The following is a 144,179-nucleotide window of genomic DNA, read 5'->3' as shown; positions in this document are numbered from 1 at the left end:
ATGCTGGTGGACAGGAAACGTGATGGCTTAATATGGCTTATTATATTGTACATTGTGTGCATTGGTTATTGTAGTTAAACTAATAGATTATCATTGGATAATTATCATTGGATAATTTGGATAATCTCATGACAGGAGCAGATTTGAAGCCACCTTTCAGAGCGTGATTTTTCTAAATTACTTTATCTTCACTTCTTTTCCGACTCTCCAAAAGCTTTGAAAGCAATCCTAAACCAGAATTTAATTATTTGAACTTCTTGTTCCTCCAACTTTAATTCATTTATTGTCCATAACACAGACAGGAACTGTCAGGGCCTTCTCAGCGTTCAGAGAAGGCCCAAACATATCAGTATTTAAAATGTTATATTTAATTGCTTTACTTCTTTCATAATTTCATTATAATTATCCTCTTCTAATTTGGCCTCATTTTTTTTTATCAAATTTGCTTCAGAAATGAAAGGGTTACTGTCCTGAAAACATTAAAATTGAGTTATCCAATGAGATTTTTTGTTTGTTGTCTCTAGGCTGAGAAGAGTTTCGAGCTGGCTCACTCATTGGTTCAGACTTCATTGCCGGGACAGAAGGCCATGGCAGTGTATGTTTATGTAGGAAGTGACAGATGAATGAACCAATCAGATTTTGATTTATAGTGGGAGGGACCAAAAATGTATCGCCCTCGGCCTTCTTGAAGGCCAATGCGAGCTTAACCGTGAGTCAGCGTTGTCAGCGTAGCAGTGAAGTCACCTTCCAACCGGTGTAGCATTCATCAGTAGTGTTAAGCTGGGCATACACTGTGCGATTTTTGGCCCGATTTTGTCACGATTTTCACTCATGCGACTATTTTGGAGATCGGGCCGAGTTTTGGCTCAATCGTGCATCTTGGATCGTGTAGTATACATGGGTAACGACAAGCGATTAACACCTCACGACCTCCTCCCGATCGATCGGATGAAAATCAAACCTGTTTGAAATCCTGAGCATCGCATCCGAGCATCGGATCATATAGTGTGAGAACAGGAATCGTAAGCTGCGTGCTGTTTACCCCTGCGATTCACTCGTACAGTGTGAGCAGCAGCTGAATACCGCGATTGAAAAAATCGCACAGTGTATGCCCAGCTTTAGCGAATGCTAATAAAGCGGTCAAGCCAGTGCTATCGAGAGCAAGTAGTGCAGACTAACAATCAAGAAACTAAGATTTCTGTCTCCAGACTCTTCTTCCACACACACTCAACACAGTATTTTTCACTCAGACTTAAGTATTCATTTCCCTGTGTAATTTACTTAGTTACTTTTAAAATCAACATCGACAACTATACACAACGGAGTGACCTGGCACCCTGCTGCTAATCCCTCGCAAAATCCTTTGCCCTGTTGCTTTTTTGGTGCCTGTATAAGTTTTGGCTTAACCCTTTGGTGACTGACCCCTTGAAAATGGTTCCTCCAGGAACGATGACGTTTCAGTTGTCAAGACAACGGAAAAACTAAAATACAAAAACAGAAAGATACGTCACAATGCTCTTGTGCACAAAAACAAAATGCTCTTGTATTTGTATTTTAGTTTTTCCGTTGTCTTGACAACTGAAACGTCATGGTTCCTGGAGGAACCATTTTCAAGGGGTCAGTCACCAAAGGGTTAAGTCCTAGTTCTAATGGTAATGGTTCGCCACTGCCATAACTGATTATCCAACGTGGATCTAGAGCCTGTTCTGGAAATACACATGAACAGACTTGAACTTAGTAGCAATTTAGTATTGCTAATCTACCTAAAGGTGATGGTATCGTGGCACACAGGTCCATGGTTCAATTCTGAGATTGGGTTACTATCAGTACAAAGTTTGAGTTTCTTTAGGGTTCTCTGATTTCTGCCCACCTCCCAAAAAATGTACCAGTACGAATTCATAACTCTAAATTGCCCCTAGCTGTGCATGAGTGTCTGAATATTTACCCTGTGATGGAATGGACCTGCATCCCATCCAGGCCATATTCCTGCTTCACGCCCAGTGATCCTGGGATAGACTTCAGATCCACTACATCCATGACCAAAATAATGTGCTTACTGAAGATGAATGAATGATTAAATGAGTCTGCCGAAAGGCATTTAGAAGGTTTTGGGAGGTGAGAAGAAGCCAGGCATTACATACATGAACATGATGGATCAAGTCCCAGATCTCTGAAGCTATACAGCCATAATTTCACTCAATATATAATCTAATACTAGTAACAATATGTCAAAGAATGAGAAATGACCACTTCATCAACACACTGTAAGTACTAAAATTCTATCACCGCTGAATAAGCTATCCTGTCACTGTCCCAGTGAGTTCTATGCTACAATGCTAAAGCTACATTCATATGGGTTCTAAAAGTGGACATCCCCTGAGGTGGAGCATCGCAATTTTTGGTGCAGTTTTGTCTGGATAATTAAGTAGCCATGCAATAGCCAGGGAATTCCCAGCTGTGGTTCCCTGCTGTTTTTGCCCGCAGCAGCTTTAATTACTTGAGCAAACAATCTGCTGTTATCCCGAGTAACGCCTGATGTAAGCCACTCTCAACAGGACAGGTTGCTGAATGAACAGGTGTTATGGCAGCTCTTCAAAGAAAATGGAATGGCAATTATTTTTATGATCATTATAGACGTGTCGAGATTTAATACAATGGTGATAACCGAGTGCTTTCTTACTAAATCAATCAGGGGAAAAAAATCTAAGTTTGATAAATAACTAAATTGCAGTCGTAGGCATTTAGCAAGAGCTAGCTGAAAGTTCAGTTCACACTGATTAAAATGAACTAGTTAATGTTCAGAGTTAACAGTTTTGGACTAAGAATTTTGGACTAAGTTCACGTTCATCTCTTCAGAATGTTTTTGAGCTGCAATTAAAATATCAAAATTCAGTCGGCCACCTTAGCATCAAGCACCATTGGAAAGTTCTTGGAATTTACTTTGTTGCTATAAACAAATCACTAATGTCATGACCAGCGCATCTGAGCACATCGCTGCAAAACAACACGAGGGGAATGCATAAGAAAACCAATATGGTCACATAATAATTTTCCAAGGCGTGATCTTGAGACATTGTAATCCATTGTATTTCGTATCAGAAAATGAAAGGTCAATGTTTACCTTCGCCAACTTTGTTGGAGGTGGTTATGTTTTCACCTTTGATTGTTTGTCTGTTCCCAACATAACTCAAAAAGTAGTGAACAGATTTTGATGAAAGTTTGAGGAAAGTTTTGCCATGGGCCAAGGAACAATTGATTAGCTTTTCATGCAAATCTGAATATGTGGCTTAGCAGAGGTATGCACTCTACTGAGTGGCCTTCTAGTTGCCTATTATTATTAGCTCATCCGGCCAACAGGCAATGAACTTATGTGTCGTCCATCTGGCGTCGTCCGCATTTCACGAAAATTGCTTCTTCTCTCTAAATTCTTCACCGATTTTTATTCTTTTTGGCAGGAAGGTAGGTCTGCTTGGGGTGCATATGGCTTCTACCCAAATTTGCATAATTGCAATTAATAATGAAGATATGAAGTAATTAAGCCCTAACAAGCAGTTTCCACACAAATCGCTTCTTCTCCCTCAATTCTTCACTGATTTTTATTCTTTTTGGCAGGAAGGTAGGGGTACCTAGGGTGCATATAACGTCTACCCAGATTTGCTTAATTACAATTATTAATGAAGTTATGGACTAATTGAGCTTTAATGAGCAGTTTAACAAAAATCGCTTCTTCTCAGTCAATTCCTCACCATTTTGGATTCTTTCTGGCAAATAGATCGGTATTCCTAGGGTGTATATAGCTTCTATATATAGCTTGTACCGTATATAGTGTATATAGCTTGCAACAAGCTATTATTACGCAAGGTGGCCCACTTTAGATCGTTCCTTCTGGACTAGACGGGGCCGGAATGAGCTACGCCCTCATTGACGGTCTCGTTACGTAATACGAAACAGTTATTACAGAAGAGTTAGTGACATCATCAGTGGACATGGGAAATGGTACATTTTTCATGAATATAATTCTTAACTTTAAATATGAAAGCTCATCAGATGAAAATGAAAAGGAAGAAGGGAACCCAATTTCACTGGATACACCAAACAGGAACATACAGTACAAATCAATACTAGCCCAAGGAGAAGCAAGTAAGCCAGCTAGCTGATGGGTTGTCAGTGAGTAAGGCTTCTCCAGGATCTATTTCTGTTAGTGGAACAAAAATGAACAAAATACAGTACGGTATATGAGCATATTGTCTCTGACATGTCAGCTACTCAGTATTTTTATTGTTGTTGTTATAAAATTGTTGTATAAAAGCAATACCATGCTGTTGTACTGAATATTGGCATGGCTGTGCATTCCTGTGGCCTACAGCTGAATCACTGGTGTGCTGATATTCAGAATAACAGCACCCTTGCTGATGCGATATTGCAAAAATATATTTGACATTATTTCCTTTCAACTTTCATTTGTCCACCATTTGTTATTCAGTTATTCATTTGTTGAATAACTGTCATTTAGTAATTCCCTAGTAACATTAACAAGAGGGCTTGGAGGCTAGCAGGCTAGTAGGCATCCACAAATTACATTACACAGAGAACTATATAAATAAATAAAAATGCTACAATATTTTATCATAACAGAGCAGCATGCTTCAGGGTTCCCGGTCAATCCAATCCTGAACTTGAGCTACTCTCTGTGTGAAATTTCTCAGCATGTTCTCTGTGTGGGTTTGCTCAGTGTTCTCAGATTTCCTCCCACTTACCAAAATCATGGTAGGTGGTGCACTGGTGATATTAAATTACCCTCACTGTGAATGTGTGTATGCATGGCCTGTGCGGGACAGCTCCGTATTGCCACCTTGATGCTGGTGTTACTGTCATTGTTACTAGTAGTTATTGCCCGTGAATCTGATTTCCTCAGAATGGCCAAGTGGAGAGTTGAGTGATATATATATATATATATATATATATATATATCATCTCATTATCTCTAGCCGCTTTATCCTTCTACAGGGTCGCAGGCAAGCTGGAGCCTATCCCAGCTGACTACGGGCGAAAGGCGGGGTACACCCTGGACAAGTCGCCAGGTCATCACAGGGCTGACACATAGACACAGACAACCATTCACACTCGCATTCACACCTACGGTCAATTTAGAGTCACCAGTTAACCTAACCTGCATGTCTTTGGACTGTGGGGGAAACCGGAGCACCCGGAGGAAACCCACGGGGAGAACATGCAAACTCCACACAGAAAGGCCCTCGCCGGCCCCGGGGCTCAAACCCAGGACCTTCTTGCTGTGAGGCGACAGCGCTAACCACTACACCACCGTGCCGCCCATATATATATATATATATATATATATGGGCGCCCATATATATATATATATATATATATATATATATATGTGTGTGTGTGTGTGTTTTAACTGTGTTCTGTCAAAATGATGTAAATCGCTTCCTGCAACTTCTCAGTGACATAGACTCGGCCCTAGCGGAAGTCTCTGACGAGGAGCGCTGATTGCGAGGTCCCGTACAATCAAAACTTGGTGTCACCAACCCATGTGCAAAGTATGGAGTATGTACTTCCAGTTGTGTCGATTTGCATAGGTGAACAGACAGAGAGACAGACAGCCTTCCTTTAATAGTATAGATATGTATGAATGAATGAATGTCAAAGCTAATGTCTTGTTCATGTATGATGTACACGCTATAATTTATGATGTAAAATTGTTTTCTTAGTAGCACATAATGTACTAAAATATACTGAACCTGACACAGATTGGTCATCGCTGAATAGAATTCATGGGTGGCATGGTAGTGTAGTGGTTAGCACTGTCGCCTCACAGCAAGAAGGTTCTGGGTTCGACAGGGGCCTTTCTGTGTGGAGTTTGCATGTTCTCCCAGTGTCTGCATGGGTTTCCTCCAGGTGGTCTGGTTTCCCCTACATATGGTTAGGTTAACATGGGGCAGCCATGGCCTGAGGTTGGGCTGAAGTGCTCTTGAGCAAGGCACCTAACCCACAACTGCTCCCAGGGTGCTGTATCAAAGCTGCCCACTCCTCTGGGTATGTGTTTGTGCACGTGTGTGTTCACTGTTTCAGATGGGTTAAATGAAGAGGAGGTTAAATGCACTGCAGTTGAGTCTGCTTGAGTGTACGTATGATAAATAAAGGCTTCTTCTTCTTCTTCAACATAAATACACAGCTTCCCACATTACGCATTATGACCTCACTTGTATTTAGAAATAAAAGAATACAATGTACAAAAGATTTTTCAGGTCTTTTTTAAAAAATGACATATTAGAATAAAGTGAGGGGCGGCACGGTGGTGTAGTGGTTAGCGCTGTCGCCTCACAGCAAGAAGGTCCGGGTTCGAGCCCCGTGGCCGGCGAGGGCCTTTCTGTGCGGAGTTTGCATGTTCTCCCCGTGTCCGCGTGGGTTTCCTCCGGGTGCTCCGGTTTCCCCCACAGTCCAAAGACATGCAGGTTAGGTTAACTGGTGACTCTAAATTGACCGTAGGTGTGAGTGTGAATGGTTGTCTGTGTCTATGTGTCAGCCCTGTGATGACCTGGCGACTTGTCCAGGGTGTACCCCGCCTTTCGCCCATAGTCAGCTGGGATAGGCTCCAGCTTGCCTGCGACCCTGTAGAACAGGATAAAGCGGCTAGAGATAATGAGATGAGATGAGATTAAAGTGAATGTGACATTTGATTTCTGAACAGCACATAAGAATCTGATATTTGAATTGCACCTCAGTTTAATATCAAAGTGCTTGCTTTATTATTATTATTATTATGATTGTTATTATCATTTTAATGATTTACTTAAAAATGTCAGCTTTGTTTCCCTCTGAAACGTTCACATCCTCTTGTTAAATTACAGGCACTTTAGGACATGAACATCACAGTGCTACTTAAGTGCTAAGAGATTACTGAACTGTTTGGGCAGCGTCATGAGAATGATGCATCATCTTCCAAATCACTTCAAACCTGTCATATTGTGACAGTGACAATATGTCAAGCCTTGAATCTAACTTTTAGTCGGAGCAATCAATACAACTGAGTCGAGATCTGTGCGATTCTGAGGTCTGCTGATGCTGGTGAGTGTGTCTGAGTGGCTGATCTAAATCTGGCAGCCCATCTGGGAGAGTTCGCTGTGGGATTAGAGCAGGACACACTGCACTGGATGGACAGAGAGAGACCTGCTGTGTCTTCACGATGATGCCAAACCAGGACTGAGAGCTAAAAGCATTGTTGTGTCATATATTCCAAATGGACAGAGCACGACTCTTAAAATAAAATCACAACGGTATGCAAATACTAACTCCGATTAATAATTCATTCTGACATTTTCAAAAGCGTGACACACTTTCACTGTCAAATTTCCATGGTGATCTTTCCAACTTATTTGGATGCTGAGCCATCACTCATTCTGTGTTTTTCAACAATCTGTAGAATGTCAACGAGCAGGTCCAGGATTCCTAGATCTGCTCCTCAGGCAGTCTCCATGTTTTAGTATTTTTTTATTATTTTTATTTATTCCCAACTCCAAGCAGCTGAGCCATAGAAACATGAATTTATAATTCACTCAGGTCTTGTAGAAGTTAAGAGAAGAAGCTGAAGAAAACAATCTAATGCCGCTTTTCCACTACAAACGCGGCTGAGCCGTGCCATGCCGAGTCGAGCTGAGTCGAGCTGAGCGGGGCTGTTGGAGTTGCATTTCGACTACAACCGCGCTGAACCGTGCTGGCTGGAAGTGGGTGGACACATTGGGTGGAGTTAGCGAAAGTGGGTGGACGTCACGTGATGTCGTTAAGCAGCGCAAACAGTGACATCAGTGACAGTGGCGGAACAAGTCAGAGCCGGGCCGGGGGCGGGGCAAATGACCGGGCATTTTATTAAAGCTTATCATAACATCATTTTAGGCTACAAAATGTCCGCAACTGCGGTGTTTACCAATTTCAACACTACCGGGTGCAACTATGTTATTTAGTACATCAAGTCCTTCAAACGAACATGTAACTCAGAAACAAAAAACATTAGGATACTGTACATGGCTCATAATAAAACATCAATAGCCTATACTGCGCACATTATTTGAAGGGCATACGAATGAGCGCTCAGAGGTTGCAACGGTGACAGGAAGAGTCAGAAATAAAAGGAGGGCGGTGCAAACCTCACTGAATGCACTGTGTTTACCAATTTCAACACTCCGGGGTGCAACTATGTTATTTTGTACATTAAGTCCTTCAAACGAACATGTAACTCAGAAACAAAAAAACATTAGGTGACATACTGTACATGGCTCATAATAAAACATCAATAGCCTACTGCGCGCATTATTTGAAGGGCATACGACGAGCCTTGCGCTCCGTGAACTCGTCCACGATGCTCTGTATGTCACTGATTCAGTGATCTTTTAAGCGGTAGTCTCACGACCTGAATAGTAAACAATAAACATGGAGGACATGGAGTCGTTAGTGTTGCTGGTCTTGGTGCTGTGGCTTGTTGTCACCGACAACGCGGACAGATACTGGCAAGAGCGTATAGATGAGGCGAGGCGCATAAGGCTTCAGAAATTCTCGTAATTCGTAATTATTCTTCTTCCGGGTTTGCGGTGTTTACAGATCCCAGCGCGCTCGCGGGGCGTGTGTGGGCATGTGAGGACACTCCTCCTCACCAATCAGTGCACAGGGGAGTGTCTGCTCACGCCCCTAGCCTCACTCAGCACGGTTTGGCTCGCTTCAGCCCCACTCCAAAACGGTGCGAGTTTTAGGGGCTAAGCAGGGCTGAAACGAGCTGAGTCATGCTGGTTTTTGGTAGTCGAAACGCGAGCCGTGTCGGGCTGAAGTGAGCTGAAGCGAGCTGAAGTGAGCTGAAAAAGGGTAGTGGAAAAGGGCCATAAGAAACTGGACTGGGCAGAAACGCAAATGCTGAGGGAATCAGAATTGTAATTTCTTTAAAAGGAATTATACAGAAAAAACTTTTTAAACCACATCTTCCCAAACTGCCCCTTGGATGTCTCTAAAATAAAAAAAATATAATAAAAGTACACCAGTGACCATTGGAGCTTCAGTGGAAATAAAATATAGGCTTTCAGTTTTGCTGGATGGCTCCAATGTGCAGACGCATTATCAAAAAATGATGGCACACTGGTGTATTTTGCCACTGCAATGACATACTCCTTCAATAAAAAAGACATTAGAGTCCTGTTGTCCTCTGTATCACAATGATACACAGGACAGCTCTGTAACTGTAGGCCATTTATTAACCCAGTACACACCTATGCTACTCCATTTCCGTTAATGTAATGGAGAATGTAAGAATGTATAATCATATATATAAATGGCCAAAGATTTGTGGGCACCAGACCATTACAATAATACTGGTATGTGTTTGTTGAACATCCCATTGTGGATTTAGTCCCCTATGCCTCAGGACTCTGTGTAGGACATGTAAGTTCTTCAACACCAATCATGGCACCAGTGACAAACTGTTACTATTAGAGCTGGGACTTCAGCTCGGCCAAAACTTATCCAGACACACCAAAAAAGCAACAGGGCAAAGGATTTTGCAAGGGATTAGTGGCAGGGTGCCAGGTCACTCTGTTGTGTGTAGTTGTCGATGTTGATTTTAAAAGTAAGTAAATTACACAGGGAAATTATTATTTAAGTTTGAGCGAAAATACTATAGCAAGCATGCATGGAAGAAGAGTCTGGAGACAGAAATCTTAGTTTCTCGGTCATTAGCCTGTGCTACTTGCTCTCGATAACACTGGCTTAACCGCTTTATTAGCATTCGCTAACACTACTGATGAATACTACACCGGCTGGAAGGTGACTTCACTGCTATGCTGATGGCGCTGACTCGTGGCTAAGCTCACGTTGGCCTTCGAGAAGGCTGAGGGTGATAAATTTTTGGTCCCTCCCACTATAAATCAAAATCTGATTGGTTCATTCATCTGTCACTTCCTACATAAACATACACTGCCATGGCCTTCTGTCCCGGCAATGAAGTCTGAACCAATGAGTGAGCCAGCTCGAAACTCTTCTCAGCCTAGCGACAACAAACAAAAAAATTCTCATTGGATAACTCGATTTTAATGTTTTCAGGACAGTAACCCTTTCATTTCTGAAGCACATTTGATAGAAAATGAGGCCAAATTAGAATTAGAAGAGAATAATTATCATGAAATTATGAAAGAATTGCCGTAAAGAAATGAAATACAATTTTTGAAATGCTGATATGTTTGGGCCTTCTCTGAAGGCCCAGAAGGCCCCGACGGTTCCCCATGGCACACCATGGCTGCTCAGTATGTAATAATGATGGTTAAATACCTACTACCTGACTGTAACTATAGTATGCTCTATGAGTATATGAGCGAGACGTAAGGACACAGTTTGGACGCACTATGCCACAATCTTACTTACTGTATCTACTGCCCCATTTGGTCTAAGATGATATGTGCCATGAAATTTTTAAAAAAGTATATATTTCTACAAAGGCAGAAGTGTTTAAACGATTCCTGATACAGTGGTACACCGCTGCAATAACCTTCAGATAGTCATCTTCTACTGATTCTTTCTATTTTTCCAAGGGGAATTCTTCTTCTTTGGTTATTTAGAGGATCCAGCTGAATTATAGGAGATCTTATTGTAGCATAGTGTGGTACATTTGCATACTAAGAATGTAGTAGATCATCCAGGTCCCGTTCCACTTCTATTAAATGTGTACTAAGGACTCGGACAGCCTACATACTGCTTTTTGTGTACTAATAGTATGGAAGTATGGATGCTCAGATGCAGCCCATGTCTTCATATGTAGCGCTCGCTTGTGTACATGGGCGTTGTCATGCTGGAACAGGTTAAGCCTCTTAGTTCCAGTGAAGAGAAAATGTAATGCTACAACATACAAAGACATCCTATACATATGGGTGTGATGGTCAGGTGCTCATATGCCTTTGGCCATATAGTGTAGTATCCAATGCAAAAAAGATTTTGAGTCTTTTCGAAGTTCTTTGAGCCTGTTCAGTTAAGTGATTCATTCAGATTTGTTTTCCAATCCATTTAGTTGAGTAGAGTGAAATTGATAATATGCAACTGTTGGTATTTGTATTTATTTTTTAATATGATTGGATGTAATCTCCAGCTGAGACTGAATGAGCTCAAATGAGACTCGTTGAAGTGTGATACACTGAATGAGAAAGCAAATCACGTTCGTGATTACCGACTCTCATGACACAAAGGTGTGTTCCTCATGCACAGGATGATGCAATACAATTCAATTTAATAATAACAATGGACATTGTCACCAAGCAGAACTGAGGATGTAGATCACTAATACAAAAAGCTAGAGGTGAAAATGGCAAACAAACAAACAAACAAACAAACTCCCTGAGACAACATGGGGAGGAACCAGATGTCTAAAATCATGGAACCCATCAGCAGCAAATGAACAGAAGAAATTAATGGGGTGTATGGCAATGACCAATAGCAATTTGTTCCCTTTATAGACTCAGTCAAAACGTTTTGCTTTTAACTGAAAAAATATTGAAAAAATATGTATCTGTGGAGTGTTTTCATTCCAGCAAAACCTCATTTTATAAGTGGTGTGTCTGGTATGTTAATATTAAAGACTGGATATTACATAGATGGGATTTTTAGTTGGTGACCAGCAAGCTTGTGATTGCAAATGCTAAAGTTGGCCGAGAGCTCGCTTTTGTGGATTTTTGTTGTTGCTGTTGTTGGTGATGGTGTTGTTTCTTGGTAACATGACAAATTTTGTTTTGTTTTGTTTATCTTATTAACTTCAAGAGAGCGGCACGGTGGTGTAGTGGTTAGCGCTGTCGCCTCGCAGCAAGAAGGTCCGGGTTCGAGCCCCGTGGCCGGCGAGGGCCTTTCTGTGTGGAGTTTGCATGTTCTCCCCGTGTCCGCGTGGGTTTCCTCCGGGTGCTCCGGTTTCCCCCACAGTCCAAAGACATGCAGGTTAGGTTAACTGGTGACTCTAAATTGACCGTGAGTGTGAATGGTTGTCTGTGTCTATGTGTCAGCCCTGTGATGACCTGGCGACTTGTCCAGGGTGTACCCTGCCTTTCACCCATAGTCAGCTGGGATAGGCTCCAGCTTGCCTGCGACCCTGTAGAACAGGATAAAGCGGCTAGAGATGAACTTCAAGAGAAAGAAGAAGCAGCCTTTATTTTGTCCCATGTACACTCAACCACAGCAAAATTCCTCCTCTGCATTTAACCCATCTGAAGTAGTGAATACACACATGCACACACACATACCCAGAGCAGTGGGCAGCTATGCCACCGCACCCGGGAAGCAGTTGGGGGTTAGGTGCCTTGCTCAAGGGCACTTCAGCTATGATACAGAGGGAGGGGAAAGTGAACTCAACTCATTCACTCAACTCTCCTCACAGTTTTCTTGCCAGTCCCAGGAATTGACCCAGCGAACCTTTGGGCCCAAGGCTGCTTCTCTAACCTTCAGGCCATGACTGCCCCCAGATAGAGCAGAGGTGAGGTGAGGTGAGATGAGGGAACACCTGTTTATAACTGCTACCGGTATAACATAAATGTTTCCAGGAACTAACTTCTTTCCCAGACATTCCACAATATTAAAATTAGCTATAAGTCAATAAAGTGTACAAAGTGTGTTTTTTTTTTTTATCAATACAAAATTGTTCATGTTATGGTATTAGCAGAATGAAACGCTTTTGGAAAATTCCTGCTATTGGTGCTGTTACTGGAATATAATCAACAGTTCACCCTGTTGTTGGTTATTAACTCACCTGGCTGACAGGCAATGAACTTATGCCATCATGTGTTGTCCATCGTCGTCCACATTTCATGAAAATCACTTCTCTCTCAATTCTTCACCAATTTTTATTCTTTTTAGCAGGAAGGTAGGACTGCCTGGGGTGCATATGGCTTCTACCCAAATTTCCATAATTGTAATTAATAATGAAGATATGGAGTAATTAATCAATCAATCCCTAATGAGCAGTTTCCACACAAATCGCTTTTTCTCCCTCAATTCTTCACCAATTTTGATTCTTTCTGGCATGAAGATAAGGTACCTATGGTGCATATAACTTATACCTAGATTTGCTGAATTACAATTATTAATGAAGTTATGGACCAATTTAGCCTTAATGAGCAGTTCAACAAAAACGCTTCTTCTCAATCAATTCCTCGCCGTTTTGGATTCTTTCTGGCAAATAGGTCAGTATTCCTAGGGTGTACCGTATATAGCTTGTATATAGTGTATATAGCTTGCAACATTTATTGCCCACTTTAGATCATTCCTTCTGGACTAGATGGAGCCAGAGTGAGCTTTGCCGCGACAGTCTCATTTACATACTATATACAAAGCTTTATGTGTCTGTGTTTGTATTTAGTATATCTGAGATGGTGATCGTTTATTTTATGAAAGTACATATTTATTATACACTAGATGACAGGGCGGCACGGTGGTGTAGCGGTTAGCGCTGTCGCCTCACAATAAGAAGGTCCGGGTTCGAGCCCCGTGGCCGGCGAGGGCCTTTCTGTGCAGAGTTTGCATGTTCTCCCCGTGTCCGCATGGGTTTCCTCCGGGTGCTCTGGTTTCCCCCACAGTCCAAAGACATGCAGGTTAGGTTAACTGGTGACTCTAAATTGACCGTAGGTGTGAATGTGAGTGTGAATGGTTGTCTGTGTCTATGTGTCAGCCCTGTGATGACCTGGCGACTTGTCCAGGGTGTACCCCGCCTTTCGCCCATAGTCAGCTGGGATAGGCTCCAGCTTGCCTGCGACCCTGTAGAAGGATAAAGTGGCTAGAGATTATGAGATGAGACTAGATGACAGATGTATTATAGATACATACTCTGCCTTTTGCAGTACTGTAAGCCACTCTGTTGTAGGCTGAAATGAGAAACATTAGTATCTAATACATTGTAATATGACAGGTGTTCAGCTATGCCAAAGGAACTGCCTTATAGGCAAGAAGCACTTTCTGTGTTTCTTCATTCAAGCCATCGTGTTTCAGCTTGCCTTGCCCCTAATTTTTCCTCATCAATTCCTTATTGTCCTGTGCAATTAGGCAGCAATCTGGAGAAAACACACAGGCTTCACTTTAACTTTGCATCAGCCTTGCAAATGACATGGGAGAGGAAGCTCCCGTTTTAATTTCAGACTGGCGCATTCACCAACATTGACGTTTCTTTTCTAATTGACCCTGGGGTCAAATGGAGACTGAGATAATATTTTGTTAAAATATTCTCATTTCCTAGGGAGTCACATTTCCATAGCACTTCACCTCATGCTTAATTTATTACTTTTCTTACAATTACCTTGGAAGTGACATCCATACTGTCGGCCTCTTCTTTCACAGAACAGTTTAGTAAATATCAAGCTGGATCTATTATTAATAAACTCCACCAAAAACTTGCCTTTAGTGTTTTTTTTTAGATGAATAATTTATGCTTTTAAAATACTTGGTAAGAGACATCCTAGATGTTGTGCACTCTGAAAAATTAAGTTTGCTTTTTTTTTCTTTTAGTTGCCAGAATTGGACTGACATTGGACTGACAAAAGAGGTTAAAGACATTTTACCACTAAAGTTAATATAAAAGCAATGAAATCTAATTTTCCTTTTGATGATAAAACAATTATAAAAACATACCATCCACTATTAGCCAAATCATTCTTGAATATCAGATCGCTTTCTATATAAGTATATATGATAGCGGTCATCAAGTGGCAGATCGCAGTCCAGCAAAAGTACACACTATATAGCCAAAAGTTTGTGGACATCTGACCATCACTCCTATATGTAAATCATCTCCAAACTGTTGCAACATACAGTGATGCTTGAAAGTTTGTGAACCCTTTAGAATTTTTTATATTTCTGCATAAATATGACCTAAAACATCATCAGATTTTCACACAAGTCCTAAAAGTAGATAAGGAGAACCCAGTTAAACACATGAGACAAAAATATTATACTTGGTAATTTATTTATTGAGGAAAATGATCCAATATTACATATCTGTGAGTGGCAAAAGTATGTGAACCTCTAGGATTAGCAGTTAATTTGAAGGTGAAATTAGAGTCAGGTGTTTTAAATCAATGGGATGACAATCAGGTGTGAGTGGGCACCCTGTTTTATTTAAAGAGTCTGATCTTCACAACACATGTTTGTGGAAGTGTATCATGGCACGAACAAAGGAGATTTCTGAGGAGCTCAGAAAAAGCATTGTTGATGCTCATCAGGCTGGAAAAGGTTACAAAACCATCTCTAAAGAGTTTGGACTCCACCAATCCACAGTCAGACAGATTGTGTTCAAGTGGAGGAAATTCAAGACCATTGTTACCCTCCCCAGGAGTGGTCGACCAACAAAGATCACTCCAAGAGCAAGGTGTGTAATAATCGGAGAGGTCACAAAGGACCCCAGGGTAACTTCTCAGCACCTGAAGGCCTCTCTCACATTGGCTAAAGTTAATGTTCATGAGTCCACCATCAGGAGAACACTGAACAACAATGGTGTGCATGGCAGGGTTGCAAGGAGAAAGCCACTGCTCTCCAAAAAGAACATTGCTGCTCATCTGCAGTTTGCTAAAGATCACGTGGACAAGCCAGAAGGCTATTGGAAAAATGTTTAGTGGATGGATGAGACCAAAATAGAACTTTTTGGTTTAAATGAGAAGCGTTATGTTTGGAGAAAGGAAAACACTGCATTCCAACATAAGAACCTTATCCCATCTATGAAACATGGTAGTGGTAGTATCATGGTTTGGACCTGTTTTGCTGCATCTGGGCCAGGACAGCTTGCCATCATTGATGGAACAATGAATTCTGAATTATACCAGCGAATTCTAAAGGAAAATGTCAGGACATCTGTTCATGAACTGAATCTCAAGAGAAGGTGGGTCATGCAGCAATACAACGACCCTAAACACACAAGTCACTCTACCAAAGAATGGTTAAAGAAGAATAAAGTTAATGTTTTGGAATGGCCAAGTCAAAGTCCTGACCTTAATCCAATCAAAATGTTGTAGAAGAACCTGAAGAGAGCAGTTCATGTGAGGAAACCCACCAACATCCCAGATTTGAAGCTGTTCTGTACAGAGGAATGTGCTAAAATTCCTCCAAGCCGGTGTGCAGGACTGATCAACAGTTACCGGAAATGTTTAGTTGCAGTTATTGCTGCACAAGGAGGTCACACCAGATACTGAAAGCAAAGGTTCACATACTTTTGCCACTCACATATGTAATATTGGATCATTTTCCTCAATAAATAAATTACCAAGTATAATATTTTTGTCTCATTTTTTCAACTGGGTTCCCTTTATCTACTTTTAGGACTTGTGTGAAAATCTGATGATGTTTTAGGTCATATTTACGCAGAAATATAGAAAATTCTAAAGGGTTCACAAACTTTCAAGCACCACTGTAGTTGGAAGCACATAGCTGTACAGAAATGTCTTTGCATGCTACAGCATTAATATTTCCCTTCACTGGAACCAAAGAGGGCGGCACGGTGGTGTAGTGGTTAGCGCTGTCGCCTCGCAGCAAGAAGGTCCGGGTTCGAGCCCCGTGGCCGGCGAGGGCCTTTCTGTGTGGAGTTTGCATGTTCTCCCCGTGTCCGCGTGGGTTTCCTCCGGGTGCTCCGGTTTCCCCCACAGTCCAAAGACATGCAGGTTAGGTTAACTGGTGACTCTAAATTGACCGTAGGTGTGAGTGTGAATAGTTGTCTGTGTCTATGTGTCAGCCCTGTGATGACCTGGCGACTTGTCCAGGGTGTACCCCGCCTTTCACCCATAGTCAGCTGGGATAGGCTTCAGCTTGCCTGCGACCCTGTAGAACAGGATAAAGCGGCTAGAGATAATGAGATGAGAATGGAACCAAGGATAATCCAGAATGACAATGCCCCTGTGCACAAATCAAAGCCAAGAAAGATATAATTTGCCAAGACTAGAGTTAAAAAACTTGAGTGACCTCAGCCCTACTGAATACCTTTTGGATGAACTGGAATTGTTTAACTGAATGGGCAGAAAATCCCCACAGCCATGCTCCAAAATCTAGTGCAAAGCTTTCTCTAAAGAGTGGAGGTAATTTATAAGAGCAAAGGAGAGGACTAAATCTGGAAGGAGGTGCAAGTGTGATGGTTAAGTGTCCACAAACTTTTGGCCATATAGTGTTTTTTAACCACTCAAAAATAAAAAAATAAAAATACTGCAGCAGAACCAATGACAAAAAAAAAAACCTAGCTGTAGTTCAGTGAGTCCAGTTCTAAACATGAACCATCAGATCTTCAGTTGCAACCAGTCACATGCATTTACGTAAACCGATGTCTCATCTGTTCAGAATCAGTGGTGCTTGTCAAAAATGGTAACAAGAACCGCCACTTCAAATCCATGTGTCTTATTTATAGCCACGAACTATCACTAAAGCATTAAACGGTAACCATCATCACTAATAAGTCATGTTAGTTACTTATCCAGACCTTTTATGTACCTGGACGTTCACAAATTTTAGTTGTGAAATAACAAAATAAAATAAAATCCCTACACTGAGTCAATGATGTATTAGATATCATTATCTAATAAGTAATAACCTGGCAACTCAGTCTACACAATCAATAAAGAACCATTTTTGAGTTTGCTTTTCCAATACACATTCAGCCTATATTTTCTGAGGTTACGGTGAAGCTCTGATATTTGTAGATCGTTATACACTGCATCAACCCAGTTCTTCTATCTATTCTTCTCTTTCTCCAACTTAGAACTCTCATCATCTACCTTTTCCTCTTCTCTTTCTCCAATATAGATCTCCAGTCATCCTGTTCTCTTCTTGCAATATGGATCTCAGTCTTCTTCTCCTGTTTCTCACCTTTCCCCATCATCCTCTACTCTTCTCTTTCTCCAATTTTGACCTCCACCATCTTCATTCTCCTCCCCTTTCACTTTCTCTAATATACAAGTCTTTGTAAAGATCTTATACACCCTACATCGTATACTATATTCAACCCCAATTCCAAAAAAAGTTGGGAGACCGTGTAAAATGTAAATTAAAACAGAATGTGATTATTTGCCAATCATGGAGACCCTATATTTCATTGAAAATAGTACAGAGACAACATATCAAATGCTGAAACTGAGAATTGTTATTGTTTTTTGGTTTTTTTTAAATATATGTTCATTTTGAATTTGGTGCCAGCAACACATTTCAAAAAAGTTGGGACAGGGGCATGTTTTCCACTGTGTTACATTACCTCTACTTTTAACAACAGTCTGTAAACATTTGGGAACTGAGGAGACCAATTACTGTAGTTTTGAAAGAGAAATGTTGTCCCATTCTTGCCTAATATACAGTACAATTTCACTTGCCCAACAGTTTGGGATCTCTTTTGTCGTATTTTTGCACATCATAATGCACATTGTATTTTCAATGCGAGACAGGTCTGGACTGCAGGCAGGCCAGTTTAGCACCCGGACTTTCTTACTACAATACCATGCAGTTGTAATACATGCAGAATGCAGTTTAGCATTGTATTGTTGAAATAAGCAAAGCCTTTCCTGTAAAAGACGTCGCCTAGATGGTATCATATTGCTCCAAAACCTGAATACATCATTCAGTATTAATGGTGCCTTCCCAAATGTACAAGCTACTCATGCCATGTGCACTAATGCACCTTCATACCATCACAGATGCTGGCTTTTGAACTGTGCTAATGGTCTGCACATCCAGATGGCCCAGAGGATGCTGTGTCCATGATTTCCAAAAAGAATTAAAAATTTTGATTTGTCAGGCCACAGGACAGTTTTCCACTTCTCCTTAGTCCATCATAAAAGAGCTCAGGCCCAGAGAGGTGGTGGTGTTTCTGGATATTGTTTATATATGGTTTTAACTTGCATTTGTGGATGCAGCTATGAACTTTGTCCACAGATGACAGTTTTCAAAAGTGTTCTTGAGTCTGTACAGTGATTTCCACTACAGAATTGTGTCTGCATTTAAATGCAGTGTTGCCTGAGGGCCTGAAGATCACGGCCATCTAGTGTTAGTTTTCAGCCTTGTCCTTTGTGTAGAAAGATTTCTCCAGATTCTCTGAATATTTTAATGATATTATGTACCATAGTCAATGTGATACCCAAATTATTTGCAATTTTACATTGAGGAATGTTATTCTTAAATTGTTGCACTGTTTGCCCATGCAGTCTTCCACAGAGTGTCACGGAACAGACAGGAGAGGAGATCAAATGCGCTCAAAACACAGTTTATTAGTAATAGGGGAAAGGGGAGTTGGAAGAATGCGTGTGGGTGAAGTCCAGTGGCAGGAGAACTGAGAGGCAGGGATGGCTGGTGGTGACGTCTGAGGTCTCCCATCCAAGTACAGACCAGGCCTGACCCTGCTTAGCTTCTGAGACCTGACAGGGTCTGGCGTAGTCAGAGAGCTGTGGCTGCTGGCTAGCAGCAGGGCTAAGCGAGCTGGAGAACAGGCGGAGGTACAAGAGGGGCAGGCAAGAGGCAGAGTCAACAGGACAGAAGGCAGATCAGGTTACCAGGGCTGGAGAGCAGACAGAGTCAAACAGAACAGAACAATATCAGGAGTCAGAGTAGTAGGAACACAGAGCAGGTTATCAGGCTGAGTTGCAGGCGATCTGACACTGAGGCTAGGGAGAACTGCAGCTTAAATACACCCGGGGGAAAGCAGGTGATCGGCAACAGCCAATGACAGTCACTGAAAGTTAATAAGAGGAAGTGAGTGCGGGCGTGACCGGTAATGCTGAGTGGAGATGTTACCTGAAGAGAGAGTCCACAGGTAGGACCATGACACAGAGTGACAAATCCCTCCTCATCTTTACTTCTGAGAGACTCCATTCACATATATGTTCATTCAAAATGAGCATCAATCCATCCATTACCTGTAACCGCTTGTCCTGTGCAAGGTCACGGGCAAGCTGGAGCCTATCCCAGCTGACTATGGGCGAGAGGCAGGGTACACCCTGGACAAGTCTCCAGGTCATCGCAGGGCTGACACATAGAGACAAACATCTATGGTCAATTTAGAGCCACCAATTGTGGGGGAAACCAGAGCACCCAGAGGAAACCCACGCAGACATGGGGAGAACATGCAAACTCCACACAGAAAGGCCCTCGCCGGCCCCTGGGCTTGAACCCAGACAGTGTCGCCAGTGTCACCAGACAGGCGACAGTGCTAACCACTACACCACCGTGCCACCCCAAATTGAGCATCTCATCTCATTATCTCTAGCCGCTTTATCCTTCTACAGGGTCGCAGGCAAGCTGGAGCCTATCCCAGCTGACTACGGGTGAAAGGCGGGGTACACCCTGGACAAGTCGCCAGGTCATCACAGGGCTGACACATAGACACAGACAACCATTCACGCTCACGGTCAATTTAGAGTCACCAGTTAACCTAACCTGCATGTCTTTGGACTGTGGGGGAAACCGGAGCACCCGGAGGAAACCCACGCGGACACGGGGAGAACATGCAAACTCCACACAGAAAGGCCCTCGCCGGCCCCGGGGCTCGAACCCAGGACCTTCTTGCTGTGAGGCGACAGCGCTAACCACTACACCACCGTGCTGCCCAAATTGAGCATATATTTTTCAAAAAATAATAAGATTTCTCAGCTTAAGTATTTGATCTGTTGTCTTTTTAAACTAATTTTAATGAAATATATGGTTTCAGTGATTTGCAAGCCATCGCATTCTGTTTTTAGTTACATTTTCACAGCATTCTAACTTTTTTTTGGAATTGGGTATTGAGCAGCATGGTGGTGGAGTAGGTAGAATTGCTGCCTCATCACTCCAAAAACCCTGGTTTGAGCTTAAGCTTGGAATACTGTCTGTGTGGTATTTCTGAGCATATCTTCCTGGTGTTAGTGTGGGTTGCCTCCAGGTTTTCCTGTTTACTCCCACCACCCACAAGCATGCCAGTAAGTAGATTGGCTATGCTAAATTACCAATTGGTGTAAATATACATGTGTGTGGGGAGTGGGCTAGCATCCCATCCAGGGTGGATTCTCACCAAGCTCCCACGTTTCCCAGGATAGGCATTGGATCCACCACAACCTTTGTTGTAATTGATCACATTTCTAGGGTTTTACTTGCAGAAGAAATGTATCATGTTTCCCAAGAAGCCTGGAACCAGTCAATTTCCATCTACAGCTGTCCTATTTCACTTTCATCCCTCCTTCTCCTGATATACTCTAGGTCAGTGTTTCTCAACCACTGGGCCGCGGCCCACTAAGCGCCATTTAGTGGGCCACAATTTTTTTCCAAGTCAAAGCTAATTTTTACTTGTAATAGGGTACAAATGGCTGGATTGCATCCGACCTCCCATCCACCTCATTAAGCTATGGTCACGCTACAGCTCACGATGCTTTGCGATGGGTTATCGATGAAAATTAGGCATTTTGATGGCAATATCCACATGAGCTAAAAATTGTGGTCACACTATAGGCAAACACTTGACTGTCACACCTTTGCACACTTGAGTCTGGTGCAGCTTGAGTGGCCACACGTGCTCACGGAGTGCATTGTGCACGCGCTTGGGACCCAGTCGTTATGGGAAACATCTGGTACTGATTTGAGCGCAATCAGCATGCACGGATACAGAAGCTGTTTTCACAGAGGCTTTGCGAAGTATTATCATTATCACGGTCACGTTTGTTTCTAGCCATGTTTATAATGCTGTTTCAATACTCTGCTTTCTGTTTTGCTTTTGTTAAAAAAAACAAACACTTGGAAGATGGCTCTGGACACTTACAGTAATGCATTTATGTCTGAGGACTTGCTGTCGACTTGCTAACTTTAGGACTGCAGGTGTCATGAACAGTTTTGCATTCAAGTTTCCATCAATGAACAGTTTATAACTTCAACAAAACAGACTTCATGTTAAAACCAGGGCTTTGAACCAGAATTTTTTTCCTATTTGTTCGTCCTATTTGTTCCAAACAGAAACGGAATTTTAACGTTTCCGGTTTTGGGTTCCACCATTAAATAGACGTTCCCGAACCGGTTAGAACAAAAAAATTTCGTTCCCAGAATGGTTAATTACGTTCCCTGTCAGCTGTTTAACAAATGGCTATAAAGTTATGTCTCTGTCTTATCCAGCTTAAGCCAAATGTAGGCTAATTCTATTACAACCTTCATTAAATAAGACAAGAAATAATTCAAAACAATTATTATTTCAAATGTTGGCGATTTGGATTCTCAGTATGTCTTCCCATCTATACAAACAGAAAAAGTGCCAAAAATGAAAGATAATTCGTTTAGTGTGTTACCAAAGGCTAGTCAGGCCCTATAGAGGGCTACCGCATGACGTCACCGCGCCGTGAGATTTTGTTAGGCGCCATATTGGAAGACCAAGTACACATCTATGCAAGTACATACATACATAAAACAAACTACACCTGAAATGTAGCCAGGGCCGGTTCTGCCCTAATCTGGACCCGGGTGCAACATCGCGCAACCCCCCCCCCCCAAAAAAAAAAAAAAAAACACCAGTCTAAATCAGGACAACCATCACATAACTATAACTATAAACATTTTATATCAACTATTTTAACTAAATGGGCTATAATAAATAAGCCTGCAGGCAGCCACGGCGGGCTGCCTCAGAAAAGTAACCATTTGTCCTACCTTAAAATTCGTTTTGCATTTTCTGCCTCCTTTTTTGTATTTTCAACCCTCCGTTTATTTTCTTTCCTTTTCTGAAAACCCGATTTGTGTCCAGACATTTTGTTCTGCTACCAACGAACTAACTCGTCAGGTCTCGTCTCTCGAGCCCGCGATGATTCCAGTGGGAAGGGCAACAATTGATACATTTTTACAAACAGCCAATAGGGAGGTTGCATCGTTCAGGCTCTTCTTTGCTCAGACACTCAGTAATGGAGACGTGATAGTAGTCCACCCTCCCGCTCTCTCCATTCAGTCAGCGAACGTCACACAGGAAGTGAACCCCAGCGGGTCATAGAAACTTGCGCAGGAGAAGAATGGCTTTTTTATTTGAAGGCTACGGAAACTTTGAGGAACGAAATAAAAACCGGTATTAACCGGTTACCATTATTTTTAATAAGCGTTTCTGTTCCGGAACATAAAAAATAATAAAGTTTCTGGTTTCGTTTCTGTTCCATGTGAAATAGAAAAAGTTCCCGGTTTTCGTTTTCGTTCCTTGAACCGGTTCAAAGCCCTGGTTAAAACTATAATCAGTTTCCTGGTTACACAGTTACACTTTGTGACTATATAGGACACAGCTATAGAAACGAGTTATTTATAATCACATCATCTGTCATCACCCAAATGAGGATGGGTTCCCTTTTGAGTCTGACTCCTCTCAAGGTTTTTCCTCATGTTGTCTGAGGGTGTTTTTCTTCACCACCATTGCCACAGGCTTGCTCATCAGGGATAAATTAGGGATAAAATTAGCTCATGTTTAAAGTCTAATTCTTTGTAAAGCTGCTTTGCGACAATGTCTGTTGTTACAAGCGCTATACAAATAAACTTGACTTGACTTAAATATCACGCATGCTAATAAACACTCTTCCTGTACTTAGATCCGTCAACCGCCATCTATCTTGTAGTGTCCTGATCCCCAGATTTTTAAAGGAACAGTCCACCGTACTTCCATAATGAAATATGCTCTTATCTGAATTGAGACGAGCTGCTCCGTACCTCTCCGAGCTTTGCGCGACCTCCCAGTCAGTCAGACGCGCTGTCACTCCTGTTAGCAATGTAGCTAGGCCCAGCATGGCCAATGGTATTTTTTGGGGCTGTAGTTAGATGCGACCAAACTCTTCCGCGTTTTTCCTGTTTACATAGGTTTATATGACCAGTGATATGAAACAAGTTCAGTTACACAAATTGAAACATAGCGATTTTCTATGCTATGGAAAGTCCGCACTATAATGACAGGCGTACTAACACCTTCTGCGCGCTTCGACAGCACATTGATACGGAGCTCAGATATCAATGCGCTGTCAAAGCGCACAGAAGGTGTTAGTACGCCTGTAATTATAGTGCAGACTTTCCATAGCATAGAAAATCGCTATGTTTCAATTTGTGTAACTGAACTTGTTTCATATCACTGGTCATATAAACCTATGTAAACAGGAAAAACGCGGAAGAGTTTGGTCGCATCTAACTACAGCCCCAAAAAATACCATTGGCCATGCTGAACCTAGCTACATTGCTAACAGGAGTGACAGCGCGTCTGACTGACTGGGAGGTCGCGCAAAGCTCGGAGAGGTACGGAGCAGCTCGTCTCAATTCAGATAAGAGCATATTTCATTATGGAAGTACGGTGGACTGTTCCTTTAACCCAGCCATGTATAAAAAGTAGTACGCTTCCATGCTTTTCCAGGTTTTCATCTGTGTCCCCATGTAGAACAATGTCTGCAGCACCAGGTAGTTTGAGATGTCGGGGAACTTAACAGATGGATAATTTTCCAACTCATAGGAAAAATCCTTCTTTGTTAGCATGTAAGGATCTATCCCATTGAGTCGTTTCTATATCCACTTCTTTTGAGTGAACTTCTTGGTTTGAATAACTTGCTTGTTTGCTGTACACAAACATGGCAATAAAGTTCTTGTGTTAATGGACCAGACACCACTTTTGGATCATTAATCCCTTTTGACTGAGAATGCCCTGCATGCAAGGCTTTATGTTCACTTCTGGCACATCCATACAGTTTTAAATACAATACCTACAATTAAAAACTGTTTGTTTGTATTGCACTTATTTAATTCCTGAGCTCCCATCAGTAACAGGGAGTGATGTCGCATCCCATTAATACACTTTACAATAGATTATTAGATTCTAATAGAATAGATGAGCCAAAATAATTGGGGATCTTTTTTAATGGGCCCCAACTTATTACAAGTATGAATAGGTGTGCCTCAAACAGAAAAGTTTGAGAACCCCTGCTCTAGATTTCCCATAATCCTCCTCTCCACTTCTTCTATTATTGGTCTCTCCTCTCTTTCCAATATACAGTCTATCTCCATACATCCTATACTGTAGGTCCTCTCTTATCTCTTCCAGTACAAGTCCAGTTTCATTCTCTTCTCCCAGCTTTCTTCCACTTTTCTAATCACACAGGTGTATAGTTTTCAAATTATTTCTCTCCTGTCTTCCGCATCCCCCTTTCCTCCTCTAATGCCAGTCTCTTACATCTTCCTTTCTCTACTTTTCCTCTACTACAGATGTCCCATTGTCTTCTTTTCTTTTTCATATCACTCTTCTCTCTCATTTATCTAAATTAATGGCATCCCATCATCCTCCCCTCATTTGCTCATCACATTATCCATCTTTCTACTTTTTTTGTTCTTTTTTCAAAGCAGGTCTCCCATTTTCCTTCTCTTCTCACCCGCCTTTTCTTTCACTCCAAAATACATCTTCACATCCAAAGGTGCCAACAATGCTAATAAGAAAAACCTAGCCAGACAGAAAGAAAGAAAATATTTTACCACAAAAAAACAAGCATATGTTGGTGGACGAGAGGGTTTTTTATTATTTATTTCTTATTCCCCCCCCCCAAACGTGAGCCAAGCAACAGTAACAGAAAATGAAGGAAAAGTATTAATAATAAGCAGCCTGTCTATTTTTATTTTTTTTTAACCAAACAGAAAGACCACATTCCCACCCACTTGGTTTCTTTTGGCTCCCAAGGCCAAAGCTTATGAATTCACAGGACAAATTTCATTTAGATAAAGTTGGTATGAAGTTAAAGTAACCACTACCAGAAGTAAAAGTGCATCTTTTACTTTCAAGTTCAGCATCTTTTCCTCTATTGTGATTTTTTTTTCCTGCTGTGTGAATTTTACCAACTGCTACTTTATCTTTAAAAGAAGACAAGCATATTTTTCATATTTCTCCCTTATCATTGTAGCAAGAGGTCCAAAATAGTAAATCCTATGGCTAAGCCATAGTTGTCAATACCTCTGCCAATCTCTCATCATCTTTCCTGGTTTCTCTCTTTCTCCAGTGCTGGATATACCCTCTACCTCTCTTCAGATTGCTTTGGAAGCAGGAAATCACCTGCCTGCAGTAATGACTTATGACTTATGGTAGCCTTGCCCTACTAGCCTTCTTCACATAATTTTTTTTGATTCATCATCATGCTGAGACAACACCATGCTGAACAACTAGAGTCCCATCAATAATAAATTTCCAACCTCAATGATGGAGGAGAAATGATCTTGGTAATATGACTTACCACTTTCCTCTATAGAGACCCACAATATCTAAGATTGGCAGGTTACTGCAAGCACACAAGTGGACAAGTGCTTGGCTCAAGCCCAAATAGCCCCCTACTGGGCATATAGTGCACTTCATAGGGTGGGCAACCTATTATTATCTACTCTATGTAACGTAGAGAGTCATGAGCCATTTGGGATTCAGTGCTTGTCCGAAACGCTTCGTCCTGTGTTTTAATATCCAGCCATCTGCCACAACGCTGATGTGATTCACACCTGGGTGAACTTCATTGATCTTCTATCAAACCGCTGATTGCAATTAACAACAGACAGAGCAAATAAAAGAGACATCACAGATCAGGACTGTGTAGTTAATGAAAGGCATTTACTTTTTTCTTTTTGATACACAGTTGTGTGCTTGGTGAATTAAACCACCTAGTGGATATTAGAAATGAGTAATGGACCACATGTTATCTGGATTACATAATCTGATTCCCTGAGCCATGTATTTGTAATCAGGGTATACAGGATGCTTTTGAGAAGATGAATAATGAGATTTCAGATATTTATTTCTGGAACGCTTAATGTGTGAATTTAAAAGAATTCACATGATACACTTCGTATGAAACTGTGCTAAACCTAAACACAACACACTTTGAAATCGTACAGATTTCTCACAAAGTCACTTAAGTACATTTCCCATGTCAGTGAATCACAATCTATCGATCTGTGACTGGCCACAACAGAGGACCTAAAGCAGAAAGAAAAACATTTTTACAGAGAAATATCATCTTCAAAATACAGTACAATGGAATGCAATATTCTTTGTGTGCATGTGACGTCACGCTTATTTTCCAAACCGGAAGTCCGCCATGTTCGATGCTAACAACAACCAAGATGGCGGTGCTTCCCATGTGAGCTGCTGCAATGCTTCATGATTTTCTTTGGATTTCTTTGCCTTTGAAAAAAAAGACGCTCCCTACTTTGTGTGTGGGATATAATCACGGTAATAATGCTACTCGTGACAAAGAGAAACGGTTCTTCAGAATTCCCAAAATAATTTAAAATACCGACAAAACAGATGAACTGTCCAGAGAACACCGTGCATACGCTGTGGTTCAAAAACATCCATCGTAAGGACTTAACTGAGGAAAAAGCTAATTACACCTGTGTGTGTGTGTGTGTGTGGGGGGGGGGGGGGGGGGGGGGGGGGGCACTTTATATCTGATAAGAGTTCATTGCAAATTAAAGCTGTGTTTTCTGCTAATTAAACTGACCTTTTGAGCTTTAACACAAAACACTCTGCTTCTCACTTTGCAGGAGCACCGGCAAACCTACGTGATTAAACAAATCCAGATTGGGCACCAACACTCACCTTAGGATATGATAAGATTGAGACGAAAACTCATCTCGCAGTATCGAGAAGCAACAGGAGAAATGAAAGATCTGCCAAGAAAGCCAAATTAGAAGCAGTACAAACGTTAGCGAGTTTGGATACACAAGGAGAACAATGTGGGTCAACTTTGCCAGGTGAGATATTAACGCTGCCGTTCCGGTAACCCGGTAATTTCAGTTTACTTATGCATTTTTTTGGGGGGGTAGAACGAGATAGTTCACAATATCAGGGAATTCAATTGGTGGTAATGAGGCTAAATCCTCTGTATAATCGGATGGCTTGAACATTATACGGGTCAAAGTCGCAAATTTCAACTTTTTCTCCGAATCCTTGGCAGAGAGAGGACTCCAGAGAATTATTATATTTTGAGAAAGTTGGCAATGTGTCACAGTTACTGTTCAGACAAGGCAGCATTTTGGATTTGTGTATCATCCAACATGGCGGTGCATGCATACGTCATACCATTTTGTCACGTGGGTGCACACGAAGAATACTGTACATTTCCTCAGTTATTTACGAACACTAAACAGAGCTTATTATATATATATTTTTTTACAAACAGAAGAAAACACGAATAAGAATTTGTATTATAATTCTATAATGTAGATGGCGGGCGGCACGGTGGTGTAGTGGTTAGCGCTGTCGCCTCACAGCAAGAAGGTCCTGGGTTCGAGCCCCGGGGCCGGCGAGGGCCTTTCTGTGTGGAGTTTGCATGTTCTCCCCGTGTCCGCGTGGGTTTCCTCCGGGTGCTCCGGTTTCCCCCACAGTCCAAAGACATGCAGGTTAGGTTAACTGGTGACTCTAAATTGACCGTAGGTGTGAATGTGAGTGTGAATGGTTGTCTGTGTCTATGTGTCAGCCCTGTGATGACCTGGCGACTTGTCCAGGGTGTACCCCGCCTTTCGCCCGTAGTCAGCTGGGATAGGCTCCAGCTTGCCTGCGACCCTGTAGAAGGATAAAGCGGCTAGAGATAATGAGATGAGATGTAGATGGCACGGTGGTGTAGTGGTTAGCACTGTTGCCTCACTGCAAGAAGGTTCTGGGTTCAAGCCCAGCAGCCGACAGGGGCCTTTCTGTGTGGAGTTTACATGTTCTCCCCGTGTCTGCATGGGTTTCCTCCGGGTACTCCAGTTTCCTCCACAGTCCAAAGACATGCAGGTTAGGCTAATTGGTGGCTCTAAATTGACTGTAGGTGTGAATGTGGATGGTTGTTTGTCTCAGCCCTGCAATGGCCTGGCGACTTGTCCAGGGTGTACCCTGCCTCTCTCACCCATAGTCAGCTGGGATAGGCTCTAGCTTGCCCGTGACCCTGTACAGGATAAGCGGTTACGGATGGATGGAATCGTATAATGCAATACCTCTTTAAAAAAGTTTAGATCCCTTCTACAGATGAATCTTTCTAATTAAAATAATCATTTTTAATCAGTAATCATCAAATAATCAATAATCATTGTTCTTTACTTGATTCTTCTCCATGTCTATTTTTTTTCCCACAGCCTTTGCACCGATTTCAGAATCCCCAATCTTAAATTGACACTTTACAGTGTTCATTTGTGTCCAGCTGGAATGAAATGAGCACTGGAGGTGTTAATTCAGCACTGGGGATTTTGGTGTTTAACTACGCACCCCCTACTGTTCTCACACTAAAGCGTCTTAGACCTCCCCCACCCCTTTTTTTTTTCTTTTCTTCTTCTTCTTTAACTAATCACAGGTCCTTAGGGACTCTAGCCCAGTGGAGTGTGCACGAGTGGGTGTTCTAGTTCCCAAATGAGAAACGTCATCTCTTTTTATGTGTGCCTAAGAGGAAGGACAGATCTGAATCCAACAGATACCCAAAGACCAACTCTTAGATGATAGAAAATGCGGAGTCTGAGAGCACAGAGTAGTATAAACTCACCTATTAGTCTGATATTGTATGACCAAAGGGTGTAGAAGAGCATACAGATATGTATATGTGTGTCTGTCTGTCTGAGGTGTGTGTAAGAGCACACAGAAGCAGAGGAGTCTAAGCGTACCAGGGAGCAAGCTGAGGAGTGAAAGAGCATATTGAATGAGAATGTCTAGAGAATGCAAAAGGAATTTATTGAGAAATCTGAAGTGCAAAAACAGGAGATTGAGAGACCATAGTGCAGAGGCAAATGTGAATGCACATAAGGGGCTCTTATATTGAAAGAGAGGCGAGAAGATAAAGCAAAACATGGGTGTTTGCTCTGGGAGCTCAAAAAGGAATATGAAAGCGTATATGGTCAATGCTAAAATATGTCTAAAGTCTGCACAAATGTATACAAGTGAGTAGATTGTCTAGAGGTTGCAGAGAGGAGCGTTCCAGCTGCCTAAAGAGTCCACAAACAAGAGTCAAGAACTCTGAGAGCTCTGGTAGTGCAAAGATGAGTGGAAGAAAGCACAAAAAAGATGAGAGGTGCATTTTTTTTTTCCAGTCAGGCATCACATCATCAGCTTTTCTTTGGCTGATCAGACACAAGATACTGTACACCACCACTCTTGCCAGAGCAACTGGGGGTTAGGTGCTTTGTTCAAGGGCACTTCAGCCAGTCCTGCTGGTCTAGGGAATCGACCCAGCGACCTTTTGGTCCCGACGCTGCTTTTCTAACCATTAGGCCATGGCTTCGACCTCAGGCATATAGGAGGTATAAAGAGTATAAATGCTTAGATTGCTGTAGAAGGAGTGTGAACTAAAGGTCGCACATGATGTGTGAAGCATTTCGTAGAGTCCATGCGGTTGCACCGCTGCGGCATATTCTGTGATGTAAAGTGGTTCACCAATCACCATACAGACAAACACACTACAGTGACTACACAGCTATCAAGAGCAATTACCAAGCACAAATGTTATGTCAAAGACACTCAAAGTGACACAGTAATGACATCGGATTCTGACATCAGCCATCTCAGTAACCAAATTTTAATTTTCATCTCAGCTCATCTCATTATCTCTAGCCGCTTTATCCTTCTACAGGGTCGCAGGCAAGCTGGAGCCTATCCCAGCTGACTACGGGCGAAAGGCGGGGTACACCCTGGACAAGTCGCCAGGTCATCACAGGGCTGACACATAGACACAGACAACCATTCACACCTACGGTCAATTTAGAGTCACCAGTTAACCTAACCTGCATGTCTTTGGACTGTGGGGGAAACCAGAGCACCCGGAGGAAACCCACGCGGACACGGGGAGAACATGCAAACTCCGCACAGAAAGGCCCTCGCCGGCCACAGGGCTCGAACCCGGACCTTCTTGCTGTGAGGCAACAGCGCTAACCACTACACCACCGTGCCGCCCCAAATTTTAGTTTTGTTTTTCTTAACCAACATGATCTTCATCTCATCTCATCTCATTATCTCTAGCCGCTTTATCCTTCTACAGGGTCGCAGGCAAGCTGGAGCCTATCCCAGCTGACTACGGGCGAGAGGCGGGGTACACCCTGGACAAGTCGCCAGGTCATCACAGGGCTGACACATAGACACAGACAACCATTCACACTCACATTCACACCTACGGTCAATTTAGAGTCACCAGTTAACCTAACCTGCATGTCTTTGGATTGTGGGGGAAACCGGAGCACCCGGAGGAAACCCACGCGGACACGGGGAGAACATGCAAACTCCGCACAGAAAGGCCCTCGCCGGCCACAGGGCTCGAACCCGGACCTTCTTGCTGTGAGGCAACAGCGCTAACCACTACACCACCGTGCCGCCCCAAATTTTAGTTTTGTTTTTCTTAACCAACATGATCTTCATCTCATCTCATCTCATTATCTCTAGCCGCTTTATCCTTCTACAGGGTCGCAGGCAAGCTGGAGCCTATCCCAGCTGACTATGGGCGAAAGGCGGGGTACACCCTGGACAAGTCGCCAGGTCATCACAGGGCTGACACATAGACACAGACAACCATTCACACTCACATTCACACCTACGGTCAATTTAGAGTCACCAGTTAACCTAACCTGCATGTCTTTGGACTGTGGGGGAAACCGGAGCACCCGGAGGAAACCCACGCGGACACGGGGAGAACATGCAAACTCCGCACAGAAAGGCCCTCGCCTTTTGTTTTTCTTAACGAACATGATCTTGTGTGTATATATCTTATAACATACTGTAGATCTTCGTTTTCCTTGTTAAATGTATACTTACCGTACATGGTACTTGGTTAATTAATAGCAACTGATTGAACCAAATGATAAGACATAACTTGGTTTAAAATTGGTCTCCCAGTGAAACTGGTTTGGCATTGACTAGGAGACCAAATCCGGCCACTGGGAGACCATTTCAGTGACTATGTTAAAAAATGCTCTGAGTCCAGGGCAAACAGAGGTGTCTGGGAGCTCTGAGGAGTGTGAGGAGGAGTGTGAGGAGGAGTGTGAGCTCGCGCAGAGGGTGGGGAGCAGAGGGGGTGTGGATAGTGGAGCTTTCAGCAGAGGCTGGTGCTGAAACGCGTTCAGCTGCATGCGGAGGAGATCAGAGCTTCATTCAGCAGCAGCAGCAGCACACACACACACACAGTCCTGAAGGGACGATCCTGCGCCGAGATGAACCGAGTCGACTCGGATTAAAGGACAAGTCACGATATAACCGGAGAGTTTCGAGATTGAAGCGAAATCGAGACAAAGCGCTCAGGAAGAAAGTTCACAACTCGGAAACCCGGAATTCTGTGAACACTCGGACCATCACACAGACACTGAAGACATCAGAGGCTGTTGGGGGGGTTTGTTTGTTTTTTTGTTTATTTGTTTGTTTTGCTGTTGATCTGTCCTGCTTGCTGCTCTGGAGAGGTGCTGAAGGAAGAATTTGCCATCCGGACCACCGGTGCGTCAAGAGCGCGCAGAGCGAGAAGATTGGAGCAAGATGCTGCAGTTTTGTCTCGCTCTCATCCTTTTAGGAACAGGTAAGAGGCTTTGGGGGATTCGTTTTCACGCTTTGGGTTTCTCTGTCCTCCTCCGAGGTGTCACAGTAAAGCATGGATTAAAGATGGAATGGTTACGGGTTGGGGTTTTTCGGTCTTACTTCCCCGGACGCGCTGCGTCAAACCAGTAAGAGCACTCTTCCAGCAGTGTTTTCCCAGTTCGGGTAATGGGGTGAGAGCTCACAACCTTCATTATAGTGCTTTATCAGACTGGAGGGGCATTCTTAGGTCAGGAGGAAGCTTTTAATGGGGTTTAAATGGCAGTTAAATGTGAAGACGCGCGGGCATCTTTAACGTCCGTCTATTGTTGCGCGCGTGTGTGAGTGAGAGAGAGAGAGAGAGAGAGAATGTGTGTGTGTGTGTGTGTGTGTGTGTGTGTGTGTGAGAGTGAGTCAGTGAGTGAGAGAGAGAGATTAATAAACGGATGAGTTCTCTATGAATTACAGTGCACAAACAGATCATTTGGGTCAGGATAAACTTTATAACCCTCAAGCTATTCATTTAACATATTTGCATCTGTGTCCCAGTATTGCAGAGAGAGAGAGAGAGAGAGAGAAATGTGGATTATAGATGAATCCACGGAGGAAATAAAGCGCGTTTAAACTTAACGCCAGAGGGTTTTATTCGCACACAGAGCCGAGTAAAGAGGACACACACACACACACACACACACGTCTTAATAATTTCCTAGGCATGCCAGGGATAATACGCTATCTCTTTCAAACAGAATAATGCAGAAACATTAAATACATATGAAGAAGAGAGAGAGAGAGAGAGAATGGAGGTGGTACACTTCTCAGTGTTTTCAGGGCAGCATCCTGAGGGAGAGCCATGATGACACTTTTCTTCACATCATTAAGGAGCTTATTGATTAATTCATTGTTAGACTTCAGAGATGTGGGATCACGGGGCAGATCATGGGGCAGATCGGGATGAGTTTATATCTGAATGCTTTCAGTGGCTGCATCTGAAACGTCTTTCTTTAGCTGTTGTTGTGTTTACTCATCTGCATTGCCCTTTGTTCATAACTTTATAATATTTGCTGTCAACTTTTAGTGACTATGAGCAAAAAGCACATACATAGCTATGAAATGACAGATTTTCTGAGCAGATGTTAACTACTTCCTGTGCTTGTATCAGCACAATAGTTTCCCTAACAGCTGCTGCTTGTGTGAGTTCAGAGAGAGCACAGGTACGAGACCAAAAGGCGCGAGCACAGCAACCACCAAACATCGCTCATCACTATCCAGTGACCAATCACTGAACACCACTGCCCAGCAACCTCCAATCAATCGTCGCTCAAAACTATCCAGTGACCAATCACTGAACACCACTGCCCAGCAACCACCAATCAATCGTCGCTCAAAACTATCCAGTGACCAATCACTGAACACCACCGCCCAGCAACCACCAATCATCACTCATCACTATCCAGTGACCAATCACTGAACACCACCGCCCAGCAACCACCAATCATCGCTCATCACTATCCAGTGACCAATCACTGAACACCACTGCCCAGCAACCACCAATCAATCGTCGCTCAAAACTATCCAGTGACCAATCACTGAACACCCCCGCCCAGCAACCACCAATCAATCGTCGCTCAAAACTATCCAGTGACCAATCACTGAACACCACCGCCCAGCAACCACCAATCATCACTCATCACTATCCAGTGACCAGTCACTGAACACCACTGCCCAGCAACCGCCAATCATCACTATCCAGTGACCAATCACTGAACACCACCACCCATCAACCACCAATCAATCGTCGCTCATCACTATTCAGTGACCAATCACTGAACACCACCACCCAGCAACCACCAGTCGCCAATGTTTGGTGACCGATCACTGATCACCACTGCCCAGCAACCACCAATCACTAATCACTATTGTTTAGCAACCAATCACTGATCGCCACTGCCCAACAATCACTGAACATCACTGCTCTGCAACCACCAATCACTGTTCGATACTGCTTAGTGGCCAATCAGTGTTCACCACTGCCCATTGACCAATCACTGAACACAACCACCCAACAACCACCAATCACTGTTCACCACTGCTTTGCGACCAATCACTGATCACCACTGCCCAACAACCACCAATCACCACTGCTTAGTGACCAATTGCTGATCACCACTGCCCAGCAACCACCAATCATTGAACAACACTGCTTAGCAACCAAAGACTGAACACCACTGCTCTGCAAAAACCAATCACTGATCACCACTGCTTAGTGGCCAATCAGTGTAGTCACTGCTGCCCATTGACCAAATCACTGACCACAACTACCCAACAACCACCAATCACTGTTCACCACTGCTTAGTGAACAATCACTGACCACAACTACCCAACAACCACCAATCACTGGTCAGCGAACAATCACTGATCACCACTGCCCAACAACCACCAATCACTGATCACCACTACCCAGCCACAAATAATTTTCAACAAACTCCTTTGTGCTTTCTTTTAAAATTAAAGTTTTACCTTAGCTATAATAATAAAGCAAAGTAACATATAGAAAAATCACAAGTTTGACTGTAACCCATGTATCGTAACTTGTATAAGTGTGATGCATGAATATGCAAATGAGTCTCTGAATATGCAAGAGTGAATGAGAAGCATTAGCTTAATCTTAAATATCGTATTTTATAAAAGTGTAAGTCATTCATGTCCGTTATAGTTTTCCACTTGTGGGCATGCACTGTCCAGAGTTATACGATTTGTACGTATCACTTTAGTGTTTTATTTACTTTTTACATACTAGACTTCCTTAGCAGATTAGCAAAGCAAGCTAACTGTACTAGCTACTGTACGTATGCTCTGCAGTGCCATCAGATCAGAGACTGCTGCGATTTGAATTTTGCTAAATGCCTGATGCATCAAACACTACAGGTGCAAATTATGAGTAAAATTTTAGACTGGACTTTTGTGTTTTAAACTCAGCAGCTGCTCATGCAGATGTAAGGAACAATACAATTGTGAGCAACATTTTCAACATTCAAAATAGACTTTATGTATTTAAATCACAGGTGATGTTTTGCTGCATAATTAGCTAGCTAACAGTATGACTGCAGAGTTTGAAGTAAATTAAACTAGTAAACCACTGCAAGGACAATGCTAGAATTGTTGTTCTCCAAGTGCAAGTGTGTTCCTGTTGAGAAATCTCCTTCACACACTTGTCACCTGCGTCCCTTTGTGTTGCCAGTGGCCACTTGTTCATAAAAAGAAGTTGACAAGAGCGTGTTGAAAACCCCTGCGAGAACGGAGCCTTTGAGCACGTATTACCTACTTTCCTTTGAATAATAATAAGGATGTTTGAACAGGAAGTCATCAAATTGTGCTCGACAGTAAACATGCTATATTTACACTGTAAACAAAATGAAACCACCACATCTGTTCCTTTGAAAAACTGCATCACACATCTCCGTCGCGTCATCAAAGTAGGACAGATCACTTCAGACATCTCCTGGAATTATAAGATGAATTATGAATAACGTCTGATGTTCACACACTTAAGAATACAATGGTTTGGGACACATCAATCTTTCCAGAGCTCTGATTTGTACCTGGCTCGTGTGTTTGTTTTCTTACCTTTCGACCAAATGTTTTATTCATCGGCTGTATTATTAATGGCGGCTTTGATTCAACTCAAGATAAAGGCTTCAAATCCCCTCAATCACTTGGAAAAGTGCAACCAATTAAAATTCTTTCGGCCAACGCTCCGGTAAATGAATATGAAAAAACAAAAACAAAAAAACAAATGTTTACTGGCTGTTAAGCTGCACTTTCTCTCCCGCTCTCTGTGTCTTTTTGATAAATGAGAGCAGAGTATTGACACGGATGGAGGCGGTAATTAAATTTAAATGTGAAATCAGGATGTGCGCCGTCAGACTGTGAGGCAAAACAAAAAATATATTAGTGGGGAATGTTAATAGAAAGCCTGCCTGACCAAACTGACAAACAGAAGTTGGATAAAGCAGAGCTCTGGCTAGCAGACAGACAGACAGACAGACCGACCGACCGACCGGGGGAAAAGAATACATTCTATTCCTTCTACTATTATTTACAATACAGAATCCAGAGACAAAAGTGAAAATTTGAAAACAATAAAACCAAAATTCAGGTTATAAATAAATAAAAATAAAGACGACAACAGTGACTGGAAAAAAAAAACAAATACATATGTAGATTAAAACAAACAAACAGCCAAATAAATAAACAAGCAAGCAAGCAAATAAATACAGGCAATTCAAACAAACAAGCAAATAAATAAAAGCCATTTTTATGACATAAGCAGATAAATAGTCTGTGAGAAGCAATAGTGAATGAATAAATAAATATTTAGGCTCAGTACCTGATTATTCGCTCCCTGCTAATTGTACTTGACAAAGTGTGAACAAAAGTGCACTTTCAGACAGTTTCCCCACATTGCATCTCACATGTGGTTTTCCAGTCAGATGACACCGCGTGTGTGTGTGTGTGTGTGTGCACGCTTGTGTAAGCTGGTAGCAGACCGACGCTGTTCGTTGACAGACTGGCAGCAGCTGCTCCAGGAGGAGTGCTGAGGTTCTCACACACTCCCAGATGGCCACTACTCATCTCACCTGACATCTACACAGTGCTGTGTTCCTCACTGTGCGTAGGTGACAGCCATCACGCTGTTGACTCACCATGCCACACAATCCGCGTTAATGGACACACACCGTCGCGTACACTAATACCTGGAGTTCTCTCTCTCTCCTTCTCTCAGACACACACTCTCCAGCTCCTACACCCACTTTCTTCTTTCTACTTGCATATGCAAACACACACACACACACTTGGGGGAGTATGTGACAGCACTCGAGCTTAGAACTTGCACTAGCAGCAAGTGAGGCAGAACATGATAGAGGTTTGGAGAAAAACAAGCTGTTCATACACTGCCTCTGTGGCAAACATTCATATGCATGCCCTCACCAAAGCATCGAGAATTTTCTCTCTTTCTTTCTCGGAATGTCCCTCTGCTTCCCCATGGAATTCTACTCATCTCCAGCATCAGTATTCCGAGTAATCTTGGACGTGAGGTTTCTTTTCTTTTTTTTTTTAATCTTTAGTTTAGAGATGTGTCTCATAGGGGTGAAGTTCAAAGGAAGTGCGCAAAGATCACACACTCTTTCCTCTTCCTGCCCAGCCCTGTCACCATACACACACGAACTGAGGACACGGATCTCAGCAGGCTCTGCTTCTCCCTTTTCCTGCTCTGCTCTCGTTTGGTTGATTTGCTCTTATCTGTGTGAGGGCGTAACACTGGCATTAGGTTATACTGATAAACTGACTGACGGATAAATAGGTGGACACACAAGCAGACTTGAATAAACATATGGGATATATATTCTGTCAGTTCCGTTAGACCGAGTGAGGGTTTAAACCCACCCGTCCCTCCTCTTCCTCCTGGTGAGGACAACAATCACTGGTATTGTGGGTGTTTGGTTAGGGAACCACAGGAATAATGAATGGCTTTAGACTCTGTGAAGGGATTTAGGAGAGTGTGTGTGTGTGTGGGGAGGGGGTGGGTGGGGGGGGTAATTAGCCATATGTTTACATGGCGTGGAGGGTGTAAAGCAAAACGGATAGTGTGTGTGTGTTTCGCTGTGATGAACAACAGGATGTGTGACGAAAAGCACAGAGGAATCTCTCACTTTCTCTGTCCTTCCTGACTTACTGTCCCTTACTCTCAATCGCCTGAGAGAGCCAGGAAAAAAAGGAAAAGGGCTTAAAAAAAGTTGAAGGAGGATGATCTGTGTGCGTATGCTATTGTGACATCCAGGGCCCACAATTGCGCCGATGCAGCAGAATTCTGGTCTGAAACCTGCTACATTATTTAGACGAGATCCCCACATGGCACAGATATGGATGCCTTTTGGCCTACTTTGATTGGCTCACATTCCACCAGACATGTCCTGATGGACTCGCACATACGGTATACAGCACACATTTTCACAGAGCATCTTTTTTTTTTTTTTCCATCCTACACAAACAGAGCATACTGTATATATATTCAGCATTTGACTCTGGGCTCTCTATTCTACTCCAGATATGAGGGGATCCGCTCTGGTCTTGTTCTGTCATGTTGGAAATAAAGCCCTCTTATCTTCCTTTCAACAACAGTGACGATAAACGAAGAGGAAAGGATCTAATTTAGGGCAAGCGGACGTGCTGATGCCTGCAGTCAAACCTACTTCATGTTATGTCTCATTTAGCATACGCGGACGTCCACAGGAGACGAGATTCCCAGCGTCGGGAAACAGCTCTCCTCTGAGTATTGCCTTACCCCCTGTGGAGAAGATGCTCCAGAATCGTTTATCCACTCCCCCACTGTTTTCCGTGCTCTTGTTAGCTTGGTTTAACGTTTAGTTAAAGCGCATATAGCGGACGTTACAACAATAGCTTTAAGTGATGACAGGTTGCTTCACAAAATCCCATTGTTGTATTAGTTCTCAACATAAGATAATGAACTCAGTGGGTCCATGTTTGCCGCCTGCCCCTATACATACAGGGGTCAATGTTGGAAATAAATAGAGAGCAAGACAATTAGACAGGAAGCTAATCAGTTGAACCAAGCAGATACACTAAGATAAAGACCCTGGCATTGTTTGCGAAGTCTCCTGGGTTAATAGCTCCTGGCAACTGTTGGACACGTGGCTAACGGCTGAGTTCAGTGGAACCACAGGAACTTGGACTTCCTGTCTTCCATCCTTTTTCTTTTTTTTCAAATCCTCTGGTCTTGTATCCATTCTCGTACATCCTCCCTTCCTGGCGCTCAGGCACGGAGACAAAGCTGAATTGTGCTCATTTCCTTATTCAAGTCCAGGGCAATTATGTCATACTGGCTCAGTATTCAGCTTGATCAAAATGGAGAGTTTGTTCCTCCATGGTGTCCTGGTGATTCATAAAAAGCAGACCTCTCAGAATCATGATCCTTCTGTTCCCAAAGCCAAGACGAGGCACTCAGAAGAAACATTAGTCAGTTTTAATTCTGATTGAGATTAGAGATGTGCTCCATTTTTAATTCGAGATATCCTGATTCAGATTCAGTGAGTAGCAGTCATGGCTGGTTTTGTCTGGATTGAGTTTGATATACTGTACTTATTTGTATACATGCTCTGAATATGCTCTGTACGATGACTGCAGAAAATACTAGAACTTTTGGCACTGATAAATAACCGATTTTTACTGTTGGCCACCAAAATGATAAGGATATCAGATTGATGGAAAATGAATAATGCCAAGTCACCAAGTTTGGGGAAGCCATGGCCAGATGGTTAGAGAAACAGCTTTGGGACCAAAAGGTTGCTGGTTCAATTCCCTGAACCAGCAGAACTGGCTCAAGTGCCCTTGAGCAAGGCACCTAACCCCCAACTGCTCCGGCAAGTGTGGTGGTGAACCTTGTGTCTGATTAGCCAAAGAAAAAATGATGATGCGATTATCAGTTTGGGCAAGAACCCGGCTGTAACTAATGCTTGCGTCACCTGTTGGCGTTTCAGCCTTGCATATGTACAGCATATCAAGATACGTGGCAGTAAGAAAGGAACGTCACAGCATCCCTGGCTTAAGTAGCTAATACTCTAGGATGCGTAACACGATCTCCTTGTATGCCAGGGTGCGGCTTATCTAAGTCCGCACTTAAAAATCCGTAGCACATACGTAGCAGCTTTGATACGTCACACATATGTCACGCGTGCACTGTAAAAACGAAAGCTATGCAGCAGTGGCGCAGCGGCAACGTTGCTCGAACACCTATTACACCGTGCGAATGCTTCAGTTGACATGTGTCTGATGAAGGTGGCTCCGGGGCTGGCTGGGTGGATGCAGCTGATGCCTTCCCTCTTCCTTTGCCCTTCTTGGGTCCTGACTTCTTTGCTGGCATGATGCTTTCTTGACTGTAACGAATGACAATGAACACAGCATTGGGCCCCCTTTTATACCCACCCGTGAACGCCACAGGTACGCAGCAGCAACGTCACACGTAAGAACAAAATGCCACACCAACGAAACGGTTACGCTATGGCAACACATCATACGCCATGCATACACCTCAGTATGCCATAACTTTACATCCCTTGAACCTCATACAAACCCCAGATGCGCCACGGTAACACCACACATACACCATGTACGTCACAGGACTTTAATTTTGGACAAAATACGCCTCATTTCTTGGCGTTTGACCCACATACCGCTTACGTGGCAAGATATGGGACAGTGTGACACAAGCATTAGTCTCCAACCTATCTTCTGATTCTTATTGGTAGGGTTCTTGTGTTTCTGATTCAAATGGTGCCTTAAATACAGTTTTGATTATAGTGTCATTTTAATATAATCAGTATTATATTTAAAAACAAAGTTCGTTTCAGCGTTGATTTGTAATATAAACAGGCACAGAAATAAGACAGACGTTGAGTAAGCATGACGTGGCAGGCATTTAGCAGATGCTCTTATCCAGAGCGACATACAGTATAACAAGATCCTGCTATACCCACAGCAGTTGGGGGTTAGGTGCCTTGCTCAAGGGCACTTCAGCCATTCCTGCTGGTCTGGGAATCAAACCAGCAACCTTTGGGTCCCAAAGCAGTTTCTCTAACCTTTAAGCCATGACTTGCCTCATGAGTGATTAGAGAAAGTTATCACCTAAAAATTTGCATCCAGTGCAGAGTCAAGAGAGTGTTTGTTTTTTGATTTACACCCCGACCCACAGAGGTGGAGACTAACATAGGGGGCTTAATTTACAGCAAATTGTTAAACAATGCCTCAGGAGAAAGGTACATTTAAGCTCAATCCAACTAGAAATATTAATATTAAACAAAAGGTTTGCCATCTCTTACTACTGAGATGCATCACAATTTAAAGCTCACACTTGCCCAGTCAGGTTTAGTGCATACTGTATTTGGGAATATAGTAAAACTACAGCAGTCTTCTGTTTTACAATCAAACCAACACACAAATTTAATATCTCCTGTGGGGACCCAGGAAACAGCAGCGAATTGAAATTTTGTCTTCCACATTGCAGCAATATCTGCATTCGTGTTATCGTTTCAAGTCGCAGCCCCTGAACCTGGTATTAAAGATGAACCTGATGCACAGGGATATTCAGCACAGAGGAAAACAAAAAACACTGTTTAGAGAACCATCTGTTTACTGTTAGATATAGCTGCTCTATCAGTGAAGCCTGTCAAGTTTCTATCGAACAGAGACTGCACTGGTGTGTTATCGAATGAACTGGCGTCGTATTCATCGATGAATATTCATACATGAATCATTCACAGATGACTGGCTGTGAAGAATTGTTTTGGCTTTAATTCAGTGTGTGCACGCAGGCTAAGCTAAGCTGCGTGTTTCCCATGGTTACGGCTACATGCCCTTTACGGAGTGATTAGTCAAAGCTTGGCTGCCTCATTAACAATTGCACAGTGTCACAAGACTTCACACAACTCAGATAAACAAAGGAAACACGAAGATTAAATTTGAAGCATTGACCACGTTCAAATGTTGTGCTTCAGAACTTTGCAGCACCCTCTCGGATTGTACGATTTGGCCTTGTCCTTGACTGCTGTGTTTCTTTTTGGCTGATCTTAGATCATCTCTTCATGAGTCATGAAGGCGCTGAATGGCTCTCATGCTGAGAGGAAGACCCTCATTATCATCGTCTCAAGTCCCTCTCTCGACACAAAGTGAGAGCTCTCCACCCTGAAGGTTTGGGTGGAATGTGAGCATAAATATTATTGCAGTGATTCAACCGTTAAGCATAACACAAGACACTGGAGACTGACATTGGATGAAGCTGCCTTGCTGGGCAGAGGTGAACAGATCTTCTGTTTTGTTGTCACACAGCTGGATTTCATGCCAAGAAAAGTGTACAGAATGTCCAATTTCAGAATTGATTCTGCACTTTTCCTTCCCTTATTTCTCCGAGCCCCCCATTCAGATTTTTAAGCCGCTGTGGGAGGCTGGAAGGAAAGTTGGCCAATTTGCAATCTGTTGAAGTGTGTTACTCAAAGCCCATCGATCAAATCTTGCTCACTCAGAGTCCAAACATGTTAATTTTATTGAACACTGCATTGATATATATCTTGAAAAAAAAGTTGTGAATGTGTGGTGTGTGCGCGCATGGATGGATGGATGGATGAATGGTGGAGTATCAAATTTTCTATTAGGCAAGCCATTTCAACAAATCTGAGAGAAGACAACAAAGAAAGGACAGAAAAGGCAAGAAGAAAGATAATGCAAACAAAACACACAACAAAAAAAGATACAGGAGTCTTGAGAGACTGAAAGAGTGGTGTGCCATGGCAGACTGGGGGGGGGCTCAAAAAGATTAACTTCCAGCAGCTTAGCTCAGAAGGTAACGGATACCCTTGTACCAAAGTGAAGCAACCCCTGCATTGGTGTTCTCTTTTGCGGAAAAAGGGGAAGAACTTTGAGATAGACACTGAGTGACATAGGAGACGGACAGTGATGTGGAACATTTCAGCACCATGGGGTGAACACAAAAAGGGAAACGTGACAAAAATTAAGTGGCCATGGACACACAGGTTCTTCCGGGGTAGAAGCCAGGTGGAAAGGCGAGAAGGAAGGAGTGGGTGCTTGAATTCGATCTCGAGTCTCTTTGAGATGTTACCTGAGCACATGCCAGAATCTCTACAGAGATTTCCCAGAAGTCTATACAGGCTCTCTCGAGCAAGAGAACTTTCTATGTGAATCTTCTTATGGCACTGAAGCATCCACCTCTTCTGATCCCTGGGGAGGAAATGCAAGCAAGGAAGCAAGCAAGCATGTACACACATTTCCACAAACAGCTACCTCAGGCTTGCGATACAGGATGTCAGATGTTTACTCCCGACATTTTGTCCTCAAGCTCAGTCTTGCAGTGGGTGCTGGCGTGGAGTACTTGTCACTCAGACATAATGACAGAGATTAGAGAGTGGAAAGAAGTGGGAAGGCAGAGCGCAAGACATAGAAAGAAAGTGACGAGAAAGAGCAAGAGAAGTTGCTTGATTAGCATGATGGCAGGAAGGCACACTCCAAAACAGACACAATCAGGTGACGCATGGAGTCGGATGAAAGCGCTTTTGCTTTTGAAGATCGTGCAATCGAGCGCGCTAGAAGTTTCTTTATCTGTGCGAGGAGTTGCCGACAGTGGGTGGGAAGGGATGAGAGCTGAATCCTCGGTGAGCGCCCATCACTCATCCATCATCCGGTTTGATGCAGTAGCCCATTTGCAGCCATTGTTCCTCTAATTTGTTATGTGGAAGCAACAGAGGAGAAGGAGGAGGAAAGGGTCTCTAGCAGACAACCATTTATCCAGGCGCAAATTACATCAGACAGACAGCATAATTAGACGTATAGTTAAACAGACGGTCACAGATTGGGATAGCGAACATGCAGAGGAAGAGATTGAAACAGACCAAAGTAAGCGGTCTGCTTTTTGAGGCAGTGGAGAGACACGGCGCCGAGATACGAAGGCATCGGTAAGGTGCGACTACAGCAAAGATTCTCTCACATCTCACCTTAGGAGACTTCCTTTGCTCTTTCAGCACCAACATATCAAATATTCTCTTGCCCAGTGAGGGGCTGAAACAGTGTAGTGTAGCAAAGGAAACCTGGCACAGACTTAATGGAACTGACCAGGTGGGGAGAAATGGCAGAATTGTAGTCTCTCAGTGGCAGACAGATAAACAGAGAGACAGGCAGACACCCTGCTATCTCTGTATTAGTCCTGAAGTGCCACTAACAGCGGCAGAGAGATGCTCTCCTCCATCACACTAGCCCGAAGCTAGCAGCCTCAGCTTTCACATAACTTCAGCTAGCATGCTGAGAGGATATAAAGAACTGATTTATGAGCAACCTCCAAAAACAACGGCAGAAATAAAAAGGATCTGGAAGAAAAACATTTTGTTTGGCTTGTATGAAAGTGAAGCCTTGAGGGGCGGCGTGCTGCTTTGCTATGGATTTGAGTGTATAATTGCTTATATACAATGTAATATATCATTCAAGATTACTTGACTGGAAAAGGAGTGCCATCTGTAGGCTCGAGTGTACATCAGAAGACTGCTGGCATCATGCACTCCAGTGTAAATCTCATGTAATTGAACTACGCTAGCGTTAATTTAATATTTCTTTTATGTGCTTGTGTGGGGTCCTCATGGGTGTGTCACGTGTTCGTTTTCTTTCCCGAAGCTAGCTTAGAGTAGTGATAGATGATCCCTTAACGGTCCCACTCAATCACTGGCTACTTAGGAAAGCTGACCGGGGCAATCAGGAAGCCCTGGAGCCCCTTTCAGCCGAGCCAAAGGGAGGGTCGCAAATCCACAGCGGTAGCCGATTAGCTCTTCATACACTTCTAGTTTCAATATCAAATGAGTGTGAAAGAGACACATTGTTCAGTGTTTTATAAGAGTTTGGGTAAAATCGGCTCTTCTCTGGGACTCCGATGTGATGTGGCATCCTGGCGCAGAGCTGCCTTTGTTTTGCTAACGTTATTAACGAGTTCAGTTAAGTGTAAAAGAGGAGCAGATTTGACTCAGGAGGGGAACTGGGAGGGGATGGGGAAAAAATGGGAAGTGTCTGTACTCCTCATGTGGCATGTTAAAAATGCACAGTGGTCAAAGGCAATGTCCTAAGGGGTCGAAGGTTTTTTTTCGGTATTGCAGACCTTGATTCATTTCCTCTAGCTTTGATGATGGTATTGCCACCAGTTTTACACAGCAGTGGGAGAGGAAAGGTCCATTAACTGTTCCTCCGAGCTAAGCGGGGACAAAGCAGTGCCAGTGCTGAACTGAGACGCCATCCTCAGCAAACAAAGCAAACTATCTCTCTCTCTCTCTCGCTTCTGTCCCTGCTTTTTCCACCTCACCATGATCTAGTGTATAGTGTTAACAAGATCCAGCCACCTCAAATGCCTATTACACAAGTCAGTGTGTGTGTTTTCACACCAATTAACAACTTGCTTTTCCAGTCTGTAGAGGTGATGATGACCTGTCTCTGACCAGGCACTTCGTATTCCAGTATGTGTGTCAAAGGGTTTTTTGGTTTGTTTCTCTCTCTCTCTTTCTCGTTAGTTCTCACGAAAGCTTGCTGCTCACCTTCCACATTCAACACCCAGCCCAATGAAAGTTTACACATCTATCAAGTTCGTCCCTGATTCAGTATCCCAGAGAAAAAAGACAAAAAAAAACACATACGGGTGTAGAGGCAATTAAATTAACGCTGGTCTTTCCTCTCCATGTTGGCACAAGCAGCTTCTTTCCTGGCAGTCTTGCTGACAAATAATTATGTCTCCTCTCCTCTCTCCCTTTCTATCCCGTCCCTTCTTTTATCCCATCACTTTCACAGTTGAGATCATTCAGATTGTCTGGTATCACAATCACACACTCCTATATTTTTAGTCCATTTTAACCTTATCATTCTCACTCGTCCTCAAGAGGCATTGGCTCCTTGTACCTTGTTACAAGAAAGAGGAGTGAGAAAGTAATAACCCAAGAAAAAAAGAGGAGGAGGGGTGGGGGCAACTCTCTAAGGAGCTAGGAGAGAGACGTCTCTGTTTGCTATTCTCACCAGGGACATGTGAATGAGTGGACAGGCACAAAGGGTTTTTTTTTTTTAGTTCTTGTTTGAGGCTCTGAGAAATAAAGGTGAGAGAAGAGAGTGAAAGGATAAGAAAAGCACACAAAAGAGAAGAGAAAGACTTTGTAAGGGGGGGGAAATGGCAAAGAGCTGCACTGGATGGTCAAGTGCTTGAAGAACCAGGGCTCCTCCGAGTCCCACGGCCTTTTTCAACAAGGCTCCAACATGTTCTCCAGGCTCTTAATTAAAATCCAATATGCTTCGTGCCTGGCGGCCATTGTTCCCAGGCTGTGTTTTCTCACTCAAGAAGCTTTGTTGGCTGCTTAATCTTGCAAGAAGCTCCAGGTCAAGAGGTCAAGCTGAGCCTCTGACCACCATTCCTTACGAGTGGATGCAAGGCCCTCTGTGTTTTTCTTCGTTCTACAAACCTAAATCAGAATAAGTTGGGACGGTATGTTGAAATTGAAATTAAAACTGAAAACAATGATTGGTAAATAATCTTTGACCTGTTTTACACTCAAAACAATACAACAGCACATTATTTGATGTCTGACTTCATGAATTTTATTGCTTTTTTTGTCAAAATAAACACATTTTGATTCAATTTTGATTCTTGCAACACATTTCAAAAAAAGTTCAGGCAGTAAAACATTTACCACTTTATATTGTTGTCATTCCTTCTCACAACACTTAAAAGATGTTTAGGGATTGAAGACACTAAGAGGTGAAGCAATTAAGGTGGTATTTTGTCCCATTCTTCCTGCAAACAGGTCTTAAGGTGAGCAACAGTACAGGGTCGTCGTTGTCATATTTTTTCATTTCAAAATTCGCCACACATTCTCTATAGAGATCTTGCAGTCACGTGACCGGAAAGTACACAGCCGCCATCTTGTCGGTAAAAAACACAGCTGAATACTGCTGCACTCGTGTACAGAATGGATCAATTTCAACCGACGGACTACACGGCTCATTTTTCTAATGAATAGATAACTAGATATATGTCTAAAATAAACAATCTACAGATTAGTGACCCTTATGGCTTACCGGACGTAGTTTTCACGACCATGTCAGTGGATGTTGAACTGCCAGCGGAATACCCAGACGTGTATAATTACCTCATCAACTTTCCCTCGCTGTTCAGTGGTGAAGCACTGCGTGCTTATAAATCTCTGGACAGTTATCTTTACAGAAATTCAGGATTTGTCAGCAACTCAGATGTGGCATCTTGTAAACAAGAAAATAATCCTCATTGGATGGGTAAGTCACTTAAGTGTTGAGTATAGCACTGACCAGCCGATTATAGAATAGAATAAGGTAATTCCAGCTGTAATTCCAAATCGTCCGTCTTGTTTACCATGGATCTGGCGTTGGAGAGGTAGAGGCTTGGCAGTGGAGGTTTGAGTGGCTGTTTTCTGAGCTTAGTCAACAGGCCGGCTCTGCCTGCAGCCTCGCTTTTGCTTCCTCTCCCGACGCCGCCTCCTTCGCTTTGTTTCTGATAATAATCCACGGAGACCCCGCTGGTCTCGCTATCTCGTCCGGAATGTTGTGCATGCGATTGAAATCGCTACAAACCGTCATTTTCTGCTGGAAACCAATGTCCAGTAAGTCCATACGGTTGTAGTGGATATTGAAGTCCGGTACAGACGAACAACACGCAAAAATGCACACAAAAAACATAAACGTGCACAGGTAGGGAGAGCTTATAGCCGCAGCCGTTGTAGTAGAATTGTATATAGTAGGGTTTTCCAGAAGAAAAGGTAGAAGTAGAAGCAGAAGTAGAAGGCGGAAAATGGCGTTTGACCGACAAGATGGCGTCTGTCACAATCTGGATTGGCTGTGACGTCACATGCAAGTGCTCCATTGGGGACCGAGGGGACAGGCACCAGGGCTTAATTTGAGCCGGAACATGACGGAACAAGATCCGGAACCTCCGTCGTCGGATCCGGCAGCTATTTTCATTTCATTCAGTGTTCTGGCAGCTATTTAAATGGATCAGATCACCTCCGTGACCATCACAAAGGGAAAAAAAAATCAAACAATAAATTAAATAAATAAGTAAATAATAATTTGTTTAGTGTTCAGTTTTGATTTTGATATCTGTTGTTGATTTCTCTCCTATGACATCCACAAAATCTATGTGAAAGGGGAAGGGGGGGGGGGGGGGGGACATGGGGTGTATACTTCCGCTCAATAGAACACCGGGTTTTTTGTAGCCGTTAGCTTGCGCTGTGGAAAAAATGGCAAAAAAACAAGAAAGCTTACTAAAATTTTTCAAAGTCCCAGGACAGCCAGATCCTAAATGACCTAAAATGAATGACGTTGGACACAGCGACACTGCACCAGCACCTGCTGCAAGTGTACCAGTTCGCGGGAACGATCAAAAAGAAGACGAAAAGAATGATGATGGCTGTGAAGCTAGAAGTGTTAGCGCACCAACTGCAACCGTCAGAGGGAATGAGGATGAGGATTGGGAAGATGAGACTGGTGATGGCAGTGAGGCAAGTGGGGCTATATGGACCGATGCCCAGTTTAAAGAAAAAAACGCCCCCCGCCTTTTTTTTTTTGAGTCGCCGGACCCACCCACCTCCTGCGTTCCGGCCCGGGACCTCCCACTTCACAAATTAAGCACTAACAGGCACCCTCTTCTTCCACAGCCCTGTCTTTGTAATGTGTGCAGAATGTGGTTTTGCTTTGTCTTGTTGAAATATCTCTGGAAAAGATGTCATCCTGAAGGCAGCATATGTTGCTCAAAATCTCAGTGTACTTTTCTGCATTAATGCTCAATCACAGAAGTGTAAGTTACCTTTGCCAAGGGCAATGATACAACCCCATACCATGACAGACCCTGGGTTTTGGACTTGTTCCTGGTAACAGTCTGCATGGTCCTTTTTGTCTTTGGTCCAGAGCACACGGTGTCCATTTCTTCCCAAAAAGAAAGACAGACCTGGAATACTGATTTGTCTGACCACAATACACATTTCCACTGTGTGATGGTCCATCCCAGATGCCTCAGAGCCCAGAGCAGTCGACGGTGCTTCTGGACACAGTTAACCTCAGGCTTCCTTTTTGCACTGTCAAGTTTTAACTGGCATTTCTGGATATAACTCTGTATTGTAGAGCTTGAGAAAGGTTTCCTAAAGTAATCCGGAGCCCATGTGGTTATATCAGCTATAGATGAATGATGGTTCTTGACACAGTGCTGTCTGAGGGATCAGAGATCAGGGGTGTTCAGCTTAGGCTTGTGCCCTTGCCCTATACGCACTGAAATTCTTCCAGATTCCTTGAATATTTTAAGGCAAGGCAAGGCAAGTTTATTTATATAGCACATTTCATACACAGTGGCAGTTCAATGTGCTTTACAGAAGTAAAAGCAGAACAGTAAACAACAGAAAATAAAATTACATAAAATAATTGGGGAAGAAAAATAATAAGAATTAAACAATAGTAGAAATAAAATAATAAAATGAAATAAAAGTTCAAAAAAGGAATCAGCCTCGAGATTAATTATTATTATGGGTTTAACTCATAAAGCGCGCTCTTCCCGTGGCTCTTCCACGAGGATCACCAAAAATTGTCCCGCAGAGAAAATCTACGAGGATCACCAAATAAAATCGTCCCGCAGACAAAATCTACGAGGATCACCAAAAATCGTCCCGCAGACAAAATCTACGAGGATCACATAAAGCGCGCTCTTCCACGAGGATCACCAAAAATCGTCCCGCAGACACAATCTACGAGGATCACCAAATAAAATCGTCCCGCAGACAAAATCTACGAGGATCACCAAAAATCGTCCCGCAGACAAAATCTACGAGGATCACAGTAACAAAGAATTAAAGTAAAAGTAAAATCATTAAAATCCAAGATTAAAAAGAAATTAAAATAAAGTAAAATCATTAAAATCAAAATTAAAAGAAATTATGTTAAAGGAAATTAATTACTTAGGTAAAAATTAATCAAATGGGTGGCACGGTGGTGTAGTGGTTAGCGCTGTCGCCTCACAGCAAGAAGGTCCTGGGTTCGAGCCCCGGGGCCGGCGAGGGCCTTTCTGTGCGGAGTTTGCATGTTCTCCCCGTGTCCGCGTGGGTTTCCTCCGGGTGCTCCGGTTTCCCCCACAGTCCAAAGACATGCAGGTTAGGTTAACTGGTGACTCTAAATTGACCGTAGGTGTGAATGTGAGTGTGAATGGTTGTCTGTGTCTATGTGTCAGCCCTGTGATGACCTGGCGACTTGTCCAGGGTGTACCCCGCCTTTCGCCCGTAGTCAGCTGGGATAGGCTCCAGCTTGCCTGCGACCCTGTAGAAGGATAAAGCGGCTAGAGATAATGAGATGAGAAAAATTAATCAAGTGAAAGCATCTGAAAACAGCTTTGTCTTGAGCCTGGATTTAAAACTAACAACAGTAGGAGCATTTTTGATATCATCTGGAAGTTGGTTCCAAAGCTTAGCAGCATAGCAACTAAAGGCTGCTTCACCACACTTCGTTTTGACAGCTGGTATTACTAGCAAGTTTTTCTCCTGTGATCTTAGAGACCTAGTTGGTGCATATAATTGAAACATAGAAACATTTTAATGATATTATGCACCGTAGAGGGTGAAATATCAAAATGGAACATTGTTTCTAAACATATTAATAATTTTCTCATGCATTTGTTGACAAACTGGAGAACCTTAGCCCATCTTTGCTCCTCAAAGACCAGGTCTTTCCTGGATACTGATTTTGTACCAAAACATGATTACAATCACCTGGTGACATCACCTGTTTCAAATCACATCATGATTTAATTGTCTTACCTCATTACTCACCCTCAATTGTCCCGTCACAACTTTTTTGGAATGTATTGCAGGCCTGAAACACAGGAATGGATGTATATTAACAAATGAAAGGAAGTTGACCAGACTTGAAAACATGAAATATCTTGGGGTTCATACTGTCAACAATGGAAACTGCAACTGTTTACAAGGGAAAGTAAATTTAGAAATTTCTCCCTTCATCCCATTGGTTGTTCTAAGCTGATTTCAGGTCTTGCCACCTGGAAAGAGAAGGGCCTTTGGAGTTGTTTTTGATTAAAAAAAAAAAAAAAATCACGCTTCACTCAAAAAAGAAGATTGAAGGATTTTAAGATGGAGACAAAAAGGCTGGTTTTGGATTGAGTGGACAAGTGCAGGCAGAACAGATTGCACAACAGAAAAAAGACAGGAAAGCACATTTTCTCCTGTGCCATTTCCCCTTTTCTATCTCCCCCCTTCTGTGTTGTGGAGATGCCCTCTAACCCTATCTATTCCTTCTCCTCTGCACTGCAAAGTGGGGCGGATAAGCAAAAAGGGACTTTTTTCATTATCAATCTATACAGATTGATCTGGACTTCCTGAGATTCAAACCCCATATCCTGTGAAGCCAGTATTGAATCGGTGTTGAGCTGCAGGCAGGCAATCTCCAGGCTGTCCAGGCGCTCTGTCTAATGATCAATAGTGGCATCTGATGGTATAAGAGACCTTTCTGCGTCGCTTGTTTATCAGCTTAAGAAACCAAATGCGACATGAAAATGAACTTTTATCTTATCTGCAAAACTCAAGATGTCAAGAAGGGATTTGGTTATTTCCTTGGTGTCCTGCTTTTGTCATTCTCATACAAAATAACCAAGAGAGTATTAAAACTCTCTCTGTCTCTCTCTCTCTCTCTCTCTCTCTGTGTGAATCCCTCCTTCACTAGTTAATGGGTTCATACATGGCCGACCGTGTCCCCTCGACGGATACCCCTAGACGTCCTTGTTAGACACTTAATTAAAAGGCTTATCACAGCGAGACATGCTGAGACACTCCAGCAGGAGCCTGGGCATCAGAGATACAGGCTTCACTGCCCAGCATCCATCTATTACTGCTGCCTAAGCCTCTGTCCAACTAAACAGTGTGGGTGTGCGAGACAATATTGGGGAAAAAAAAAAGATGCATCAATAGAGGACGAGATGGAGGAGAGAACATGTGTGTTATACAGAAAATATTTTGCTAAGGCTGAAAAAGACCAATGGGAGGGAATGACAAAGGGTCTGGAAGCGAGATCGTATCAGCAATCATATTTCATACTGGTTATTAATGTGTGGGTTGTGTTTGAAAAACATCTTTTTACTTCCCCAACCAACACACACACACACACACACACACACACACACACACACACACACACAGTGTCCATTATCTACATTATGGTCCGTTAACTGTCAAAGCTGGCGATGAAAGAGGGTCACTCAAAAAAACTTCCAATGAAGTGTTTAATTTCATCAAAAGCACAAACAGACTGAGGTGTTAAAGAGGGAGTTTGGAAAAGTGGGAGTCAGATGTCCCTCCCACAGCATTCTTGTGCAGGGACGGGCTGAAACCGACACACAAGAACCATATGTCCAAGAAAAGCAGTCAATGGGCCAAGCCAACTGGAAGGACAAAGGTCTTTTCACCCCATGTGGACTGAGAAACTGTGCAATTCCACGCTGCCAACACACAACACAGGAGCAGTCAGCAGGAAGATCGAGAAAAGAAGCGAGAGGGGTGGAGGGGAAGAGAGAGACTGACAGAGAGAGTCCTTTCCATCACATTAGCTGAAAACAATCCTGCCTCACAGCCTCAAAGCCTCTTCTCCATCCATTTTTTCTCCATTTCTTCTTCTTCCTCTTCTCTGGCTTTCCAAAAGCCCCTGGAGGTTTTTTTTTTTTCTCCAAAGCTCTCCGGCTCTATCCGTTGGTCAGAGTCTCTGCTAATAATGTCACAGCCAAAGTGCTGAGATATATAACGGTGGATATCATGGAGCAGCTCCTCCTAAGCTCGAGCCGGGGGTTTTCCCCAGGGACGCAGCATCACATTTTTTTAAAGGCCGCCATAAACTCAGCACGATCATAAAATAACTGTGGGCCACGGTGAATCCCAGAGCGGAAGTGTGCATAGGGGAGAGGGATGGCGACGAAAGGCAGGAACAGAGTTGTTGTGTCAGAGAATGCTGGAGGAAAGACCAAAAAAAAAAAAATCATGGCTAAGATGTAGTGAGGACACAGCAGTGCCTGAAAGTTCATGGAGATCCTGGGGGAGAAAAAGATCATGCGTGTTTTCTGGCACTGCAACAATTAATATCAGGAGAGGAAAAAAGGTCAAACTTGACTGGAAAAACGCTACAGTATATCATAGTTTCTGGCACAGGCCATGTTTCATACATCACAGCGCACTGGGTAGCATTCGGTCGCCTTCACGCCACAGCGGACCACGCGCATGTTAGCGAAGAGTGATGGAGTGTCCTAATTAAAGGTGAGGTGTGGACACCGTGAGGACGTCGAGTGACCTACAGCGTGTGAAGATTGAAGTTGGACCTCAAAGATTCGCATTAGCACCGCAAATCAGTCAGCTTGCAGTTAGCATAAGGCTATTGACTCCAAAGTTCATTTGTTTTCCTTCTGACACCTGTGAGCCATATGGTAGTCAAAGGAGAGTTCATGACCTGACATTTACGTCGTGTATTGCCTCCACCTGACCACTGGCAACACAAAACAAACAGAACGGATCATGTTCGGATCTGAATCCTTTCTCCAACGAGGCTGCTTTCCACTTTTCTTTATCCTTTATTTCCTCTTCTTGGGACTGCATGCTTAATAATTAATCAATTAATTAGTTCTCTCATTAATCATTTGTTCATTAATCAAAGCCTGATTCTTCTCGAGGAAACGGACCATTCTGGGGAAAAAAAAAAACACCCAACTCTACATTTCGGCGTAATTACACACCTTTACTAATCAATGCTAACTTAATGGCATTCCAGGAATTATTTATTTATTTCCTAAGTACTTTTGAACTACACAAATCAGGATGTATGTATGATTCTCCCACTATGACTTTCCTTTTTTTTTTTTTAAAGCGATTCATCTCATCTCATTATCTCTAGCCGCTTTATCCTTCTACAGGGTCGCAGGCAAGCTGGAGCCTATCCCAGCTGACTACGGGTGAAAGGCGGGGTACACCCTGGACAAGTCGCCAGGTCATCACAGGGCTGACACATAGACACAGACAACCATTCACACTCACATTCACACCTACGGTCAATTTAGAGTCACCAGTTAACCTAACCTGCATGTCTTTGGACTGTGGGGGAAACCGGAGCACCCGGAGGAAACCCACGCGGACACGGGGAGAACATGCAAACTCCGCACAGAAAGGCCCTCGCCGGCCACGGAGCTCGAACCCGGACCTTCTTGCTGTGAGGCAACAGTGCTAACCACTACACCACCGTGCCACCCCTTGTGAAGGACTTGGATGAAAAAAAAAAATCACTCGGAAGAAACGAGGCAGAAACAACAACTGAAGCCAGACGCGATCCTGACTTTGTTTCACCACAAAACACTGACAGTATACCGTGTCATGCATCAAACGGATGGAAAATAAGCAGGTGTATATATATATATATATATATATATATATATATATATATATATATGAGTGATACCACGCTTATGGGTACTGAAATGGGGACATGAACTTATTTTTAAAAATTCACCTAAAACCATTTCTTTTTTACCATCAGGTCACAAAACATGTAATCTTTAATGAATGATATGTTAAAAGATAACTTTAATTTTCTGAGATGTAATAAAAACATATTTATATGCCAAAGTCAGAACGTAACGGAAGTGTTGTGGACATATATATTCTCAATTTTAACAATGTAGAATTACTTTTTGAAACATAGGAAGGTGATGTTTTAGCAAATATAATTAATAAACATGTGTAGTAGAATAAACATACACATTCTTTCAATAAGATTAACATGGTATATAGCTAGATTGTAATTAATTTGTACACTGTAAAAAAAAAATAGTTGAGAATACTTGAAATTTCAAGGCAACAGGCTGCATTAAGAATTTTATGTTTTGCCAACGATGTGCCCATGATAATCCAAACTATGATAAAACTGTTATCTTTATTAAGAATTCTTAATTAAGTCAATTTTCAATTCCTCATTCTGCCAACATAGATTTCTCTTTTTGCTGAACAGTGGCATTCACAGTAGTGCAAAAAGGCAATTGAGGTTATCACAATTTTTTTTTTTAGATTTTTTTGGGGCTTTTTTCACCTCTATTTGGATAGGACAGCATAGAGACAGGGAGGGATCAGGAAATGACCTCGGGTCGGAACCGAACCCAGGTCCCCGGATTTATGGTATGGCGCCTTATCCACCTGAGCCACCACAATTTATCATTAAACTATACATGCCTTTTTTCATTGTTCTACACAATTACAAAACTTCAATATTGAAATAAAGTTTTTAAAACCCACATCGTGGGTATGGCGTCGTGGCTCAGGTGGATAAGGCACCATACCATAAACCCGGGGACCCGGGTTCGATTCCGACCCGAGGTCATTTCCCGATCCCTCCCCGTCCCTCTCTCCCGCTCATTTCCTGTCTCTACACTGTCCTATCCAAATAAAGGTGAAAAAAGCCCCCCCAAAAAGTCTGATAACCTCAATTGCCTTTTTGCACTACTGTGAATGCCACTGTTCAGCAAAAAGAGAAATCTATGTTGGCAGAATGAGGAATTGAAAATTGACTTAATTAAGAATTCTTAATAAAGATAACAGTTTTATCATAGTTTGGATTATCATGGGCACATCATTGGCAAAACATAAAATTCTTAATGCAGCCTGTTGCCTTGAAATTTCAAGTATTCTCAACTATTTTTTTTTTACAGTGTAACAGACGCGAGATGGACAATTGTAACAGAAGTAATGTAACAGACATCATTTTGGAACTCATAGGCTTGACTTTGGCATATAAATATGTTTTTATTACATCTCAGAAAATTAAAGTTATCTTTTAACATATCATTCATTAAAGATTACATGTTTTGTGACCTGATGGTAAAAAAAGAAATGGTTTTAGGTGAATTTTTAAAAATAAGTTCATGTCCCCATTTCAGTACCCATAAGCGTGGAATCACTCATATATATATATATATTTTTTTTTTTTTAAACAAACAGGCAACAAACTAGCCACTACTTTATTTTGACTCCCTTTCTAATCCTGCATTGCCATCATTTTTGTGGAGAAATGCAAACGAATTGACCGAGAAGTCATGATAGACCATAATATTATACTATAGTCTAGTACAGCATGCACTTGTACACCTCCGCTGTGTTTGTAGAAAATAACATCACACACGATGGAGTTATGGCGGCCTCCCTGACAAAAAAATAGTCCTGTCTATTTTCATCACTTTAGTGGTTATATAGTTAAAAAACAAATTCAACATGTAGCTTTTTCATAAAGGACAAACATAAAAAACGGAGTTTTAGCTCAATTTCTTTATTTGCGAGACACTTTCTTTAAATCAACAAATCATTTAAAGAACAAAGTTTAAATTCTATAAAATAAGGACCATAAATAAACTTTTTTACAAAAAAAAAGGCTTTACTTTTTCCTACTCTTCCTACACACACCCACCTTGAAAGAAAAAAAAAGAGCAGACATTGTGGTACACGAAGAAACCCACAAGCATTGATTAATCTGTGACTGCTTGAAGGATGCCGAGGCTTGAGCACTGGCCTTTTAACAGCTGATAGAGACTGTTTGCCATCTCAGACGGCCTTTTGTTTGATTTGATGCGTCTCGATTGGGAATCAAGGTGGTAGGCTGAAGGATGAAGTTAAAAGAATGAGTTAAGAGACTAACAAGGAGCTCATATGGATTATTTTAGTGTTACTATCTGCATGGTGAATGCTCTATGTCCCAGATCATGGACAAACATGTTCTCTTCCTTCCTTTTTCTTACATGGAGTCTGGGAGGGAAAATCATGAAATCCGAGGCAGAGCTTCAGTAGAACAAATACCAAGTCCACATTTCAGAATGTGCAGAAAGTACACTTTAACCATCTGTATGTTCACTGAACTCGTCTTAACTTATTTTCAAAGATGCTCCGTGGCACACACAAACACTCAGCTTCAGCTCAAACATGGAACTGGAGCCTTTCGTTTGGAAGCAAGAGCAGATATAGGTCTTCAGCTCTATTGCTGGGTTTCACATGACGTCACAGCCGCCTCATTAGTTATTCAAAACTTTAGCTGGTGGTCTACTAAAGCTCAGCTGACAGAGCATTTGTACGGAGAAGGTGCATTGTTCGCATGAAAAATGCCTTACGCTTGCGTTGTTTTAGGTTGTTCAAATCGAGCAAACCATGAAACTGATAAAGTTTTCTTCAGGGTTCCCCGTGAACTAATAAAAAAGGGTGAACGAACACATGATTTCACAAAAAGACGTCGAGAAAGGTGGCTTTTGAACCTCTCGCTGAAATCGAAGGGAGCCGAGTCGAAGCACGCTCGAGTTTGCAGTGATCACTTGGTGAAAGGTTTGTATCTCCCTCTCAGCTATGGCCTTAGTGTTTCCCAAGTACTTTTCTTGCTATGTGTCATTATTTTACGGTACTTTTTTAGTCACGAAGCGCTAAAGTCCCCAGCTGTTTCTTTGTTTCCTGCTCACGAAATCCATATGCATGAAGGTCGCGACAAAATTCTTCCCCAGCCATACAGTTACAATGCGCCGTGATCACGTCTCCATCTTGTTTAACTAAGATCCAGGTCTTTAAAGGGGTTTCTGATGATCTTTGTGAATGATTTACCTGAGAGATAAGAGCCAACACAAGTAAGAATCAAGCGAACTGTTGTTTGTTTACACTTCAACTTGCAGCGCTTCGTTGTAAAGACGCGAACGAAAAGCTTAAAAAAATACTTACACGGGCAAAAACAATACAGGATTCATTCAGCAGCGACTTGATACCGAGGTCCTTTACCCAGCCACGTAAAAAAAAGTTGTAAGCCTCCATACTCTTCCACGCTTTCATCTGTTTTGCGGTGTAGAAGGTTGTCTGCAACTCCAGATAGTTCAAGATGTCGGGGAACTCGACTGAAGGGTCGTTTCCGAGATCGTATGACAAATCCTTCTTTCCCAGACTGTAGGGGTCGATTCCATTGCACATAGTGATCTTCTGAATAGATCTAAAGCCAGCAGTGGCTTCTAGATTACAAGCATACTCTGATAAGTTATCACTAGTTGTTTGCACTATGGCAGTCTTTAGACCACCAGCTATTTCACTTCTAATAAAACCACTAAGAAAAGTCACGTGACAGAAACCCAGCAATTAATGAGTGGGGAAGCCATGGTCAAAAGGTTAGAGAAGCAGCTTTGGGACCAAAAGGTTGCCGGTTTGATTCCCTAGACCAGCAGGAATGGCTGAAGTGCCCTTGAGCAAGGCACCTAACCTCCAACTATTTCCCAGGCTGCTCTGGGTATGTTGTACGGGTACATCGCTCTGGATAAAAGCATCTGCTAAATGTCTGTAATGTAATGAGATTTACATCATATTGCTCTCATTTAAATATAAATAATAATAATAATAATAATAATAATAATGACAGAGCAGGAGAAAAAAAAAGATTAATTATAAAACACTTTTTTTTTTCAGTTGCGGAAAGCCACAGGGGTTTCTACTGGGCTCAATTAGAAAGCACAGGGCACAAATCCCAAGACTAAATTAATTGACACCTCAGGGCATTGAGCCTGATGTGCCAGCGACTCTGTGTAAGCTGCATATTCTATCGTTTTCATTCATGGTGCCTTTAAGAAGACGCGAGATCGACTCAGGGAGTAGTAGAGGGCTCTGTTATAACATGCTCTTTCTATTGTCTTTATGGATTTTTAATCGCCTTGTCTTATTTATCATGCTGCGTATTTTTCCTCGCCCGTTGTTTACCCTGATGTCTCCGCCCGAGGAACGACTCGGGTACAGACACAGTGACTGCGCTTATTCATTTATTTATTTTTTCTCCATTTCCTTTATTTATTTGTTTTCTTCACTCTGCAGCGCGCAGCATCCGTCTTACGTCAAAAGTAGGCGCTGCTCTGGGTTTCGGATCATAGAGCAGACACGTTTATGCAAAGAATGCACAGAGCTAATGATCTAAAAGCGCTGTAAATCATACTGAGAGACTCTCACCAAGCAGAGACAGAGAGAGAGAGAGAGATTCAGCAGTCTTGTCCAGATAGCACCAGGGGGCATGAAATGACAAGCCAGCTCAATCAACATCATGTCAAGACAGTTCGTTGATGTACACAGACAATCTTTTCTTCCCCCTTCCTCTCCTCCTTTAGCCTGTGTTTGTTTGTTTACTTACTTACGCAGGGATTCCTTCAGCTGTAAGAGAGGCTGCTTTGGTCCAAAAGTGGAGGAAAGGACAGACATAAGCCACAGAGTAATATCATTGGGCAAAGTGCAGATGGTGCGACTCATGAGAAAATACACACGAGCGTGATGTACACAAGAGCTATTAAGTCAGGAATAAACACGCCCAGTAGCATGCTCATCTCATCTCATCTCATTATCTGTAGCCGCTTTATCCTGTTCTACAGGGTCGCAGGCAAGCTGGAGCCTATCCCAGCTGACTACGGGCGAAAGGCGGGGTACACCCTGGACAAGTCGCCAGGTCATCACAGGGCTGACACAGACACAGAAAACCATTCACACTCACATTCACACCTACGGTCAATTTAGAGTCACCAGTTAACCTAACCTGCATGTCTTTGGACTGTGGGGGAAACCGGAGCACCCGGAGGAAACCCACGCGGACACGGGGAGAACATGCAAACTCCACACAGAAAGGCCCTCGCCGGCCACGGGGCTCGAACCCGGACCTTCTTGCTGTGAGGTGACAGCGCTAACCACTACACCACCGTGCCGCCCCAGTAGCATGCTGTTATAGGAAAATAATAAACAACATCTGGTGCGAAGCGAGTTACTGTTACCACTTCACACCTAACAGCAAGTGTTTTATTCCTCTTATACCACAGCAATTGTGAACAGTAATGATATTTATTAATTAAAGAAAAACATCATTATTAGCTTATCCGGCCGACAGGTCATGAGTTTACGGCATCATGTGTTGTCCGTTGTCTGTCCGGCGTCACCCACGTTTCATGAAAATTGCTTCTTCTCTGTCAATTCCTCACTGATTTTGATTCTTTTTGGCAGGAAGGTAGGTCTGTCTGGGGTGCATATTCGCATAATTGTAATTAATAATAGATAAGATATGGAGTAATTAATCAATCCCTAACGAGCAGTTTCCACACAAATCACTTCTTCTCCCTCAATTCTTCACCGATTTTGATTCTTTCTGGCATGAAGGTAGGGGTACCTAGGGTGCATATACTGTAACTCCTACACAGATTTGCTTAATTACAATTATTAATGAAGTTATGGACTAATTAAGCCTTAATGTAGCCTGGCAAGCCAGACTAAATGTGAATATTTAGTCTGGCCTCGATCCGTAGACATTTCCGAAGCGGGTAGGAGGAACAAACCGCTGTCTTTCAAACTGTCTCTGTGCGTATAGGCCAACGCTCTGACCAATCAGCGCAACAGTGACTGTGACGTAGTCAGAGCGACAGAAAGCAGTGGGGGAGGCCTTGAAATAAATAATTTTTCAAAATGCGTATTAATTAACAGGTTCTAGATATTAAGAAGTTTGGAGATAATGACCACAAGTTTGGAGTCTGTACCACATACACATTTTTTTCCAAGTGTTTTTCAAGGGTTTACTTAAACTGTTTTTGAGAGTTTTTATTTAGTGGTGTTTGGTGAAATAATTTCCCTTAAATTTAAAATAACGGGAAAATAAGAAACAATCAAAAAGTAATGTTTCAAAGCTGTTTATTAATTCTTGGTACTGCACAAACTAGCCCCATCCTTTTGGCTACGAGCGGAGCCAGCTGGTAGATCAGACTTTTGCCATAGCCGGTCGGCAAAACAGCGAAAACGTCCTTCTTGAAAAGGAATGAGCGGAGAGCCTCTTCCTGCTCATGTTTCAACGAAAACTCCAAGTCTAATTCTTCTAAAACTGATTCCAAAGCGGAGTCAAACGCGCGCTGTTCACTAGCCGTAGCCATCTTTCCTGTTGTGCTTTCTCCAGCATCGCGCAGCTTTGTCGTCACTCCTGCAAAAGCCCGCCCAAAGAATCCAAACAAAAACCTTGCGTTGTGATTGGCGGGCACGATTTGATGCCCGGGGTGTTTTTGTTTATATGGTGCGAGGCTAGACCCATTCGCTAGGCAAAAATATTTTTGGCCGCTAGGCGGGTGGGTCTAGTTTACTAGGCTAGCCTTAATGAGCAGTTCAACAAAAATCGCTTCTTCTCAGTCAATTCCTCGCCATTTTGGATTCTTTCTGGTAAATAGGTCGGTATTCCTAGGGTGGATATAGCTTCTGTATATAGCTTGCAACATTTATTGCACAAGATGACCCACTTTAGATCGTTCCTTCTGGACTAGACGGGGCCGGAGTGAGCTACGCCGTCACTGACGGTTTCATTGTCCATTTACAGTTACGTTTAATGTTGCCAGACTGACTGCTCTATCAACATGTATACAGTCTTTCGTGATGTGCGCTTGTGTCCTCTGAGCCCGATGTGGAGAAGAGCGGATGATGTGGCCTGATGTTGGGTTCAGTGTGACTGACGGTGTGACGACATAATTGGAACAGCGCTGCGACAGGAACGAGAGCGAGATAGACACAGAGAAGGGACAAACCTCAAACACTGAGGGTGACAGTCCTGCTGAGGAACAGTGATTAAAGCTCCATCAAAGTGTCTTCCTTTGAGTCTTCAATCTGTCAGGGACTCATCCTACGCCTTTAAACCTCCAGCAGTGATGTGGGCGTGTCACATGTCCGTTAGTCCATGTGATCCCTTCCTCCCCTCCTTCCTTGTCTCCCTCTCTCTCTCTCTCTCTCTCTCCATGTCCCTCTTCTCAGACTGACAATCCAAGTCCGTCCCCTGTAATTTTCAAGGCCATAGATAGGCAAACTGGGATGAGAGATCGAAAGAATGAAGGCGGGGAGGGATGAAAAACAGAAGACGAGTGCGGAAAAGTAAAAGCGTGGAGAAGCAAAATTAGTCACACTGTAGATAAATCTGAAAAGGAGCCCCTGGGAGGTATTTAATAGGAGAAAACTGACCGTGGAAGTGCATCACAGTGGGTTAGTTACAAAAAATGGAGGGAGGTGTGCCGATAGATGGATGGAAGGAATTGTGAAAAGGCTTCTGATTGGTGCCAGGAAACCAAAAAAGAAGAGGAGTTTGAAAGAAAGAGTAGCTAGGAGGATTAAACTCCTGTGCTTACAGTCTTCACAAAGCTGGAAGCCTGCAATTTAGATATAAAATGACCAAAAAAAAAAAAAAAGAGGCGGAGAGCATAAGAAAGGGAAAGGGAGACCAAGACATGAGAGATGAGGATAGACAGAAGAGGAGAGAAAAGAAAGGCATGATGTGTGCCAGGTTGGGAGAGGGTACAAGTAGATACAGGTGGCTGGTTTAGACGGCTAGAGAAAGCAGAACACTCTTGCTTATGAGATCCAGCGCACTCTTCACCAAAGACCCGAACAAATGCTTTTTTATATCGCAGATTAACACACACTCCACCCGGCCGCCCACACGCACACGCACACACTCCCACAATGAGACTGAGACAAAAGGGCCTTCCACGGCGAAACAAAAGGATAATAATTCCCCAGTGCGAAATTGAGCTCGCGCTCTCCAGCTCGGCTTTAGCGGCCTTATCTAAAGCAGACATGATTCATCGCTTTTAGGCGGCGCAGCCTGCTTATTTTCCTGCAAGCTATTTTTTAATTTTCCTCTCCCTCCCTTCTGCACATGCATCCATCTCACTCTCTATCTATCTATCCACAGAAATGAGACCGGAGGTGGAAAGAGGGAGTGGGTCAGCTGAAAACGAGGGTCTACAGGGCAGCATTTGCTGCTTTTTTAGCACGTTGTTGAATTATCAGTGTGAGCAGTGGGCAGCATCAGAGCATGTTCTCCTGAGAGCATGGCAGCTAAGCGTAATGGATATAAGGTTGGGTCAGCCTCTCTGGCTAACCACACCATTAGAGCTCACAGCACTCAGGGTAGTCATGCCATATATATATATATATATATATATATATATATATATATATATATATATATATATATATATATATGTGTGTGTGTGTGTGTGTGTGTTTTGAGTAGCTGCCTATTTTTTTTTAACAGCATTTTTAAACACCGTCTTTAAAAGCCAGAAAATCAGTGAGTGGCTGTTGAGGTATTCTTGGGTTTCAGTCACGTGACTTTTCTTAGCGATTTCACGTCCAGTAAAACAGCTTGTGGTCTAGCAAACCAAGGCCGAATCCCATTTCACCCCTTGGACCAACCCCTTGGCCCTTCCCCTCCATTTTGCGCGTTCACGTGAAGGGGTAGGGGTATCCCAATCCCAGTTAACGCGGAGGGGTAGGGGAAGGGGTAGGGCTTCTGTACCCCTCCAAACGGAGATTTTCCTGGAGCTGACTCCGAACGAAGGGGTTTGAGTGATTTCCCACAATGCCATGCGGATTTCAGAAAGATGGCGGTTCCCGAGGCGAAAGATTGTCATAAATGTATTTTCTCCATTATTTACGTGTTTTAAGTTGTTATCCAGAGGAAACACGCCGCTTGATTCGCTTTCGAGCTGAGAATGAGCAGCGATTTCTGAAATCCAAGCTGCTGCTAAAAAGCTTTGGGAGTGAGTATTGTTTTCGGTTGCTTTACTGCGTACGTTTTGTTCTGTTATTCTCGCTTTTATTGTTTACATGAGTGTTCTGACACCTCATTCTGTCGGATGTGGTGCACGAAGCGCCAAAGATATCCCATTCAGTGGTGTTAGTTTACAAGTCACACCCTGCCAGCAGAGATTTCTGGTTCTGCCTCTGGCTCTGGCTGTAGCGGCTGGTCGCAGCCAATGACGCATTTGGTCGCGTTTTGCTAACGTAAACGCTGACGGAGGTACGCGATGACGTATGCGATCGTTGAAGGGCTATCCCAATACGTAAGGGTTGAATTTCAAGCCCTATCCCTTGTAGCTCAGTTTCAAGGGGAAGGGCCAAGGGGAAGGGGGAGGGGTAGGGGTAGAAATTAGAATTGGGATTGGGCCCAAAACGACTGCCATAGTGCAAACAACTAGTGATAACTTATCAGAGTATGCTACTAATCTAGAAGCCACTGCTGGCTTTAAATATATTCAGAAGATCGCTATGTGCAATGGAATCGACCCCTACAGTCTGGGAAAGAAGGATTTGTCATACGATCTCGAAAACTACCCTTCAGTCGAGTTCCCCGACATCTCGAACTATCTGGTGTTGCAGACGTCCTTCTACATCGCAAAACAGATGAAAGTGTGGAAGAGTATAGAGGCTTACAACTTTTTTTGTACGTGGCTGGGTAAAGGACCTCGGTATCAAGTCACTGCTGAATGAATCCTGTATTGTTTTTGCCCGTGTAAGTATTTTTTTTAAGCTTTTCATTCGTGTCTTTACAAGTGTAAACAAACAACAGCTGGCTTGGTTCTCGCTTGTGTTGGCTCTTATCTCTCAAGTAAATCATTCACAAAGATCATCAGAAACCCCTTTAAAGACCTGGATCTTATTTAACAAGACGGAGAAGTGATCACGGCGCATTGTAACTGTATGGCTGGGGAAGAATTTTGTCGCGACCTTCATGCATATGGACTTCGTGAGCAGGAAACAAAGAAACTGCTGGGGACTTTAGCGCTTCGTGATGAAAAAAAGTACCGCAAAATAACGACACATAGCAAGAAAAGTACTTGGAAAAACACTAAGGACGTAGCTGAGAGGGAGATACAAACCTTTCACCAAGTGATCACTGCAAACTCGAGCATGCTTCGACTCGGCTCCCTTCGATTTCAGTGAGAGGTTTAAAAGCCACCTTTCTCGACGTCTTTTTGTGAAATCCTGTGTTCCTTCACGGGGAACCCTGAAGAAACTTATCAGTTTCACGGTTTGATCGATTCGAACAACCTAAAACAATGCAAGTGTAAGGCATTTTTCATGCAAGCAATGCACCTTCTCCGTACAAACACACTGTCAGCTGAGCTTTGGTAGACCACCAGCTAAAGTTTTGAATAACTAATGAGGCGGATGTGACGTCACGTGAAACCCAAGAATTTGAACCAGGCACTAGTTGCCAGTAGTGACATATGAATGGGGCAGGACTTGGAAGGAGCTTTGATTGAAACATCATCATCTCATTCACGTATTACGTAAGGTCACTAACAGTTCTACCATGTTTGATGGACAGCCTGCAAATAGTTAAGAATCTTGTACTGTATGAAATAAAGCACAACAACGTACTTCTAATGAGTAAATATTGTAATCCTTTTATCACAAAATTAAGTTAATATACACTTTTCTGACAGTATTTTAGGTGTCATTGATATTTCTCTAACACTGACCAACCACACTGTAACTGTCTGTATCTGATAGGCCATTTAAACATAGTCTATATATTAAATAAAACATGACCGGCCATGCTCTTATCGGAAAACAATCAGTGATATTGTGGTGTGATGCAGCTTAATGCAAAATGGAGTTACTGTAACCAATAACTGTACGTTCTAAAGGGCTTTATTCCCGTTATACCAATTTGTTGTGGAAAATTATAGTAATTTTAATGACTTTTTATCAATTTATAGTTACATTTCATACTGTGTAACGTTTGTGAGACAACTGAAAGTTTCTGTTCATTTCCACTACAGCAGCGATAAATGGTCATTCCTTCACCATCGTCTAATCTAGAAGGATGGTAAATAAAATTGACTGTTTGTTCTGTCCATTATGTGCCATAAAGGCCAATTTATGCTGACAACCCAGTCCTCGCAGACGGCGCCGCAGATAGCGTCTGCGTAGCCCCCCCACCTTCGCAGACGCTCTGTGCGCACCTCCCAAAAATTGTGACCACCGCAGAAGCCTCGCAGACAGCGTCACAGACAAGAGGGCTCTGATTGGTCCACTCTACATCCGCTGTACACGCACTTCCGCTTCCCTACTTTCCCGGTTTGGTTTGTTTTCACGACCGCCATTTTTAAAAACACGAGCGAAGATGGAGCAGCACGAAGAGCGGTTGATCGAGGAAGTGAGGAAGTACGGACATCTATACGACTCCAGTTCTAGTCATTATAAGTAACCGGAGGATAAACACTCCACTAACCGCACCCACCAACTACTCCTAGCGATTTCGCGACTTCGCGCCCCCTTGCGTTGTGGCGGTGAATAACATCGCGCACGCCTATTACTCCCCGCTCAACGATAAATTACAACTGTCTGCGAAAAGCTATCTGCGAAAGCCTGGTCACAAGAGCATGCAGAGGCCTTAAGCCCCTCCCCTTTTGTGGGGTATCCGGTTATTGAGCACAAAAGTCTTTTTGCACAAATCCAAAGTCTTTTAGCACAAGTTCTAAAGTCCCTTAGCACAACTCTGGATTATGGTCACAATAATCGAAAAAAAAATAAAATAAAATACTCATCTCCATATAGGAAGTGGTTTATAATGATTGCTTAGGGACTGGATGCCGGAATTTCTGCTGCTGTCCATGTTAAGGATCAGTTGTTGATCCCTGAACCATGGACTGAAAATCCAATTCTTTGGTGTCTTTGGATATTTATAGTTAAGCCATAACAAACCTTGAAGCCTTGTTGGCACCTTCATACAGTAGATAACGTCAGTCACTTCTGATCATATCACAGATTCAACTGACTGTCAATAATTACGCGTTTGCCAAATTAATTAGCCGGGGGGATTGTGTCTCTTGCACTGCTTAACGTGTTTTGCCGACTAAGAGTTAACCAACAGTTGCGGTATGTAAACAAACAAAAGAAACTTCCACTAAAGTATCCTAGAATGAATGGCAATTAAATAAAAGTGCAATATAAATGTTCAGGAATGACAAAACAACCAAAATTAATATATTAATTGTTTATAATACAGCAATCGTGAAGCAAGAAGATGAAGAAGAAGAAGAGATTACACTAAGATGTAAGGGTTGTTTGATCATCAAGTCAAGTCTCGAAGCTGTGGCCAGTTTACAGGGAAATTCACTTTGTTGCAGCGTGTTTATATTTGATTTCAATATTTCTTTTTTTATTCAATGCCATCAACCGCTACCAAACGTCATCTCATCTCTCATTATCTCTAGCCGCTTTATCCTTCTACAGGGTCGCAGGCAAGCTGGAGCCTATCCCAGCTGACTACGGGCGAAAGGCGGGGTACACCCTGGACAAGTCGCCAGGTCATCACAGGGCTGACACATAGACACAGACAACCATTCACACCTACGGTCAATTTAGAGTCACCAGTTAACCTAACCTGCATGTCTTTGGAGGAAACCGGAGCACCCGGAGGAAACCCACGTGGACACGGGGAGAACATGCAAACTCCACACAGAAAGGCCCTCGCCGGCCCCGGGGCTCGAACCCAGGACCTTCTTGCTGTGAAGCGACAGCGCTAACCACTACACCACCGTGCCGCCCAAACGTCATTTAACACTAAATTATCAAATCAATAAACCACAAACACTCATTTGTAGATTGTAAGAGACTTTAGAACTTGTGCTAAAAGACTTTCGTGCTAAATAATCGGAAACCTTTTGTGTTGCATAGCCATTGCTCCATACTTCATTTATTTGTCCATTATCGTCTGTCCATTTACTCTTATGGGAACTCAAAAATCATTGACAGCCGTAGGTTTTTCCATCATGAAATTGTAGATTTTATAAAGTCAGGAGGGGTTTGTTGGGTTTCAATAATAATAATGTCGTATCACATTTTGTGTGTGGGTTGACGGGCACAGAGTACATGTTGAACTGTTGTAATCTGGGTGTATCGCCCAGCCCTTTAGGAAACTTTGGAAAACACTGTGTATGTATATACGAGTCATGTAGATTGGGCTCTATTTTTGAAATGGGTGACATGTTTAAAATAGCTCATGGCTGGCGGTGATCACACGTTCGGAAGATGTGCCGTGACGAAGAACATTTCCGTTCTTTAACATCGTCACTGGCACAATAAACACAGGGCATGACACAGCACCGAATAAGGTCAGACCTGAGATGAATATTCTGATTTATAGCAGGCTGAAAGGAGCAAGTACCAGCCAGCAGTTTACATTACTGTCACACACACACACACACACACACACACACACACACACACACACACACACACACACACACACACCAAGTCTTTCTTTCTGTGCAGTCTCTGGTCATATTAGCCAGACAGGGATCATTGCAAACATCTGTCCATCCGTTCTGCTCTCAGCAAGTCCTCAGATGGACCCTGGGCTCTAAAAACAGCACGGGGACACTGGGGAGAAAGAAAAGCAAAGCTGTTTAATACGGCATGCTCTCGTCCACTGCTGCACTCAGCTTGGCCTGTATGTGACTAAAAAAGCAAAGTCAGAAGTCAAAGTAGCTGGTAAATGTGTCCTGCAATCCCTACAGCATGCCTGCCCTATTTACAACATGACACAACCCCCCTACCGTATACACACACACACACACACACACACACACTGCCCTGCTGCCATCCAGGCCTGTGAAATGATCTCCCTTTTTTGAAAAATCCGGATTAAAGTCTGACAGGCCAAGTGTGTTTTGACCTTGTTACTCAGGGGAGGGGAAGACACACACACACACACTGAGGAGACAGTCAGCTATGACTTTCTGTCCTTTTGAAATGTCCTCTTTTGACACCATTAGAGCGTGCCATATTGTATGGAATGTAGCATTCTCAATATTTTGAGCAGGTAGCATTTGTGCTAGAAAAGTTCCACATTATAGCACTGAGGGCAAATTATACCATTAATCATTTTATTTGTGTGAAAGAAAAAAAAAACACAGAGGTAGAAAGTCTCACAACTCAAACATCTGAGCTAACAGGAACGAGCATGAAAACCTTTATCTTGTTCACGCCGTATCAGTGTTATGGTAACAAACCTACTGACTTCTAGATACTCACAGGGTCTGTGTCAAACTTGTGATTATCAGTTTCAAAGTCTGTGGCTCAGGTGGATAAGGCGCCATACCATAAATCTGGGGACCCGGGTTTGATTCCGACCCGAGGTCATTTCCAGATCCATCCCCGTATCTCTCTCTCCCGCTCATTTCCTGTCTCAACACTGTCCTATCCAATAAAGGTGAAAAACGCCCAAAAAAAATCTTTAAAAAAATGTGGTTTAGCTAACTGCTAAATGAAAAGGATGAGAATGCGGTTTAGCTAACTGCTAAATAAAAAAACAATAAAGTGGTTTAGCTAACTGCTAAATGAAAAAAAAAGTTAGAAAGTGGTTTAGCTAACTGCTAAATGAAAAAAAAAGTTAGAAAGTGGTTTAGCTAACTGCTAAATGAAAAGGGTTAGAATGTGGTTTAGCTAACTGCTAAATGAAAAGGGTTAGAATGTGGTTTAGCTAACTGCTAAATGAAAAGGGTTAGAATGTGGTTTAGCTAACTGCTAAATGAAAAGGGTTAGAATGTGGTTTAGCTAACTGATAAATGAAAAATGTTAGAATGCGGTTTAGCTAACTGCTAAATGAAAAGGGTTAGAATGTGGTTTAGCTAACTGCTAAATGAAAAGAGTTAGAAAGTGGTTTAGCTAACTGCTAAATGAAAAGGGTTAGAATGTGGTTTAACTAACTGCTAAATGAAAAGGGTTAGAATGTGGTTTAGCTAACTGCTAAATGAAAAGGGTTAGAATGTGGTTTAGCTAACTGCTAAATAAAAAAATAAAGTGGTTTAGCTAACTGCTAAATTAAAAGGGTTAGAATGTGGTTTAGCTAACTGCTAAATGAAAAAAAAGTTAGAAAGTGGTTTAGCTAACTGCTAAATGAAAAGGGTTAGAATGTGGTTTAGCTAACTGCTAAATGAAAAGGGTTAGAATGTGGTTTAGCTAACTGCTAAATAAAAAAAATAAAGTGGTTTAGCTAACTGCTAAATGAAAAGGGTTAGAATGTGGTTTAGCTAACTGCTAAATGAAAAGGGTTAGAATGTGGTTTAGCTAACTGCTAAATGAAAAGGGTTAGAATGTGGTTTAGCTAACTGCTAAATGAAAAGGGTTAGAAAGTGGTTTAGCTAACTGCTAAATGAAAAGGGTTAGAATATGGTTTAGCTAACTGCTAAATGAAAAGGGTTAGAATGTGGTTTAGCTAACTGCTAAATGAAAAGGGTTAGAATGTGGTTTAGCTAACTGCTAAATGAAAAGGGTTAGAATGTGGTTTAGCTAACTGCTAAATGAAAAGGGTTAGAATGTGGTTTAGCTAACTGCTAAATGAAAAAAAATTAGAAAGTGGTTTAGCTAACTGCTAAATGAAAAGGGTTAGAATATGGTTTAGCTAACTGCTAAATGAAAAGGGTTAGAATGTGGTTTAGCTAACTGCTAAATGAAAAGGGTTAGAATGTGGTTTAGCTAACTGCTAAATGAAAAGGGTTAGAATGTGGTTTAGCTAACTGCTAAATGAAAATGGTCAGAATGCAGTTTAGCTAACTGCTAAATGAAAAGGGTTAGAATGTGGTTTAGCTAACTGCTAAATGAAAAGGGTTAGAATGTGGTTTAGCTAACTGCTAAATAAAAAAAAATAAAGTGGTTTAGCTAACTGCTAAATTAAAAGGGTTAGAATGTGGTTTAGCTAACTGCTAAATGAAAAAAAGTTAGAAAGTGGTTTAGCTAACTGCTAAATGAAAAGGGTTAGAATATGGTTTAGCTAAGTGCTAAATGAAAAGGGTTAGAATGTGGTTTAGCTAACTGCTAAATGAAAAAAAAGTTAGAAAGCGGTTTAGCTAACTGCTAAATGAAAGGGGTTAGAATGTGGTTTAGCTAACTGCTAAATGAAAAGGGTTAGAATGTGGTTTAGCTAACTGCTAAATGAAAAGGGTCAGAATGCAGTTTAGCTAACTGCTAAATGAAAAGGGTTAGAATGTGGTTTAGCTAACTGCTAAATGAAAAGGGTTAGAATGTGGTTTAGCTAACTGCTAAATAAAAAAAATAAAGTGGTTTAGCTAACTGCTAAATTAAAAGGGTTAGAATGTGGTTTAGCTAACTGCTAAATGAAAAAAATAAAGTGGTTTAGCTAACTGCTAAATGAAAAGGGTTAGAATGTGGTTTAGCTAACTGCTAAATGAAAAGGGTTAGAATGTGGTTTAGCTAACTGCTAAATGAAAAGGGTTAGAATGTGGTTTAGCTAACTGCTAAATAAAAAAAATAAAGTGGTTTAGCTAACTGCTAAATTAAAAGGGTTAGAATGTGGTTTAGCTAACTGCTAAATGAAAAAAAGTTAGAAAGTGGTTTAGCTAACTGCTAAATGAAAAGGGTTAGAATGTGGTTTAGCTAACTGATAAATGAAAAGGGTTAGAATGTGGTTTAGCTAACTGCTAAATAAAAAAAATAAAGTGGTTTAGCTAACTGCTAAATTAAAAGGGTTAGAATGTGGTTTAGCTAACTGCTAAATGAAAAAAAAAGTTAGAAAGTGGTTTAGCTAACTGCTAAATGAAAAGGGTTAGAATGTGGTTTAGCTAACTGCTAAATGAAAAGGGTTAGAATGTGGTTTAGCTAACTGCTAAATAAAAAAAATAAAGTGGTTTAGCTAACTGCTAAATGAAAAGGGTTAGAATGTGGTTTAGCTAACTGCTAAATGAAAAGGGTTAGAATGTGGTTTAGCTAACTGCTAAATGAAAAGGGTTAGAATGTGGTTTAGCTAACTGCTAAATGAAAAGGGTTAGAATATGGTTTAGCTAACTGCTAAATGAAAAGGGTTAGAATGTGGTTTAGCTAACTGCTAAATGAAAAGGGTTAGAATGTGGTTTAGCTAACTGCTAAATGAAAAGGGTTAGAATGTGGTTTAGCTAACTGCTAAATGAAAAGGGTTAGAATGTGGTTTAGCTAACTGCTAAATGAAAAGGGTTAGAATGTGGTTTAGCTAACTGATAAATGAAAAGGGTTAGAATGTGGTTTAGCTAACTGCTAAATGAAAAAAAATTAGAAAGTGGTTTAGCTAACTGCTAAATGAAAAGGGTTAGAATATGGTTTAGCTAACTGCTAAATGAAAGGGGTTAGAATGTGGTTTAGCTAACTGCTAAATGAAAAGGGTTAGAATGTGGTTTAGCTAACTGCTAAATGAAAAGGGTCAGAATGCAGTTTAGCTAACTGCTAAATGAAAAGGGTTAGAATGTGGTTTAGCTAACTGCTAAATGAAAAGGGTCAGAATGCAGTTTAGCTAACTGCTAAATGAAAAGGGTTAGAATGTGGTTTAGCTAACTGCTAAATGAAAAGGGTTAGAATGTGGTTTAGCTAACTGCTAAATAAAAAAAATAAAGTGGTTTAGCTAACTGCTAAATTAAAAGGGTTAGAATGTGGTTTAGCTAACTGCTAAATGAAAAAAATAAAGTGGTTTAGCTAACTGCTAAATGAAAAGGGTTAGAATGTGGTTTAGCTAACTGCTAAATGAAAAGGGTTAGAATGTGGTTTAGCTAACTGCTAAATAAAAAAAATAAAGTGGTTTAGCTAACTGCTAAATTAAAAGGGTTAGAATGTGGTTTAGCTAACTGCTAAATGAAAAAAAGTTAGAAAGTGGTTTAGCTAACTGCTAAATGAAAAGGGTTAGAATGTGGTTTAGCTAACTGATAAATGAAAAGGGTTAGAATGTGGTTTAGCTAACTGCTAAATAAAAAAAATAAAGTGGTTTAGCTAACTGCTAAATTAAAAGGGTTAGAATGTGGTTTAGCTAACTGCTAAATGAAAAAAAAAGTTAGAAAGTGGTTTAGCTAACTGCTAAATGAAAAGGGTTAGAATGTGGTTTAGCTAACTGCTAAATGAAAAGGGTTAGAATGTGGTTTAGCTAACTGCTAAATAAAAAAAATAAAGTGGTTTAGCTAACTGCTAAATGAAAAGGGTTAGAATGTGGTTTAGCTAACTGCTAAATGAAAAGGGTTAGAATGTGGTTTAGCTAACTGCTAAATGAAAAGGGTTAGAATGTGGTTTAGCTAACTGCTAAATGAAAAGGGTTAGAATATGGTTTAGCTAACTGCTAAATGAAAAGGGTTAGAATGTGGTTTAGCTAACTGCTAAATGAAAAGGGTTAGAATGTGGTTTAGCTAACTGCTAAATGAAAAGGGTTAGAATGTGGTTTAGCTAACTGCTAAATGAAAAGGGTTAGAATGTGGTTTAGCTAACTGCTAAATGAAAAGGGTTAGAATGTGGTTTAGCTAACTGATAAATGAAAAGGGTTAGAATGTGGTTTAGCTAACTGCTAAATGAAAAAAAATTAGAAAGTGGTTTAGCTAACTGCTAAATGAAAAGGGTTAGAATATGGTTTAGCTAACTGCTAAATGAAAGGGGTTAGAATGTGGTTTAGCTAACTGCTAAATGAAAAGGGTTAGAATGTGGTTTAGCTAACTGCTAAATGAAAAGGGTCAGAATGCAGTTTAGCTAACTGCTAAATGAAAAGGGTTAGAATGTGGTTTAGCTAACTGCTAAATGAAAAGGGTCAGAATGCAGTTTAGCTAACTGCTAAATGAAAAGGGTTAGAATGTGGTTTAGCTAACTGCTAAATGAAAAGGGTTAGAATGTGGTTTAGCTAACTGCTAAATAAAAAAAATAAAGTGGTTTAGCTAACTGCTAAATTAAAAGGGTTAGAATGTGGTTTAGCTAACTGCTAAATGAAAAAAATAAAGTGGTTTAGCTAACTGCTAAATGAAAAGGGTTAGAATGTGGTTTAGCTAACTGCTAAATGAAAAGGGTTAGAATGTGGTTTAGCTAACTGCTAAATAAAAAAAAATAAAGTGGTTTAGCTAACTGCTAAATTAAAAGGTTTAGAATGTGGTTTAGCTAACTGCTAAATGAAAAGGGTTAGAATGTGGTTTAGCTAACTGCTAAATGAAAAAAGTTAGAAAGTGGTTTAGCTAACTGCTAAATGAAAAGGGTTAGAATGTGGTTTAGCTAACTGCTAAATGAAAAGGGTTAGAATGTGGTTTAGCTAACTGCTAAATGAAAAGGATTAGAATGTAGTTTCGCTAACTGCTAAGTCAAAATAGAATGTGGTTTAGCTAACTGCTAAATGAAAATAGTTAGAATGTGGTTTAGCTAACTGCTAAATGAAAAGGGTTAGAATGCGCTTTAGCTAACTGCTAAATGAAAAGGGTTAGAATGTGGTTTAGCTAACTGCTAAGTCAAAATAGTTAGAATTTGGTTTAGTCAACTGCTGAGTGTAATTTCTGCATTCAAGGTAAGCTTAGAGAAAAATCTCCAAATCATCATGTTAGCATAATAATTCTGATGCGGCAGTATTTGGATAAACAGGTTCTTTCACATGAATGCAAAAGTGATTGATTTCATCTAGCATGCGCAACATCTTACGAGACGTCGTTAGCCTCATGTAGGTCTGAAACCTGTGGGTTATCAAAACGTCGCACCGTGCCTCTCTAACCTTGCGAATCTTTTGCTCTTTCATCACGCTCTTCCCCTTCAGGAGCGCTCTCGTGTAATTAAGCTGCTAAACCAGCGTCTAAGAATTGGGTAATTCAGCAAAGAGGAATTATTCCAATTTGAAATGAGTCATTAACCAGCAGTGATGTGTTGTCAGGCTTTTTCCAGAAAACAGATTTGGATTGCAGTGAATCACTCCTACGGTGCGAGCTTATTCGTGTTGTGATGTATGTGCATATTACAGGATTTACATTTTTGGACTGCTGTCACAGTGGATCAGTTGACATGTCTACGTCTCGTGTTTATATTTTGAGCTTGGCATATGCCTCATCCTGGCTTGGATAAGATGTGAGCATGTTGGAATGCTCAGTGTGAAAGGTAATATGTATGCGTACTTATTAATGGGATCTGGCGATTACTGAAAAGGAAGCGAGTCATTGTGTGAATTCCGCTCAAAGCCCAGGCTGCTGTGATTAATTCATCACAAGCTGTAAACGTTTAGCTGGAGCAACGTGCTTTAAATTGCAATCGATTCTTATATAGTGCTGCATTCAACATGCAGAATCCCAAAAGCACAGTACAATTAGAGAGTCCACGAAAAGACTCAATAACTTGTATCCAAAAAAAAAAGTGAAGCAAACGCTTCAAAAATGCATGAACACTGCTGGTTTAGTTCTGTATAGAAACATCAATTGGTAATCTTCAGAAAAATCTTGAAGATGTGTGTGCTGAACAGACGACTTCTGTTCAGCGCACACACACACACCTTCAGATGGGATAAGGAGTATCTTTCACCATTGTACTGCAGATTTTTCACCACTCAACACTCTCTCTCACTCTTCTTTTCTACCTGGATCCAAGATCAAGAAGGCCTGTTCAAAAATGCACCAGCTCAAATCAGAGAGATAGAGAGAGAGAGAGATGCCTTTATGTGTGTCAGAGAGAAATACAAAGAAAGCAACAGAGACGGATGATGTGCAACTGAGAACAGAAAGACAAATAAGAGCCAGAGAAAGACAGAGATGGAAGTATAGTGGTACGTGTGTGTTGGTGGCAGTTGGAGGGGAGGGGGTTCCTTGCAGCGCCCGTCGATGGACTGGATAATTGAGTGCGGCCCAAACACTGTCAGCTAAGCTCGGAAGCCCCTTTTGACTGGCGAGAAAAAGAAGCCACGGGAATGACTGAGTGAAAGAGAGCGAGCAAAAAAAAAAACACAAGATGGAGAGAGAGAGAGAGAATGGGGAGAAAATCCAGTTCTCTCTAGAGGGGTGGGGGAAACCGCTATTGAAAAGCTATTAAACTTGCATTTAGCAGGATTGATTGGAAATGAAGAGGCCTATTAAAAGCGAGGGACAGGAGGACAATGGCTCGGCTCTGGACGCCGTATGTTGCCCTGATTTCACCCCCTCTGTTTAAACACCCTAACCCTAGAGCTAGGGGTTTGAGTGGGCTTAGGGCACAGTGAATGGACCTGGCTTTATCCTCCAGTCTACTATTTAACCACACAGTAAAAACGAGGGAGGGAGAGGAATAACAAAACCAAGAGGAAGGCTGTTTTCTTCTAAGAGTGCCAATATCCCCCTCCTCCTCATCCCCATCCCACCACTTCTTTTAAACTTCTAAAGCCTAAACTCTCTGTGTCTCTGAATGGATTTGTTACCTCCGGCTGGTTGCCATCTTTCTGGATCCGGTAGGGGTTTGGGAGCTCCAGCGATGAGAAACTCACAGTGAGGGAACAGCCATATTGACACTCTGTGTGGGTTTGCTGTGTGTCGGGGTTAGAAAGAATGAGGGAGCAAATAAAAGAGCCTTACGATGGGAAAATGCAGTAACTAACATTTTGGTTGAAATCGAAGGACTGGGTAAAAATAATCCTTTTGACACGTTTTATCTTCTGTGAAACTGACCAAGCTCTGAAACCCTCTCAAGTGTTGAGAAAATCACGGCGTAAAAAGCTTTACAGCAATAATTTTGGCATGAAACTTTCATGTCCGTTTTCTCCGTCGTTAGCAAAATCGATTCGATTATGTAAAATTCTTTGCTTATAAAAGGTACGGATAAGTAGCTAACATGACAATGGCAACAATCTTTTTTTTTTTTTCAATGTTTTAGTGCTTATACTGCTGAAACATTTAACAATTACTCCATGAAATCGAGTCATACATGAGTTGACAGCCGATGAGGCACGTAGCGCCGAGTCGGCTATAAAGGACATGGGACATGAAACATAAATGCACGCTATATGTTTCTTTCCATTAAAAATATGAATTAATTGCATCAACAAATACAAAATCATCTATTAAATTCAGCAAAATCGTTATATTCGTGATGATTATATGGCATTTCTGCTCGAGCTCCAATATGCATATTTTACAACCGGAAGAGCCGCTGTCACGTGATCATACGTCACAAAAGCTTTCGGGCACAGCACAAGCAGGTAGATGAATGGAGAAGTGAATGACAAGAAAATTGTTTTTATAGTCTTTAACGTACATTGAACATCATGGTAGGGCGGCACGGTGGTGTAGTGGTTAGCGCTGTCGCCTCACAGCAAGAAGGTCCTGGGTTCGAGCCCCGTGGCCGGCGAGGGCCTTTCTGTGTGGAGTTTGCATGTTCTCCCCGTGTCCGCGTGGGTTTCCTCCGGGTGCTCCGGTTTCCCCCACAGTCCAAAGACATGCAGGTTAGGTTAACTGGTGACTCTAAATTGACCGTAGGTGTGAATGTGAGTGTGAATGGTTGTCTGTGTCTGTGTGTCAGCCCTGTGATGACCTGGCGACTTGTCCAGGGTGTACCCCGCCTTTCGCCCGTAGTCAGCTGGGATAGGTTCCAGCTTGCCTGCGACCCTGTAGAAGGATAAAGCGGCTAGAGATAATGAGATGAGATGAGATGAGATGAACATCATGGTGTATTGTGCTGCTTATGGTTGCAATAATTCCAATGGGAAATGCCCTGGAGTAAGTTTTTTTGCATTCCCCAAGGACCCGAAGCTGAGGAAAGTGTGGGCTCACTACTGCCGTAGAAAAAACTTTGCACCTACTGTTTCTCCACAAACTGTGTTCGGACCATTTCACTGAGGATTCTTTCAACATTAATACTCAGGTACTGAGCGATATTAATTGCCAAGCCAAATTTAAGAGGCCGTATAGCCGGGTTCATGGAGGCAGTGATAGCGCCATAATATACAGGACCTAACATTCCTGCAACTGTAGAGACAGTCAAGAAATCCTGTACACTGTAAATGCAAATATTCAAATTAATTAGAAATGATTAGTGAATCAAACTTAGAAATCATCAACCTGTTGTCAACACTAATATTAAATAAATAACTGCTAATTTCAAGTTGGAGAACACGCTTAACTTAGTGTACTCCACTTCAGTTAAATTAGAAAATATAATTTATTGTCCCAGAGTCCTTTGGGCGTTGTGTTTAGACATGCGCAGACCTGCCCCATCTACGCGCGGTCTTTTCAGCACATGCACCAGGATTAACAAAAGTGGAACATGTTTCCAGAGCCTTAAATGATGCGTTGTTTAGCATTTAAAATAAATGTTAATTTCAAAGTAAATCCAATGTGTTCACCATTCATTTTGTTTGGGGGCTCATTACCTTGTATTGTGTGTTTGTTTGTTTTTTTATTAAATTAGCATGTCCTATTGTCTTTCGCAAAACTCTTTGGTCAAGAAAATTAAAGTTAAATTGGCCTCAATATGAAGGATGAGTAAAACTAGAGAATTAAGCTTTCACAATTCATGAATATTAAGTTAAATTTATGAAAAAAGATATCTGAAAGCCATTGATTTGAGTACTGTAAACTTAAAATAAATAAGTTAATGTAATCAAAATTATATAAGATGAGTACTGCAAACTCACAATAAATAAGTTAATGTAATCAAACTAATCTAAGTTAATTTGAGTACTGCAAACTCACAAAAAATAAGTTAACCCAATCTAATTTATCTAAATCAACATAAATTACTTTTTTTGAGGCAACGACTTTGCATATTTTTTTTAAGTAAAGTCAACTTATTATATTTTACAGTGTAACATTAATGGATATTTAAATAAATGTTATGTTGGTAAGTTTGTTTAACTTTTCTTAATTTTCATCTCTTTCGCCAAATGGCGTAGTGTTGTTGGCTGTGTGATGGCGTTTCGCCATTTTGAATGTTTTCATCTCGGACTCTGGAAGCATTGTATCTCAATCAATCTCGAAAAATATCAGCAAAAAAAAACTAGCTTGCAACGGACTTTAGCTAGATCTATGATGAACTTTCAATGTATGATACAAAAATAATACTTCTTTCAACAGATCATTAGCCTTTGAGCAGAATTGTTTTTAACTTACCAGGAAGTGTTATTGAGCCGACCGCTTTCAGTTTCATGGGGATTGAATGAACTCTCACTCTCAGAATCATCTGACCCATCAGAATAAAGACAAGATCCATATTCATGTGAATTTCCAGCTATCGGTTCGAATTGATAGGGTCTAACTTCACATCTCTGTGAAACATCGGGAATGTCACTGTCGATGGTGTCCATTTCGGTAACCTGTTTACATTAGATTCCCAAGCGCTGGCTCCTTGGAAAGTTTTTGTGACGTCACGGGTCACGTGACCACCTAGCTAATTAACGAATCATTGTTTTACGCTGATGTATAAAAAAGTTGAATAATGTGATGATTTTCACATTTTTGACGCCCTGCAGTGATTTAGATGGCATTTCTTATGTCCTTTATACATAATTATACCCAGAAAAAAAAATCCATGTCCCATGTCCTATAAGCCACGTACGACAAGATTGAGTGGAATAATTGTTTTATTCTATCCACATTCACTGGATTTTGAGAAATGGAGCATTTTTATTTTTTGCAAATTTGATAAATAAAAACTTTATACAAAACGTCCAACAAAATCATTTCCGCTCAGGCGGACTTCTTAAAAACCGATCGATGGCTCCACGAATTGACTTAAGCATTGTTGTTTTGCAGAAAGTGCCGTCTTGCCGAGGTATAGAATAGCTTTACACATTTATTTAATTCTTCCTTGGACATTTCAGTTCTGTAATTTTCAAAACTTCTTTGAACTTTTGAACCAGTCTAAAAAAAATTAACACATTTTAATGCTTAAAGATGAAGAATGTAAACAAACCGGTGAAATGACGGGAGCAATTTGTGAAAAATGTGATGATAATTCTTGAAAAATAAAAAAAAAAGATATGTTCTTACCATCCAATACTTTCATTCCATATTTTGTTGCTTTTTTGTGTGTGTTTTGTTTTCGAGTAGAGTTTTTATTTCATCCTCGGTTGGTTCAGCAACACGCTCTGCCATTTTGTTTTTCTCTACTCACGATATATGAGCTGATATCCTAGTAGTAGAGTAGCCAATCAGAGCGCACGATTGCTCATATCCAGTGAATGTGGACAGAATCATAATTATTATATCATGGCTATTAATAAGAAAACTCAAAGTGGTTATTGTTTTATAGTGGCGTGTCACGTTATCACTTTTGACTAGTACCAGGGACTCGGTCTTTTCTGTCCTTTTCATCTTTAAGCCTGTTGTTTCCATTGTTGACCTTTTAAACACAAAGTGTCGTGTTGTCACTTCGCTAATCAGAGAATGAAAGTCGAGAAACAGTCTGTGAAAATGCTCTCCTTTCTGAACTCAGGTCTTTAGCTCTTATAGCTACTGTCTGGTTCTCTGGACTAATGAGCTGCCTTCAGCTAAATCATTTATATAAATAACCATGAGTGGATGAACTGCAACAGGGGATCTGCGACAGAAGCTGAGAAGGTTCGTGTTTAGAGTAAAGGTCTACTTGAGATCTTTTCAGAAAAGGAAACCCTTTGTTACAGGGCTCTATAAAGAATCGTTTCCAAAAAACCTTTTAGCATCCCAGTGTGAAGCAGTATTTCTTCAGTACAAATAAGAATTAGCTTAGTAAACGTATTATAATGTGATTTCACTGGAGGATCGGGAACATCTATAATTTGAGAGGAGGAAATACAAAAGACTGATGAAGACCGAGAGGATCACGAGCAGTACAGCCAGGACTCAAAGCAGGTGCTACCCCCTCCCACCCTCTTTCTTTCCTTCAACCCTACACTCTCTCGCTCTCTCCGTCTCTCTCTTATTGCACACAACTGATGGCCCTCATGGGATGCCAAACACTACTTTGATTGTTTAACATCGGTTCATACAAAAGGCACACCACCCCCACCTACAAACCGAGTTACGGACAGAGTTACAGATTCCACAGCTCAGTAGGGCATCGCTCTCTCCATCAGTCCGCCATATGGACAGAGGAAAGAGTTAAATAAGTCATGAACAGCTGACACCCAGCCTCCTCATTCAGCGCGGGAAACCAAAATGTGTCTCAGCCTGAGCCAGGAGAGAGAGAGAATGACGCAACATGAGCCATGTTAGCATCAACCAGATAGCCCCCTGTAGAGCAAGCCATTTCGCAATGATATACGACAGGCTTTTGCAGCTTCGCTTATATCCTCCAGGCAGTCATTTCCACAAGGCAAACTCATGCTAGCTGGATGCAAAAAGGCGACTCCCTCCTGTAGCACAGACCTTGAGTAATGGCTGATGTGTTTCATTGATGCTAATGCTAGCACAGTACCGGTGACAGACGATGGCGAATACAGATGGGCCGGTGTGGTTTTTTTGCTGATTCTGCTCTCACATGGTAACGCGCTCTGTGCCTGCCTGTCCCTCTCCTCCTGTAAAATCACTGACCTCAAAGTGCCGGTGCAAGTAGCATGACAGATAGTCCATCATGCTGAAGCTAGAGTATCGGCATGGCTTTCCCATGGTGCAGCCATCGCCAAGCAAGCTCATCTAAAAGACAGAATCAGTGAAGCAGGCAAGACAAGAGAGGGAAAAAAAAAACCCTCAGGGCAATAGTATTATGATCCTATTGAACTTTTTTTGTGCAAGAGTGGACTGGCTAAGTCAAATTGGAGTTTAAATTAGTTTAAATTGTACGCCTACTGAAAGTGACATTGCGTGTTGAAACTTTTTTTTTTTCTTAATTGGGTGTTATGTCATCTTGAAATTTGTGGAACTCAAAAGTTTATATCTTTTCAATTTTTAATCAACTGTATCTGTTCCTCCAACAGCGACTGAAGCGGCCTACTTTTCCCAGCAGCCCCAGGACCAGGTTGTAGTGGCTGGCCAATCAGTGACGCTTCCGTGTGTCATCGTGGGATACCGAGGCATGGTGCAGTGGACTAAAGATGGCCTAGCACTTGGTGGAGAACGGGATTTACCTGGTAAGAGCTTTAGAACAGCCATTACTAACTGGGTATAAATTGGTACAGCAGTATTCCATAAAGAGTCATTCTAAAATACTATGTATAGTATACTACAAGGACTTACATGGTGGATGCTCCATATAATCAGAGCCACATAATCACAAAGAAAAAAGTATAATTAAACAATATTGGCTGGCTTTGAGTGGTATATCAGATATATTCCATTCAGCTAGCATGATATTGAACGAGTCGAAGATGAGTCATACAAACACGTTCCTTTCGGGTGTTCAACGCGTCTTTCTCTTTCAAAATCTTTCGTATTTAATGACGCAAACCTGGCGCCCATGTTTGTTTACAAATCGTCAGTCGCTTGCTAGCACGGAAGTTTTATGTCTCCGAAATGTGACGTCATGTTATCTTGACAACCATGCACTATCGTAAACCATATTCAATGCTCATTCTCCACTGGGTAGAGTGATGTAATACACGTAGGATAAGCGATATGCTAACAATATTGCATGCTAACCTGCGAGAAGGGAATAGAACACGTTTTTATTCCATTGAAAACGTGTCCTGTCATCTCATCTCATTATCTCTAGCCGCTTTATCCTGTTCTACAGGGTCGCAGGCAAGCTGGAGCCTATCCCAGCTGACTACGGGCGAAAGGCGGGGTACACCCTGGACAAGTCGCCAGGTCATCACAGGGCTGACACATAGACACAGACAACCATTCACACTCACATTCACACCTACGGTCAATTTAGAGTCACCAGTTAACCTAACCTGCATGTCTTTGGACTGTGGGGGAAACCGGAGCACCCGGAGGAAACCCACACGGACACGGGGAGAACATGCAAACTCCACACAGAAAGGCCCTCGCCGGCCACGGGGCTCGAACCCAGGACCTTCTTGCTGTGAGGCGACAGCGCTAACCACTACACCACCGTGCTGCCAAACGTGTCCTGTATGTAGAATAATTGTTGATATAGTTAAGTTTTCCATGAAGAGATGTTTACTTCACATTATTATGGAAGGAGTTTTGAGTTTCAGCATTTCGCTGACACAGTAAGTTTGCTATCATGGGAATGACTTTTGTACTTTGTTTTTATTTATTTTGTTATTTTTGTTAACGGCGGCACGGTGGTGTAGTGGTTAGCGCTGTCGCCTCACAGCAAGAAGGTCCTGGGTTCGAGCCCCGGGGCCGGCGAGGGCCTTTCTGTGTGGAGTTTGCATGTTCTCCCCGTGTCCGCGTGGGTTTCCTCCGGGTGCTCCGGTTTCCCCCACAGTCCAAAGACATGCAGGTTAGGTTAACTGGTGACTCTAAATTGACCGTAGGTGTGAATGTGAGTGTGAATGGTTGTCTGTGTCTATGTGTCAGCCCTGTGATGACCTGGCGACTTGTCCAGGGTGTACCCCGCCTTTCGCCCGTAGTCAGCTGGGATAGGCTCCAGCTTGCCCGCGACCCTGTAGAAGGATAAAGCGGCTAGAGATAATGAGATGAATGAGATAATATTCTGCATTTTCTTTTGTTTTATTAACGTCAAGATAGAGAGAAAAAAAAAAGCAAGGCTGATGAAGCTCACATAAGTGATAACGGGAGCTTAGTTGTCTCATTGACATTCCAGAAGATTAAGTGTAACCATGAATGGATTAAAAAAAAAAAAAAAAGCATGGCATCGTGAATAAATTAATGAATTATTTTTACAAATATAATTATTTACAAATTGCTGTGGTATAAGAAGAAAAATACTGCAGTATGTGTAGTTATTGGAAAAGTAATCAATTTGGGGGTATAATCGGAATATACATAATTGTTACATACCAGTACAGTACCAGTCAAAAGTTTGTACACCCCTAGTCATTCAGAGGTTTTTCTGTATTTTGTATTTTCTACATTGTAGAAAATGTACAATACTGAAGTCAGCAAAACTGTGAAATAACAAACGGAACGTGTGGAATTATGTGGTGAACAAAAATGTGTTTAAAAAAAAACAAAATATGTTTATCTTTTAGATCAGGGGTCACCAAACTTTTTTTCTCTGGGGGCCACATTGTCGTTCCTGACTGTGATGGGGGGCCGGGGTCGGGTCAGCTATATAACAGAATTGTATGACCCAGACAAATACTGTATGACCACCAGCAGGCCTCATTGTGTAGTAGAGATTACGAGCCTGGCACAGCCATCCACACTACTATATCCACACTACTATATCCACACTACTATATCCACACTACTATATCAACACTTGATTCCTGGCACATATTTTTTATCTTTACTAGTGGTTTGCAAAAGTAGTAATCGAGTCTTCACACTTTGTTTTAATTTGAAATACCACAGATATTCCATTTATTTATTTATTTTGTAATACAAATAACATCAAAGCTGTCAAGGTAAGAAACATCTGCCTTGTTGAGGTGATTGACACTGGCAAAGGCGAGTGGAAAATTATAAATTGTAGGTAGGCCTGTTGATATTATTAATAATATTAATAATAATTGTGTGCAGCACTTAATAAAGGTAAAATAAATAGGCCTATAAAATAAATACATTTAAAAAAAACAGTGAAATTATAATAATATGAGCAATAGATCAATAGATCACAGCAGTTGTACTGTGTCCTGCACATCATTGCTCTCATCCATGGCCAAAGCAAAAAACTCGAATTCTGACGCTTTCTCATTCAACTGGTCATACACGTTGTCCCCCAAATCTTCGGTTCGCCTGGTTATAGTAGGTGCGGAGAGACTCACCGCGTTGAGCGCATCCTTCTTGTCGGGACACACCTCCTTGGCCACAGCAAGCATGCATACTTTAACAAAGTCCCCATCAGTAAACGGCTTTCCATGGGTAGCTAGTAGGTGAGCTACCTTATAGCTAGCTCGGACAGCAGCCTGGTTGATCTGGGTTTGGCGAAGGAATACATTCTGTTGTGCAGCCAGTCCGCATTTCATCCTCCGAATCCTGTCTTCTCTTGTTTGCCCTCGCAAACTAGCATACTCTTTGTGGCAGGTTTCGTAGTGACGACGCAGATTATATTCTTTGAAAACCAACACACTTTCTTTACATACAAGATAAACTGCACGGTCCTTACACTGAACGAAAAAATAATCGGTGGTCCACTGTTCTTTAAAAACTCTGCACTCTCTGTCAGCTTTTCGCTGACCGCTAGCCATTTTGCTGTCCTGAACACTGACAGTTCTCTGCGCGTGCGCTGCTTGTCACTGCTTGATCGCGAGCATATGACTGCTCCCCCCAGACCCCCTGCTAAAATTGTTTCCTCGGATTTTGTCATTTCTATTTCACAGCCCTGGTTTTACATCAAGAACCACTCAATTAAGTAAAGAGAAACGACATCCATCATTACTTTAAAGACATGAAGTGCTCTTTAAATAATAAAAAATAAAGAAAAAACACTGAATTAGAAGGTGTGTCCAAACTTTTGATGAGTACTGTATGTCCTTGCAAATATGTAGCTTTTGTTTGTAATTATAAAGGGTTATCACAGAACTGAAATGAAATTATCATCTATTTGGTTCTAATTTGGAACCAAATTTCAGTTCCCAATCCTAGTAATCAACTTTTGGGTGCTAACAGCAGCTCCACTTAAAGGAACAGTCCACCGTACTTCCATAATGAAATATGCTCTTATCTGAATTGAGACGAGCTGCTCCGTACCTCTCCGAGCTTTGCGCGACCTCCCAGTCAGTCAGACGCGCTGTCACTCCTGTTAGCAATGTAGCTAGGCTCAGTATGGCCAATGGTATTTTTGGGGGCTGTAGTTAGATGCGACCAAACTCTTCCGCGTTTTTCCTGTTTACATAGGTTTATATGACCAGTGATATGAAACAAGTTCAGTTACACAAATTGAAACGTTAGTTACACTAACACCTTCTGCGCGCTTCGGCAGCGCATTGATACGGAGCTCAGATATCAATGCGCTGCCGAAGCGCGCAGAAGGTGTTAGTACGCCTGTCATTATAGTGCGGACTTTCCATAGCATAGAAAATCGCTACGTTTCAATTTGTGTAACTGAACTTGTTTCATATCACTGGTCATATAAACCTATGTAAACAGGAAAAACGCGGAAGAGTTTGGTCGCATCTAACTACAGCCCCAAAAAATACCATTGGCCATACTGAGCCTAGCTACATTGCTAACAGGAGTGACAGCGCGTCTGACTGACTGGGAGGTCGCGCAAAGCTCGGAGAGGTACGGAGCAGCTCGTCTCAATTCAGATAAGAGCATATTTCATTATGGAAGTACGGTGGACTGTTCCTGTAACATCGCACCACATCACACCATCCCATGTGTTGTTGATTATTTTCCTATAAAAGTGAGACTCCGTTGTGTTTTATTCCTTAGATGCCTGATAGATTTACAGTATTAAGGTTACCTCTGAGAGTGTTATATAATATTGCAAATTGCCTCTTGAATGTGAAGCTGCCAGATAATATAATGGCATACAAAAAAGGAAAAAAAAAAGTGAGATACAGCAGTAGCGTTTATTGGTAGAGTCAAGGCCACTCAAAGCCACACAGAGAGCCGTCTAGTGCCCACAATCGTGCATGTAAACTCTGCATGCTGCACTCTAAACTATAGGAGTCCATTTATAAAAGTCAGGCTTGTTCCATCATTGTCAAGATTCTCCCAATTATAGAGCAGGACACAAACCTTATTGGAGATATGGCAGGTTAAGGGCAATGGGCTGTATCCGAGTGTATGTGTGTGCATCGGAGAGAGTAATGTAATTGGCTCCTTTCAGTATAGCGCCGCTTTATTGAGTGAAGGAGCAGAAAAGGCAAACAAACTGCACATAGCACAAACAAGCGTTTAATTTGTCTAATCATCTCAGCTGTCTGGTCTCGGCGAGGTGGAGAATCAATTGCTGAGGGCTGACATTTAAAGACGTCACTGTGCATGGAGTTGATAGTGTCTCTGTACAGATGAAGCCCTGGTTCTGCACTGGTTTCCTGTGTGTGTGTGTGTGTGTGTGTGGTGACCAGCCCTTATCCCTGACAGTGTTGTGTGTTTTGTTTTTCTTTTGTGCCAGGTTGGGCACGTTATTCCCTGATGGGAGATCCGCTATCAGGGGAGCACAGCTTGGTGATCGAATCGGCAGAGCTGGCCGATGATGCCGTGTACGAATGCCAGGCCACACAAGCAGCACTGCGCTCACATCGAGCCAAACTCACTGTCCTGGGTAAGAACCGAGTGTGTGTGAGCGAGAGAGAGAGAAAGAGAGACTCTCCATAGTACGCCTCTCCAGCTACTGATTATTAACTGTAGGAGGAATTACAGCTTCCCTCATACTAGCCAATTTCATTAGCAGCGTTTTAAATACTGCCTGAAATGTGGAACGCTGCAACTTTGCGTTTCTCCTGAATAAACACTTCCTCACGTCGAGCCTATAAGTCATGACTTCATAATTTATTTGCAATTTTAAATCATGCCCTGGCAGTATTTTTTTTCAAAACCAAGCAAAACTGAGTTGATGTTGCTGTGGAAGAAAAATACCCCCCTTTCTCTGTCTCTCTCTCTCTCTCTCTCTCTCTCCTACCAGTAATCAGCACTGTGAAAGGCTAAGATAATGTGATTGCTGCAGTCACCGATGATTCGCATGCACAGTTAAAAGTCACAGTCTGCACAGTTAGCACTTTTCAAAGCGACTCTCAAAATTTGTCAACCGCAGGGCGCCTTTTACGCTAACGCCATGTGAATGATCTACATATTCACCGTAGATCATTTAGTGCTGGGGTGGGCAGAGGGGCCTCGCTGGGGATTTCAACACTGCAACAGCGGTGACACCTTGTGGGTGACAGCGGAACATCAACAAGGCCACTTCGGGTAATCCACCCCACCCCACCCCACCCCCACTCCCCACAGCCGTTTGTATAATAGTCCAACAACAATCCGAGTGTGTGTGGCTAGTGAAATAAGTCCAGCTGCACAGCCAGCTGCAACTTGCATGGAGACTTGTGCAGAGAAAATGGGTTTGTTCTAATGAGAAATGCAATGGACAGAATGGAGAAAACCGAGGCAAGCGTAATTGGACAAGTTTATTGACCGCACACTTCAATCTGCCGCACTTTGTGGAAGTTCAGACGGCCGGCGCGCCTCTCTCAAGCTGCTTACTTCAAAAAAAAAAAAGCAAGCAAACACACACAAACAGAAGGGGTGGAAAAAAGCGCTCCAGCATCCCCACAACAACAGGCTTTGTGCACATACACAGTTTGGCGAAGTTCTCGGTCACAAAGGAGGAAATGAATCCCAGGAATGGCGCGAGTGCATGTGCTTGCATGCGTGTGCAAATCAATGCAGGCCAGATAAGACCAAAGCAATCCAGCTCAGTCAAAAGAGTCAGTGGTGAGGGCGCAGTCAAGGGAATCCGCGTGGAAATTAAAATCACCTAGCACGCGGATCCCATTAGCGTACAGCCAAAAGCCAGGGAGAGACCTCTGACAATTCTGATGCAGCTCCAGAAATTGGCTTTGCTTAAAGACTAGAAAGAGGGACGGTGTGTAATGCCTGATGGCACGCTCTGTTCAGATGTTTGTGTGCAGAGATAAATGAACTAATGACTGATTTGGATGCAACAGAGCCGCACAAAGGGAGCCATAAACAGATTCATAATAACAAAGCAAGGCTCTGTTAAAAGGGCAGAAAGACAGACTTAGCCTTCCTCCACACCGAACTCAATCTCGCGGCCCATTTACCGAGCCAGTCCGCTCTATATAGGTCAAATATCTGCCACCAGTGATGAATGTTTTGCCAGCATTGCTGGAAAAAGGCCTCAGCATGTGAGCCCTGATATAACACTATCACTACACAAAGTAGCCTACGCGCCGGGTTTATGCGCTGTTTTTATAGATGCAGATAAAATCTAATGCTTGGTAGGAAGGCATCTGTGGTGCTGACAGCATGGACTTGTAAAAGATTGAAGAGGTTTAACCCTCACAAGGCGGCATCTGTGTGTATACATATACACACACATTATATATATATATATATATATATATATATATATATATATATATATATATATATATGCCGTCCTTGACCGTCATGCAATGGAGTAGTAAGGCATCTCCTTCCCTCCACTAGCCTGGGGTGGTGCCTTGAGCAAGTACTAGCAACCCCTCGCTCCCCCTGGTCAGGGTTATGACCAAAGACTGAACTCAGCAGACTGCATGGAAGAGGCCACCACCTGGTGGTTCAATGGGCAGGAAGGAGGACCCAGCAAAGTGTTTGTGGAGCGTGATCAGGGCACAGTGCAACACGTAGAACACTGTTGGCCATCCCCTGCATCTCAGCCTAGCTCTAGCCGTCTTGATTCTGTCTTGCCCCTGGACCCAGTTAGGTCAGGACAAGAGAGTGAGGCTGATGGCTATGCAACTCTCCCTCACTCTAATCCAAGTCATGGTCAAGTCATGACTTCAAATTCAAGTGCAAGTGGCGAAGCAGCAAGTGCAAAAACACTGAAAGCTGTAGTCACGAACCTGCACACAGGTGGCCCAGGGCATAGGGTTGATCTCTGCTGGAATGAAGCAGCAGCAGAGTTCGGCAGCCCCCTGGGTATCTGAGCAGCCCTGTTTAGGGGCTCACCTCCATGGAGGAAGGGGCTAGAAAAGGTGCACCAAACATAGCCTGCTTCACATCACCCTGGCCAGCACACCACGGCTGGTGGGGATCCCATTCAGTGGTCGAAATACAACAAAAAGATAGTGAAGGTACTCAACGTTGGCATGTGGAACGTCGACATGTGGGCATACCTTCAAAGCCCAGATTGGCCTCATCGGTCACCTCCATACCCACAACTGCCACCCACCAAATTGAAGTCATTTATAGTCCTCTTTGACCCTGAAGGATGAATATCATCATCAGTGTCAAAGGATGTTGTACTCGTTGTAGCCAAAATGGACAAGTCCAAGTCCTTGTGATACTCGAGTCAATTTTGACACGTCTGTAAGATTTGTTTGACTGCTCAAATAATTGTCTATGATGCAAATGGACAGGATATGCAGAATACCAGTTAAGCATCAAATATGGCTTTCAGTTCAGGGGAAAACTGTACCGTACATTTACAGTATTTGGAAGACCATGTCCGTTTAACATTGTGTTCATGCAGTTCCACCTTCGGACCCCGTGGTCGAGGGAGGGCCTGTTGTGCGTCTGAAAGCTCACACTCCTCATAACCTGACATGTCGGGCATCTGGAGCCAAGCCTGCAGCTGAGATCACCTGGTACAGGGATGGAGAGGTCATGCACACTGCAATCTACTCAAAGGTGAGCATGCACCCGGTCACAACTTGGCTCTTTTTCCTCAGCTTCTTTTTTTTTTCCTTCCCCTGTTCTGTTTTTCTCACCTCCAGCCTAAAAAGTTCTAAGATCAAATATTCATTTTTTTGCTCTCGTTCTTTCTGCTGCTGTAATGCATTTCTGTCACTGAGGTGTGAGTCTTTTTGCTTCTCGGTCTCCTTCGGTTGCACTCATTCCATCCTTGTGTCATCACGACCCCCATGCTCTTCCCCCAGTCCCACTTCTTCCCTTTTATTCTTTATAAATAATCCTTCTGTCTCACATACACCCCCTCCGATGTTCTGGCACTCCAGCATAAATGGAGCATGTTGAAGCGCAGACAGGCATAAGCGTCCGATACAGCAGAGTTTGTGCACAGAGAAAGAGAGAGTGCAAGCGAGAGGGAGGGGGAGAAGGAAAGCAAAGAGAGTGAGAGAAAGAGCAAGAGAGCGAGAATTCGGCGTCGACAATGCCGAAACACAATGGAGAACTCGGCAGAGCGTGAACGGGCATGAAAGTGTCACATTTGTCATGCTCTCTGACCACGCTAAATGACAGTAAACTGCACGCTTAAGAGGGCGGGAGCTGCAGGGAAGCAGAGAAGAGAGATTTAAAAAAAAAAAAAAGATAAAACAGACAGATGCAACACCAGAAGAAGAGATAGAAGGTAAAAGATGCTTGTTCGAGTGATCCAGAGTGAGGGATGAGTGACAGAAGGAGAGCAAAGAAGGACTGGTGAAGAGACAAAGAAGAGCAAAAAAGTGAAGAGTAAGCAGAAAAAAAATGGATAACGGACTCTTTTTTTTTTTTTTTTTAAAAGATGGAGATGAAGTGAAAGGGTGTCGACAAGCAGTGTTGCGATTCAATCTAGTGTAAAAATGCTCTAAGTGAACCAGAGGTGTGTCTGCCAGAGAGCGGGTTCATGCATCGATTTGCCGCCCCTCAGCTTCCCATAATGCCCCCGCACCACCTCCTCCTGATTTCCCAGAATGCCCCTGCACTGTCTTAACACCGCACCCAGAAAGCTGCCCCCTGCCAAAACTCGTGCTCCTCTCCCCACTTAGCTGAATCGATCGAGCCAAGCGCAATAAGCAGATTTAAGAGATGATGAGGAGCAGGAAGAGCTGATCGAGGGCTCGCCAGGAAAAAAATGTGCATGCAGCAAAATGGCATCATTAAACACACACACTCACCTGCCACGCTGAGGGAAAGCCAGCTCTAATCCCGCTCAACACTGCAACACACAGAGATGGCATTAAAGCCGAGATCGAAGAGTGTTTAGGGAAGTCTAACGTGATAAATGGGGTAATTGGATCTTCTTTGAATCCTTCCCATTTGAAGAGTGACGTAAAGACAATGGTATGTGTCTTCATTCTATACACACTCAAAAATCTGGCATAGAGAATACACCCATAATAGCCAGTGATTCAATATCCTACAATTTAAAGGAGGTCAGTTTTGATTGAAAAAAGTGCCAGATTTACTGAGACTCACTCACAGGCAAAGACACGCCTCAATCACACGACTCTCTGACAAAGGCCACGCCCACTCTAGTGGAACTGACAGGCACAGAGGCTACATCGCCTGTCCTGGGACTGACAGGCACAGAGGAAATCATTGCGCTTGCCTTGTTCTATACTGACCATTTGTCTCATCGCATTTTCCTTTAGACTCTGATGGAGGACGGGAAGAGGGAGATGGCGGTCAGCCTGTTGCCCCTAGTGCCTGATGACCGCGATTCGGGTCGGACCTACACCTGCAGGGTCCTAAACCCAGCAGCCCCGGCCGGACGCCAGACTTCCATCACCATCAATGTTCAACGTAAGTGCTCGAAGGATTCTTTGCAAAATCAAATCAAACCACAACAAAAAAAAAAGTGTCGTGCGTTGCATTTGGGATCAGGCGTAACATGGAACTGTTCTGTTTGTAGATCCTCCATCTGTCACTCTGTCCGTCCAGCCTCAGACCGTAATGGAGGGAACCAAAGTGCTGTTCATCTGCTCAGCCTCTGCCAGCCCGGAGATCACCGGCTACAGGTAAAAATAAATAAATAATATATTACACATACACAATCACCGGCCACTTTACCAGGAACACCCATCCACCTGCTGTTTGATGCAGTTCTCTAATCAGACGATCCCTTGATGCATAAAATGATGCCGATACTGTACAAATCAAGAGCTTCAGTTAATTAATGTTCACTTCAAACATGAGAACGGGAAAAATGTGGTCTCAAAAGTGTGACTTACTTTCACTGTGGCATGGGTGTTGGTTTGAGCCAGATGGACTGGTTTGAGTATTTCAGAAACTGCTGATCTGGTGTTTTCACACACACACACACACACACACACACACACACACACACAACAGTCTCTAGAGTTTACACAGAATGGTGCGAAAAAAAAAAAAACATCGAGTGAGCGACAGTTCTGTGGGTGGAAACAAACGTCTTCTTGATAAGAGAGGTCCAGCTGCCAGGAAGGATATAGCAACTCATATAATCACTCTCTATGACCGTGGTGAGCAGAAAAGCATCTCAGCATGCAACAGCAGAAGACCACATTGGGTTCCACTCCTGCAGCCAAGAACAGGGATCATACACTACGTTCAGACTGCAACCTGAAACGACCCATATCCGATTTTTTTGTTAGGCCGTTCACATTACCAATTATATGAGACTTGTATGCGATCTCCAATATGAACGGAAAACGACTCAAAAGTGTCCCGCATGCGCAAATTGACACGTAATAAGCACATCTACGTAATACGTAAACAAAAAAAAAGCGCACTCTTCAAGTTTGCAAGTAAAGCATGGAGATGAGGCGAGACCTGGCGATGTGGTTTTTGTGGCGGCGGCGGAACTCACACAATAATCTGATTAATGTGGGCAGCAGACTAATGAGACCGAAGGTGTCAAATTACTGGAAATTTCCAGAACAATCTTATAATCTTGTAATACAGGATGGTTTAACATCCAGGTCCCTACCAAATCCACCATTAGCTTGATCAATTCTATAAAAGTCTATTTAAATTCTGAAAACTGTACAAATGTTGTTGTTTTCCACCAAAGAGGCGGGATTAGCCAACGCAGAATAGTGACATTTGTCTCTTGTTGATGACGTGTAGGTGGCATGAATGCGACCTGTCCGGTCAGACTGCAGTCGCATGTGAAAATAACGGATATGCATCGGATTTAGGACCACATATCCAAGCGGCCTGGGTCGCATGTGAAAAAATCGGATCTGTGTCGTTCAGATTGTCAATAACAAATCGGATACAGGTCGCATATGGGCAAAAAAAATCGGATATGGGTCGTTTCAGGGTGCAGTCTGAACGTAGTCTTAGAATCAAGAACATGCATGTGTGAGAGAGAGAGAGAGAGAGAGAGAGAGAGAGTGCATAATCCCAGATTAGTGTTTTATCAGAGCAAGACTGGAATAAAGTCACAGAGAGGATTTGGATTACTGTTCAGCACTTGTTCACCAGTGAAGGCCAAAATCATATGGTTGACTTTCAGTTTGCTCATTAGGATGTAGGATTCAGAAATCTACAGTATTTCATACAAAAATTTCACACACACAACCAAAAAAAAAAAAAAAAGCCTGCCAGTTAATAAAACAATTATAAAAACCTACATTCGTATTTCAGTACTGACCGAATAAAACATTTCCAGTCTTATCTTTGTGTTTAAAATAAAGCTGTATCATCACTAAAGGAGAACTGAAGTCATTTTTAACTTGCTTTATTTCTTAACGTGTTCAATTACGTTTTCGGTTTTAGTAGCCTTATATCGTGACTCATATTGGTAACTAATTGCGATTAAATATGATACTTATCGGCCTATTCGGTTTTTAGCCGTGTTGAATTTAGTTCGTTTGGTCCACAGCAGGCGTCGCTTATCCGCGCGATCTTCACGAGACTTGTGCGAGACTTCGAAACGTGAAGTGTCAGCCAGGTGTCAGTGCTGCCATTTTGAAAACTGTTTTCCAAACGAAGTATTGCACAAAAACGAGTTTAAATGACGATTACTGCCTACTTTCCTGATTTCTATCAAAACAAACAAAACTTCCAGCTTGATTACGTCAGCATTCGAAAGAGGGCGCGCACGTCTTTTGACAACGCTGGCAGATGTTGACCACTTTGATTTTCCGCTGTACATTTTACTTCCGTCCTACGATGTCTCGCACAGGTCTCGACGAATCTCGTTTACGGCCGTTGCTTTGACATATGGACTGATATATTACATAGCGTATTTCAAACACTCGTAACTTGCTATAGCAGCGACAAAATAGCTATCAACAATGCATTCCGATATTTAATAAAATTAGATAAATAGAATTTTGATGATAAAAAAAATTTACATTCAGTTCTCCTTTAAGACGTTACCTGTCTCTGCTCCAATAGGTGGTCAAAAGGTGGCGTCCCTATCCCAGAGGCCAAAGGGGACAATCTGGAGGTGACGGTGGACTACTCATATTTCACAGACCCGGTGTCCTGCGAGGTGTCCAACTCTGTGGGAAGCACTAACGTCAGCACACTGGTGGACGTGCAGTGTATGTGCCCACACAACCAATGTCTTATCACACTCAACATGTCTACTGCAAACAAAAACAATTATGCAAATGTCATTTTCAGAATCACATATTCCTTTGATAAGGCTGTTTTCTTTTTCAAATAGCCAGCTGGGTGTACTTGAGATCCTCTCCAGTTAGCCTCTTGATTTCAAAGTTGAATTTTCAGCGCTGTTGGCACCAGTGATGTATCAAAGCTTGAATATAGCAGGTTTCGCTAAACCTGCATGTCCAGGCAGATTGCATCAAAAGCTGCATTCTCAGAAGACGTTTTCATTAGGGACACATGTTTCGTGCTATAATTGTGTGTGTTTTTTTAATGGAACTGGAACTCTGTCTTGTTCTCTCTGTAGTCGGTCCCAGGTTGTTATCGGAGCCTAAGCCGCAGACGGTGGACACAGGCATGGACGCGGCCTTCACCTGCGCCTGGACCGGCAACCCTCCACTCACCCTGGCGTGGACCAAAGAGGGCTCCAGCGTGGTAATACTACCTTCTCGTATATCACTTTGCTTATTTCATCCTAATGCTGAAAAAGCTGTTCATCGTTCGTCTTTTAAACGCCGAAACAACGTACGTCTGTTTGACGACTAATAACAGAGTTGCGATGACAGTCTGTATTGATTCATGATGTGAAGCTTTAGAAGAAAACACTAAGCTAATGGCAGCTGATCCCCTTCAGAATGGGGTGATGAGTTTCATAAAAGAGTGTGTAGCAAATTGCTGCTATCTTGGGCATTATCCTTGCGACGTCTTTAGAAGCGAGTGAGCGAGCGTGCTGATCGTCAGCCAGCTCTGGTATTTTGAGCTTGCTGTAGATCCTGTGCATCACACATCAGCCAAATATCTCCCGGGAACAACTCTTATGCCGGCTAATAAGATTTTGCAAAGAGCTCAAGAAAGCAACCAAGGAACAAAACTAAAAAGGGATGTGAGGTGAGGTGAGGTGGGGGTAAAGAGGCTGCAGTGGAGCGCTCGGTTAATTTCAGCGCTACACCTCCTCCATCTGTCTGTCCTGTACAAGCGCAGGGATCATCTCATCCTTGGGTGTGTTTGGTTCATTGCCACTGGATCCGGATTAATTGGCTAATTCGATGAGCGTCTGCGAGTGAAAAATCAAGGGGAGTTCTAAACGGATTAATCAGAGTGCAGCAGGGTTGGGCAGGGATGAGAGGGGAGGAGGGGGTTAACGAGGTACCATAGCATGCGATGCTCACACACCGGAGGCCAGAACGCTTGGTGAGAGATGGCGCCCGCTAGGAATCGAGCCCGCTCTGGGGGGGGAGGGGAGGGGGGAACACAGCTAGGTTTAATTAGAAGTGTGCTGGCTCTAAGGACTGAGGCCGGCACGCTTTAGACTGTAATTAAGACGGCGGCAGGCGAAATTACAGCTCCAGTCACAGCTCTCCCCTCGGTATTAGCAGCTCTAGAGTGAAGAGACGATTATGGCGACGATTGCCTCGCAGGGCTGCGCTGCTGACTGAAATAAACAGTAGGCTATTTGTTTTCTCAATTGGATCGTGCACATCCGACGGAAATAATGATGTTGGGATAAAAATGTTCGTGCAACGAGTGTCCAAATGGAGGAATTTTGCATGTAGATAATTATAACGATATTAGACAATCGCCTCGAGAGCTCTTTTCGATTCATAGCTGCAGATTTGGCCCAGATTTAGTTGAATAAAAACGAGCGACTGTATTGTATTGTCAGTCCACGTGAAGTAGGCGTGGTCTCCGTGCCTGCCAGTCTACATGAAATGGGCGTGGCTTCTGCTCGTCTTTCCCAACAAAGCATCAAAAAAGCTCGAAGTAATAATGCACAGTAGCTCGAGGTGTGTCAACTATTCTCATAGCATCACTAATGGCAGCTCCTTCTGAATGGCAGGTGCTCAGTAACAGCAACACACTGCACCTCAAGGCCGTGACTCAAGAAGACGCCGGGACGTACACCTGTAAAGCCATCGTCCCAAGGATTGGTGTGGCTGAAAGAGACGTCACACTCACTGTAAACGGTAACGTCTCTCTTTCTTTCTCGCTCTCTTTTTCGCCCTCCTCCTCCCTGTCCGTCTATCAGGTCTCAAACTACACATTAAAGTTATTTCGAGAGCGTAAATGAATGTGGACGTCAGAAACAGCTATTTTCTGTACTGGCTATTTCAGTCTTTCAAAGTCATTATTTCACATCTGCCTTCTCAGACACGCACTTCTGATTCCATCCAGCCCCTGTTTCAGACACACACACACCCTTCTGAGTAAACAGGAAACAAGCAGCATTCAAAGACACTTTCTTAGCTGTTCCATCAAATAAGTTCATAGATTAGCTATGAGATATCAAAAGTGGAAATATCTACCATTTACAAATTTTGACCTGTTGCTATGGTGATCGTCAAACCACCCGGAAACTACACTTTTCAGCTTTTTCAGAAAGACATCAGACCTAATAGTACTAAAATTCACCCAGTGGAAAATCCAGTTCACTGAAGGAGAAAGGAGTGCGAAAGATACATGTTTGTTTCTGGTATTAGTTAATTTGCCTTCGCAGCAACTTCTAGGGGAATTTTGACCTGTAAACTCACTGTACGTACAGTGGGATATTTATTACACAAGTTGTTAGCAGGGCGGCATGGTGATGTAGTGGTTTAGCACTGTCGCCTCACAGCAAGAAGGTCCGGGTTCGAGCCCCGGGGCCGGCGAGGGCCTTTCTGTGCGGAGTTTGCATGTTCTCCCTGTGTCCGCATGGGTTTCCTCCGGGTGCTCCGGTTTCCCCCACAGTCCAAAGACATGCAGGTTAGGTTAACTGGTGACTCTAAATTGACCGTAGGTGTGAATGTGAGTGTGAATGGTTGTCTGTGTCTATGTGTCAGCCCTGTGATGACCTGGCGACTTGTCCAGGGTGTACCCCGCCTTTCACCCGTAGTCAGCTGGGATAGGCTCCAGCTCGCCTGCGACCCTGTAGAACAGGATAAAGCGGCTACAGATAATGAGATGAGATGAGAAGTTGTTAGCATGATAAACCATAACGAGGGTTTTGTGGTAAAATTCTGGTTTCGTTTTTTTTTCCCCCCTTTCTTCTCCTTCTTCCCACTAGGGTTTTCTTAGCACTCTTTGTCTTGTTGGTACTCCTGCATCAGCCACAAAACAGCCTACTGGGGACATGTCCTAGCCACTACGTATAAACTATTGATGCTTTGGCTTGTGGCTAGTAATTGAAGGGCTTTTATGAAGATTGATGACATGAATTATCTGACACACAAGGGTATTTAAATCCAAAACAGGTTCATTTCCAGCTCAAAATGGATATCCTTCTGGGTGTTATTCGTTTTTGATCACTTTTCAGGAAGGGTGCCAATAATTCTGGAGCTGACTCGATATCTTGGCAACGATGTATTCCTGCTTTCAAAGTGCATCTTAAAAATGAAAAAAAAAAAACCCCGTTCTAACAGATACTGACTCATGAGACAGCACAGACAGATACCTTCTGTTTCAGGTAGGGTTTACATTAGACCGTATCAGCGGATCATCAGATTAATGTTTTTAAAAACGATTAGCGTGCACACAGCAACGCCAATACATGGATACGCTAATCACATGACTAATTAGACGGCACGTAAGTTGAAATGTAATGTGTAAATTTCTCCTCAGCGGCTCGGCTCCGCAGGCATCCTGCGCTCCAAATCACTCCGCCCTGAACAGCGAGTGCCCTCCGGAGGGTGCGCACTCCCCGGCCCTGCGCAGCTCACAGAGCGCGCGAGTGAAGCACACGAGCAGTGATTCGGGACTGAGCCGCTGTGTGTGTGATCTCAGTGCATATCGGGCATGCGCAAGTCACTTACCACTTGCAAGTGGAAGGATGGCAAGCCTAAAGACAATCATAACTACACAATGGGCAGTATTTGCATCAGTATTTGCAGTATTTTCATACTTTTATACTCTTTAATGAAAGGTGATACAAGGCGGAAGTCCGTGCCGTTTTTCAGCAGTCCCGTCACATGACCAACGCCAGCGAATCAGGAAGGTGGATGTCACAGTGACGTTGTCCAATGACGACGTCAGCTAGAGCTCAGCACAGCGTATCCGCGTATCCTCAATGTTTACACATCACCGGATCAGATACGAACTGGGTTGAATACGTGGGCCCTGGCGGATTCCCGTTTCCCGGCGTTTTAATGTGAACGGACAGTGCATCCGCGAAGAAAACGAGACAGATACGGTCTAATGTAAACTTGGCCTCAGACACGCCCACTTCTAGGTCATGAGACTGGAAGCTCAGAGATGCTTGTGTTTTTATGTGTGTAAACACACACATCCCTTTTCTGTGGTTGTTTCACACTGGTACAAACTTTTGCCTACACCCTGTCTCTTATCATCTCTCCCACTCTCTGTCTCTCTCTCCATCTCTCCAGGTCCACCCATCATCACGGCCGAGGCTACGCAGCAGGCTGTCAAACACGCCAAAGGAAAGCTAGAGTGTCTGGTGGGCAGCAGCCCTCCTCCTGACAAAATAGTGAGTTCGTCTCCCAGTGTGTGTGCGCACCCTGTCTGTGTGCTTGTTAGGCATCTTACTCTCACACAGCCTTGACATGCTTTTCCTCTATGCAGAGTCTGTTTAATTCTTCTTCCTGTATGTGTGAGTGTAGACGTGAGGTGTGTGAGGTATAGTGTTGCCCGTGTGGACATCACATGGCAGGATTCAACCTCCTGGCAAGATCCAAAGTGAAACTCTTCTATGTTCTTTCCCTTTCACTGTCCGATTCTGTTTTGTGCATTGCACTCACACATACACCAACCCCCGCCCACACACACCACCCCTTCTCCAACCAAACACACATACGCACGTCCGAATCCGTTGCATGTTGCTAGACGAAGAGGTCACTTTCTCTCGTTCACCTCCTGCCACTGCAGCATAATTAGAGTCGGTGGTGGAGAGAGATAGAATAAGAGAGAGAGAGAGCATGACTAGAAGGAGGATGAATGATGGATGTGATTCACAGTGAAGAAAGGAACAATAACAGTAAGAAAGAGAAACAGACGGTGAAAGGAGAAATACAGGCCAAGACGGATGGATAGAGCATAAAAGTGAGCGAGAGAGAGAGATCTCACTTTGAGAGTCTCGCTTAATCTCCTGATAAAGAGCTTCCTGTCTCTTTGGCAAAAAATCTAATTTACACAATTTCCCCTTTGCCTCGAAAGTAGTCCATCAGCCAAGATATGTCTAGTGAGCTTTTTTTTTTTCTCCAGTTTTGTACAATGAGCTCTAACCTTTAAAATCAATCAGTCAAATCAATCATCACACACTCACTCCAAAGTAATCAAGTTGTTCAGTAACTCCAACAGACTAAAGGTGATGATATACACGAGGCAACGTTTTGGGCAATATTGCCGGCAACGGGCAACCAGGTGAGACACAGGGCAGCTAATTAGGGCAACAGGTAATTGGCAACAACCAATCAGATAAGAGCAAATCTATCGCCAGGGAGACAGACATCGCAAAGATGGACACTGAACCATTTGCAGCTGGCACTTTCGTCTTGGCTTCAGCCTTTATTTTGCTCAAGTAAAAGGTGATGATGGCGGTACGGTGGTGTAGTGGTTAGCACTGTCGCCTCACAGCAAGAAGGTTCTGGGTTTGAGCCCAGCGGTTGACAGGGGCCTGTCTGTGTGGGGTTTGCATGTTCTCCCCGTGTCTGTATGGGTTTCCTCTGGGTGTCCCGGTTTCCCCCACAGTCCAAAGACATGCAGGTTAGGCTAATTGGTGGCTCTAAATTTTCCATAGGTGTGAATGGTTGAGAGGAGAAAACCTCAATAATAATCTAGTAAAGGGCAACGGGAAACCAGTACTGTAATGATCCCTAGAGACTGATGGCTTCAGCCGTCAAAGAGCGGCAATGTCACTGTAGTGATATCCCAAAATGGATGGAAAGGTGATGATACATGGGGTAACAATCTCTATTACAACTCACATAATAATTATAATAATCACGAGCTTCCCATGACTTTTCACTTGGCACAAGAGAGCAAACGTCATCCCTACCGGTACATATCTACCAATAACTTTCAGCTAACTATGTTCGCAAAAACCACTGCAAGTTAGCTAAATCCCATTCAATCTCTATGGAGAGGTGGTTAGCTAACAGCGGTTTAAACTTAGCCGAAAAAAAAATCGATGTCTTAATTACAACCTGAGCACATAAAATTAGATTTTTGTTGGTTTTCTAAGCGTTTGAGGAGGTAAATTCACCACATAACTTACTGGCATAAAAAGATACAAGTTGTCTGTCGTTTTCTTCGCGCTACTGCTGGAGATGCCGCTATCTTTGTTGAAAATTTCAGAAGCTCTCAGGTGGTCATGTGATTCGCTGCTAGCACTCTGATTGGATGATCTTAAAGGGCCCATGGCATGGTGGTTTGTTGATGCTTTAAACGGGATCGTGGAGGTTTCCGGATGTTATATCCGCAGCCTTTCTCGAAATGAACCCTCGGCATGTAAATATAGCCTCCTGGGAGAAAGCCCCATTTCAGCGCTTTTCCCAGTGCGTCGTTTTGCTAATGAGAAGCAGGAGGCGGGGAAGGGTAGAGGGTGGGGGTGGGCCATGGGGGGAGGGGGAGGGGCTTGACCAAGCTGCGCACGCGCACACATACTCGCTGCTATCAGCGCCTGTAGCCACGCTGCTAAGACAAAACCCCGTTCTCCCTCGAACTCCTTTCGTAAACTCAACGTGACGCCGAGAACAGAGAGTGAGAGTGTTCGGAGTGGTAGTTTACGAACGTATAATACCCTAGGCTTGAACACGCACTCCATAACCAAAGAGGATAGAAGCAGCAACTACAGCAACATATCGCTTATCCAACAGAAGACATGCATTGTGGAGCAATAGTCAAACATAAGCTCATAAGTTACAGTCAATTTCCAGACTAAACTCAGTTTAACAGAGCATGCTGCATGCTCTTTAGTTTTGTAGCGCAGATTACCTGGCTAACTGCAGGAAGCGGTTAGCCGCACAGCTAATGTAGCCATTGCTAGGCTAACGCACCGATTTTAAAACACGGCAAAACGACTTAACAGTTATACACTTACTTGTTCGGTGTTTGTGGCTGATGCGGCAGGGATGCTTGGTACGGACCCAGGCTTCAGTGACAGTTGATGTGCAAAACCTGCCCTGTACTGTCCCAAGTTGTGGAAACATTCCTCAGGAAAATGCTTCCGACAAACATACACCGTCTTAGGTAGACTCGACGGCGTATTATTGGAGTAAATAAAATTAAGCCACTGCGTCTTCAGGGGCTCTCCCGTCGGCAGTAAAAACAGACTCTTTTCTGTGTTGTCACATCCATGTACAGCGCAATTTCCATGTTTCGCTCGCTTAGGTGATGCCATGTTGTTGTGTCCTCTATGGTCTCCTCACTACAACTGGGCGGGGCAATCCATACAGTGGGTGGGAATCCGGAGGGGGGCGTGGGGATCATCTCCCTTGCTGACGTAGTAAAGGGAAGAGCTTATCAACGCGCCGTTTTGACGCGCCATTCTCAAATGTTGGGCATAGTTTGGTTTACACATTATGAAATTTCTAGCCACTGGGGTGACTTAAGAAGGTCAGAGGAACTCATTTTAACGTTAAAAAAAACCTCAGAAAGTGAAAATTTCATGCCATGGGACCTTTAATAAAAAGTTGCCCAAAATGATCAAAATCGTTCAGATAGAAATCATGTTCCCCGGTCTCAACGGGAAAGTGTCGACGTGCAATTGCCCGGCAACACTGCCCAAAAAGTTTCCCCGTGTATCATCACCTTTTCGAGGTTTGTTCACTTTTTGACATTGCATGACCCTGATATCTGTAAAAATGGACAATGCTGCAGAGCTAAAAACAATGGTAAAGTTCATTAGTATAAGTGTTCGCTACTTCGCCCAAAGCGGAGTGAATAATAATCAAAAGCTATAACTCTACCTAATTAACTCATTAACCTTGATTTTAATGTTCACATACGAAATGGAAGTATGATGTGCTTTATGTGCTGTCTAACCTCAGGTGTGGACGTTCGGGGACACGAGCTTGTCCTCTGGATCCTCGGGCCGTTTCTCGGTGCAGACGGTGACCAGCGACCACGGCGTCTTGTCGTCCCTCGTCCTGTCCGAGACGCTGGCTCAAGATTTCCAGCTGAGATACAACTGCACTGCATGGAACCGCTTCGGAACGGGCACGGTGCTCGTCATGCTCAAAGAACAAGGTGAGGGGGGAAGAAACAAAGAAAAAAAACAACAAAAAAAAAAAAACACAGGACTCGGTGAGAGGAGAACAGAAAGAAAGAAGGCAAGCGCTATGCCAATCTTTTAATCACTGTGCATACTCATGCATATTCATACAGTATATCCTCACTTTAATTATAAAAGTGAATGTGTAGCGATGCTCCTAAACCATTTTTAGCAGACGCTGTTATCCAGAGTGACATACAACATACCCAGAGCATCCTGGGGAGCAATTAGGAGTTAGGTGCCTTGGTCAAGGGCACTACAACCATCCCTACTGGTCCAGGGAATCGAACCAGCAACCTCGTGCTCCCAAAGCTGCGTCTCTAACCATTAAGCCATGGCTTCCCAACTGTTTAAAAAGTACTGAATGGCTTATTTAAATTAAAAACACGTTCAGGGTTCCTTTAAAACAAGACTTTTTTTTATCTTTATTTCACAGATGACAAGTTTTAAGACTTGCTTTTAAACTGCAGCTCAACTTTCCACATTTGTAATAAAGCGATGTAAGAAAGTGGAAGGTAACTAAGATGAGGAGAAGAAACGAAACTCTGAAACCACAGGTGGTTATATTCTGACATACTGTTTAGTACTCGAGACTGGACTGAGTTTGATCTTGGGCTAAAAGAAAAAGAGAGACATGGTGGGACTTGAGACAGGTTTTTAAACGAAGCATTGTTTAATCTCAGTGGGAGGAAGAGGAGGAGGGTGTAGTTGGGGATGCAGGAGGACACGGACCTTTTTTTTATGCCCATGTATATTCATCAGTCCTTGCATTAAGTATGGGTGAAGATGTAGAGATGCTCGAAAGTCTTCTTTTTTTTTTTTTGGGATACTCAGAAATATTAAAAGGTTTATTAAAACATGTTCTGGGTTACTTTAAGACCGGCCCTTTTTTGATCTTTATTTCACTTTCTGTTCTGCTAAATGGGGAACGAAATAATGAAAAGATGCAAAGTTTTAAGACTTGCTCTTAAACTGAAGTTCAGCTTCACCCGTTTCTAATTAAAGCATGTAAGAAACTGGAAGGCGTACTAGAAAGTAAGGAGAAGAAAAACTTTGAAACCACAGGAGGTAATATTCTGACTGCAGGAAGTCGAACTTTATGATGATCATAGTTTCACTTTTTATGGTGTTAAATGGGAAGGAAAATGTACTTAAGACATGTTTTTAAACTAAATAATAGTGTTGTATAACCAGGGTGCAGTTGGGGCCACAAGAGGACATGCACCCTTTTTAATTTGCATACTCATGAATATTCATAAATACATGATTAATTATAATTGTGAATTCTTAAGCTTTTGAAAATATTTAAATAATATTGGCTGGCTTTTTATTCGTGGTCTATCAGATATATTCCATTCAGCTAGCATGATATTGAACGAGTCGAAGACTCGTTCAATATCATGCTAGCTGAATGGAATATATCTGATAGACCATGAAAAAAAGCCAGCCAATATTATTTATTATTATTATTATTATTATACATACACACTCTCCTCATATCAGCATTCTTGAAGGCCAACACGAGCTTACCCATGACTCGGTGCTGTTAGCACAGCAGACCAATTGCCTTCTCGCCAGCATAGTGTTAGCGCAGCCAAGCCAAATATTATGTTCGCTGTGTAATTTACTTAGTTACTTTTAAAATCAACATCGACAACTAACCACAGCGGAACGACCTGGCAGACAAAATTCTCTCAAAATCTTCTGCTTTTAACAAAACAAACCTCGCAGCCATGTTTGTTTACAAGCAGTCACTCGCTAGTGTGGAGGTTTTACATCACCGACGTGTCTCTTTTCCAGTTTTTTTTTTATGTCTGTTGGTATGTTTTTCTCTTGTAAATATGCATGAAGAATATATAAAAATGTTTTAGTAGCCTTTCGGATGTTCAGCGCGTCTTCAGTTTATCTATTTAGCGCTTAAATCTAGCACTGGATTAGCCTCGTCTTCTCTCTTACCCGAGGACAAAGAAATGATTCTGTGCATGTACAGCAGAAAAGTTTTGTCATTGGATTTTCGCATGAGTTCGACGTGTGACGTCGTGTTGTCTTGACAGTGTGCAATATTATAACAATATTGCATGCTCATTTTCCATCGGGGAGAGTGGTGTAATACATGGAGGATAAGTGATATGATAACAATATTGTATGCCATCAATAAACCCACTAGAAGGGAATCGGATACATGTTTTTATTCCATGGAAAAAGTGGCCCGTATGTATAATATTATTATATGTTCTGGTAAAAGGAAAAAGAAGTGAGAATGAAAAAGATGCAAAGTTTTACGATTTTTCTTTGAAACCAAAGTTCAGCTTTGAACATTTTGTAATAAAACAAGTTAAGAAACCGAATGACAGCTAAGATATGAAGAAGGGAAAAAAAACCCTCCAAAACCATTGGTGGTAATATTCTGGCATGCTGTTTAGTACTCAAGACATGAGTTTGTTTGATCTTATGCTAAAAGAGAGCAGAAATGATGAGACAGAATAAAATGATGCAAAGATCTTTAACATAGACTTTTAACCTGAAGCTGAGCTTTGGACATTTGTTATAAAGGAGCTTGGAAATGACTGGAACATGCGCTGAAAATGTTAATTAGGAACGGGAGTACTGTAGGAGGAAAACGGCTTCAAATGTAAACTGCAGCTTTCGTACAGAATGAACAAAAAATCAACATTTGTATGGTGCTTTTAACAACTGGAACTGTCACAAAGTAGCTTCATAAAAATCCAGATGTAAATTAGAGCTCGAGAGAGCAGTGGGGAGTAAAAAAAAAATCCCTGAGATGATAGTAGTGTAGCCCTGTGATGACCTGGCGACTTGTCCAGGGTGTACCCCGCCTTTCGCCCGTAGTCAGCTGGGATAGGCTCCAGCTCGCCTGCGACCCTGTAGAACAGGATAAAACGGCTACAGATAATGAGATGAGATGAGATGATAGTAGTGTGACAGTGTATAAGGGTCATGGTAGGTTTAAAAAAAAAAATACAGAGCTGGGGGAGGGAGGTAATATTCTGGGGGGTGGGGGGGTGGGGATTTCCGAGATTTAAAGTCACAAATTTACAAGAAACAAAACTAAAAAAAAATTTTTTTTTTTTTTTGTCAAGGAACCACATTGCTTTACTTTGCACAGCCGGATCAACTTTATCTCATCACAGCAGATGCAACAAGTCTAAGAAATGCAGACTTTCCTCCTCGATAAAATAATTAACAATTATTCCACGAAATCGAGTTGTACATGAGCTGAGGGCTGACGAGATTGAGTGGAATAACTGTTTTATTCTATCCACATTCACTGGATTTTGAGAAACGGCGCATTTTTAATTTTTGCAAATTTGATAAATAAAAGCGTTATACAAAACGTCCGACAAAATCATTTCCACTTAGGCAAGGTGAGGCAAGTTTATTTATATAGCACATTTCATACACAGTGGCAGTTCAATGTGCTTTACAGAAGTAAAAGCAAAACAATAAACAATAGAAAATAAAATTACATAAAATAAATGGGGAAGAAGAGAGAAAAGAAAATAATAAGAATTAAACAATAGTAGAAATAAAATAATAAAATAAAGTAAAAGTTCAGTAAAAAAAAAAAAAAGTAAACAAACCGGCGAAATGACAGTTGCAATTTGTGAAAAATGCGATAATAATAATTCTTGAAAAATAAAAAAGATACATTTTTACAATCAAATACTTTTATTCCATATTTTGTTGCTTTTTTTGGAATTTTTGCGGTTTTATTTTCAAGTAGAGTTTTTGTTTCGTCCTCGGTTGGCTCAGCAACACGCTCCACCATTTTGTTTTTCTCTACTCACGGTATGTGAGCCGATATCTAGTAGTAGAGTAGCCAATCAGAGCGCACGATCGCTAATATCCAGTGAAAGTCTCATCTCATTATCTCTAGCCGCTTTATCCTTCTACAGGGTCGCAGGCAAGCTGGAGCCTATCCCAGCTGACTACGGGCGAAAGGCGGGGTACACCCTGGACAAGTCGCCAGGTCATCACAGGGCTGACACATAGACACAGACAACCATTCACACTCACATTCACACCTACGGTCAATTTAGAGTCACCAGTTAACCTAACCTGCATGTCTTTGGACTGTGGGGGAAACCGGAGCACCCGGAGGAAACCCACGCGGACACGGGGAGAACATGCAAACTCCGCACAGAAAGGCCCTCGCCGGCCACAGGGCTCGAACCCGGACCTTCTTGCTGTGAGGCGACAGCGCTAACCACTACACCACCGTGCCGCCTCCAGTGAAAGTGAATAGAATAAAAAAAAGGAATAAAAGCGCTAATAGATTTTCAACTACATTTCTCAGAGTGCACTGCAGCCAGCAAGCATGTGGTTGTTGCGCTTTGTGGCTGCAACAGGAGATGAATGATGTATAAACTACACAGCTTTGTTTCTCCATGTCCTTTTTCCATCTGAGCTGTTTATAAATGTATAATTATTGTGCGAGAACAGTTTCCTGTTACTTTCAGTGCATTAATTCTTCTCATTCATCCAAATCTCTGTTACTTTGAAATGGTTGAGCCGAGACTAAAATCATACACTACTGCTGGCATATTATGCTGACGTTTAATACAGTAGTGAAAGAAGAGCCAAAATCTGCGTTCAAATGTCCATACGAAGTGTATTGGTTACATTTATTATGTCCAGCTGCATGAAACTCCTTTTCTCTGCCTTTTAGCCTGGCTGAGTTGTGACAGGCACTTCTCCAGAGTCAGCGCCACACCAACAGATCCAAAAAAAAAGGCCCTCTAGTAGTGCGCTTATCTTAATTATACTCCGGCAAATCAATATCGTTTAATCAGGAGATGGAGTGCCTAATGAATACATCTGCCCCATAACACAGATATAGATTTTGAGCCTAGCTTAATTTGATTCGGGGGCCGCTGGGTGTCCCTGTGTACCGTTCAGCCGGGCCTCGGCTCGTTGCACGTCCTGCACCGGAGGCCTGAGTTTGTTTAAGTAAGGCTGAGCGTATAGTAGTCAGTCGTGGGAGACAGTGGAAAGAAGTGTGTCTCAGGAGAAATACAGCGAGCGATGCTATATCTCCTGCAATCTCTAATTAAATTAGCGTCAGGCAGCTCGGTACGTGTCAGGCCTGGTTAGCCCCCTTCCAGCTGAGATTAAAGAAAATTCTCCAGGCTCGGGAACGCCACGCTGGATGAATTTCTATATGCAGAGCTATGAGCAGCGACAGGAAGACAGACTGTTTTGAAGCATACTGGCCAGTAGCGTAGTTCACTCCAGATCCTCCGGAGGATACGGCAAGGCTCGCTAGATGTCTCATCCACGCTTCTGTAATGAAACGCGATCATTCTGAACATTTTTCAACATCTCAGGGCTGATTTGGCATTCGAGAAATGCGACCCTGTGTACAAATCAATTACGATTTAAAAGGGCAAGTTGGGGAAATAAATTTACTTTGCAGTTTTTGTGAACGAGTGTTGTTTTTACACGCTGACCCAGCTGGAAATCAGGCTGCACCATTTCTCTGAGCGTGTGTTTCTTTCTCTGTTCCAGAAGCACTGCCCTTGCTCATCATCATTGGATCGTCTGTTGGAGGCGGTTGTGTTTTCATCGTTTGCGTCATCACCCTGGCGTCCATCTGTTGCCGCCATGCTGCTAAAGGTGAGGTTGTGGGTCAGGAGTTGGACTCGATTCATAGATTTGTGTCCAATACGAAAACGAAAAAGCAAAAGAAAGCATTTAGTATGAAAAAAAAAAGAATCAAAACAAACTGAATTGTAGCTTTGTATTCTAGCAGATTCAGCGCAACTGACTGGCGCGTATGTCAGAAAATGGCACCCAATGAGTTGGCAGCATGTTAAAGAAAGTAGCGTACATGTTAGTATTAAAACTTTCAAAGTGAAATATTTTTCTCAAAGGAGTTTCAAGATCAGTGAAACAATCTGATCAGTGAAAGTATTGATCACTCACCTCATTGCCATTCTTCATACAGATGATCTCGTCATTAATCTTGCGCTCTCTGTCTCTTCTCTGATCTGCTTGTAGGTAAAAAAGGAACGCGCCTATCCAAGAGTGACATCCGCGTTCAGATTGTACACAGTGACCACAACGCAGCCCGTGGGAACGATGACGAGGAGGATGTGAAGGAACCGATGGTGATCAGCTCTAATAACGTTGCATTAAATGCATTATATATACAAAATAAATACATTTAGGCGGCACGGTGGTGTAGTGGTTAGCGCTGTCGCCTCACAGCAAGAAGGTCCTGGGTTCGAGCCCCGGGGCCGGCGAGGGCCTTTCTGTGTGGAGTTTGCATGTTCTCCCCGTGTCCACGTGGGTTTCCTCCGGGTGCTCCGGTTTCCCCCACAGTCCAAAGACATGCAGGTTAGGTTAACTGGTGACTCTAAATTGACCGTAGGTGTGAATGTGAGTGTGAATGGTTGTCTGTGTCTATGTGTTAGCCCTGTGGTGACCTGGCGACTTGTCCAGGGTGTACCCCGCCTTTCGCCCGTAGTCAGCTGGGATAGGCTCCGGCTTGCCTGCGACCCTGTAGAAGGATAAAGCGGCTAGAGATAATGAATGAATGAATGAATAAATACATTTAACAGTTATTCCACAAAATCGAGTCGTACATGAGCTGATAGCTGACGAGGCGCGTAGCACAGAGTTGTCTATAAGCCATGTACGACAAGATTGAGTGGAATAACTTTTATTCTATCCACATTCACTGGATTTTGAGAAACGGAGCATTTTTATTTTTTAAATTCGGTAAATAAAAACTTGATAAAAAATGTCCGACAAAATCATTTCCGCTTAGAATGTAAACAAACCGGCAAAATGACAGTAGCAATTTGTAAAAAAAAATGCTATAATAATAATAATAATTCTTGAAAAAGATGCATTCTTACAATCAAATACTTTTATTCCGTTTTTTTTTTTTTTTTTGGGGGGGGTGGTATTTTTTGGAATTTTGCTTTCAAGTAGAGTTTTTATTTCATCCTTGGTTGGTTCAGCAACACACTCCGCCATTTTCTTCTTCTTTAGGGTTTTTTGGAGGTTGCCAAACCAACTTAAAGGTGCATTATCACCACTGACTGGGCTGGAGTGTGGAACAGGAGATTTTTTTTTTTCTTTTGGGGGGGTATATTCTTTTAGCTATTTCTGTTTCTTTTAAAGACTTGATAAAGTGATATATCTGACTTGATGCACTCCACCATTTTGTTTTTCTCTACTCACGGTATATGAGCTGATATCCTAGTAGTAGAGTAGCCAATCAGAGCGCACGATTGCTCATATCCAGTGAATGCAGATAGAATCAATAAAAATTAGTTCTTCTGATTGTTTTGCAAAGCATAGGAGAAATTTTAGCTTGTAATGTCAAAGATTTCCCCAGTTTCTGTCTGTGCCTCAAAGAAAATACTCCAAGCTCATAAAAGTATTACACAAACTTGAACTTTAAAATCTTTTTTTTTTTTTTTAGCATTCGAGCTGTTTGAAGACTTTATTCTTGGGCACACTCACAGTATGAGCATCCTAATGAGAGCTCAGCTGGCTTGCAGCAGGGTGTACGTGTGTGCGCGCATATTGCAGTGTGTAACCAACCTGTGTGTGTGTGTGTGTGTGTTTCATTTCTATCAGGCTCCCAACAGCAGCGAGTCTCCCGGGACGTCACGCACCGAGCACAGCGATCTGCTGGAGGAGGAAGATGACGAAAGATCAGATATTAAGGTTAGGTTTATATAAATGCTTTCATTAGTAACGTAGCCGACTATTTGGGTGCCAAAAGTGTTTGTTCAATTTGATTTACTGTAACTTTAAAATGCAGATTGAAAGAAAAGTTCCCTAAACAAAGGTTTCGTGTAAATTTGCATTACACTGCTACGTTCAGTGATGTGAATACAGCTCCACTCAGACAACACACACCTACTGTATGCATAGATGGAGGATGGTAAAATTCAGCAATGATACACAGTCTAATACACGATTTTACACTTTTCTTTCGAAACAGGACACCTCACAAAACAGCAAAAGTGCTTCTGAAGCTGTCGGAGGGGAAACCAGATGATATTTTATTAGTGTATTATTCAGAAATCTTTCACAATCTAATATACTCACTCTGTGGGGTTCCACATAGATGTTAACAGTGATATGATTGAGGATCATTGCTGCTGAAATGTGCACTATAGCAGAACTTATCAAAGATAGATCCGTGTACGTGACTTATACAGAATTGGACTGTCCAATGTTCGATGAATGGCAAGAACTCCACAGGACGACTGCTGACCAGATAACATTTGAGTAGTAGATCATTCCCAGCACAGCAGACGTGCTCGTTAAATTTAATAAATGATCAGGCAAATACCAATTTATTAATAATTTATGTACGTTTATTAACAGAGGAACCCAAATTTCAGGCTGTATATGACCAGCTTTTTTTCTTCCCCCTCACCCAGCCCTCCACATGCACTGAAGAAGAGAAAGAATGAATCTATACTCTCGTTCTCACTTGAATTTGAATTTTCAATTCTGATTGGTCAGGATGTACTCCATAAATGGTAACTCTGACCGTGATATGCTGTTATTGGAAAATAATCAGGGTGGTGACAGTAATTGTGGTAATTGTGTTTCGTGGACCGTCACACCACATCATACGTACCGCCTTACTGTTGATTATTTCCCTAGAACAGCAAGCCCCCAAGTGTTTTACAACTCTCATTCCAAAAAAGTTGGGACGCTGTGTAAACTGTGTAAAAATATATGCTTATTTTGAATTTGATGTCAGCAACATTTCAAAAAAGTTGGGACAGGGCCATGTTTACCACCGTGTTGCATCACCTCTACATTTAACAAAACTCTGTAAACGTTTGTGAACTGAGGAGACCAATTGCTGTACTGTAGTTCTGAAAGAGAAATGTTGTCCTATTCTTGCCTGTTCTTCCTATTCAGTTGCTCAACAGTTCGGGGTCTCCTTTGTCATATTTTGCACTTCATTATGTGCCAAATGTTTTAAATGGGAGACAGGTCTGGACTGTAGGCAGGCCTGTTTAGCACCCAGACTCTTTTACGATGGAACCATGCAGTTTTAATATGTGGATTTGTGGATGCAGTAATGAACTGTTTTCATAAATGATAGTTTTCTGAAGTGTTCCTGAGCCCATCCAGTGATTTCCACTACAGACACGTGTCTGCTTTTAATGCAGTGTCGCCAGAGAGCCTGAAGATCACAGGCATCCAGTGTCAGTTTTCAGCCTTGTCTCTTGTCTACAGAGAGTTCTCCAGATTCTCTGAATCTTTTTATGTACCATAGATGATGTGATCCCCAAATTCTTTGCAATTTTACATTGAGGAACGTTATTCTTAAATTGTTGCACTGTTTGCCCACGCAGGCTTTCACAGAGCGGTGAACCCCTCCCCATCTTTACTTCTGACAGACTCCGCCTCTCTGGGATGCTCTTTGTATACCCAATCATGTTACTGACCTGTTGCCAATAAACCTTTTTTTTTTTAGCGTTACACTTTTCCCAGTCTTTTGTTGTCCCTGTCCCAACTTTTCTGAAATGTGTAACTGACATCAAATTCAAAATGAGCATATATTTAAAAAAAAAAAAAAAATTCAATTCCTCAGTTTCAACATTTGATATGTTGTCTTTGTACTATTTTCAATGAAATATAGGGTTTCCATGATTTGCAAATCTTCACATTCTGTTTTTATTTATGTTTTACACAGTGTCCCAACTTTTTTTGGAATTGGAATTTAGTTCTTACTTATGCTTCAAATGTCTGGAGTTTGATTAAAAAGAAGTCACCTTCTGCAGCTTGCACAGTGTCCAATGTATTCTGTTTCTCAAGGCCATGTGGACTAATTAATGTAAGAATTATGCATCTGGTACTAAAATTAAAGATGTATATAGGCTCTGGGTTTTTATAAATCCAGAGGTTCTAGAGATCCTTCTTTCAGGAATAATGTCCAACATTAGAGGTTTTTTTTTTCTTTAACAGAATTAAAGAATTGTTGAATGTGGTCACTTACCGACTTGTTCTTTGTATTAATGGTATCTTTTCTCTCCACCCAGGACCCCACAAATGGCTACTACAACGTCCGAGGTCATGATGATCGCCATGTTGCCCGCACTGGCTTTTCAGAGTTTGTCCCAACCTCGCGGCCTGTTTACACACCATGCCAACTTCCATCTCCAGGCCCATTGTACAGCCAGACCACCACCACCACCACCACCACCACCCAGCCACGTGTCTATGACTTCTCCAACCGCTATGCCACCACACCAGCCACCCGGACCACCTATGAGCAACAACCACAACAGCAGCAACAGCCACAACAACAACCACAACCACAGCCACAACAGCAAACAACTCCCACAATGTACCCACCTGACCCGCTGTACCTGCCCAATACTTATGGCCGCGCCTTCACCAGCTACGTCAAGCCCGCCTCCTTTGACAAAGTGGACACTTTTGAGCAATCAGATCAGGCCAGCAAGGTGTCCGGGTCGTCCCGCTTCTCCTACGCATCCTCGCAGCAGTCCGACTACGGACGGCCGTCCCAGCAGCGCATGCAGACTCACGTGTGAGCGCTAGACTTGCAGAGGGTGCCAAGTTTGATCATTGAAGGAATTTTCCCTCGATTTAAAGTGCACATTGGGAGTCAGATTCGGATGGTCCTGCTTGAGCTTTAGGATAACTCTTCTGCTCCCATACACGTGTCACGTCTGGATTGTCTAAGCTAATTTTATTGTCTTTAGCTTTGTCTACTAGCTGAACTTATGGTGAATGAATGCCATCATTTTGTAATCTCACTTACTGAGGGAACGTGAGGATGCTTCAGCATCTCCGAATGGTCTGTGATGGGAATCATAGACTCATCAAATGAACTAACTTTTGTAAATGAGAAGCTTACGCTGGACCACAAGTCAAAAAAAAAAAAAAAAAAAAGAAGAAAAAAAATGTCTCGTGCTGGCATGCTGAAGGAATCGTAAGCACATTTTGTGTGTCATTGACAAGAGGACTGAACTCCAACAAGAATTCAACAGATAAACTGAGACAAAGTGGTGGAAATTATGGCTCTTTTATGAAAGTGTCTTCTGTTGTTAAGGTATTTCTAAAGAAGGAAAAAGGGACTTCTGGAAAATAAAAGGATGTAATGAAGAGAGAGATGCGCTTTAGTTGCATTTTCCCTCTGATCAGCAGAACAAAGAGAGAAGAAGCCCTAATGAAGATGCAACCCAGACACAAGAGGCATATTTTGCACCCTGAAATGGCATGTTACTGGTTTTGGGGTGCAAATGGAAGGTGCCTCGGGCGTATTGAGAAGCTGGTGGCAATCTGAAACTGCAAAATCGACATGCAGTAATAATTTAGCGACTGTGAGTTTACTAAAAGTGCGGGCTGAGCCGTTCTGTCGAAAGTAACACAATCAAGCATCTCTGCCATGTTTACACACAATTAAAAGGTAGAACACAATGCTCCTGATAAACGAGTGTAAAAATTCAGGGGTAAGCCCTCTCCTCTTGTCTGTTGCATGCAGATGACGTGTCTATGTGAACGTATCGAGCATTTCTTTCCATGTCCATTCCTTGTGTGAGACATTGCTTTACTGCACCTAATGCCATTTGATCGTGCTAATCCCGATGACCGGGTTCCTGTACTGCCATTTTTTTCTTCGGGCCTGAGTGATTTCCATTAGGGGGGGGAAAAGTAAATTCACAAAGTGAACTGTGCCGAAAAAACACATCGCTTGTCTTTATTTTTATACTTTCTATAAGCCTTAATGTACAGTGTGTAAGCTGCTCAACTGTAAAGTACATTTATATTATGAATGCGTCTAAACATATATCTAATTTGATTTGATTTGTTTTGATTTTAACACAGCATTTTTAGCTCAATTTTTCTCCTCGTAAGCCTGAATTCTTCATCATTCATGGGGTTGTGTTTCTTTTAGACACCTTTTTTTCTTTTCTTTTTTAAGATTATGCATCGAGGTTTTACTTGCTAAAATGAGCTATTGTTGCTTGTAACTTTGTACACATATTTATATTTAAATAAAACCATTTCAAATAAAAAGCAGCTGTGACTGTGGTGTGTTTTCTCAGACATTTGATACAATGAGCCATGTTATTCGCAGAAGCAGAGTTGCGAAATTGCAAAATGAACTAGCAGCTTTCACTGGGAAAATTTAACACACACAACATGTGTCAAAGTATATTACGACTCGAGACTGGAAAACCAGATAGGAGTGTTGAAAATATGTTTCGTCACTTTTATTTTACAAATGAAGCGGTTATGCCTCCAATTCAACTAGCTAGCTACTTATGTGGATACCTACTGTACCTCCTTAGTCACCTACCTACCGACATAAATTAGCAGCTGTCATTGTGAAAACTTTACACACTTACAATTTGTCCAACTAAACGAAGACTGGATCCTGGAAAACCGGATAGGAGTCTTGAAGAGATGTTTAGTCACTTTTATTTTTACAAAATAAAGTGGTTATGTCTACAATTTAACTAGCAACTACTTACTTACCTACCTACATACATTAGCAGCTGTCATTGTGAAAACTTTACACACTAAAAATGTCAAACTATATTATGACTAGACTAGAAAACCGGATAGAAGTGTTGACGGAACATTTACTCACTTTTGTTTTAATGAATAAAGCGGTTATGCCTCCAATTCAACTAGCTAGCTAGCTACCTACATAGCTACTTACCTACCTACATACATTAGCAGCTGTCATTGTGAAAACTTTACACACTTACAATATGTCCAACTAAATGAAGACTTGATCCTGGAAAACTGGATAGGAGTGTTGAAGAGATGTTTCGTCACTTTTATTTTACAAATAAAGTGGTTATGTCTACAATTCAACTAGCTAGCTACTTGTGTAGATAACTACCTCCATAGCTACTTACCTACCTACAGTGGTGCTTGAAAGTTTGTGAACCCTTTAGAATTTTCTATATTTCTGCATAAATATGACCCAAAACATCATCAGATTTTCACACAAGTCCTAAAAGTAGATAAAGAGAACCAAGTTAAACAAATGAGACAAAAATATTATACTTGGTCATTTATTTATTGAGGAAAATAATCCAATATTACATATCTGTGAGTGGCAAAAGTATGTGAACCTCTAGGATTAGCAGTTAATTTGAAGGTGAAATTAGAGTCAGGTGTTTTCAATCAATGGGATGACAATCAGGTGTGAACGGGCACCCTGTTTTATTTAAAGAACAGGGATCTATCAAAGTCTGATCTTCACAACACGTTTGCAGAAGTGTATCATGGCACAAACAAAGGAGATTTCTGAGGACCTCAGAAAAAGCGTTGTTGATGCTCATCAGGCTGGAAAACATTACAAAACCATCTCTAAAGAGTTTGGACTCCACCAATCCACAGTCAGACAGATTGTGTACAAATGGAGGAAATTCAAGACCATTGTTACCCTCCCCAGGAGTGGTCGACCAACAAAGATCACTCCAAGAGCAAGGCGTGTAATAGTCAGCGAGGTCACAAAGGACCCCAGGGTAACTTCTAAGCAACTGAAGGCCTCTTTCACATTGGCTAATGTTAATGTTCATGAGTCCACCATCAGGAGAACACTGAACAACAATGGTGTGCATGGCAGGGTTGTAAGGAGAAAGCCACTGCTCTCCAAAAAACTTGCTGCTTGTCTACAGTTTGCTAAAGATCACGTGGACAAGACAGAAGGCTATTGGAAAAATGTTTTGTGGATGGATGAGACCAAAATAGAACTTTTTGGTTTAAATGAAAAGCGTTATGTTTGGAGAAAGGAAAACACTGCATTCCAGCATAAGAACCTTATCCCATCTGTGAAACATAGCGGTGGTAGTATCGTGTTTTGGGCCTGTTTTGCTGCATCTGGGCCAGGACGGCTTGCCATCATTGATGGAGCAATGAATTCTGAATTATACCAGCGAATTCTAAAGGAAAATGTCAGGACATCTGGCCATGAACTGAATTTCAAAAGAAGGTGGGTCATGCAGCAAGACAACAACCCTAAGCACACAATTCGTTCTACCAAAGAATGGTTAAAAATGAATAAAGGTAATGTTTTGGAATGGCCAAGTCAAAGTCCTGACCTTAATCCAATTGAAATGTTGTCGAAGGACCTGAAGCGAGCAGTTCATGTGAGGAAACCCACCAACATCCCAGAGTTGAAGCTGTTCTGTACGGAGGAACGGGCTAAAATTCCTCCAAGCCGGTGTGCAGGACCGATCAACAGTTACCGGAAACGTTTAGTTGCAGTTATTGCTGCACAAGGGGGTCACACCAGATACTGAAAGCAAAGGTTCACATACTTTTGCCACTCACAGATATGTAATATTGGATCATTTTCCTCAATAAATAAATGACCAAGTATAATATTTTTGTCTCATTTGTTTAACTGGGTTCTCTTTATCTACTTTTAGGACTTGTGTGAAAATCTGATGATGTTTTAGGTCATATTTATGCAGAAATATAGAAAATTCTAAAGGGTTCACAAACTTTCAAGCACCACTGTACATAAATTAGCAGCTGTCATTGTGAAAACTTTACACGCTAAACATGTCAAACTATATTATGACTAGACTAGAAAACCAGATAGAAGTGTTGAAGGAATGTTTACTCATTTTTGTTTTAATGAATAAAGCGGTTATGCCTCCAATTCAACTAGCTAGCTACTTACCTAGCTACCTACCTACATAAATTATCAGCGGTCATCGTGAAAACTTTACACACTTACAATTTGTCCAACTAAATGAAGACTGGATCCTGGAAAACCGGATAGGAGTGTTGAAGAGATGTTTAGTCACTTTTATTTTTACAAATAAAGTGGTTATGTCTACAATTCAACTAGCTAGTGCTTAGCTACCTCAACACATTATCAGCTGTCATCGTGAAAACTTTACACACTTACAATTTGTCCAACTAAATGAAGACTGGACTCTGGAAAACTGGACAGGAATGTTGAGGTTATATTTAATTACACTAGCTACGTACTTAGCATACGAAAACAGTGTGGTACTAAAACATCAGCAGATGACAACAGTATTATTATTTCAGTCTTACTAAACACCCAGAAGTGTTTTATTCTTCATGTACCACAGCAATTTAGCAATGCTAAAATGTTTCATTTATTAAACAGATAAAAATTAAGGACTTTTATGTCATTTGCAGTTACGTTAAATGTTATCGAACATCCTCAAGACAAGTTGGTTCTTACTTAACCAAAGTAATTATTTGGTATTACTTACCAAGCATTAAATTACTTTATAAAGTGAAATACTAATATATTACATGAATTAACCTCAACTGAACTGGAGATACATACACTATATAGCCAAAAATATGTGGACGCCTGACCTCAACGCTTTATTGAAAATCCCATTATGGAACTTGTAAATGGTACAGCATACATTCTCGACAACTGTGTACCTCCAAACTTATTTTTCTTTTGGCTGCTCCTGTTATGGTTTGCCACAGCGGATCTCTTCTGCATATTTGATTTGGCATACGTTTTACACCAGATGCCCTTCCTGACGCACCCCTCCCCAATCTATCTGGGCTTGGGACCGGCGCTAAGTATGCACTGACTTGTGCAAACCCAGTGGCTCGGTATTTTACCTCATCTGCATGTCTTTGAACTGTGGGGGAAACCGGAGCATCTGGAGGAAACCCACATAGACATGAGGAGAGCATGCAAATTCCACACAGAAAGGCCCCCGTCAGCCATGACGGTCGAACCTGGAACCTTCTTGCTGTGCTAACCACTACACCACCATGCTGCCAACTGTGTGCCTCCAAACATTTGTGGCTAATATTTGAGGGTCATGGTCAGGCCTCCACATACTTTTAGCCATATATTATATATATTTTTACGAAATCAACATCCAGATTCAGCTGAAGTTGTTTCTTTGTGATCATGTTTAGGGTTAAAAGCTCTATACACCTAAAATTGAATTGAATCCAGACATATAAAAAGGAGCATCCTTGACACTAGTGTGGAATGCTTTGGTTTACATGCTTGCTGAGCTCTGTAGTTGGAAGACAAGTCTACAGATTGGAGTGCAGCCATTATTTAATAACGTCTCCCTTCTCGCTCATGCTCTTAGATCTAATTAATCCTACAACTCTGAGCTTTTCAGTGGAGACGGAGATTGACACCAAGCAACAGTCAGCATTTAGCAAGTGAAAAATGATGCCAGACCACACTTGCATCTGATTCATATTTCATTCGGAACCGCATTAACCAAGGCAATCCAGAAACACAGCACAGAATGGATGTGTAATAGTATAATATATAATAATATATATAATGCTTATCAAAGATAAGCGATGGATGATGTGCTGTGCATGTCAACATGATCAAATTCACAATGCAAACACTGACGTTAGATCCACAAGTGAATGGTTTAAGTCTTCAAGTAAAGCTTGCCCAAGTGGCTGAAGGGCAGCGACACAGGTAGAAGCATGACATAAATATTTATATGCTGGCAGCAGTTACAGGAACCATGTTTTACACTAATAAGCAGGTGTTTATAAAAGGTATACAGTGGGTCAACAATAGACATGACCAGATCATCCATCAAGAGTACTAAACCTTGCCTTCTATGGTAGCTAAGCTCTTGCAGCCCTCCTGTTTTGCCAGAAGCTTTAAAATTGCATGAGATTTGATTCACTCATGCCCAAAGGCATGAAAAAAACATAATGGCCTAGACTTGCTGATAATATGTGGAAGGCTATTATGAAGCCATGCTTGGGAAATCTACAAAATGTGTTTGTTATGGGTGTAATTCAGTGCCACTATCTGTATCTGTATCATGCTCCAAATATTTATCTCCATATCAGTGTCCTGATTTAAACCTGAAGTGGACGTGCCCTAAAGCAGAAAATAGTTTTGCGTCTTTTTCTTTCTTTTTTATGTATTTAGATATAAACTTAAAGTGGACTCAACAAGAAGGATTTTTTTTCTAAAATAGATTAAAAACAGGGCGGCACGGTGGTGTAGTGGTTAGTGCTGTCGCCTCACAGCAAGAAGGTCCGGGTTCGAGCCCCGTGGCCGGCGAGGGCATTTCTGTGCGGAGTTTGCATGTTCTCCCCGTGTCCGCGTGGGTTTCCTCCGGGTGCTCCGGTTTCCCCCACAGTCCAAAGACATGCAGGTTAGGTTAACTGGTGACTCTAAATTGAGCGTAGGTGTGAATGTGAGTGTGAATGGTTGTCTGTGTCTATGTGTCAGCCCTGTGATGACCTGGCGACTTGTCCAGGGTGTACTCCGCCTTTCGCCCGTAGTCAGCTGGGATAGGCTCCAGCTTGCCTAGAGATAATGAGATGAGATTAAAAACAAAGACTTATTTTTATACCAGCCTGTGAGATTTTCCAGTTAATTTAATTAGTTGTTTCCCAAAATATTTAAGTTATTTCACAAAATCGAGTCATACATGAACTGACAACAAATTGACTATAAGCCATGTACGAAGAGATTGAGTGGAACTTAACCGTTTTATTCTATCCACATTCACAGGATTTTGAGAAACAGAGCATTTTTATTTTTTGCAAATTCGATAAATAAAAAAAAAACTTTACACAAAACATCCAGTCAAATAATTTCCACTTAGAATGTAAAGACACCGGCGAAATAACTATCAATTTGTGAAAAATTGGCAGTTGGCAAACCAACTTAAAGGTGCATAAAATTAGCTCATGTTTTAAGTCGTTCAAATTCTGTAAAGCTGCTTTGCGACAATGTTTATTGTTAAAAGCGCTATACAAATAAACTTGACTTGACTTGCATTACTCTGCCACCGACTGGGCTGGAGTGTGGAACAGGAGATTTGGGGGGGGACTATATTCTTTTAACTATTTGCTTCTTTGAAATACTTGATCATTTTTTGGGGTTTTGTTTTCAAGTAGTTTTTATTTCGTCCTCGGTTGGTTCAGCAACACACTCCGCCATTTTGTTTCTCTCTACTCATGGTATATGAGCTGATAGCCTAGTAGAGTAGCCAGTCAAGAGTGTGTGATTGAACAGGCAGTTACTAAGGGTTAAAGGAATGCTGCAAATGTATTGTCGTAAAGGCATAGATGTAAATCCTTCACAAGAATTAATGTGTGATTTTTTTTTCCTTCACAAGCTTCATCTCTGACTAAAAAACACAAACTCATTAGCCTTAAAGGTCCCATGGCATGGTGGTTTGTTGATGCTTTAAACGGGCTCGTGGAGGTTTCCGGATGTTATATCCGCAGCCTTTCTCGAAATGAACCCTCGGCACGTAGATATAGCCTCCTGGGAGAAAGCCCCATTTCAGCCCTTTTCCCAGTGCGTCGTTTTGCTAATGAGAAGCATGGAGGCGGGGAAGGGTAGAGGGTGGGGGCGGGCCATGGGGGGAGGGGCTTGACCAAGCTGCAGGCATGCTACCTGCTATCAGCGCCTGTAGCCACGCTGCTAAGACAAAACCCCGTTCTCCCTCGGACTCCTTTCGTAAACTCAACGTGACACAGAGAACAGAGAGTGAGAGTGTTTGGAGTGGTAGTTTACGAACGTATAATACCCTAGGCTTGAACACGCACTCCATAACCAAAGAGGATAGAAGCAGCAACTACAGCAACATAGCGCTTATCCAACAGAAGACATGCATTGCGGAGCAATAGTCAAACATAAGCTCATAAGTTACAGTTAATTTCCAGACTAAACTCAGTTTAACAGAGCATGCTGCATGCTTTTTGGTTTTGTAGCACAGAGTACCTGGCTAACTGCAGGAAGCGGTTAGCTGCACAGCTAATGTAGCCATTGCAAGGCTAACGTGGCACCGATTTTAAAACACGGCAAAACGACTTAACAGTTATACACTTACTTGTTCGGTGTTTGTGGCTGATGCGGCAGGGATGCTTGGTACGGACCCAGGCTTCAGTGACAGTTGATGTGCAAAACCTGCCCTGTACTGTCCCAAGTTGTGGAAACATTCCTCAGGAAAATGCTTCCGACAAACATACACCGTCTTAGGTAGACTCGACGGCGTATTATTGGAGTAAATAAAATTAAGCCACTGCGTCTTCAGGGGCTCTCCCGTCGGCAGTAAAAACAGACTCCTTTCTGTGTTGTCACATCCATGTACAGCGCAATTTCCATGTTTCACTCGCTTAGGTGATGCCATGTTGTTGTGTCCTCTATGGTCTCCTCACTACAAAATTGAAGTGACGTATCTATGGTGGCAACTTTTGAGCTGGGCGGGCAATCCATACAGTGGGTGGGAATCCAGAGGGGGGGGGCGTGGGGATCATCTCCCTTGCTGACGTAGTAAAGGGAAGAGCCTATCAACGTGCCATTTTGATGCGCCATTCTCAAATGTTGACAAAGGGTGGGCATAGTTTGGTTTACACATTATGACATTTCTAGCCACTGGGGTGACTTAAGAAGGTCAGAGGAACTCATTTTAACGTTAAAAAACCTCAGAAAGTGAAAATTTCATGCCATGGGACCTTTAAGGACAAAACTTATATACTACAAATGGCCAAAAGTTTGTGGATACCTGACCATCCCATTCCAGATTTAGTTCCCCTTCAACTTGATTTTGGAGTGTGGAATGTGATCATTCAGCCACAAAACCATCAATGAGGTCAGGCAGTGATGTTGAGTGAAGAGGCCTGGGGTGGAGTTGGCATTCCAGCTCATCTCAAAAGATGTTTGGGGGGGTCAGGGCTTTGTGCAGGACACTCGGGTTCTTCCACGCCAACATTAACAAGTCTTGTCTTCAGGCTTGTGCCTGTTAGTTGGGAAAATGAAACGCTGCGGCATATAAAGACGTCCTAACCAATTGGGTGCTTCAAACATTGTGGCAATAGATTGGGCAAAACCTTTATATTGGTGTGGTGGTCTGGTGTCCACAGACCTTTATATTGTATGTATATTATACATCATCCCCATTCACTGGATATAAGCTATTGTGCGCTCTGATTGGCTTCTCTAATACTAGGCTATCAGCTCATATACTGTGAGTAGAGAAAAACAAAATGGCAGATTGTGTTGCTGAACCAACCAAAGATGAAATAAAAACTCTACTCGAAAACAAAACCCTCAAAAATACAAAAAAAAAAAATATGGAATTAAAAGTATTTGATGGTAAGAAGGTATCTTTTTTTTTTCAAGAATTATCATCACATTTTTCACAAACTGCTACTGTCATTTCACCGGTTTGTTTACATTCTAAGCGGAAATGATTTTGTCGGATGTTTTGTATGAAGTTTTTATTTATCGAATTTGCAAAAAAATAAAAATGCCCTGTTTCTCAAAATCCAATGAATGTGGATCGAATAAAACAATTATTCCACTCAATCGGCACAATGTGCCTCATCAGCCATCAGCTCATGTACGACTCGATTTCATGGAATAACACTAGATTAGTGTATATCAATCCACATTTACTAGCCTGAAGTTCCTGAAATATTGGTCAAAAGGTGCAGTAAGTTTCTTCATTTTACTGCCTTTCTGCAGTTCACATGGTCACAAGGCTGCGTTCGTTCGATCAACGTTAAGACATTCTCTCTCCAAACTTAAAATCAATTCAGACCATTCCGTCTGACCACCATGTAACATTTAATAGTTATCGATCATTTTTTCTTTTGTTTAATTGGAACATTCTTCAATTATCACTTTAATTAAAAGCTGCACAGTGATCGCTAAGGCTTTTTCTAGTCACCTTCACCTTCAGAAGCAACACAACCATAAAGATTTATGTGATGGCATGACTCCCAGGTTAGGAGTTTAAAGCTGCAGTATACAACATTTCTTAACAGCTTAAAAAGTGCGATTATTAGGGTAAGAGGATAAAGCGAGAAAAAGCCACTGGCCCTTCCCCAGTGACAGAGAATGAGTTTATTGACTCGTATGTTATCACGTGACAGTCTGAGGTTTAAAAGTCTCACTAGTATTCTTGCTAATGTTCTAAAAGCAGCTTGAACCAGAGACATTGATTTTAGGACAACACTCCCAAAAAGCCCACCCACCAGAAATCACAGAGTTGGAACCCCAAAAAGAAAGTGCAATAAAGCCTGAGGGGAAAAAAAAAATACATTTAAAAAAAAGACTGGTTTGGTTCTCTAGAAGTGATCATAGCTTTAGGATTTAATACTATTAAAGAACAATAAAGTGGGTTTTTTTTCTGACCAATCATGTAAATTCTTTTCGTGATTTGCATCAGATAATTTCCTCAGCGGGCATTTTATTCAGCAAGTCTTAAATGCATCGAGTGCATATTGACTTGCCGTTTGCTCCCATCAATTTAACTTGTGAGTTGCTTGCAATGCCATTTGTGCCAGAGAGATCTGAAAGTTATGCACCAGATGCTAAAACTCCGGCTGAGCTGATCAAACCCGTAGACCATCTTTGACAGCTGGTAATATATTTGCCAGCTTATTTATTACTTCAGTAAACTGATCAATAAATGTTTGAGGTTTTCATATTGCTTTATTTTCTTAAGGATAATATGGTGGTGCTTGAAAGTTTGCGAACCCTTTAGAATTTTCTCTATTTCTGCATAAATATGACCTAAAATCATCATCAGATTTGCACACAAGTCCTAAAAGTAGATAAAAAGAACCCAGTTAAACAAATGAGACAAAAATATTATACTTGGTCATTTATTTATTGAAGAAAATGATCCAATATTACATATCTGTGAGTGGCAAAAGTATGTGAACCTTTGCTTTCAGTATCTGGTGTTACCCCCTTGTGCAGCAATAACTGCAATGAAACGTTTGCGGTAACTGTTGATCAGTCCTGCACACCGGCTTGGAGGAATTTTAGCCTGTTCCTCCGTACAGAACAGCTTCAACTCTGGGATGTTGGTGGGTTTCCTCACATGAACTGCTCGCTTCAGGTCCTTCCACAACATTTCAATTGGATTAAGGTCAGGACTTTGACTTGGCCATTCCAAAACATTCACTTTATTCTTCTTTAACCATTCTTTGGTAGAATGACTTGTGTGCTTAGGGTCGTTGTCTTGCTGCATGACCCACCTTCTCTTGAGATTCGGTTCATGGACAGATGTCCTGACATTTTCCTTTAGAATTCGCTGGTATAATTCAGAATTAATTGTTCCATCAATGATGGCAAGCCGTCCTGGCCCAGATGCAGCAAAACAGGCCCAAACCATGATACTACCACCACCATGTTTCACAGGTGGGATAAGGTTCTTATGCTGGAATGCAGTGTTTTCCTTTCTCCAAACATAACGTTTCTCATTTAAACCAAAAAGTTCTATTAGGTCTCATCAGTCCACAAAACATTTTTTCAATAGCCTTCTGGCTTGTCCATGTGACCTTTAGCAAACTGCAGACAAGCAGCAATGTTCTTTATGGAGAGCAGTGGCTTTCTCCTTGCAACCCTGCCATGCACACCATTGTTGTTCAGTGTTCTCCTGATGGTGGACTCATGAACATTAGCCAATGTGAGAGAGGCCTTCAGTTGCTTAGAAGTTACCCTGGGGTCCTTTGTGACCTCATCGACTATTACATGCCTTGCTCTTGGAGTGATCTTTGTTGGTCAACCACTCCTGGGGAGGGTAACAATGGTCTTGAATTTCCTCCATTTGTACACAATCTGTCTGACTGTGGCTTGGTGGAGTCCAAACTCTTTAGAAATGGTTTTGTAACCTTTTCCAGCCTGATGAGCATCAACAACGCTTTTTCTGAGGTCCTCAGAAATCTCCTTTGTTCGTGCCATGATACACTTCCACAAACATGTGTTGTGAAGATCAGACTTTGATAGATCCCTGTTCTTTAAATAAAACAGGGTGCCCACTCACACCTGATTGTCATCCCATTGATTGAAAACACCTGACTCTAATTTCACCTTCAAATTAACTGCTAATCCTAGAGGCTCACATCCTTTTGCCACTCACAGATATGTAATATTGGATCATTTTCCTCAATAAATAAATGACCAAGTATAATATTTTTGTTTCATTTGTTTAACTGGGTTCTCTTTATCTACTTTTAGGACTTGTGTGAAAATTTGATGATGTTTTAGGTCATATTTATGCAGAAATATAGAAAATTCTAAAGGGTTCACAAATTTTCAAGTACCACTGTATATCTACAATGTTAGTAATAGCAGTAATTCAGAAGCTGTTTCCTTTCAGTGAACACGTACCAGCTGGCAAAGATGGTCTACCAGTTTTGGTACCTGGTCAGACAAAGGTGGATTTTTTTTTTCAGGAAATTGACACCAATGTTGCTGAAACATCACATAAATCATTTACACTTATCCAGGTGTAGTTCTTTCCAAAGGAATTCTTTTTACACCTGAGGAAAAGTACAATCCAAGCCAAGTAGTTACAGAATTAAAATAAGGCCAAATCAAGTCAAGTCAATTTTTTTAGCGCTTTTAACCACAGACATTGCCGCAAAGCAGCTTTACAGAATTTTAGTGACTTTAAACATGAGCTAATTTTATCCCTAGTCTATCCCCAGTGAGCAAGCCTGTGGTGACGGTGTCAAGGAAAGAAAAAAAAAGCTCCCTCACGACATGAGGAAGAAACCTCAAGAGGAACCAGACTCAAAAGGGAACCCATCCTCATTTGGGTGATAACAGATAGTGTGATAACATTTTTAACAGTTTTATCATGAAGTCTGTTTTGCTGATGTTATAAACCGTTCATTGATGGAAACTTGAGTGCAAAACTGTTCATGACAACTGCAGTCCTAAAGTTAGCAAGTCAACTGTAGTCCTCAGCCATAAAAGCATTACTGTAAGTGTCCAGAGCGTCTTCCAAGTGTGACTTTCGACTGTCCATATGGGGCCGTCCTCCACAGGAGCGATGTGATGAGACTCCAACCAGATGTAGGGCATCAGGATGGATCAGGCAGGTCCGAGGAGCAGAAGAGGTCAACATCTTGATTTCCGGATTGACCTGTAACTCGGGGGGGTGTTGTTAGGTATGCCCAATATCACCTGATGAGCAAGAACAGGATACATTTTGCGCTGAGTGCAACAGGGACTCTGGCAAAACTAACTATAACAGCATAACTAAAAGGGGAGAGCCAGAAGGTAACACAGGCATGAGGGAGCCCCGGGACATGAAGCAGCCAGCCACTACATCGTCAACAAACCCGAGTGAGCCAAATGTGGCTTTCTGGTAGTCCTGAGATTTTAATCTTGTGAGTTACCACCACATTCATCATGCTTCATCTTTAACCATCGCTTCGACATTTGTTTTTCAAGACAATATTTGCTACTAAATTACATGAAGTCTGATTTGAGTAACTTCTCCAAGTCTCCGAATCTGACAAAAGCAAAGATTTGTTTCAACAGGAAACATTCTTTTATCAGATCTAATTTTGAGAGGTTTTCATCATTCAGTGATGACTTCTGAGCAAGACGGATCTCCACGAGTTATTTGTGCAACAGTAATATTTAAAAGGCTTTTCTACAAAGCAAAACAAAGAAATATCCTGACAGCCTGACAAATTGGACAATTTGTGACACAGGAATAATTCAGCAGTGAATACAAACTGAAAGGGAACAAGCTCCACTATTCTGAATGGGTTTTTTTTTTGTACGAGGTATTAGAGGGTGTACTGATGGTGTATGATTGTATGGAGTGATAATGAAGTCTAACACAGCTCCACTCTTAAAATTATGCCAGGCCTGAGCAGGTAATGATTCCAAAAGAAAACAAGCAAGGTAAACCCAGGGTTTGTGTATTCTTTTGTAATTAAACTGTAGCTGAAAGAGCCGGAAAGACCAAAATTTTGATCTGACAGTCAATGGAAACCTAATTTGATGACTGCTTTTGAATTTGGGTAGCCAAAATTGGTGTAGCACATGAAAAGCGGGTGGAGCTAATCAGGTTTCCAGAGCTTGCATAAGCTTCATTTGCCAATCATAGGAATGGTTCGAGTAACCCTGTAAAGGAAAGCTTAACTTACAAGTCGAACACTAACTATAGCAAGAGTCATGTAGGATAATCGGTTCTAATCCTATTCCTGATCCTCCCAGAATATGTTGTCGGGTTTAGTTCAGCATTCTGACTCTTTGAGAGTGGGAAATGTCAATCAAGTGCTAATTAGAATATTAGGCCACATCCACAGACAATTCTTAAATCTGATTGGTCAGAAGGTGTTGATTAATTTTCTGTAACAGCAGCTCTGACAGTAAGGACTTGTATAGTGGATGCTTCAAATAAACAGTGTAAATAAAAAAAAAAAAAGATTGACATTGTGAAATTTTTTGTAAGACGATACTGATTTTGAATTTATGGAAAGAGTCACCAGTATCAGAGCACTGTCCAAGTCTTCAGGATGGAGGGCTGTGCTGTTTCTTGGTAATATAAGTTGAATTTTTAGTTCATCCGGCTGGAGGCCAGGTCAGATGAGCTTATACGATCACACGTCGTCCATTCACAATTTGCAAAAATCACTACTCTTTCTACAGGATTGATTGGATTTCGATCAAACTTGCATCCAATGTTCCCCAGGTGGGTGTGCATAAAAGTTGTCAAGATGGTGGCGCCACCTGCCACTTTTATGATTTTATGGGCGTCTGAAATTTTTGAGTGAACGCTACTCTTTGTAAACTGCTGGGACGTTTTCACTGAAACTCACCCAGAAGACTCTAAAGACATACGCCAACAAGAGTTGTTCATCAGGTGGCACCGCCTACCATGGATGAGGTTACAGAAGGGCCACGTGCAATTTCAGGAAAATCGCTACTCATCCTACAGGAGTGATCAGATTTTGATCAAACTCCTATGGAATGTTCCCCAGGTTGGTATGGATAAAAGTTGTCAAGATGGTGGCACCACCTGTTATATTTAACGTTTTATGGGCATTTGAAATTTTTGGGTGACTCTTCACACCAAACACGACTGTTCGTAAACTGCTAGGATATTTTCACTGAAACTCACCCAGAAGACTCTAAAGACATTCCAACAAGAATTGTTCACCAGGTGGCACCAGTTGCCATGGATGCAGCTACACAGGGGTCATGCACAATTTTATAAAAAACACTACTTCTCCCACAGGATTGATCGGATTTCAAACTCACACACAACAACAGTGACCAGTATGCGCTACAGCCTCGTCGAGGCTATTTTTTATTGGCTTTTTAATGGAGAGAGAGACAGAGAGAGAGAGAGAGAGAGAGAGAGAGAGAGAGAGCATTAGTTGAAGATTTCAATCTTTGGGAAGTTGCTTTGGTATAAAAGGAATAAGCACAGTTTGTGCTTTATGTTGGTTATGGGAAAATAATCAACATTTGGATGGTAACAGTAACTCCACCTCACATAGGCATATATCACACCACATCCTTCCATCAAGCCATACATTATCTATACTGCTTATCCATCAGGGTCGCAGCTGAGCTGGAGCCAAACTCATCTGACTTTGGGTGAGAGGTAGGGTACACCCTGGGCAGGTCACCAATCCATCACAGGACTAACACGGAGACAAGCATCAATCCACAATCTAGTTGACCTCATCTGCACGTTTTTTGGGGTTGAAGGAGAAAACTGGAGCCCCTGGAGGAAACCCACGCATGAGAGAACATGTGAACTCCACAGAGAAAGGCCCCAATCAGGCGCAAGGTTCAAACCCAGAACCGTCTTGCTGTGAGGCGACAGTGCTAACCACTGCACCACTCTCACACCACAACATAACTGACTATTTTCCTATAGCAGCACTCCCTCTTATTTGTATTTCTTACTGGAACCTTGCTGGATGTTTAACATGAATCATATTAAATAGAATATAAAATTGCCTGTGATGCCTCCAGATGAAAAATCCTGCATGAACAACAGATTACAAGCACTGGGTTATGTGAATCGATATGGGAGGCATAATATCATAATTGTATTATTATTACTAGTAGTGATTTAAAAGGAACTTAAAAAAAACCCCGATGGTTTCATTTTAATTTTTTCATTGAAAGAAATTATAACCGTTAATAAAATATATATTATGGGATCTCATGAGCTCGTACTATAACAGTAAGGTTGGTCAGTAGATTCAGAAATTGTAAAAGTTCTGTAATATTCATCAGATATAAAACTAGTGGACTGATATTCAACAGATAAACTTTATCACACTCCAAAGCAGATATAAAAGAAAAAACAACAATACAGCACATAATAAGAATCATAACAGGCTTTAGTGAAAATGTCCATCAATCACCATAACTGAAAAAAAATAAAATAAAATAAAGATCCGCAAATATGAACCGTAGTATTATGCTGTTCCAAAATACAACCATTAAAAACAAAACAGTTCCAAGATGTTAAACAGTTGTAGGGCAGTGTCGTGATGCACTCTTGATCCTCATGCAGCGAGAGATGTAGATCCATCTGTAAGTTCACTTGGCTTAGAGATCCCCTCCGGATGAGCTAGTCAGGCTGTTAGCACGCGGAGAGCCAGATGACCCAACCTGGCCTTGAACATTTGGGCAAAATAATGAGTGAAATGACTCGTTTTCAGCCAATTCCATATTCTAATGGCTGAGCAATTTTAAAGTGTTAAAAAAAAAAAATAAAAGGGCAAGAGGGAGCTGAAGAAACGTCTAGATTGCACAGAAGCCTTTTTGCCCCAAGTGATGGAAAAGCAGTTTGGAAACACGCTTATAAATTCCAAACTGATTTTGGGAAGGATATAACAGCTGTACTTGTGAATTCTGCTCAAATGTAACAGTCTTGATGGCCGGAGGATCAGAAGGCAAGTTGAAGGAAACATGACGATAGGGACACGACACATCTGCACGCTTATAAAAATTTTAGAAGATAAAACATCAATAATAAATCATTTTACGGAAACCACAAATGTTTTCAGTGTAATTAACTGAAACCCACTGGGATCCGCTATTATTTCAAGTTCTAGATTGAAAAGTTCCTCATGATAACAGAGACCTGAGAACTCGATTTGTGCTTGAGCGAGCTTTAGGCTCAGCAATATAAAAAAAATACAAGTGTCCATAAGGATCATTTCGCAAATATTTTAGATCTTAACCAATACACACACACACACACACACAATCATAGACTTGTGTATAAACACTGGGCATCGTGTAGTCCTGGAGCTCGTCACGCTGCTAGATTTTAGCGTTTTCATATATCCAGTCACGGAACACTGTGAGTCGTGTGTAGATGCCGGGTTTATTGCGGCGCGCGCAGCCTTCTCCCCAACTCACGATCCCAGCCTGGAACCAAATATTAGCCTTGGAGAGACAAACCAAAGGACCTCCTGAGTCACCCTGTGAAACACACATTCACAGATGAGGAGTTGAGATGAGGTGTATTATAATTAAGAGAGGGGGGGGGGAATGATAAGAGAAGAAAGTCAAGATGACTCGATAACGTGTAACCAAAAACACAGGTGGGGAAAAATTAAATAAAAAAGGCGTCTGGAAAGATTAATAGAAGACAGTAGGAGGTGGAAAGCAAGAGCAAAGTATATGGATAAATATGAACAGATAAGACAAAAGAAAGAACAGATAAAGGTATGAGAAAGAGAACAAGCAGTAAACAAGTATATAGGAAAAAAGATTAATAGAGGAAAAAGAGAGGAAGTAGATTGGAAAATTAATATGCAAGACGAGACAGCCAGAAAAAGGAAAAGACAAATGAGGCAGAGGAAAAAGCTGAAATGAAGAAGGAAACTGGAAAAGGAGATAAAAACAATATTAATTGAAGAGATAAGAGAAAGAAAGGAGACTAAAGGAGAAGGGGAACGTTTTAAAGGAACAGTTTGGCGCAAAAAAAGAAAGTCTAAACTTTTCTATTGACCTTAAATGCAGTGCTTTCTTTAGTTCTGTGCTAGAGGTACGGTACAAGAACTTGTTGGAAGATCACTGAAAGTCTTTTCTCTCGATACAATATCCTGATATTTTCAAATACTTGCTTCAGAATCTCTTACAAGAAAATAATTTATTTTTCTATAACAGTAGCTCGAAGAGCAACAAAACATTAATTTTCTTATTTAGCAGAAAAACAATTGTTAACATGTTGAATTTTTCCTCAAAGAAGAAATTTATTTCACATTCGTCGTCTGCAGTGTTGGTATTTAAAGACAGAGGAGTCTGGCACTTTGTGTTTCTCAGCAACATGAAAAGCGGATATGTTCATAGCTCTTATATCATCAGGGTTTAAAAGTAGTATCTTGTGGTACGAGAAGAATAAGAATAAAGGGAACTTTTACTCCGGTGGAGCACCGCGGCTGCCCCGGTAGAGCGTTCACACGGTACAAAGTTATACCGGTGTCGCCCCTGAAAGCTGCTTAAACCGGTGCAAATCTAACCCTGCTCGGGAGGCGGTTTAAGAAATTTACTCTGGAGTAAATGCTAGTTTGCGGGGCAGCACTGATATAAAATGGGACGTCTGAACGCTACAGGGGTAGACTCGCTACGCGTGAGGAGAGTTGATTACATACTGGCATTGCATAATTTGCATCCTGGTATGTTGCGCTTCCAAAATGGCGAATATCAACAACAACAGAACTTCCAGTGTTGCCAGATTGGGCGGTTTTAAGTGCATTTTGGCGGATTTGAACATATTTTGGGCTGGAAAACGTCAGCAGTATCTGGCAACACTGGTGTCTTCATCCACGTTGTTTTCCCGGCGCTTGGTGATGCCATGACAACCGGGAAAAGGAAGTACATTTTCACGCATGCGCATATTTCATTTCCGCATTATTACTATCGTATAGCACGGTCGCAAAAAACTGCCGTGTGAACGCAAGTGGGGCTGCACCGGTGCTAACACGCTTCTCTCTAGTAAGCAGGTTTGTGATGTGTGAACGCTCCACAAAATTTACACCGGTGTAAGATATATCGCAACAAAATACATCGGTGCAGCATCGATGCAAATATGTGCCGTGTGAACACCCCTTAACCTCCTAAGGCCCAAGCTGGTTTTTTACATGCATTTTTTATTTCTCTTTGCTATTTGGGCTTATTAGAGCCTGATTAGAATAAAAACTAAGCATCATCTTTTGATAAGATGTACTTTTAGAGAAAAAGTATGTCCACATATGTGGATTCGTGTTCCGAATTTCCATAAAGTGCTGTCCACGCATGTGACCGCTAAGCCCTAGGAGGTTAAGAAACCTTTACCGTATGTAGTCACATGTACACCCAAGCACAGTGAAATTCCTCCTCTGGATTTAACCCATCTTGAAGCAGTGAACATATGCATGAACACACAAGTGAGCAATGAGCACACACGCATACCCAGAGCAGTGGGCAGTGATGCTACAGCACCCGGAGAGCAGTCGGGGGTTCGGTGCCTTGCTCAAGGGCACTTCAGCCATGATACAGAGGGAGGGGGAAGTGCTGTTCATTCACTCAACTCCCCTCACAGTTTTTTCTGCCAGTCCTGGGAATCGAACCAGCAACCCTTTGGGCCCAAGGCTGCTTCTCTAACCTTGCCCCCAAGGAACAGCATTAAATGTAACTATAAATGGATAAAAACTACACACACATATGCCATTCTGTAATATATAAAAAAAAAAAAATGTAATCATTGGCACATTGCTGCAGTATAAGGGGAACAAAACATTTCAGTGACGGTGAAAAATAATTGGACTCGCACACTTTTTTTTTAAAATCATGAATCGATAAATGTCCCATTAATGAAGTGTTTGATTCCTTGACATAACAGAAGAGTTGGGGTGGGGGAGTGATGTAAACTACAGTGAGGGGCCATGAACCATTTATTGCATCACCTTCTATATCTTTCCGTGTCCGAAATCGCTCACTATTCACTATATAGTGGACTATATAGCGAGTTCACCATTTTGTAGTGCTGTCCATAACGATAGTGAGGATTATTTCCACCCTATATAGTGCACTCAAAGTATCCCACAATGCATCACGAAAAGTAGTGTACAACCGATGGTCACTAACCAAGCAATATATCCCATCATGCATTGCGGTCACGCTAAAAGAAATCAAATTAAAAGCCTCAGATTTGATTTAATAAAAGGCAGCGGCAAAGAAGAAAGTATTCAGCCTTGATTTAAAAAAAAAAACTGAAAGATGCAGGTACTTTGAATTTATTAATGTGGGAAATACACTCAGTATAATATGGATTTATCACAAAAATACACATTATTTACCAGCTGGGAGGTCCCAGAGGGCCGAGGTCAGTATTCAAGGCCGACGTCACGGTATTTCACCATACGGACCAACCTTAAGCTGGTAAATAATATATTTATTTTTTTCTTTACCAAATTCTAACAGAAAACGAGAGCGCCTGAAAGGGAAAACCCATAGATACACATAGAAGACTAGATGCCTCACCGCGTATTCCAGAACGTCCGCACAGGGCGGCCATCTTACCACAGGCAAGCTTTTCCACAGAATTTGCGGTAAACTGAGGTAAGACCATTGAGATGCTTAAATGTTTATACTCTTATCTCGCTGAAATTTTGACGTATATACAAATGGTTTGATTTCTTAAAACATTATTAATGTGGCTGTAATTCTGGGTGCTTGAACATGCTAAAATCGTACCTTTTCTCTTCAAAAACGACTTACTGCAGCTTTGTCAAAGTTGTGTTTCATGCTAGGCTAGCTCGTAGCACCAAGTAATTTTACACGGAAGGTCATGAGATAATATTTTCAATAACTGAAGTTGCACTTGCACATGGTTTTCATTTTCGGGTTGGTTAATTTAAAACAACTTACATTATGATTTCTAGAGGAAATTAAATTACTGACTGTGACGAGATGCCAGACTTCTGCGCAGCTTTCGGTTGCTCGAACCAGCGATGTCTGGAAAGTAGGGCACGCGGGATCACCTTTCACCAGTAAGATAATACATCATTTTTTTAAGGATAATCGGTAGCATTATTTACTTAGTGAAATAATCTCCAATATAGTTCCTGATATGAGCAGCCGGGCTAGGACAACAGTATCATACTGTATCGTTACATTTGGGTATGAGGTTGTACAACCCCGATTCCAAAAAAGTTGGGACAAAGTACAAATTGTGAATAAAAACGGAATGCAATGATGTGGAAGTTTCAAAATTCCATATTTTATTCAGAATAGAACATAGATGACATATCAAATGTTTAAACTGAGAAAATGTATCTTTTAAAGAGAAAAATTAGGTGATTTAAAATTTCATGACAACAACACATCTCAAAAAAGTTGGGACAAGGCCATGTTTACCACTGTGAGACATCCCCTTTTCTCTTTACAACAGTCTGTAAACGTCTGGGGACTGAGGAGACAAGTTGCTCAAGTTTAGGGATAGGAATGTTAACCCATTCTTGTCTAATGTAGGATTCTAGTTGCTCAACTGTCTTAGGTCTTTTTTGTCATATCTTCCGTTTTATGATGCGCCAAATGTTTTCTATGGGTGAAAGATCTGGACTGCAGGCTGGCCAGTTCAGTACCCGGACCCTTCTTCTACGCAGCCATGATGCTGTAATTAATGCAGTATGTGGTTTGGCATTGTCATGTTGGAAAATGCAAGGTCTTCCCTGAAAGAGACGTCGTCTGGATGTGAGCATATGTTGCTCTAGAACCTGGATATACCTTTCAGCATTGATGGGGTCTTTCCAGATGTGTAAGCTGCCCATGCACATGCACTAATGCAACCCCATACCATCAGAGATGCAGGCTTCTGAACTGAGCGCTGAGAACAACTTGGGTCGTCCTTCTCCTCTTTAGTCCGAATGACACGGCGTCCCTGATTTCCATAAAGAACTTCAAATTTTGATTCGTCTGACCACAGAACAGTTTTTCACTTTGCCACAGTCCATTTTAAATGAGCCTTGGCCCAGAGAAGACGTCTGCGCTTCTGGATCATGTTTAGATACGGCTTCTTCTTTCAACTATAGAGTTTTAGCTGGCAACAGTGGATGGCACGGTGAATTGTGTTCACAGATAATGTTCTCTGGAAATATTCCTGAGCCCATTTTGTGATTTCTAATACAGAAGCATGCCTGTATGTGATGCAGTGTCGTCTAAGGGCCTGAAGATCACGGGCACCCAGTATGGTTTTCCGGCCTTGACCCTTACGCACAGAGATTCTTCCAGATTCTCTGAATCTTTTGATGATCTTATGCACTGTAGATGATGATATGTTCAAACTCTTTGCAAATTTACACTGTCGAACTCCTTTCTGATATTGCTCCACTATTTGTCGGCGCAGAATTAGGGGGATTGGTGATCCTCTTCCCATCTTTACTTCTGAGAGCCGCTGCCACTCCAAGATGCTCTTTTTATACCCAGTCATGTTAATGACCTATTGCCAATTGACCTAATGAGTTGCAATTTGGTCGTACAGCTGTTCCTTTTTTGTACCTTTAACTTTTCCAGCCTCTTATTGCCCCTGTCCCAACTTTTTTGAGATGTGTTGCTGTCATGAAATTTCAAATGAGCCAATATTTGGCATGAAATTTCAAAATGTCTCACTTTCGACATTTGATATGTTGTCTATGTTCTATTGTGAATACAATATCAGTTTTTGAAATTTGTAAATTATTGCATTCCGTTTTTGTTTACAATTTGTACTTTGTCCCAACATTTTTGGAATCGGGGTTGTAAGTGAGTAAGCTGTTTATTTAACTTTAGCTTCCCCTACGGCCCTATCACATGTAAAAATATTTTCACTAAAAATTGGAAATAAATTGTATGGTTATTTGTCCTAAGGCCGCAGTTATCCATAAGTATGCAGTGTTAGGCTTCTCACAGCACAGGAATTTCAGTATGTATTTTTTTTAAAACATAAAATGATTATTCATCATTAATATCATAAATACATACTTCCGTTTTTTTTTTATATAACAAACCAAACCGTTTGAATATCGATTGAAATTTGAGGAAGTTACGGTCATCTGAAAAGTACATATCGCTACCAACACAATGTAATGGGTAAACCAGCTGTCTGAGGTAAGATGGCCGCCATGTGCGGACGTTCGACTTCGTTGATGGGCAACGGGGACGAGGCATCTAGTCTTCTATGTATATCTATGGGAAAACCAAGCTGAGGCGAGCCGCCATTTTGAATCCTCATTCACGGCTGTAATGCAAATGGCTTCCTCCTCGGTATACAAGTGCACTTCCATGGCAGGAAAACAACTACACTGGCAGTCAATGAAAAAGTCCAGGTCAATAATTCAACATATTATGCAATACGGAGTTGGGGAAATGTTTGTTTTGAGATGTTTCTATTGAATAGCGTGCACAGAAGTAATTAATGAGTTCTCCTCAATCCAAACATTTTTCAATAGTCTTCAGGGAGTGGTCTTTAGGAATCAGCTCAAAGTGCTGTTTTGGAGAAAAACAAAAATTTGTACACGGTTGAAAGGATGGGTTGGATAGCCTTTATTAAGGCCATGAAAAAGCCGACTTTTGTATTCCTTATGTCCAAGATGCCACGGTTAAATCCAGATGACAGATGCACGTCCGCATGCTGCCCGTGTCACCAGAGGGTTCCTGGAAGGTCAGAATGTCCAAACCCTGCCATGGCCTGCGTATTCACCTGATCTCAATCCCATTGAGCATTTATGGGATCACCTTGGTGTTCAGATCCAGAACCGTGTTCCTCGTCCCATGAACAGAGGTCAACTGATCCAGGCTCTTCAAGAGGAGTGGCAGGCCATTCCACAAGACAGGATTCGCCGTTTGATATGCAGTATGCGTCGCAGACTGACGGCTTGTATTGCTGTTGGTGGGGACAATACTCGGTACTGAAGCTGCAACTTTCCAATTACAGGGTATCCATTTTGTTCGGACTGTACATTATCAAAGCTCACAACAATTGTGATTTTTTGTTTATTCATCTCGAGTTAAATGTCAGTATATTGATCTGTAAGCTTCTAGTACATGATTTCATAGCTTATGAATAAAATTATTTTCATAAATGTCACCTGGACATTTTCATTGACTGTCAGTGTACATTTTGCCGCCTATGTAGTCCTCCATTTATACAAAATTGAGTCATTCAGGATTCAGCCATGTTTTTGCTTGGCGCTAGCTTTCTCCAGAAATGTTTTATTTTATTTCTTCTTCATCAGGGTAGTAAAACTCGCTTTCGCTGTGAACATTGTCATTATCGCTAGCCATGCTGTAAAATTAATGCTATTCTCCTGAGAAATGCGAAAATAAATGTTGACAAAAAAACGCTACCATGTTTTTTGTTGTGAACGAGCGAGTCGCCAGAGGTCCGTAACTGGGGTCCATACCGTAGGATACGGACCCGCTCGCCAGCCAATCAGAGCGCAGGATTTGGACCACGAAAAAAATAAATGAATGCATTTATTATTTTGAAAACCCACCAGCCGACTGATCTGGCACGTTTTAATTGTGCGACAGTAATGACGTGAATACCAGCGCGACGGAGTGTGCATGTGACAAAGGCTTCTTCTTCTAAAAGCGTTTATTTCACTTTATCAATGAGCTCACTATATAGTCCTCTAAATAGTAATTCCCTATATAGATATTGTGATATGCGGTGAAAGTGGAAAGGAGGTTGAGCTGAGTTTGGAGAGATGGAGGTATGCATTGGAACGAAGAGGAATGAAGGCGAGTAGAAGCAAAACAGAATACATGTGCAGCAGTGAGAATGAGGATGAGAGTGTAGTGAAGATGCAAGGAGTAGACGTAAAGAAAGTTGGTGAATTCAAATACCTGGGGTCAACTGTGCAGGACAATGGGGGCTGCGATAGTGAGGTGAGAAAGAGAGTGCAGGCAGGGTGGAGCAGTTGGAGAAGGATTTCGGGAGTCATTTGTGATCGGAAAGTCCCAGCAAAAGTGAAAGGTAAGATGTATAAGACAGTAGTGGGACCAGCTGTGATGTATGGATTGGAGACCGGACCCTTAACGAAGAGACAGGAGGCAGAGTTGGAGGTGGCGGAGTTGAGGATGTTAAGGTTTGCGATGGGAGGTTGGACAGGATAAGGAACGAGCACATCAGAGGGACAGCACATGTGGAGAGCTTGGGAATTAAGCTAAGAGAGATGAGACAGATGGTATGGGCACATCCTGAGAAGAGATGCAGAGCATGTTGGAAGGAGAATGTTGAGGATGGAGCTGCCAGGCACACGAAAACGATGAGATACTGTACAAGGATGTGGTGAGAGAGGACATGAAAGTGGCAGGTGTGGTAGAGAAGGATGCGGAAGACGGGGAGCAATGCAGACGAAAGATCCGCTGTAGCGACCCCTAATCGGGAGCAGCCAAAAGAAGAAGAAGAAAGAAGATAGTAATTCCCTATATAGGGAGTAGTGGACGAGTGAGCGATTTCGGACACAGGGTTAGTGTCTTGAGTAGAATAACCTGCACTACAGGAACTCATGATTCCAGCGCTCCAAGATGGCCGCCGTAAAAGATTACAGCATTCTGCCAAACAGTGACTTTTCGTTCATGTCAATTATAGTACAGCAAGTCACATCATGTCCTGTGCGTGAACTCACTGAGGAACCGGATGCGGTTTGAGGCAGATGTTCACGGAAAAATATTTTGGGTGAAAAAAAAAAAAAAGTCATTAACCAAGTCAGTACTTTCCATTAGCCTTACAGCTCCAGAGCATAACTAAAGGTGTACTAGCTTAGGACATTAGGTTTTTTTTTTTCTTGCTGAACCGTTCCTTTTAATGAAATAAACCAGAGAAGGAGAAAGAGATAGATGAATAAAAAAGGAAATGAGAGAGGGGGAACAAAAAAAATGAGACAAAAGACAAAAGGAGAGAGAGAGAGAGACGATAATGAGTGAGAAGAGCTGTAGTGGGTGAGGCACAGATAGAGAATTTAATTATTATTATGATGATCACTTGTCATCCATCATATCGTACTTCTAATTTAGCCATATTATTTATTGTTCCATTTCATTTCGTCGCCATTACCCCGGAATGATTTGTTTTAGGCGTAATACAATTTTGCCGTTAATTACTTTGCCAATATCGCTGCGTAAACAGCGCAGGCAATAAAGCCTGTTTGGATTGGAAACTGAAATGAGAGAACGTGAGAGGACGAGCCAGCACACGAGACTGAATTAGACGGAGAGAGAGACTGGGGAGATAGAGAAAGACGGAAAGAGACTGAGGAAGGCAGAAAGGGTCTGTCTGAAGGAAGCGGAGTAAAATAAGGAGATTAGGGTTGGAAAGAGCAGACAAGTATGAGGTAGAAAGGATGAATAACAACAGCAGAAAAGAAATTATGGAAATCGGGCTGATTTTCATATCAAGGAACAGAGAACAACAATTATACTCCTGCAGCATGAGTGCACACACACACACACACACACACACACACACACCAGGAGACAAAAGTACAAAGTCTGGGTCATATTTACAGTTAAAGGCTTCCAAAGGGGAAACAACTGATTAGATTCCTATTTAAAGAAGAAGAAGAAACCTTTGTCACATGCAAACTTCACGCACAGTGAAATTTAACCCAGCTGAAGCAGTGAACACACACACACACACACACACAGAGCAGGCCAAGATAATGCTCCTCAGAATGGGGGTTCTGCATCTTATGCCGCTTTTCCACTACAAACGCGGCTGAGCCGTGCCGTGCTGAGTCGAGCTGAGTGGGGCTGTTGGAGTTGCATTTCGACTACAACCGCGCTGAACCGTGCTGGCTGGAAGTGGGTGGACACATTGGGTGGAGTTAGCGAAAGTGGGTGGACGTCACGTGATGTCGTTAAGCAGCGCAAACAGTGACATCAGTGACAGTGGCGGAACAAGTCAGAGCCGGGCCGGGGGCGGGGCAAATGACCGGGCCCTTTATTAAAGCTTATCATAACATCATTTTAGGCTACAAAATGTCCGCAACTGCGGTGTTTACCAATTTCAACACTACCGGGTGCAACTATGTTATTTAGTACATCAAGTCCTTCAAACGAACATGTAACTCAGAAACAAAAAACATTAGGATACTGTACATGGCTCATAATAAAACATCATTAGCCTATACTGCGCACATTATTTGAAGGGCATACGAATGAGCGCTCAGAGGTTGCAACGGTGACAGGAAGAGTCAGAAATAAAAGGAGGGCGGTGCAAACCTCACTGAATGCACTGTGTTTACCAATTTCAACACTCCGGGGTGCAACTATGTTATTTTGTACATTAAGTCCTTCAAACGAACATGTAACTCAGAAACAAAAAAACATTAGGCGACATACTGTACATGGCTCATAATAAAACATCAATAGCCTACTGCGCGCATTATTTGAAGGGCATACGACGAGCCTTGCGCTCCGCGAACTCGTCCACGATGCTCTGTATGTCACTGATTCAGTGAGCTTTTAAGCGGTAGTCTCACAACCCTGATAGTAAACAATAAACATGGAGGACATGGAGTCGTTAGTGTTGCTGGTCTTGGTGCTGTGGCTTGTTGTCACCGACAACGCCAACAGATACTGGCAAGAGCGTATAGATGAGGCGAGGCGCATAAGGCTTCAGAAATTCTCGTAATTCGTAATTCTTCTTCTTCCGGGTTTACGGTGTTTACAGATCCCAGCGCGCTCGCGGGGCGTGTGTGGGCATGTGAGGACACTCCTCCTCACCAATCAGTGCACAGGGGAGTGTCTGCTCACGCCTCCAGTCTCACTCGGCACGGCTTGGCTCGCTTCAGCCCCACTCCAAAACGGTGCGAGTTTTAGGGGCTAAGCAGGGCTGAAGCGAGCTGAGTCGTGCTGGTTTTTGGTAGTCGAAATGCGAGCCGTGTCGGGCTGAAGTGAGCTGAAGCGAGCTGAAAAAGGGTAGTGGAAAAGGGCCATTATAGTACAGTGGAGGAGGTGTGGCTTCTGCGTCCGTCAGTCACAGTGGAGGAGGTGTGGCTTCTGCGTCCGTCAGTCACAGTGGAGGAGGTGTGGCTTCTGCGTCCTTTAGGACAGTGAGGAGGTGTGGCTTCTGCGTTCATCAGTCACAGTGGAGAAGGTGTGGCTTCTGCATTCGTCAGTCACAGTGGAGGAGGTGTGGCTTCTGCGTTCGTCAGTCACAGTGGAGGAGGTGTGGCTTCTGCGTTCGTCAGTCACAGTGGGGGAGGTGTGGCTTCTGCGTCCGTCAGTCACAGTGGAGGAGGAGTGGCTTCTGCGTCCGTCAGTCACAGTGGAGGAGGTGTGGCTTCTGCGTTCGTCAGTCACAGTGGAGAAGGTGTGGCTTCTGCGTTCGTCAGTCACAGTGGAGGAGGTGTGGCTTCTGCGTTCGTCAGTCACAGTGGAGGAGGTGTGGCTTCTGCGTTCGTCAGTCACAGTGGGGGAGGTGTGGCTTCTGCGTCCTTCAGGACAGTGAGGAGGTGTGGCTTCTGCGTCCGTCAGTCACAGTGGAGGAGGTGTGGCTTCTGCGTTCGTCAGTCACAGTGTAGGAGGTGTGCCTTCCACGTCCGTCAGTCACAGTGGAGGAGGTGTGGCTTCTGCGTTCGTCAGTCACAGTGGAGGAGGTGTGGCTTCTGCATCCTTCAGGACAGTGAGGAGGTGTGGCTTCTGCGTCCGTCAGTCACAGTGGAGGAGGTGTGCCTTCCGCGTCCGTCAGTCACAGTGGAGGAGGTGTGCCTTCCGCGTCCGTCAGTCACAGTGGAGGAGGTGTGGCTTCTGCGTCCGTCAGTCACAGTGGAGGAGGTGTGGCTTCTGCGTTCGTCAGTCACAGTGGAGGAGGTGTGGCTTCTGCATCCTTCAGGACAGTGAGGAGGTGTGGCTTCTGCGTTCGTCAGTCACAGTGGAGGTGTGGCTTCTGTGTTCGTCAGTCACAGTGGAGGAGGTGTGGCTTCTGTGTTCGTCAGTCACAGTGGAGGAGGTGTGGCTTCTGGTTTTGTCAGTCACAGTGGAGGAGGTGTGGCTTCTGCGTTCATCAGTCACAGTGGAGGAGGTGTGGCTTCTGCGTTCGTCAGTCACAGTGGGGGAGGTGTGGCTTCTGCATTCGTCAGTCACAGTGGGGGAGGTGTGGCTTCTGCATTCGTCAGTCACAGTGGAGGAGGTGTGGCTTCTGCGTTCGTCAGTCACAGTGGAGGAGGTGTGGCTTCTGCATCCTTCAGGACAGTGAGGAGGTGTGGCTTCTGCGTTCGTCAGTCACAGTGGAGGAGGTGTGGCTTCTGTGTTCGTCAGTCACAGTGGAGGAGCTGTGGCTTCTGCATCCTTCAGGACAGTGAGGAGGTGTGGCTTCTGCGTTCATCAGTCACAGTGGGGGAGGTGTGGCTTCTGCATCCTTCAGGACAGTGAGGAGGTGTGGCTTCTGCGTTCGTCAGTCACAGTGGGGGAGGTGTGGCTTCTGCATCCTTCAGGACAGTGAGGAGGTGTGGCTTCTGCGTTTGTCAGTCACAGTGGAGGAGGTGTGGCTTCTGCGTTCGTCAGTCACAGTGGAGGAGCTGTGGCTTCTGCGTTCGTCAGTCACAGTGGAGGAGGTGTGGCTTCTGCGTTCGTCAGTCACAGTGGAGGAGGTGTGGCTTCTGCGTTCGTCAGTCACAGTGGAGGAGGTGTGGCTTCTGCATCCGTCAGTCACAGTGGAGGAGGTGTGGCTTCTGCATCCGTCAGTCACAGTGGAGGAGGTGTGGCTTCTGCATCCGTCAGTCACAGTGGAGGAGGTGTGGCTTCTGCATTCGTCAGTCACAGTGGAGGAGGAGTGGCTTCTGCATTCGTCAGTCACAGTGGAGGAGGTGTGGCTTCTGCGTTCTTCAGTCACAGTGGAGGAGGTGTGGCTTCTGCATCCTTCAGGACAGTGAGGAGGTGTGGCTTCTGCGTTCGTCAGTCACAGTGGAGGAGGTGTGGCTTCTGTGTTCGTCAGTCACAGTGGAGGAGGTGTGGCTTCTGGTTTTGTCAGTCACAGTGGTGGAGGTGTGGCTTCTGCGTTCAATTGTAGTTAAGGAGGCATGAATTCTGTGTCTGTCAAGCGCAGTGAAGGAGGCGTGACTTATATGTTCATCAGTCACAGTGGAGGTGTGGCTTCTCTGTCAATTGCAACATTGCAGGTGTTGCCTTCATGTGTCACAGTAATGGAAGCGTGGCCTTTGCTGACATTTTATTAAAAACACATACTTCATCCCAGTGGATCCAGTTAAACAGCTCGAAATCAGATGTCTGCTTTCAATTATTTTTCCATACATTATAATTTGTCCTTTATCTTTTATTCAGACATCTGTAATGCCCAAAATCTCAGAGAGAGAGAGAGAGAGAGAGAGAGAGAGAGAGAGAGAGAGATGCCCCTCGATAAGACTTTCTCACATAACTTCATAATGGATTTTACTGCCTTAATTCTAGCTGGATTTAAATAACCATCTCTTACTCAATTATGCCTCAATTTCAAGAATGTGCTGATTAAATTAACATTTAACATCAAGCAATGTGCAGCAGTAATGTCCATGTAAAAACCGTTCAAATGTATAAATTCACTGC

At 42.3% G+C, this 144,179-nt stretch overlaps 2 protein-coding genes across 3 annotated transcripts in view; one reads left to right on the top strand and one right to left on the bottom strand.

Moving 5' to 3' along the window:
* The first annotated feature begins 32,070 nt into the window (after positions 1-32,070).
* kirrel3l (kirre like nephrin family adhesion molecule 3, like) lies at positions 32,071-114,767 on the top strand. The gene is made up of 15 exons (XM_060897685.1): positions 32,071-32,492; positions 81,609-81,761; positions 86,795-86,944; positions 89,870-90,027; positions 91,710-91,860; positions 91,970-92,075; positions 94,444-94,592; positions 94,964-95,091; positions 96,494-96,620; positions 99,012-99,112; positions 102,633-102,831; positions 108,386-108,493; positions 108,878-108,987; positions 110,471-110,560; positions 112,906-114,767. The coding sequence occupies exons 1-15, from the start codon at positions 32,453-32,455 to the stop codon at positions 113,419-113,421; spliced, it is 2,286 nt and encodes a 761-aa protein (XP_060753668.1). The 5' UTR covers positions 32,071-32,452; the 3' UTR covers positions 113,422-114,767.
* Positions 114,768-129,909: 15,142 nt separating this feature from the next.
* The window catches only part of st14 (ST14 transmembrane serine protease matriptase), a 176,147-nt gene continuing 161,877 nt past the window's right edge, over positions 129,910-144,179 (bottom strand). For both annotated transcript variants that reach the window (XM_060897683.1, XM_060897684.1), the window contains exon 19: positions 129,910-131,087. In XM_060897683.1, coding sequence (XP_060753666.1) covers positions 130,926-131,087 — 162 coding nt within the window. In that variant the 3' untranslated portion in view covers positions 129,910-130,925. The remainder of the gene's footprint in view (positions 131,088-144,179) is intronic.

Source organism: Neoarius graeffei, chromosome 17 (assembly GCF_027579695.1).
Source record: "Neoarius graeffei isolate fNeoGra1 chromosome 17, fNeoGra1.pri, whole genome shotgun sequence".
NCBI lineage: Eukaryota > Metazoa > Chordata > Actinopteri > Siluriformes > Ariidae > Neoarius > Neoarius graeffei.
Note: the sequence above shows the minus strand (reverse complement) of the source record. Positions and strands in the feature narration are given on the sequence as shown.

What these genes read in the sequence shown, in the direction of transcription:
- kirrel3l (XM_060897685.1), top strand. Translation starts at nt 32,453, where the DNA reads ATGCTGCAGTTTTGTCTCGCTCTCATCCTTTTAGGAACAG. An exon ending in AGCCAAACTCACTGTCCTGG is followed by an intron (nt 86,945 to 89,869) that starts GTAAGAACCGAG and finishes GTGTTCATGCAG; the next exon opens with TTCCACCTTCGGACCCCGTG. An exon ending in CATCACCATCAATGTTCAAC is followed by an intron (nt 91,861 to 91,969) that starts GTAAGTGCTCGA and finishes TTCTGTTTGTAG; the next exon opens with ATCCTCCATCTGTCACTCTG.